General features: G+C 44.0%; 6 protein-coding genes and 1 long non-coding RNA gene across 23 annotated transcripts; 4 read left to right on the top strand and 3 right to left on the bottom strand.

Annotated features, from left to right (window-relative positions):
- Positions 1-3,938: 3,938 nt before the first annotated feature.
- Positions 3,939-28,744, top strand: ppip5k1a (diphosphoinositol pentakisphosphate kinase 1a). 14 transcript variants are annotated; one of them, XM_069715919.1, is made up of 31 exons: positions 3,939-4,440; positions 5,322-5,517; positions 6,567-6,657; positions 6,785-6,870; positions 7,197-7,351; positions 7,702-7,803; positions 8,030-8,191; positions 8,277-8,398; positions 8,751-8,852; positions 9,288-9,374; positions 9,475-9,550; positions 9,637-9,746; positions 10,860-10,945; positions 11,057-11,182; positions 11,941-12,062; positions 12,820-13,002; positions 13,202-13,343; positions 14,368-14,591; positions 14,930-15,057; positions 15,189-15,303; positions 15,387-15,494; positions 16,058-16,186; positions 16,292-16,432; positions 16,553-16,646; positions 17,868-17,993; positions 20,656-20,718; positions 23,541-23,591; positions 24,094-24,408; positions 25,741-25,878; positions 26,531-26,644; positions 26,789-28,744. In XM_069715919.1, exons 1-31 carry the CDS (start codon positions 4,297-4,299, stop codon positions 27,355-27,357), a joined length of 4,407 nt encoding a protein of 1,468 aa, XP_069572020.1. In that variant the 5' UTR covers positions 3,939-4,296; the 3' UTR covers positions 27,358-28,744. The 14 variants fall into 14 exon arrangements, with proteins under 14 accessions (XP_069572020.1, XP_069572026.1, XP_069572021.1 ...); XM_069715925.1 differs by having other exon boundaries at positions 25,741-25,907; positions 26,789-27,107; XM_069715921.1 differs by having other exon boundaries at positions 3,940-4,440; positions 24,229-24,408.
- A 1,531-nt stretch (positions 28,745-30,275) lies between these two features.
- Positions 30,276-31,675, top strand: LOC138631170 (uncharacterized). Its single transcript, XR_011311702.1, has 2 exons — positions 30,276-30,733; positions 30,766-31,675. It is a non-coding gene; the product is annotated as an uncharacterized lncRNA (long non-coding RNA).
- Positions 31,676-32,670: 995 nt separating this feature from the next.
- Positions 32,671-71,186, bottom strand: map1aa (microtubule-associated protein 1Aa). 2 transcript variants are annotated; one of them, XM_069715916.1, is made up of 7 exons: positions 70,892-71,186; positions 69,369-69,470; positions 42,706-42,788; positions 41,280-41,420; positions 34,332-41,181; positions 33,992-34,218; positions 32,671-33,388 (listed from the first exon to the last, which is right to left on the bottom strand). In XM_069715916.1, the coding sequence occupies exons 1-7, from the start codon at positions 71,163-71,165 to the stop codon at positions 33,233-33,235; spliced, it is 7,833 nt and encodes a 2,610-aa protein (XP_069572017.1). In that variant the 5' UTR covers positions 71,166-71,186; the 3' UTR covers positions 32,671-33,232. The 2 variants fall into 2 exon arrangements, with proteins under 2 accessions (XP_069572017.1, XP_069572018.1); XM_069715917.1 differs by lacking the exons at positions 69,369-69,470; positions 70,892-71,186 and adding an exon at positions 57,950-58,057.
- On the bottom strand, positions 70,858-112,553 carry cart3 (cocaine- and amphetamine-regulated transcript 3). 2 transcript variants are annotated; one of them, XM_069715956.1, is made up of 4 exons: positions 112,280-112,553; positions 111,687-111,770; positions 111,436-111,573; positions 70,858-70,877 (listed from the first exon to the last, which is right to left on the bottom strand). In XM_069715956.1, the coding sequence occupies exons 1-3, from the start codon at positions 112,481-112,483 to the stop codon at positions 111,466-111,468; spliced, it is 396 nt and encodes a 131-aa protein (XP_069572057.1). In that variant the 5' UTR covers positions 112,484-112,553; the 3' UTR covers positions 70,858-70,877; positions 111,436-111,465. The 2 variants fall into 2 exon arrangements, with proteins under 2 accessions (XP_069572057.1, XP_069572056.1); XM_069715955.1 differs by lacking the exon at positions 70,858-70,877 and having other exon boundaries at positions 111,415-111,573; positions 112,280-112,552.
- Positions 74,373-93,528, top strand: tp53bp1 (tumor protein p53 binding protein, 1). The gene is given in 31 exon segments (XM_069715918.1): positions 74,373-74,435; positions 74,533-74,660; positions 77,532-77,784; positions 78,574-78,652; positions 78,784-78,874; positions 78,954-79,021; positions 79,518-79,643; positions 79,829-79,877; positions 79,976-80,133; positions 80,793-80,916; positions 80,999-81,093; positions 81,184-81,368; positions 81,747-81,947; positions 81,949-82,750; positions 82,837-82,956; positions 83,054-83,236; positions 83,361-83,427; positions 83,804-83,893; positions 85,257-85,509; positions 85,583-85,651; positions 85,750-85,902; positions 86,753-86,973; positions 87,279-87,449; positions 87,930-88,312; positions 89,398-89,589; positions 89,896-90,078; positions 91,475-91,690; positions 92,457-92,551; positions 92,638-92,834; positions 92,965-93,101; positions 93,193-93,528. Coding segments are annotated over 29 exon segments (5,097 nt in total). The 5' UTR covers positions 74,373-74,435; positions 74,533-74,660; positions 77,532-77,604; the 3' UTR covers positions 93,402-93,528.
- Positions 93,517-101,658, bottom strand: tubgcp4 (tubulin gamma complex component 4). The gene is made up of 18 exons (XM_069715935.1): positions 101,478-101,658; positions 100,636-100,764; positions 100,315-100,437; positions 99,880-99,933; positions 99,676-99,732; positions 99,485-99,564; positions 97,905-98,106; positions 97,436-97,601; positions 97,133-97,257; positions 96,980-97,030; positions 96,465-96,570; positions 95,900-96,007; positions 95,220-95,364; positions 94,932-95,109; positions 94,514-94,648; positions 94,292-94,408; positions 94,044-94,183; positions 93,517-93,935 (listed from the first exon to the last, which is right to left on the bottom strand). Exons 1-18 carry the CDS (start codon positions 101,553-101,555, stop codon positions 93,929-93,931), a joined length of 2,001 nt encoding a protein of 666 aa, XP_069572036.1. The 5' UTR covers positions 101,556-101,658; the 3' UTR covers positions 93,517-93,928.
- Positions 101,939-104,160, top strand: cdkn2aip (CDKN2A interacting protein). 2 transcript variants are annotated; one of them, XM_069715948.1, is made up of 4 exons: positions 101,939-102,008; positions 102,692-102,940; positions 103,037-103,161; positions 103,550-104,160. In XM_069715948.1, exons 2-4 carry the CDS (start codon positions 102,693-102,695, stop codon positions 104,107-104,109), a joined length of 933 nt encoding a protein of 310 aa, XP_069572049.1. In that variant the 5' UTR covers positions 101,939-102,008; position 102,692; the 3' UTR covers positions 104,110-104,160. The 2 variants fall into 2 exon arrangements, with proteins under 2 accessions (XP_069572049.1, XP_069572050.1); XM_069715949.1 differs by lacking the exon at positions 101,939-102,008 and adding an exon at positions 102,017-102,179.
- Positions 112,554-117,373: the final 4,820 nt, after the last annotated feature.

Below are 117,373 nucleotides of genomic sequence, written 5' to 3'. Positions count from 1 at the left end.
TCCACGGTTTTATTAAAGTGTCTTTACAGCAGGGAGAGTTTGTTTATATTTATTTGTTTGCAGTTGTGGAATGTAAGTAGATAGATGGAGAGATAGATGATAGATGATAGATAGACTTCTTTTTTTTTTTATCCCGCAAGGGGAAATATTTTTGTTACAGCAGCATGGAAGATACGGCAAAAGCAATACGAAATTACAGAATACAAATAAAATAATAAAATATATATATATATTTTTTTTTTCATTTTTTCATCAGTAGTTTTTTATTTTTTTATGTTGAGCTAAAATACTTTCTTGTAAAACGTTAGAGGGAAAATTACAGGATTCATCTTTAACAATGTGTTGTATTTGAAAAGCGTGTTATATTATTCATTATGTATAAATCTTTAGATTCAAAAGTAGCTGAAGCTGTCAGATAAATGGAGTGCATTAGAAAGTACAGTATTTCCTGATAAAATGTAATGGATTGGAAGTATGAAGTAGCCTTAAATAGAAATACTGAAGTACCTTGAGGTTACCACATCACGAGATGATCATGAAAAATGGTTTCTGGGGATCGTTTAATCAACTTTGCTGCTGTAGTTAAATTAAATAATTTTTTAGCATTTCTTTTCCCTAAATTAAGAATTAAATAAATCAATAATTGCCCAATGACTTTCCTGTTAAAGCCTAATCATCGTTCCTCTTATTAAAAACATAACATGCAAAACTATGAAGGATTAAATGAGAGTTGTTGTTGTTTTTTAGGTCAGAGTGGTTTAAAATAAACCACCCGATTCTTTCAGGTTGAATTTAGGCCTTTTTTTTTTTTTTTTTGCATCTGTGCTGTTTGTGTCCTTTAAAACTCTGAGGTCCCGCTGGCGGTTCAGACAGTTTGTTTATTGTCTCATTCAGACCCCTTCGGGCCGCTTTATTCTAACAAGTGTTTTCAGCTGCAGTCGTCGTTGTGTGCATCGTTGAGTGAGTTGTTGTCGTTCCGGTTTGTCCGCCGACTCTTCGACCGGCTTAATGTTCAACGGCGGTGCACAATTTGAAGATACGAGTTTCAGTACCTTTTTTCTAATAAACATCTGCATACTGCAGGAGTAAAGTTTCAGTGGGGAAATTCTTCTTTTCGTTCAGTTTAGAAACACGTCAGCCTTTAATACAGAAGAGAAGAGGGAGACACTGAAGCTATTAAACATCATGATTTGGCAATAAATCTCTGCACCTGGCTTCGCTCTGCAAGTCGGTTTTATGTCGCTGTCAGGTCAAAGAAATTTGAAACTTGGTCTCCTCGATAAACGTCACGGGAAACGAGGCCTCGCCCACCCCACCCTCCTATAAATGAGATGAAATATAGTTTTATTTTAAAGACGTCCTGGTGCTTATTCACGAAATGGAGGTCAGAGGGCAAAAGAAAAGAAACGAACATGTGTCTCAGTCCCATTTGTTGAAGCTTCCTCCTGTTTATCCGAGTTGGTAGTGAAATGTTTTATCATATCGTCGTATGAGATTTTAGAAATGTGGTGCTTCTTTTAACATTTTTGGGGCTTTAAAGTTGTAACGATCAGTTGATTGATTGATTAGTCCCTTAAAAGTTCCTTAAAAAAGTTTTTGTTCCTTCAAAATATAAAGGAAACATCAGCTATTTTGATAATTTATTAATTGTTGGGCATTTTTAAGCAAAAACTTCAAATACAGTCCGTTTCCGGCTTCTCATGTTTAAAGATTTATTGCTTTTTCTCTGTTTTCATATCATAAATTTGAGAAAGACAAAGGCATTTGTAGTTCAAGTGCTGGTCACATTTTCTTTGCTACTTTCTGACCAAATCAAATGATTAATTCATCTTGAATAATGGTCATGAAAAACCTCAATTACAATCTCATGTTTGATTTTGACACAATTATCCTTTCTCTTAGGTTTATTAAATCTACTTTTAAAAAAAAGGGTGAAAACAAGACAAGTTTTTTTTAATTTAAGCTCCTTAAAACTTGGCTCGGGAAGTCAAGGTTTTTACCCCACGACAGCTCCGTGTTGCATTAAAACTAGAACGTAAACAGGTCATTTTAAATCCCCCAAAAAGTTACATAAAAACTAAAAACAAAAGAGGGATGTAACCTCGGCGTCCTCGCGGCCGCGCCGGCAGCCTCAGTAAACAGGTGTAATGGAAGAGATTAACTGTTCTGCTCAGGCTCTGAAACTCTAATCCACTTAGCATGGAGAGTTTATTTAAAATCAACCGTGTGCCAGAGTTTGAGTTTGAGGAAGAATGAATTTGTGTGTGTGTGTGTGTGTGTGTGTGTGTGTGTGTGTGTGTGTGTGTGTGTGTGTGTGTGTGTGTGTGTGTGTGTGTGTGTGTGTGTGTGTGTGTGTGTGATGCACCGGGCAGCGGCTAAATATTTATACAGTCGTCATAACGAAGAACGGCGACAAAACCTCATTGTTTCATTTCCTGAAGTTCGTGTACACGAACGTAACCTTAACGTGAAATGTTTTTGCAATAACAACATTCAGTTTATTCTTAAAACCGTTTCTTGCAGTCATAGAAAAGCTGTTTATGACCTAATATTTATTTAATGTGTGATTAATGTGCAGATGATTTTCTCTTTTTTTGTGTGTGTTTGTGTGTGTGTGTGTGTGTGTGTGTGTGTATAAAATATGTCCAAAGATGGTGGTAAAGCCAATTTCTTTATGGGTTTATTTTCCCGTTAATATGAATTAAATGAATAAACTATTACCCAAATAGTATCCAATTAACTTCCTGTTAAAGCCGAATTATCGTTCCTCTTCTTAAAAATGTTACTTGCAAAACCATGAAGGATTAAATCGGAGATGTTTTTTTTAGGTCAGAGTGGTTTAAAATAAACAACTCGATTCCTGCAGGTTGAATTTAGGCCTTTTTGTTTGTGTCTGCGCTGTTTGTGTCCTTTAAAACTCTGAGGTCCCGCCGGCGGTTCAGACAGTTTGTTTATTGTCTCTTTCGGACCCCTTCGAGGCCGCTTTATTCTAACAAGTGTTTTCAGCTGCAGTCGTTGTTGTTGTTCAGGTTTCTGTCGGAGAGTAACGAGGAGTTTGCGATTTGTCCGCCGACTCTCCTCGACCGGCTTAATGTTCAGCCTTAACTGTGTAACAGTAGAGTGAGTTCCTGCAGGTAATTATTGATCCAACATGCAACCATTTCTACGTTAATGTTAAGGTGGGATTTTCAGAGTCAGACATAATGGTCTTTTTTTTTCTTCTTCTTTTTTTGGATGGTACAGTTGAAAAGACGTTTCCCACATCGCTTTCATAATGAGACTATTTAGAAAAATAAACAGTGGGATGCCCTTGAATAAAAGATACCGATGATGTTCATTATAATTCAGTTATTGGTTCCTTCTCATTGATTTCAGTCGTGTCTGGGATTCAAGTCTCAACCCTTTTTTTGGAATAACCGCCGAGTGAGCAAACAACACAGGAACAGGTTTTGAAAGGAATCAGAAAAAAAATAATTATAGTATGCAGTGTTTCCCTGAGGCAGACGGAGGGGGGGGTTAGTCACATATCCTCATCTCATGACACCATGGTATGTGTTTTAATATTTTATTTACAAGCGGCCACAAGCTTACTTTTTGCACTTTTATTGCGTTTAAAGAAAAATAAAAAATGTACAGTCAGGTAATGAGTGTCGTTGTCATCACCGCCTCCGGTAACGTTCGACCCGGTTTAGGCCACGCCCCCTTCACCAAACACAGACCACCAGCAGAGCAGAGAAACACAACAAATTGCACGAGCGACTCTGCTGAGCCGAACTGAAAACGGATGCACAGAGACTCCGTAAATACGTAGTAGTTATCGGACGTAACTGCAGTTCTACGAGTACTTTTAGTGTTTGGTCTCTTTTTGGGGGTTTGGTGGGATGTGCTTGTAAAGAAACATGGATGAGGAGTGTAACACAATGAAGCATTGGTTTTGTTTTGTGTCTTTTTGTTAGGGTTGTCAGTGTTGCGTACGAATGGAGGAGAAGACCGTCGTCGTGTGAACCGGAGCATCATAATTTGAAGATGTGAATCTGCAGGATGAAGAATGAGAAACCGGAGTAACGACATCATCGCGGCGGGTCGGCCCGCGCTTTAAATTCCTCACATAAACGTTTATGTTTGAGCGCCTTCCTCTTCCTCCTCCTCCCGCTGCTCTGCGTCACACGGCAGAGCGGACTCCCCCCCACTCCCTCCGAGGCCTTCGCGCCCTCCCGTCGACGGCCCGCTCTCCGGCGGGGGTGTGTGTTGGTGTACGATGGCGCGGCGGGACGCTGAGGGCCGCCGGGGTCTGTGATGTCAGAGCCCAACAGCCCGGGCGAGAGCCGGCGTGGCGCTCCCAGATTCTTCGTGGGCTGCGAGGACGATGAGAGCGAGGTCCTGGACGACAGCATGAGGACAGACATGGAGCTGTACGAGGACGACGAAGACACGGACTCGGTAAATGAGTAATATCGCAGTGATGTCAAGTTATATATTTGCACCGTCAGCAGCTTTTTCCACTTTTGTGTTTATGACAAAAAACTTAACGCCAGAATTTCTTAAAAACAGCTCAGCAGAAATGTTTAATGTCTGAAGGGTTTGTATGAGCTGAGTTAAACCTGCTGAACGTGCAGGTCAGATATCAGATGACGTGTGTGAAGAAGCAGGACTTTCTTCTGTACTTTAGGTAACTTAAAATCACAGACTGGATATAAAAGTGTTCGTCGCGTCCAAGTATGAAAAATAGTTCCGATCCAGAAGTTTCTTAAACTGCAATACCAGCGAGTTCCACTAGAGGTCGGCTCCAAAAAGCCTCCGGCTCCATAGACTCTCATTCAACTTCTCTCATCAAATCCAAAGTGAATAAAATGTGTCCATCAGTTATCTCGGTGTTGTTAGCTAAAGTCACTCCTTCTTCTTAGTTTTCTGGAGGTCCATCTGAAAATAATCCCTCATTCATTAGAAAAGAAGATTCATAAAGATGGATTTTTTTTTTTGTGTGGGCATGTCTGATTGATTGACAGGCCTACCAGTGGATGGGGCGTAGTATCGTCAGGCTTCCAATCAGATTGAGTCAGATCCACCGCTAGCTCCTCCCCCCAGCTTGTCCAAATATGGTCGTGTCCTTTCACACATCGTTCTGAGAAAAGCAGAAACAACAACTTCTATTTTCAGCTGCTAGTATGTTTGGGGAAATTTTTTTTATTTTTATTTTTTTTATTTTATTTTTTTACATATTCATCTCTTCAGTGGGACAAAGCTGTTATTGTATGTCTCGGGTCTTGAAGGCATATCATTAAAATGTTGCTGTCTTCCTCCTCCTTGTCCTCCTCCTTCAGCCCCCGGAGCGACAGATCGTGGTGGGGATCTGTTGCATGATGAAGAAGTCCAAGTCCAAGCCGATGACCCAGATCCTGGAGAGGCTCTGCAGGTTCGAGTACATCACCGTGGTCATCTTCCCCGAGGACGTCATCCTCAACGAGGACGTGGACAAGTGGCCTCTGTGCGACTGCCTCATCTCCTTCCACTCCAAGGGTACCACACACACACACACACACACACACACACACACACACACACACACACACACACACACACACACACACACACACACACACACACACACACAATACACACATTGTGCATCTTGTGGCTCTTAATAAACAAGTTATATCTGTTAATGTGCAGATTATTTTCTCTTTTTTTGTGTGTGTATAAAATATGTCCAAAGATGGTGAGACGTTTCCTTCAAGTAGTTTTAGCCGAAGTGAAAGTCGAAAGCCAATTTTTTGCGGCATTTCTTTTCCCTAATATATGAATTGAATGAATAAACTATTCCCCAAATAGCATTCAATTACCTTCCTGATAAAGCCTAATCGTTGTTCCTCTTCTTAAAAATGTGACATGCAAAACCAAAAGGGTTTAATGAGAGGTTTTCTTTTCTGATTCTGCAGGTTGAATTTAGGCCTTTTTTGTGTGTCTGCACTGTTTGTCTCCTTTAAACTCTGAGGTCCCGCTGGTGGGTCAGACAGTTTGTTTGTCTTTTTTTTATTTATTTTTTTATGGTACGGTTGAAAAGAAATTAACAACATTGCTTGTATAATGAGACTATTTAGAAAAATATGCAGTGGACGCCCTTGAAAAAAGATGAACACAACACACAAACACACACATTCCCTTGTGAGGTAAGAAATAAACAGGTTATATCTGAAGGGACTGTAGGGGGCGATATAGCTCTAAAATAATATCACGATATATCTTTATTTTGGCAATATGACAAAATACTGACATGTATTCAATTTTTTAAAACATACAATTATACAAACATTCAAAATAAGAATTATAGATGTATTTGTAAACAGTTCGCCTTCAAATATTCAGAAGAAACTTCATGAATTAGTTTGGGGACGTCTGTTGCACATTTTCTTTCATAACAAATCGTTTTGCTGTGTCGGCTTATTGCCTTTATCACAATTGTACGAAAAATAATAGCGGTTCGTCCGACAGGTGTTTTTTTGTTGTTGTTTTTTTTTCCCTCATCTATTGAGTTTTATCCACTGATTGATTTCCTCTGTTGAAACCAGGCTTCCCGCTGGATAAAGCGGTGAGCTACGCCAAGCTGAGGAACCCTCTGCTCATCAACGACCTGAACATGCAGTACTACATACAGGACAGGTCCGCCTCGTCCTTCTGACTTTCTTTTACAAATTTCCAATCGTTTGTTCAAATTAAAATGCAAGTTTTAAAAAAAAAGAGAGAATTAGAAGTGTATTTATTTCCTGTGTTGGTTTTGTTGAACCAGGAGGGAGGTGTACCGCATCCTGCAGGAGGAAGGCATCGACCTGCCGCGCTATGCCGTGCTGAACCGCGACCCAGATAAACCGGATGGTCAGTGTGCTGCTCGCATGTCACTTTGTTTTTTATTAAGGCCCGAGCACCGAGTGGTGCGAAAGCCTCTGTTGTAATTCAAGCGATTATTCTTTCCTGTTATTATTTATGTTTTCTGGTTATTTATTAAAGACGGCGGCGGGTTTTTATTTCAGCTCCTGGATATTTATAGAGTCAAAATGCGAAGCGGTCACAAGCGTCTCATACTTCTGGTGCCGCGATGCGACGGCTCTGACGTTCACGCTCGCAGACAGATGAGCGGTCAGATGTTTGTCTTGTGTCCTCCTGACGGTGTGTGTGTGTGTGTGTGTGTGTGTGCCTCTCAGAGTGCAACCTGGTGGAAGGAGAGGACCACGTGGAGGTGAACGGCGAGATCTTCCAGAAGCCGTTCGTGGAGAAGCCCGTCTGCGCCGAGGACCACAACGTCTACATCTACTACCCGACCTCGGCGGGGGGGGGCAGCCAGCGGCTCTTCAGAAAGGTGCTTCTGTCGGCACCTTTAAAAAAAAAATATATATATATATATATATGCTCACTTCAGTTTAAAGATGAGATGAAACGTCCGGCAGGTAATAAAGAACTTAGATCTTCAGCTTTATCAGCGCTTGTTGCCATAACGACCACTTTTCACCCATCGTAATGTGCCATTTATTTCAAGAGCAGGTCAGAAACAGACTTTGTGTTGCAGTGACACATTTCTTCAGGACTTATTTGTGTCCCCAGAAGAAAGTTCAGGGTCATAAATCATCAGCCCGGTGAAACACGGAGCTGCAGCCTCGGGATGATGATGAAGATTCCAACTAACGTCCGTTGTTTTTGTTTTTTCTGTAGATCGGGAGCCGGAGCAGCGTCTACTCTCCGGAGAGCAGCGTGAGGAAGACGGGCTCGTACATCTACGAAGAGTTCATGCCAACGGACGGCACCGACGTGAAGGTAGAAAAAAACTACAACACTTTTTTTTAAGATACTTCAAAGCATCGTTTTATGCAGATATAAAATATTCTGTCATGTGACTCATTTAGAGCTCTGAAAACGCTTTAAAAAAAAAATTAGCAACTGCATACATAAAGTGTGTGTGTGTGTGTGTGTGTGTGTGTGTGTGTGTGTGTGTGTGTGTGTGTGTGTGTGTGTGTGTGTGTGTGTGTGTGTGTGACATCAGGTGTACACGGTGGGGCCCGACTACGCTCACGCCGAGGCCCGGAAGTCTCCGGCCTTGGACGGGAAGGTGGAGCGGGACAGCGAGGGGAAGGAGGTCCGGTACCCGGTGATGCTGTCGGCGATGGAGAAGCTGGTGGCGAGGAAGGTGTGTCTCGCCTTCAAGGTGAGTCCGAGTCCGAGGAGGAGAACGAATGAACACCTGCGTACGTCACAACCGGTTTTCTACATCCAACTCTTGACCCCCGCAGCAAACCGTGTGCGGCTTCGACCTCCTGCGAGCCAACGGACACTCGTACGTGTGCGACGTCAACGGCTTCAGCTTCGTCAAGAACTCCATGAAGTATTACGACGACTGCGCCAAGATCCTCGGGTAACCGACTCAGCAGTTTTTATTTTTTCCCACTTCCTTCCAGCTTTTTCTGTGGTTTTACTTCTCGATCTGATCTGCTGCTTTAATTTTCAGGTCATTTCCTTTTATTCCTGAAGCTCTCAGTTCTTATTGGAGTGTAATTTCACTAAATATACAAAAAAAAGCTTTGTACATGTTTGTATTCGTTCTTCATCACTGACTGTAGCTTCTTTTCTCTCTGATCAGATGTTTTTGTTTTGTTTGTGTCATTCTGTTCGATTTATTGTAAAGAAAAAGTTAAAAAAAAAAGTCGCAGAATAAAATTGTTTTCAGTCCCCGTTCGTGTTTTTTTAATTTATTTTTTATTTTGCAGGAACATTGTGATGCGCGAGCTGGCGCCTCAGTTCCAGATCCCCTGGTCCATCCCTACCGAGGCGGAGGACATCCCCATCGTTCCCACCACCTCTGGCACCATGTGAGTCACCGTTCATGTGACGTATAATAACCAGTTCCACAGTTTATGTCCAGAGTATTTTAATTATCATGTTGCGTATGATCATAATTAACCTCGGTGAGATCAACGGCCTTAAACTGCAACTGAGGCATAAAATGAACCGAAAAAGACGATTAAATGTTTCATCTTAATTATTTGTTTGACAATTAATCGTCGACTAAAATTTTTATGGACAATTTGGATTGTAAAGGAAAAACATTCAGAATAAATTGAATAGACCTCTTATCAATTGTCCGTTTGGTCGGGCAGCTTTGAGTTATTTGTCTCGAACAGTTTTACTCAGTTTAGAGGCGAACTGTTTTAAATCTTTTCTACATTATTATGAAATAACAGATTTCTGATTAAATGAATAAAAGTCCGGTTTTACGAGATGAATGTGAACTTTTCCGTCTCCAGGATGGAGCTGCGCTGCGTCATCGCCGTCATCCGACACGGAGACCGGACGCCCAAACAGAAGATGAAGATGGAAGTCCGAAACCCCATGTAGGTCGTCGCCACGGTAACGCCTTCCCCGTTTGCCCGCAAAGACTAGATTTTTTTGAGACTTCATTCTGCACGTTCTCTTTTTCGCTTTCCATTCCAGGTTCTTTGAACTGTTCGAGAAATACGGAGGCTACAAAACTGGGAAGTTAAAGCTGAAGAAGCCCAAACAGCTGCAGGTAAAGCCGAGTCAGCAGGTTGTCTTTTATTGGTTTTTTTCCACCACTTCCGTGTGATTAACGCCTGTCTTTTTGAACGTGTGCAGGAGGTGCTGGACATCACGCGGCAGCTGTTGGCCGAGCTGGGACAACACAACGACTGTGAGATCGAAGAGAAGAAGTCCAAACTGGAGCAGCTGAAGACGGTTCTGGAAATGTGAGTGAAGCGGCGAGTGAAAACAACCGGAGTCACTTTAATAACCACTCGGTGCCGTGTCTCGTACTTCTGTGTCACCGTGGGGCGATGTTACGCATGAGAGGGCGTCATTATTGGTCACGGCAAAAATGTCTTAAAATTGTGGGACAATTCGCTCTCAAAATATACACTTTGTTTTTGGTTAGTGCGATCTCCGTTTCCATGGCAGCGCACGGGGTACGACTACCAACTGGAAAACAATCTGTCAGTAGACTCTTATGAAATGTAATGCGATGTTTTCTGCTCCAGGAAGTAGGCCGACCCTTAGCAACGCCCATAGCAACAGAGAGGATGGTTTTATTTGCTTTCTCGAGATGGTTACTCAAACAATATAAATACAGAACACAGAAACACTAAACTGCTCAGCTCGCTCAGTCTGGTTGGAACTAACTAACTATTTTTAACATTTTTAAGAGCACCGTGTCGCGTGTTAAAAACCAAACCGGTCCAGCTAGCCGCTGCTAGGATCTTAAGCACGTGACTATCCGTGGTGTTTCGGTACGGGTGCTCGGAGCGACCAAAAGAGACCCGACTTCACCAAATGGGTCATTTAATTGACCTATAACAAGTAGAAACTACATTATATTACATATTATATGACATTCAACTCTAATTATATTTCACCATTGAGGAGGCGGAGTGATATTGGACAAATGGACACTCGACCAATCAGATCTCGGGGTTCGGAGCTACTTGTTGTACGAGATCGTTTCAAACCCTGACGGACAGCGTTGCGCTCTGTAAACTTTTAAAAGAAGTGAAACGCTGTCGGCTGAAATAAACGACATGTTAAACTTCTGGAGCTTCTTGTTGAGTGTTTCTCTAAATTTGTCTTTGGCTTCCTGCTGTGATTTTGACAAATGAGATTTTAAAAGGTCACCATCTGCCACGTTACGACTTGTTTGTCCTGTAAACAAGCTTCCAACTTTTAAAACTTCATATCCCGGTCGCCATAGAGACACAACAGCCATTATGTTATCAGAAACAAGAGAAAGCCATTACAACCATGTTTATCCATAAATATATTTTAGCCCTTGTAATGATTTGTTTGTTTTATTCCTCCTGCTGATGAAGGTACGGACACTTCTCGGGCATCAACAGGAAAGTGCAGCTGACCTACCTGCCCCACGGGCAGCCCAAGACCTCCAGCGAGGAGGAAGGTAGGAGGATATGATTTTTTATTTTTATTTTATCATGTTCTACTTGGAAAGAAAATACTCGGTGTAAGAAGCTGCGAGCTGATTGGCTCCGTTCTCCGTTTGTTTTTTTAGACTCGCGTAAAGAAGGTCCGTCTCTGCTGCTGGTGCTGAAGTGGGGGGGCGAGCTGACTCCCGCCGGCCGAGTGCAGGCGGAGGAGCTGGGGAGGGCCTTCCGCTGCATGTACCCCGGAGGACAAGGTGACACACACAAAATATTTTGATCACAGAGGACATAAAAAGCAGAAACTTACTTGTTTTTAACTGAAATAAACATTCATATTCTATGAATAGTTCATTATTACATGCAAGTCTCCGCAGTGAGAAATGTTTGTTACATGCTGATTATCAAGTGGGTCCTTTGTGCAACATAGCATTTATTGTATATATTTATTGTACACACTCATTTTTTTTCATTTTTTTTTCAAGTTGCTGTTTTATTTTCACCGTTGCTTCAAGAGAGAAAAAAAAGAAAAGAAATAATGCGTAATTTTAAAAAAATTATTCATTCAACTTCAATATATATATATTTTTATTTATTTTTATTTATTTATTTAATTTAATTTATTTATTTATTTTTTATTAAATGTTTTTTTTATTTCACTCTCATTTTATCCTGTCGGTTAACTCGTAGAAAGAAACTCATCTGGTTGTTCACATTATTAAAATGACCAAAGTAAACAAAAGTCCAGCCGGTGATTAAATCACAGAAGAGAGGACAAAACCTGAGAGGATTTAAAAAGTTTTCTCCTCAAACATAAAGCCTGTTTTAGACTCCTGAGATGTTTGAACACGAGATGTAAACAACGGGAAAACCCGGACGAGGAAAGTAGATGCGCTGTTTCATTGGACAGGACGGCGATAAAGGTTCAAACAAATGTGGTTTTTGGGGGATTAATTTGATTTGTGACTTTGTGGAAATTGAACGTTGTGGTCTTGTTTTTTTAACGTTGTCTCAGGAGACTACGCCGGGTTTCCCGGCTGCGGTTTGCTGCGGCTTCACAGCACCTACAGACACGACCTGAAGATCTACGCCTCCGACGAAGGCAGAGTTCAGATGACGGCCGCGGCGTTCGCAAAGGTACAAAGAGTTGTACAACAAATATAACTAAACTAAACAGGATTCAGTCTCTGACCAGTTAAATCGTTTAAGATTTCTAATTCGCATCAAAAAAGAAGAAAAATGTGTCATTTAAATATTAAATATTTGTGTGTCCAGAAAAAAATAAGTTGTGTGAGTTTAGAAAAGATTAAAAAAATATATATATATTGTAGTTGAGTAGAAAGAAAAAAAACCCTCCGATAGTAAAATTGATATTCAAAGGATAGTTTTTCTGTAAAATACAGACAAGCTTTCAGAGTTGGAACAACTTCTTCAGACGAGAACGAGTGAAGTCATATTTTCACCGGTTATAAATCCAACTATTTTATAAAAGGTGTTTGAAACAGTATATCGTTTATACTTTTCTGTCGATGTCAGCGAGATCATTCCTGTCTCCGAGTGTTTGTCTCCTTCAGCTCTTAGTGAGTCACGTGTTATGATGCCTTTAAAATGCATATTTTATATTTGAACTCTATTTGTGTTTAATTTTATGCATTTTATCTGTTTCTTATTGATCTAATTTCTTTTCTATATTTTTTAAATGTTGCTTTACGTCTGTTTTTATGTAATTTTCTCGCTGTGAAGCACTTTGAGCTCCATTTATTGCATGAAAGTTGCTCTACAAATAAAGTTTATTGTTATTATATGAACACATTGGCCCACACCTTTAAAATCTTTTCCGATCATCACTTGGAAGATGTTGAGTGACAGATGTCGGCTCCTCCCGTTGATCCAGGGTCTGCTGGCTCTGGAGGGCGAGCTGACGCCCATCCTGGTGCAGATGGTGAAGAGCGCCAACATGAACGGGCTGCTGGACAACGACAGCGACTCGCTGAGCAGCTGTCAGCACCGCGTCAAGGCCCGGCTGCACGAGATCCTGCAGAAGGACCGCGAGTTCACCGACGAGGACTACGACAGGGTGGGGGGGGTTGAGATCTTTTTTAACATGAAAGTTGTCAGTAATCGTTTGGCTTTTTGTTTTAATGTGTGTGTGTGTGTGTGTGTGTGTGTGTGTGTGTGTGTGTGTGTGTGTGTGTGTGTGTGTGTGTGTGTGTGTGTGTGTGCGTGTGTGCGTGCGTGCGTGCGTGCGTGCGTGCGTGCGTGTGTGTGTGAGACAGCTGGCTCCAACCTGTAGCGCCTCTCTGGTGAATTCGATGAAGATCGTGGAGAACCCGGTGGCCACGTGTGACCAGGTCTACGCCCTCATCCAGAGCCTCACCTCTCAAATCCGCAAGAGGATGGAGGACCCCAAGTCGGCCGGTGAGGGAATATTTACATTTGAATTGGCTCGCTGCGTTTTCTCTTCGATTTTATACAATAATACGATACGATGTGTAAAACGTAAAATAAAAACAATGCGAGGATTTGACAAATCACGTAAGACCCGCGTTTAATTGCAAATACACCAAAGACAACAAATCTAATGTTGAAACTGAGGAATTTGTATTGTTTATACAGAAGAAAATTGTGCTCATTTTTGAATTTAGTAGCAGCAACACGTCTGAAAAGAGTTCGCTAAAGAAAAAAAATAAACACCTGGTGGAACAGCTCACGACTAATTAGGTTACCTTGGCAACAGATCGGTGGCATTAATGGGTATAAAAAAAGAGCCTTTCAGAGAGGCAGAGTCTCTCAGCAGTGAAGATGGGGAAAGTGTTCATCACTCTGTGAAAGACTTTTGTGTGAATTGTAAAGAATTAATGGATTTAATCATCTGCAGTTCATAATATCATTAAAAGATTCAGAGAATCTGGAGAAATCTCTGAACACAAAGGACAAGGAAGAAAACCAATACTGGTTTGATCTTCGGGCCCTCAGGCAGCACTGCATCAACAACAGACACGGTTCTGCAGTGGAAATCACTGCATGGGCTCAGGAACACTTGTAAAAACCATCGTCTGTGAACACAGTTCATCACAAACGCAGGTTAAAACTCTCCAAAGAAGAAACCAGATAGAAACGTGATCCAGAAACTCCGCCCACCTTGTTGCTTATTTTAAAATAAGCACAAACATTAGAAATGTTGTCTTTGTTCTTTTTTTCTATTAAAATATGACTTTACATGATTTGCAAATGATCACATTCTGTTTTTTTTTATTTGCATTTTACTTTCTTTCTTTTTTTTTAATTGACGTGAAGCTGGAAATCAAACGTTCCACAAATCGTCACGGTGACGCTCTGCGACCGCGTCCGTCACACAGACCTCTCCCCTAAATCGCATTTTTGCCGACTCGTCGGTATTCGACGCAGCTGAAGAACGTGTCTGTGTCTCTCCCGCAACCAGACCTGCAGCTGTACCACAGCGAGACGCTGGAGCTGATGCTGCAGCGCTGGTCCAAACTGGAGCGCGACTTCCGCATGAAGAACGGCCGCTACGACATCAGCAAGGTCCCCGACATCTACGACTGCGTGAAGTACGACGTCATCCACAACGCCACGCTGGGCCTGGAGGACACGCTGGAGCTGTTCAGGCTGTCCCGAGCTCTGGCCGACATCGTCATCCCGCAGGTGGGAAAGATGGAGGAGGAAGACGACGGACACGTGATGATTGTGTATACGTTTAAAAAAATAAAATTTAAATAAGAAACAGAAGGAGTGCACAATCGGGAACTCGTGAAAGAAATGTCTTTATCACTTCTTTATGCAAAAATGTTTTTAAACTGCAGCTCCATTAAAAATTTTAAATAGAGTTTTGTTAAGAATTTAAACAAATAAAAACAGTCTTTTCTTGTTGTTTTTGTGAAAAACAGAACAAATCACGGCATCTCTTTGGGGATCACCAACGATAAACTGCGACGTCAGCATTTATGAGATAATTTTTCAGTGTTTTTTTTAATTTTTTGCAGGAATACGGCATAAACAACGTGGAGAAACTGGACATCGCGTACGCCTACTGCCTCCCGCTGGTCAGGAAGATCCAGCTGGACCTGCAGAGGACCCACGAGGACGAGTCGGTCAACAAGCTGCATCCTCTGTGAGTCCCGACGTTCGCATTCAAACCCCCCCCCCCCCAAAAAAAAAAAAGACGTCATCGTACAACGAACGGTATCGGCTGACGGCGGAGAGGATTTTTTTTTTTTTCTTCTTTTTTTTTTTTTTCTGCAGGTACTCTCGGGGAGTGATGTCGCCCGGACGCCACGTCAGGACGCGTTTGTACTTCACCAGCGAGAGTCACGTCCACTCGCTGCTCAGCATCTTCCGCTACGGAGGGCTGCTGGACGTAAGACACCGCGAAGCTCACAGCGTCGGCCAGACCACAGATCGGACTCATGTTTTACTGTGTGTGTGTGTGCGTTGCATCAGGAGGAGAAGGACCAGCAGTGGAAGCGAGCGATGGATTATCTCAGCGCCGTCTCCGAACTCAACTACATGACTCAGATCGTCATCATGCTGTACGAAGACAACAATAAGGTCGGTTTGTTTTTATTTTTCCCCGTCACGTCGGCAGCACCTGTCTGTCGACGCTTTTTATCAGGTTAAAGTTTTTGGCATTGATAAAAGTGTGAAAGTAGCAAAATTCTGACACTGAATATTTGCTCAGATTTTCATCTTTTCCAAAACATTTTCTTCTGAATGATTTCATCATCTACGATTCATAATAAATATTGATAAAAGATTCAGATAATCCCGAGAGATCTCGGGACGCAAGGGACCGAATAAAAACTATATTGGTTTGATATTCATGAACACGAGACACAAACCTGTCGTGGAAATCACCGCATGGGCTCAGGAACACTTCTGAAAACTCTCAGCCTGTTTTTTGTTTTTTTTACAGAAATGTTGCCGTTATCGATGTACAAACGCAGAAAGACAAACGTGTCATCAAAAACTAAAATAAACATACAGGAAGTGGAGAGAATCAGGCGCTCTGCTTTACGTTGTGTTCATTATAAGGCGACGGAGTTTCAACTTTTATTTAGCAAGAAGTCCGGTTAGTTTGGTGTAAATATCTCTTTACCACCGTCTCCCTGCAGGACCTCGCCTCAGAGGAGCGCTTCCACGTGGAGCTCCACTTCAGCCCCGGCGTGAAAGGCGTCGAGGAGGAGGAGAACGCGCCGACCGGCTTCGGCTTCCGGCCGGCGTCGGCCGAGGTGGCTCGGCAGGTACCGATTGCATCCCGAGCGTTTTCTCCTCGTTATTTTTTTTTTTTCTGCAGCTAAAAATAGCTCGTTTTTTTTTTTTTTTTTCTCCTGGTTTGCTCTGTTCAGAACGGCCAAAAGCAGCCCGACCCCGGCAGCCTGGAGGACCTCTCGCGGGACGAAACAGACCGAGCCGTGCCGCTGTCGGAGCCCATCACCATTCAGAGGAGGTCGCCGCTCATTCGCAACCACAAGACCGGATCCATGGAGGTGAGAATCAAAAAGGAGTCGTAGAAAGAAGACTCGTGTTGCTGGAGCCTTTTTTTAGTTTTGTCTATCAAACATGAAATGTGTGTGCGTGTGCGGTGTGTGTGTGGTGTGTGTTCCCAGGTCCTGTCGGAGACGTCCTCGTCCAAAGTTGGCAGCTACCGCCTCTTCTCGTTCTGCTCGCGTCAGTCCCCCGAGATGAAGCAAAGCGGATTAGGTAGGTGTCGCAATGCTCTGTTGCCGTGACAACCACGCGCGTGTCTGGCTGAACAGTGTGAAATGGGCGAAGGTTTCATTAGTAGTTTTTTTTGTTTTATCTTGGGGAGGCCATGAATGGAAATAATCCACTCAGATGGAGATAAACACCTGTTTGTTAATGCATTTGCTTTTTTGGGGGAAAGAAGAGTTTATAAGTCTTAAACTAAAACCCCAAAATACATTTTACGTCAGAGTTTTCTCTTTTGTAACTTCATCAGAATTCGAAGGCGGATCTCGGCTCGGTTAACTCGGAGATTATCCTCGACCTGGAGTTAAAACGTAATCTCCATTTTGAAATGTGTAATGCTGTGATTTTTTTTTTAATTTTTATTTTTTTTACTCTTCATGACGTGATTTTCAACACACACACACACACACACACACGGTAGTTTTTGCTTACAGAAGTAATTGCGATGCTCTGATTGTATAAATCGACCCCCAGCGGTGTGTTCAGGGACCCTCCTCAGAGGTCCGTAGAGATTAAACGTTTCCTCTCACACCTTCAACATAAACGATTATTGACTCTGTGGCTGCTCAAAAGAAAACGTTGCACTACGGCGTCGGCTTCTGTTTCGGCGTCTTGCCGCGATGCGTTCAAGTACCTCCAGTGGTGTTGAAAAAACATCGTAGATAAATATCAGTTTTTTGGGGGGGATGTCTGCATCTGAATTATCTCAAGAATATTGTCTCTTAACTATTTCCCTCTTTCTCTCTTCAAATCTTTTTTTTTGTGTTCACTTGTTGGAATTTTAATGTTGAAAGGCATTCTGGGAAATGTAGTGGAAAAAAATAATCAGTGGGGGGGGGAAGGGAAAGAGAGAATACTGTACTTCATTACAAAGTTGTACTTGTATGCATTATTAAGTGAATAGAAAATAATGAGAGAGACTCTGTTATTGGATGTCATGGTGGATTGTTGTTGTTGTTGTTTTATTTCAACCAAATAGTTTGAAAAAAGAAACTTAAGAGACGGAGATGAGAGGTTGGTCCGAGCTGCATGGTTTCTTCTCTGAGTCCTTGTGTCTCTCTCTCTCTCTCTCTCTCTCTCTCTCTCTCTCTCTCTCTCTCTCTCTCTCTCTCTCTCTCTCTCGCTCTCTTTTTTTTTTCTGGTCAATTGTTTTTTTTGGGAGTAACAGCATGTAAATGTAGTGGTGACTAACCCCCACCGCCCCCCTCGCAGGCTCTCAGTGCGCCGGGCTCTTCAGCACCACAGTCCTAGGTGGGTCCTCTAGCGCCCCTAACCTGCAGGACTACGCACGCGCACACCGCAAAAAATTCTCCACCGGCAGTCTGTCCTACAAAGACGGTACGTGTTTTAAGAAACCGGCGCTCCTCTTCACAAACCTGACAGCAGATCAGAGCCTCACACATCCCCCCCCCCCCAGTTTGTATGTTTGACACCCTGGGCGACCGATGCACATCCCTACCCACCTTCCCCCCACCACCGACCACCCACCACCATCACCACCACCACCCCTTTGGAAAACATCAAGTAAAGATGTCGAGTTAAGGTTTTTAGATGTCTGCAAAAGATGATCGGTAGAATTTATTGGGACACAAGTGATCATGTTTGTCCGGACATGTATATTATCTTTGTTTTTTTAGTACAACCCCCACCCCAAAAAAAAAAAAAAGTTGGGACGCTGTTTAAAATAGAAATAAAAACAGGAATGCAATGATTTCCAAATCACATAAAACCTGTATTTAATTGAAAATAGAAGACGACATATTGAATGTTTGTTGTTTTTATAAAAAACAAACATGCTTATTTTCTTTATTTGATTATTTATTGATTTATTTGCAGCAACAGATAATGTTGTGTCGATCATGTTTCTATCTGCTTTCTTCTTTGGAGAATTTTAACTTGCATTTGTGGACGCAGCAATGACCTGTGTTCACAGATGATGGTTTTCACAAGTGTTCCTGAGCCCATGCAGTGATTTCCACGACAGATTTGTGTCTCATGTTTAATGCAGTGAGGGCCTGAAAAGCACACGGGGAAAAAATAATAATATTGGTTTGATATTCGGGCCCTCAGGCAGCACTGCATTAAAACGCACTATTCTGTAGTGGAAATCACTGCTTGGGCTCAGGAACACTTCTGAAAACCATCGTCTGTGAACACAGTTCATCGCTGCCATAAAATTATAAAACAAGCACATATTTTTCATAAAACAAAAATCTCTCCGTTTTGTTATTTGACGCTATCTTTGGTCTAATTTGCAATTAAATACGTGTTTATGCGATTTTTGCCAAATCATTGCATTCCTGTTTGTATTTTAAAAAATGAACGCCGTGTGCCAACTTTTTTGGAAACAGGGTTGTAAGATTTAATTTTTTTTCGGACTCATTCATTCTAGTCACCAAATCCACAGAATTTTTGTTCCATCCTTCTTTTTTTTTTCCTCCACGCCACAAAATTGGTGTTCTTTCATAGCAGTTTTCTGCCCAAATACAAAACCCTCTTAATACAATATAGATGCTTTTAATGTGTATAAAACGTAAGAATGTTTTTATACCATTAATTGGTAACAAGCCTCAACAAATTCAGAAAAGCAGATACATAACATTTTAGACATTTTTAGTTTAGACGAGTCAGCATTTAATGTTAGTCTGAGATGAGAAGCTTTTTTTTTTTTTTATCCTAAAAAAACATGTTTTCTTTTAGAACCACTGCATGTGTGAAGCAGCATAAAAACATCAGTCCATTAACCCCCCCCCCTCCTCCTAAAGGTCATGACCCCTTCCCATGTTTTCTTTGCATGAGTCATGCACCGACTTCCTGTCTTGTGTCTCGACACTTTGAGGCTCAAGAAATATGTCGTTTTAAAGTTAATAACATATTCGGCATGTGCAAGCTTTTTTTTTTTTTTTTTTTTTCTTTGCACATGGATCACCAGCAAATATATATTATTCAAAACCCTCTTTTGAATAATATTCAGAAAATATGAAAAGGTTCCTGATTTAACATTCAGGCCTTCGTCACGCCACCATGCTCGGTCACGATGTCTGTCGTCATGTCGTCCAGCAGGTGTCAGTGTGGTACCACACACACACACACACACACACACACACACACACACACACACACACACACACACACTCCCGTGTCCTCTCCGCCATCCATCCTCCTCCCCGCTCGTCTCTCACACACGCCAGGCTCGCTTTGTCGGTCTTTTTTTTTTAAATTTTTTAATTTTTTTTTATTTATGTCATCCATCTTGTTGCACCTCATTTGCAAGAATCCAAAAGGATCCATTTGTAGTTTTCCCGGCGTAGAAACGCTGCGTGCAGATCAGCGATGCATCAGTGCATCGCTTCTCCTCTGTGAGCGCAGCATCTTAAATCCTGGTCCACGTCCGCCAGGTGAATTTTTATTTTTCCCCCATTGTCGCCTCTTTCCTCCCCTACCTCCCATCCCCCCCCTCCCCCCTCCCGCTCACTCCTCCCACCTCCCCTGACTTTACTGGGATTTGTTGTCCAGAAACTAGACCTTGAATATTAGGCTTGTTTTTTCAATTTTTCGGTGTGTGTCTGTGTGTGTGTGTCTGTGTGTGTGTGTGTGTCTGTGTGTGTGTGTGTCTGTGTCTGTGTGTGTGTGTGTGTGTGGTACTCTTTCCACCTCCTATGTTTTACAATCATGTCATCATCACTTTTATCCGAAGATGTTCCATCGGTGTGTGTGTGTGTGTGTGTGTGTGTGTGTGTGTGTGTGTGTGTGTGCGTGTGCGTGTGCGGCCCCATCTTCCAAAAAACATCTTCTAAAACATCCGATAGTTTCAGTTCGGGTTTCACAAACTGGAACAAAAAAAAAACGCTCATTTTATTGCAGGTGTCGGTTTGTCGTCCACATTAGAGAAGAAACTGATTTAAAAAAAACAAACATGATATATATATATTTTTATATATATAAGCTACTGTGGCTCATAGTAACACTAGTGAATTTTTATTTTTTTTTATTTCCTCAGAGTTGTTGTCTATGCCGGCAGTAAAACGATTTTCTGTGTCGTTTGCAAAGCATCCGACTAATGGTACGTCTGCTTCTTTCAAGTACTTTTCCACTTCACCTCCCTTTGTCTTGCATGTCTTCAAACTTTTGTTTTTTTTTACCTTGGTTTTTTTTTTATTTATTTTTATTTCACATGGCCCTCCAAGCATTCCAGGTTTCCGTTAATGGATAAAAAAAAAAAAAATTGTCCTAATTGTTTTTGTTTTGTTTTGTTTACCCATACGCTTTGGACTCTTACTTTTCTAACACTACCTGACATTCTCTTTCTAACCAGGGTTCCCGCTGGTCCTCCAGTTTGTGAAATATCTAAGAAGTTGTAGGGACACGGGGAATGTCAGCGAGGAGTGAAAGTTGTAGCACAAAATACGTCTGTCGTTGAAACTGCGTTAAGTTGAAATAACATTTCCTGAGTAGCGTGTTAATGGAGCGGTTTCATTATAAAGTGAAATTAACATTGTTGAGGAAAAAAAACGCCCCAAAATATGAGGAACATCTCGACAGAACAGCGGTCCGATATCAGGCGCCGGTATCTTGGTTCTCCTCTCTAAGTTAAGAGTTGCTTAAATATTTTTATTTAAAAAACAAAAAAACAATTTAAATCGTCAGAGAATTGTGATCTGAGTTCAAAGCAAAATAAAAATCGCGATTTTCGTTTTATCCAGAATCGTGCAGCCCGTCATGTAAATGATAAACTGTGTTTCTGCAACAAAACAAAAAAAAAGTCTCAAAGTTTTACGTGGTATTTCGAGGATTAAAACATTACAAGGCTGCGGCCAATGAAGTCGAGCAGAAATAATACAGATAAAATAAATACAGTAAAAATAAAACGTGAGAAATGTTAGAGGCAAAAAAAACAATCGATTAAGAGCTTTCTCGACTTTGTGTCTCCTCGTTGTCTTGGTGACACAAACTTCTGGGCGGCACGGTGGTGCAGTGGTTAACACTGTCGCCTCACAGCAAAAAAGGTTCCGGGTTCGAATCCGGTCCTGGGCCTTTCTGTGCGGAGTTTGCATGTTCTCCCTGTGCTTGCGTGGGTTCTCTCCGGGTTCTCCGGCTTCCTCCCATCATCCAAAAACATGCACCTCAGGTCAGGTTACCTGGCGCCGCGCTAGTGGCAGCCTGCTGCAGCAGCTCCCCCCTGAGAGCCCCCCTGCTGTAGGGAAGACATTTCCCCTCGGGGATTAATAAAGTGTATAAAATCAAATCAAAATCAAAAATTCTACCGGAAACCAACATCTTCCAACGTCAGCGACACCCGTAAGAGAAAAACAACAAAAAACGGAACATAATTATTTAGTCGTGTATCGCTTGTAGTTGATGTTTAACTTCCTTCGAAGAGTCAGACAGACGCAGTTTTAAACCTGCAGGGCCAGTTGGAAAAATTTATTTATTTATTTATTTATTTATATACTCCTGAGGGTCAAAAGATTTTTATTCATTTTAATTTAGCATTTAAGAAAGTTTGAGGACTTGCAAGAGACAAAGAGGGTTTGACGCAGGCCGACGTTACTGCGCTTCCCACCGATGGGTTAAGAGGGGGCGGAGCTTAACTTGTTTTGGGGGGTGGGGGGTGGGAACCCTGTTTAACATCCTGCATTACAGTTTGTAAAACCAGGTCACCCATTACCCAACAATTCAGTGTTCTTTTATTTTTTATTTTTTTTGTTCCAGTGGGTAGATGTGTGCGTGCTTGCGTGCATGTGTACACGGTACATTACACCAAAACACACACACACACACACACACACACACTCACACACACACCTGTCGCCATCATCATCATAAGACGAGCTCCACCGATAAAAGAAAAGAAAAAAAAAATCGTTTTTTTAAATTATTTTTTAAACCCTTCTCCCGTTCTTCCTCTGACCTCTGACCTCTCAGCGGGGGTTAGACCCGCGGCTTTGATCACTTTGACGCGGATCAGACCGACGCGGTTCGTTCCCAGAACGGCTGAACCGGGATCAGATGTTAGGGGCGAGCGGGGCGAGGGTTGAAGCATCGTTCTGTCGTCGTTCATCAGTGCTTGTCGGTGTGGTTTTTTGTTTCAGTGCACATGTGGCTGTTCAGACTTCATAAACAAAGTAATAATCAGTCATCGAGTCCCTCCAGGATTTCCTTTTTTTTAAATTTTATTTGCGATGTTTTTTGTGGAAAATTGCGTGAATTGGGGGAGAAAATATATATATATATATATATATATTTTTTTTTTTTTTGAAGCCTTACGTGATAAATGAATAAATATGGAACTACTTCCCTTTGATATTAAGCATTTAATCACAAGATTTTATTGTTATTATTTATTTTTCGCAAACTTCCTCCGGAGTTTGTTTTGGTCAATGACTATAAATGAGGATTATTTGTGTTAATAAAGCAAGTTTTTGTTTGAAAACACTTTTTCTTTTATCCTGTTAATACTTTTCACCAAAACTTCTCTCGACGGCATTTTTGTTTTTTGTTTTGCGGAAATAAAAAAAATGTGCAAACTCGCGTTAATTATCGCGATCGCAAGATTTCCTGGAGGGGGCTCGAGTTATTAACGAGTGAATGTAAAACGACGGTCGCCGTGGTTACAACTGAATGTCTCTGCTTTGATTTGTTTGTTTGTGATCGGCTGTTGTTGTTTTTTCTGCATCTGGAAGAAGAAACGGTTCATTGTTGGGAGTTTGAAAAGTTTTCTCATGTTTCTGCGTTTGGATTTTAAAAAGCGTTGGATGAAGAGTTTTTTGTTGTTGTTGTTGTTGGCGGGTGTTTTTTTCTTTCCCTGAGATCTCCTGCGTAAGTTTCCACGGCAACGCTGCTTTACGATGTTTTAATGTGTTTCCATGTGACGACTCGCCGCAGGAACGCGGGACGACTCGGCGGCGCCTCCGTCTCCGTGGTGCAGCGCGACAGGTACGACGGCGCCCCCCGCTGGTTCGTTCACGTTGTTTGTCGGCTTCCGGCTGCAGCGTCGTGACGGGAAGTCGTCCGGGAGATTTTCTTTCTTTTTATCCGCTCGTGAAACGGCTTCTGCAGTTTTGTTTTCTGTGTCGGGTGTTTTTTTATTTCATTCTGTACGTTTGGTGTCGACGCTTTGCTCCTTCGTGGCTTCTCCTTAATTCTTTATCTTTTCCTTTTTTAAAGTCGAGTTTCTGCAGAGGAGCAACGCTGTGTTTTTATTATTATTTTTCTGTCTCGCTCCAGATTACTTTTTCTTTTCTTTTCTTTTCTTTTCTTTTTTTATTTTGATGATTTGCTGCTTTTTCTTCCTGATCGTCGGATCAGATGGTTTTGGCTGCTGCTTTCATTTTCTGAGCAACCACCTTCATCCACCCACTGCTCTCCTCTTCCTCCTCCTCTTCCTCTTCTTCCTCCTCCTCTTCCTCTTCTTTGTCTTCCTCCTCATCTGTCTCAGTCCTTCTCCCTCCTTCCAAGCTTTTACAACCTATCGTTTCATGTCTTCTGTGCTGCTTGCTCCCTCTTCCTCCTCCTCCTGCTCCTCCTCCTCCACTCGCTCTGTCCTTCCTCGCTGTCCCCTCTTCTTCCTCAGAGCCCCTGGAGGAGCACCACGTGGCCCAGTTGTTGAGGCGTTTCTCCGTCGACCTCAGCCTGGGCCGCCACCTCCCTCCTGACGGGGCGCTGGCCCACCACCTCCACCACTGCTCCTACCACCTCCGCCTCTTCCGAAACTGGCTCATCTCCGGCCAGGACCCCCTAGAGTACCTCCACGGTCAGCCCCCCCCTCCCTCCCTCCCCTGGCCATATTCTCCATCACTCTCTCCTCCCTCCCTCCCCTGGCCATATCCCCCCCCACACACACACCCCCCCCCCCCCCCGTCTTAGCCCCACCCCCTCCGCCAGGCCTCTGCTCACGGTTGTTGAGTCGGGGGGGCCGTCATGCTTTCTGCCTCTTGATGTGTCTCTGCATGCTTCTGCCTGAGATCTGTTCTGGGGGGTTTCATCTGCGACTACTTCTGCTGTGTCTGCAGTTTTGTTTCCTTCTTTTAATTTCCTTCTTTTCCAGTTCGTAAACACTCGATTTACGTCTATTTTACTTTTTATTTTTTGAGGGATAATTTAGCTGCAAGAGGTCAAATGCATCGAATAATTATCTTATTAGTTATTATTGCTATAATTATTATTACTGCTATTATTATTTCATTACTCCATTAATAAAATCAGAAACTGAAGTTTTCAAATGTTTTTGTCGGAAACACCTTAAAAAAAATATTCCAAGTTTACCATCTGAAATTCAACATTTTTATCTTAATTTGTTTAAAAAAAAAAAATTAAAATTAAAAAAGTGTTTTTCTGCTAAAAGTGTCGATTTTAATTTTCTGGCCACATTTAATATCATTAATTTAAATTATGTAAAACTTTCCTTATAAAACAAACCGTATACGATTTATTTACCGTCTGAATAGTTTTTAAACAACAATATTTACATCACATTTACTCATTAAAGCGACAGAACAAACGTCTTCATCCGTTGGAGGTTGAAGATTTGTTTTTATTTAGATTTCAGCCAATGAAACCGTCCCGTTCACTGAGCGTCGGCGCCGCTGCGTCCCGAGTCCGGTTGTTCTGAACGGCGACGGGCCTCCGACCCGAAACCTTTAACCAGCATGCGACTGCTGCTCGTGTTGCTGTTCGACTCACCGAGGAAACGCCGAGGTCGTCGAAAAGGCTCGGCGGGTTGTGAACTAACAGCTGGACGGCGTGCTGGAGGCCCGTTGGACCGGCCGCTCGGGACCCGCCAGAACCGGGCTTTTGCTTTTTTTTGTTTGTTTTGAATTTAGAACTTGGTGAGAGCTGAGTGGACGTTTGGTGTCTTGTTGTCTTCCAGCATGGTGTTTCTAGTGTTTCTAGTGGGGTTTTTTTTTTTTTTTTTTGCAACTTGCCTGCGTTGGAGGTTCAGAGCGGGTTCTGTCCAGGTTCTAGTCGGGTCGGCCCGAAGCGGCTCCGCCCGCTTCCTCCTTCTTTTGTACTCGCGGGTCTAAAGAAGCGAAGGTGTGTCTGACGTTGCCGCGGGCGCCGTGTCCGTCTCCGCTTTGTGCCGCAGGCTTCGACGGCTGCTCCATGGTGCCGTCCATCTACCCGCTGGAGACGCTGCACAACTCGCTGTCACTCAAGCAGGTCGACGAGTTCCTCACCGCCGTGTGCGACAGCGCCGGCGACCCGCACACCCGGACCACCCGAGGTCAGAACCCAAACACGCATCTCACCTCGGTACAAACTCCCCCCCCCCCCCCCCCCCGTTGGGACGCTGTTAAAATGGAAATTAAAACAACCCAGATTTAGTTTATGTCTGTTTTTATGTAATTTTCTTGCTGTGAAACACTTTGAGCTTCATTTATTGTACGAAAGATGCCACACAAATAAAGTTTTATTATTATTATTTAAGTTATTAATCTATTTGTTTGGGCAAGAAAAGACAAAAAAAAAACTATAAAACCTGAAACACCGATATGACGTCTTTGATATATTCTTAATTGAATGTTTTTTATCAGCGTCCCAACTTTTTTATTTATTTTGGACACATTTAAATTTATAGACATCAGAGGTGTCTTCTCATCATGTGACCCCTCTCTCTCTCTCTCTCTCTCTCTCTCTCTCTCTCTCTCTCTCTCTCGCTCTTTCTCTCTCTCTCTCTCTCTCTCTCTCCCACTCTCTCTCGCTCTCTCTCTCTCTCTCTCTCTCTCTCTCTCCACTCTCTCTCTCTGTCTCTCCCTCTCTCTCTCTCTCTCTCTCTCTCTCTCTCGCTCTTTCTCTCTCTCTCTCTCCCACTCTCTCTCTCTCCCACTCTCTCTGTCTCTCCCTCTCTCTCTCTCTCTCTCTCCCTCTCTCCCCAGCTCTCTCGGCCATGTTCGACACTCACAACCAGCCGTCGGTGGACTCGTTCATCCCCCAGCGCGTCCTCTCCTCCTCCATCTCCATCAGGTCTCGCTCCGACCGTCCTCCCTGGTGTGAGTAGAGCTTCCGGACGTCCGGAGGATCGTTTAGAGAATCTTTAGTTTCCGTCATCGTTTCAGACTCTTGTCCCTCAAACTGAAACCGTCTCGACGTCTGACTGTCTTTGTTGTTGTGTTTTTGTTTTGTGTCCCCGGCAGACAGCAGCGGTCCGTCCAGCACGGTGTCCAGCGCCGGGCCGTCCTCGCCGACCACCGCCGACACGTCGCCGCGCTTCAGCTTCAGCGACAAGATCTCCCTCACGCCTCAGAGCAGCGAGGAGACGCACTCCTCCCAGAACGCCGCCGCTCAGCCGGCGCCGGCCGTCGGGTCTCAGGTCCTCGACGCCGCCGCTTCCAACCCCGCCGAAGTCCCTCTGACTCCCAATAACTCGCCGGAGGACGACGTCGCCGAGGAGGCCGACCGTCCCGGAGCGGGGTCGGCGGTGACGCCGGAGGACGACCCGTCGGCGGACGGCGGGACGCGGCCGCCGTGCGCCGCCTTAACCGAGCTCGCTCTGGGCCGCATGGAGAGCTACTGTCTCCCCGGCTCGCTGCCCGTCCTGCTGGAGCTGCGCGAGAGCAGCAGCGAGGCCGGTTCCAGCTCTCAGACGCCGCAGTCTCCGGAGGGACCCGACGAGTTCTTCGACACGCAGGAGTCTTTGGATCTGTGGACGGACAGTCCGGAGAGCCTCCCGCCGCCCGAGGCGCCGCTGGAGGTCGAACCGTAGCGGACCGCCGAGGGGCGTTCGAAACAGTCAGGAAACTTCTGTTACATCTTTTTCACTGTACGAGCAAGCGAGGCGTCGCACCGACGACCCCCTCCGACCCCCCCCCCCCCAAGCCTCATCCCCCCTCCCCTCGTGCTCGAACCCGCAGCGGCGACACGCCGGACCCTCCTCGCACGGCGTCGGCCCGTCTGTCCCTGAACGCATCGCGAACCTCCTTCCGTCGGCGTCTCTGGCAGACGAGCCTCGTTTCAAAGCTGCAAGAAACAAAAACAAAAACCACCGACTCGCTGGAGTCTGAACAGAACGCAGGAAAATAAGCTGTGAATCTGAAAGAAGCTAAAAATTCAGATTTCACGTGTTGAATTTAAGATGTGCGCTTTTTTTTTAATTTTTAATTTTATTATTTTTGCGCGGCATCGCTGGAGGTTTTCCCGCCGTCGCCGCGACGACCACGCCAGCTTTTTTCCTGTTTTCTTCGTTCGTTCCAGAAACTTATTAAACTCGCTGCTTTTGGTGAGAGAAACAGGAAGTGACTCGCAGACGGAGAAAAATTACAATCGAGCGAGTCGTCGTCTTCTCGTCCGTCCGGTGTTTTAGATCCTCGTTACTGCCAGTGAAGTTTGTGAGTATTCAGCCTCCAGGTCAACCGTGTGTGTGTGTGTGTGTGTGTGTGTGTGTGTGTGTGTGTGTGTTTGTGTGTGTGTGTGCGTGTGTGTGTGTGTGTGTGTGTGTGTGTGTGCGTGCACTGCTTAACTGCCAAAGTCCTTAAAGCCTCATCCAAGATTTAATATAATCAAATTATAGAGAAAAAAAATAATATTTATTTTGAAATTGCATCTTGGAATAAAGTCTGTATTTTTACTTACCCACACAGATGTTTAAATTGTACCGTAGCTGTTGTGTGTGCGTGTATATAAATATATATATATGTATTTTTTGGGAGTGGGGGGGGGGGTAAAATCACGTCTCTTTCATTTGATCACTGAACAAAACATCAGGCGCGTTACGACATTCATTGTGCTTTTATTGTGGCGAGCAGGAATGTAGCAGGTGTGTATGTGGAGGGGGGGAGGGAGGGGGGGGACGCTGATGTGCAATCCGTGACGAGTCGGCGGGTTTCGATGTTACACTGCAGAGGTGAAACTGTCTGATTGTCTGTCCAGATAAAAAGGAGAAAATGACACTAAAGCGATTGTTGTTCGTCTTCTGATTTTTTTGGTTTGTTTTGTCTGTTGGATTTATTTCAGAAATATTTATTATTATGATCATTATTAGTATCAAATTGTGAGGAAATAAATTGTTCAAAGTTCCTGTTTTCCCTTTTAAAGTTACAGCTTTACACTGTTAATAAATATACAATAATATAATAATAAACTGTTTATAAAAGAGTTCATATCTTCAGGTCTGTAAAATGGTTCTGATCCAGAAGAGTCTTCAGCTGCAATACCAGCGAGTGCCACTAGAGGTCGGCTCCAAAAAGCCTCCGGCTCCATAGACTCCCATTCAACTTCTCCCATCAAATCCAAAGTGAATAAAATGTGTCCATCAGTTATCTCGGTGTTGTTAGCTAAAGTCACTCCTTCTTCTTAGTTTTCTGGAGGTCCATCTGAAAATAATCCCTCATTCATTAGAAAAGAAGATTCAAGAAGACCTGTTTTTGGGGGCGTGTCTGTTTGATTGACAGGCCTCAGAAGCCAACGGGTGACGTCGCTGCTGGTCGTCGCTCGGTTTAACACGAACTCTACACTATGTTTCAAATTAAAAGCCCTGTAGCAATCTGTCATTTCTTAACGAGGCTTTTATTCTGAAATATTTTCTAGGTATGTAGTCACCTGTCCGTTTCAACATCTGTCGGTGGCTGTCTTATTATTTTTGGAGCAGGAAGTGACCATATTTGGACGAGCTGGGGGAGGAGCCAGCTGGTGGATCTGACTTGATCTGATTGGAAACCTGACGATACTACGTCCCGCCCACCGATAGCTGTAACCTGACTGCACCACAGGCCTGTCAATCAAACAGACACGACCCCCCCCAAAAAAAACTTTTTGTAGCTTATTTTATAATTAATTAACTTAAAAATCCAAACCTTCCCATTTTATTGTCATTTCTACCTTAGGACTTTTAACAAAGGTCCGACAGTAATTAATGTTGGCAGGTAGAAATTTAGATTTTAAGGAGCTTTATTGATGAAACCTTCACATCCGTTTGTTCCCTTTCTGTTCTCCACCCGGATCACGTGACCCAGGAGGATGATGTCATCTCTCTCAGCGGGGAGTCTCGTCCTCCAGCCGTCCTCCTTTTTTCCTCCGCGGCTCGGTATCGGACTCACAAACACGTCTCTGTTCTGTTCGGATCTCGTTCTGCATGACAAACGGCTCCGGACCCGCAGAACAAAGCCCGCTCTGTTCCTGTGTGTGTGTGTGTGTGTGTGTGTGTGTGTGTGTGTGTGTGTGTGTGTGTGTGTGTGTGTGTGTGTGTGTGTGTGTCCACTGGATGACATCATCCTTGAAGCACTGGAGGACAAACTCAGCGTCTCTACAGCCGGATTCGGTTGTTTTCCCAAACTGTGGCTCTGGACCCCTCGAAGGGGCCGGAGAACAAATCTAAAGGGGTCACGAGATGATGAACATTCGTGTCTCCCAAATATATATATATATATATATATATATATATTTTTTTTTTTTAGTGCAAAACTGAAAATCTAAAGAACCTTTATGAACTGGTTGATTTTGAAGAACATCTGTAAACCGTCCGATATGAAGCTGACGGCGAACAACTGCAGCGACACAAAGAAACCACACGAGGGCGACTTTTTTTTTTTTTTTTTTTTAACTTCAGTAAATGATGTTTTTATTGGTCTTCACACTTTTTCCCCATTTTCACAATAAATGTTTTCTATTTCACCTTTTTTTTTGTATTTTAAGCATTTTAAAGAGAGATAAAGAGAATATTGCACTTTTAAAACAAAGAGATGAAACCATGAAGCAGAAAAAGGAGGGAAAAAAAACAAAGAAAAGAAAAGAAAAAGACCCAAGAGGCTTTTCTGTTACAGCACAGCCAGGTTACATGTGCCTCCTCGGTACCAGACAGCTTAGCGTCTTAAATATACATCTTTTTTTTTCTTTTTCTTTTTTTGAAATAGCATTTCTATGGTTAACGTCGGCTTTTTCGTCAGCTATTACAATACAGGAGAACTCAAGAAGGTACACATGCACGTACAAGCAGGAAACCAACAGTCTGGATGAGGATTCGTTTTTCAGTCCGAACGCCACGGATAGTTTCTATTCTTTCTATTTATTTATTTATTTATTTTTTTGTCTTTTAAATTGCACAATACGAAAATGCAGCAGTTACGTGTGTGTGTGTGTGTGTGTGTGTGTGTGTGTGTGTGTGTGTGTGTGAGAGAAGCTTCGCCTGTAAAATACTGTGAATAATAGGAAATCCACCGCAGATAAAAATGTATTGACGCGAGTGAGCGGAGTCGCTCTCGTCTGGCAGTCGGGGGTTTGAGTGGTCTGCTCGTGTGTGAGTGGTGTGGATATTATTATTATTATTATTATTATTGTTATTAATGTTATTATTGTCCTTTACAGTGATGCAGTATTTAATAGGAATGCAGATTACACCGTCAGCGAACTGTGTTTAGCAGACTCGACCTTTACTCATTCGGCTTTTTCTTTCCTTTTAAGCTCGGCAGGAAGTACGAACTTAATTGTCGCCTCGACGTGTGAAATTCGTTTCTGCGAACAACGTTTGACTTCGCGGACAGAAATCGTCGTCTTGACTCGTCCTTCGAGTTGCGTTTTTTTTTCATTTCAGGCTTAACTGTGAGGGTCGTCGCTTTCCAGCGCGACTGATGAGTCCGGCGTGCCGTAATGATGCACGGTAACCAAGGCAACCAGGAGATCAAAAAGTCCTCCACGGAGAACGTAAAGGTAATCTGCATCTTCCACATTCAAAATTGAGGCGGAGCCGCAGAGGTTCTGGTTCCGCCTCTTTTATTATTATTATTATTATTATTATTATTGTAGAATTTTAAGAGAGCCATCGCCGTTATGTGCATGCATCTGTCGCACATGCTTCGCTTAGATGAGTCGAGGAAACGAAATAAACTACGAACTAGCATCGGGATTTACGCAAATCGTAAAATGTCAAAAACTCGTGAGGCTTTCGTTGGTCCTTTACGCGTCACGTCGTTGTTTTTGTTCCCGATTAAAAATCCATTAAATTACTTATCAAAATATTTTAAAAACCATCAACCAATCAAATTAAAAACACATGTACACAATATTTAGGTGTTACTTAAAAAAACAACAACAACACAGATTTACGACTGAAAAGTAAACAAATCTGTTAAATAATACGATTTAAAAACGCGGCAGTTGTTGATGTGATTGAGGCAAAAAAAACAAAAACAAAACAAATCGCAGGTTTTCAGGGCAAAAACTGGAATCATGTATTTCATGTTGCTCGGGGAAATAAAAATAAAGAACTGGTTTTGCACACTGGTTGCACTTTGTGCTTCTTTGAGTGGCAGCTGAAATACTGAGTTGGTGCTTTAAAAGTGCCGTTTTAACGCTCCGCTATGTACAACTCGGACCGGTTTGTTTTTTTTTTGTTCTTCGTGCGCCGACGTTCTCGATAAAACTCGCCACACCAGGAGGAAACTAGACCGGCACGCTTTACCCTCACAAACACCCCACCACAACAACAACAACAAGAACAACAACAACAATAATCGCACGCACCGGTTCTCCCTTTCAGCACCGCAGGACAGAAAGGCACATGTGGAAGACGGTCCAACCTCGAAACCCGTCCAAAACCCACCAAACCCAACCGGAACCAATCGAAACTCTCCACATGTTCCTACAGTCGAAGTGGAATACATTCTTCGTTCTCTGACACGGCTCATTTCGTACAGGTTCGTACGATCTTCTTTTGTTTCGTATGTAAAGATATAAACAGGTAGAATCCAAAGATGTTTTTTTGTTGTTGTTTTTTTTTACCGGCATCACCGCCTTTCAGCTCTCTAACGTGACCTCCATGACGATATGTTGACTTGGAAGTACGTACAAATAAAAAAAAATACATCCAGGACTACGGAAACAATTATAGAGAACCGTAAGAAATAAACAGGAAAGTTCTCTCCGTAATTATTGATTTTTTTTTTTTTTTTTACTTGGTAGAGAACCGTAGAAATATTTACGACAAATACCAATTTTTTTGTTTTGATTACGATCTTCCCTACGCTACAGCAAGTATACTCAAAAGACATATTGCGAGGATCTACCGTTTGCTAGTTTCACGATGATGTCAGAGGGGGGTGGGGGGGAGGCACGAAAATTCAACACTGTTTTTAAAAAGAGGGACAGAAAGAGAAACCGGCGAACTGTTTCAAAAGTTTGGGATTCAGCGGAAGAAGACAATTTTCTGGTTTTTGGCTTTTAAAGGTTTCGCAAACTTGTGCTTCGATTTAGGCCAATTAGAAGACGAGCAGCCAAACAACATACAAACGGGCACGTCGTCTTATCCAGTAAACAAGGAAGCCATTTGTGACACATACTTTTGGGGAAAAAAAGAAAAACAGAATAAAGGACAGAAAAATTAAAAATGTTCCCGTCAAAGGACTGAATATTCATAATGTAGTGGAGAGTTAAAAACTACCTTTGTTAATACAAATGGTGAAAAGCCACGACAAGCTTTATAAATGAATACAAATCTAGAAAAAAAAATAGACAAGCTATCCAGATCTGTTTCTGCCGTCGAGAAGCAGAGACAGATTTGCATATCAGGCTATAAGAGAAGAGTAATCCAAAACAGATCTACACCGGGGGAGGCCAGTAGGAGGCAGAGAGGAGGAGGAGGGGGGGGGTCTTTAAAACTCGATCTTGCAGGCTGGGAAAGACTCGTCCTGCATGACGACGGTGCTGCTGGAGGCCAAGACCATGATGTTGAGCTCCTGCTGCCTCTCGTGCGTCTGCTGGTACCAGTCGCGGGTAACCTCGGAGTCGTGGGTCGGGATCAGCGTCACCTGGAGGGGGAGAAAAACGTCATTTGAACGAGTGGTCACACCGACAATCGAGAGCATCGAGAGCATTTTAAACTTTGAGCCTCGGTGGAAATTGCTCTGGTGTTCTGGTGTGGAGTGTTCCTGAGCCCATGCAGTGATTTCCACTACGGACTCATGTCTGTTTTTATAGCCGTTTCGCCTGAAGTCCCAGAAAAACATCAGATTTTGGGGTTAAACTCTGGAAATGTTCAACAGAGACCCTTGAAATGTTTCAGAAACTCTACGGCGATGAAGCGATGGGTCGGGCGAGGTTGTTCTGAGTGACATTTCAAGAGGGGCGGAGCTTCACTGTCCAAAACCGAAAAAAGGCGCGTCAGGTCAGGATACACCAGATGGGTTTTTCTTTGACGTTGGGGGGAGTTGTGTCACCGTGAATTTGTCCCCCAGAGTCAGACTGTCAACACCTAGTTCCACTGGGACCTTCTGAGGCATCTGAGGGAACCTACGATCGATGTTGATCCGGTTTTCCAATTCTAAAAATGTTCACTGTATCATAGCAGCCATTTGAAACAACACTATAAACGAGCGTACAATCTTAAAAATGAGTCGTGGTGTAAATGTTACCTGCAGGTTCGATCCCCACTGAGCTTTGCCATCCAGCAGCGCATCGAGAACTCCTCGGCTCGGTTCGCCGCTCGCGCCGTCGTTCCCGCTCACCACGTAGTACGCGGAGCGAATGCGTTTGAAAAACTCTTGGTCCACGTTCTTGGCGCTGCAGTGGTTGGGAATGTAAGCCAAATCCACGTAAATGGGAAGGCCAGGAGCAGCTGCAGAGCTGGACTTCTGAGAACCTGCGTGGGAAAAAACAAAACCAAACCGTCACCATTATCCAAAAACATATAATATGTAATCTCGTTTGATGTCAAAGCTTTCAGGATGATCATTTTTAATGAATTCTGCTCACCTGAACTGCTCTTCACTCCGTTAGTCAGCCCTTTGCCGGGGTTGTAGCTCGATCTGGAGACGTCGTCTTCCTTGGAGCCTTGTCCGTCCGACAGACGAGACATACGCGAGCTCTTGTCTGCGTCCTTCTTCTTCTGCGAGGCACTGCGAGGAGACGGTGTCTGCTTGACGGGCATCGGGGACCTCTTGCGCCTCGCCGGTGATGCCGACTTGGTTTTCCCCGAGGACTTTTTCAAACCCTTGGCTTTCGTCTCTTTTTTAAGAGCGCCGTTATCCAAAGAGTCGGGATCCACCATGCAAACGTCCGGTCGTGGGGGGTGAGGGCGAGGGTCCACGAGGGGAGCAGGAGGAGGGTCGTGGCTCATCCTGGAGGCGGAGTGATGGCTGCCTCCACCCACGGCAGATTTATCAATGGGCATGTAGTCCGCATCCTCATCGGAGTCCATGTTCCCTTCACCGGTGACCGAAGGGTAGTCCTCAGTGCCCGGAGGCGCATCAGAGTCGGACCGAGAGGCTAGAGACTCGCTGACGGAGGTCGGTGGGGTGTCCTCCGTGGCCAGGCCCAGCCCAGCCGACATCCCGCCGGCCTGCTGCGCGGAGCTGCCGTGGTGCTGATGGTGCGGCTGTTTGTGAGCCCTCCTCTTGACGGACAGGTCATGATCGTCGCCCTCCTGCGACTGATCGCTCCGGCGGCCCTGCTCGTCGTCATCCTCGTCGCTGGACAGCTGCCGCATGCACGGGTTGATGAAGGACGGAGAAAGGTCCTCTTTGCGCGGCCGGTACTCGGAGGATGAGTATCCGGGAGAAGTGCGGCTGGTGTAAGAGGAGGCGGCTCCCATCGGTGCGTCCTGATCGCTGTCGTCGTCATCGTCGTCGTCCTGCCCGCCTCGGCTGCACTCCTCCGCGTAGAACGGTGAGCGGAGCGGCTGGTCGGTTGAAGAGAGCGAAAGCGGACGGGCGGGATGCTCCGGCTCCATCTCGCACTCCTCTTCAAACTCGTCGTCGTCATGGTAGCGGGGAGGGGAGTCTCCGGGCACCATGCCCATCTGGGGCTTTGGCATTTCCCACTCGTAGGAGCTCCTGACGTAGCCCGCCGCTCCCTCTCTGGACTCCACCTTGGAGGAGGCGGGGCCTGAGGGGGCGCCACCGGCTGCTGCTCCAGGAGGGGCGGTGGTGGTTGCGCTCACCTCAGTGGGGCCGTTCGCCGTGTCGGGCTTGCCGGCCTGGAGAGCTGAGGGCAGGTAGGTGCCGAGAACATCTGGAAGAGCTCCGCCGGCCTTTTCGCCGACAGCCGGAGCAACAGGTTTGTCAGAAAATGAGAGGATACCAGTGGGACCGCTGGAAGGAGACCTGCGAGTCATTTCGCGCATGTACACCTCTTCGTCCTCCTCTTCGCTGCTGTCGGTCTCCTCAAAGTAATGCTTGCCCTCTATGTCCGGACGAGGTGACGAAGTGACACCGAACAGAGCGGCGCTGGCGGCCTCTTTGTCCTGGGAGAAGTCTGAAAGTTGAGAGAACGGTCCGGCCGAGGCGCCGAACCCGACAGCCGTGTCCTGCTTTTTCCCTTCAGACCACTCGGGTTTATAGAAGCAGTCGGATTGAGGACCTTTATCCGTAGCGCCGCCGAATGAAGCCGCGTGCTCCTTCTTGTCATCGGCGGTGGACGAGAGGGAGGTGAAGGACTTGACCTCCTCGAACGGGCTGTGCGGTGAGAAGCGGGCTAAACCGGAGGTCGACTCGGCTGCGGTCGAAGCGGTGATTTGTTTCTCGGACACTTCCAGATAGTCGTCTTTGGTGCCGGCGGTGCTGGAGAATGGAGAATCCATGACGAGTGAGTGCTCCTCTTTGAAGGAGGAGTACTCGAAGATCGGCTCGGCGGAGGCAGGCGTCTCCAGCTCCTCTCCGAACTGACGGCTGGTGGAGAGGGAGCCTGAGGTGGAGGAGGAGTAGCTGTAGGCCGACGAGGAGGAGTAGCCGGGGGCAGCAGTGGTCGTGTACTGAAAGCTCGTGTCCAGTGAGCTCTTACTCAGGAGGTCTGGAGTCTTCTGTTTCTCAAAATCGGGATCAGCTCGGTCGTTCTGATAATAACAGTCCTCTTTGGATTTCAAGGGGAAATTCTCTCCTTTTTTGTCTGTGGTCTGACTCGATAAGAACGACTCTTTCTTGTCACTTTCGTACGAGTACTCGAACCCTGACGAGTAGCCAGAGAAACCCGTAGCCCCCAAATTCGTCGGCTTTCCGCTGAAGGAGTCGGTCTTCGCTTCATCTTCTGCCAGCGAGACGGAGCCGCTTTCTTTCCCGCTCGGCTTCCCCTGACTGTTGTAGCCGTATCCCGCCATGGAAACCATAAACTCAGGCCTATTTGAGCTGAACATTTCGCTGATTGGACTTTTTACTTCTTTCTCTGACTTCTCTTTGGCACCTTTCTCCATATCAGAATCGATAGCACCTTCGTCGTCCTCCTCCTCCTCTTCTTCTTCATCGTCCTCGTCGTCGTCGTCAATGACCTCATCGTCATCATAGTCCTCCTCGTCTCTCGCGGTCAGATTTCGCATATCAATCTCCAAACACGCTCCTTTCTCGCCGTAGCCTGCTGCGGCGGGTTTGTCCGCACCGAACGCCGTCATTGAGGCGTATGCTGGCAGCTCGGCGACGTCAGTCTGGCTTTTAAAACCGAAGTCCTTCTCTGATGATAAAGTAGTAGTAGAAGCCTCGGGTCTGTCCGCCACAGAAGGGAAGCGACTAACTTCACTGTATCCAAATGTCTCCTTTTCCTTGACCTCTTTTTCAAATGGAGATGTGGCCGAAGGGCTCTTCGAGGGCTCTTTTCCGTAAGAGACATCAAATCCCTCCTTCTCTGACATCTTGTCCGTGACTGCCTTCGGCGAGGCGGGTTCATGCGTCTGTAAATCCCCTTCGTCCTTTGCGTCTTTCTCCGTCTTATCTACGGACTCCTGATGATATGAATCGGAGTCCATCGAGTCATAGGGGTCGCCGTAAGAGAACGTCTTTCCATGCACGTACGGTGTGTCTTGCCTTTTGTAGACGGCCTTTTCTTTGGCCTCCTTCTCTGGAAAAGCATAGAGACTGAAATGAACGCTCTTTTCGGCCTCTTTGATCGTGTCATCTGTTTTCTCTGTGTCGTCATCTTTGAAGTCTACTTTGACTTGAGTGGGCGAAAAAGACTCAGAGCCCACCTCACTTGGGAAATCATCATCCCTCTCATCGTCATCTTCGTCTTTGTCTGAGAACATCACTTGAGGTTTTGGTTTCTCCTCCGTGCTAAAAGACACCTGTGTCTTCTCCGAGCTCTTGACTTCTGTTTCGTCGTCCAAGAAGCAGCCCTCCTTAGCCTCCATGAGCTTCGCCTTCAGAGTCGGCTGCAGATCCTTTTTGGCGTAGTAGTCCTCGGCCTCCTCATTGTCGTCCTCGGATTCCTCAGACGCCTCGAACGGTGTCTTGTCACCCGGCTGACCGACAGAGGAGTTATTGTCCGAGATGGTGCCGGATCGCTCTGACTTCTGGAGATCGGCTTTCCCGTCGGCCTCGTCTTTATCGTCCGTCTTGAAGGGTTTTTCTTCTGTCGGAGAGTAGCCACTGCTGGTGGGCACCGACTGTGTGGGTGAGGCCAGTTTCATGGTGCTGTCATCGGGACTGAGGCATCTTTCCTCGCTCTCCTGCCTGAAGTGTGACTCCGACCCGGAGGAGAAAGCCGGAGGGGGTGAAACGGGCTTTATTTCAGCGGCGCTCTTGAACTCCTCTGCACTGAAGACAGACGTTTGGTCTTTGACAGCCTGTGTAGGTGAGGACTGTGTGGTGGAAAAGAGAGAAGGAGGAGGAGGAGAGAAAATGGGAGATTTCTCCTTCTCCTGGAGCATCTTGGAAGTTGCGTGTTCGTAGCCCTCTTGCAGTTTACCCAGAGGCATGTCCACATTTGGGGTCTGGTCCTCGTCCTCGTCGTCCTCGTCATCTTCTTCTTCGTGAACTGATTTGCTCTTCGCGTCGGCCTCCATCTCAGCGATATTGGGCTGGTACTCATCGGAGGAAGGAGACTTGAAGCACTTATCGTCCTCCAGTGAGGAGGTGGGTGAGATGGTTCCTGCCGAGTGGAGAGAGTCCTTGCCCTGGGCGGCTTCAGCGCGTGACGGGATGCTGTTGATGGTGTCCAGCAGGAGAGAGTTCCTCCCAACTTCCTCGGTCTGAGGCGCCGTCACCGAGGCGATCGACTGGTCCTCGGCAACAGACGTGGCGAATGACGACAGCTTGTCGTATTCTGTGATGGACGTCGCCGAGGAGATGTGCTCTTCTTCGGCAAGAGGAGCGGCGATGATGGCGGGGTAAGGCGCCAGCTCGGGCTCGTGGCCTCCCATGAAAGCTTTGGGTTTGATGTCGGACGCCGCTGTGCTCTTCATCTCTTTTATGCCGTGCATGGAGTCAAAGCTGCCGGGAACGTCGGGAACGGAGATGTCATAAGAGGCCACATCGTAGCGCAGCTGTGGGATCCTCTCCTCCGTCTCCTCGTTGATATCCTCGTCGGAGATCGTCTGTTCGGTCTCGGAGTAGCCAGGAATGGTCTCATCTTGGATGTAGGAGAACCGGTCCGAGGCCGTGGCTCCCAACGGTTTATGATCGGTCGGCCTGGTCTCCCACTCCTTTCCAGTTCTGTCCTTCTTTACCTCCTCCGTTCTGTATTTCAGGACCTCGTCGTCTTCTGTTCCTTCTAGATCTGCCTTTTCGATGACATCGCCCTCCTCCTCAGAGCTGTCGCTCTTCTTTGATCTGTCTTTTAGTTTGTCCGTTACAAGGTACTTGTCATATTTCTCCATTTGCTCCTCTTCGTACTTCTTATCAAATCCATCGCTGGCATCCTTCGGAGGAGGAGGAGGAGCTGCAGCCTGTTCCGATGCGCCCTTGTCCTTGTTGTCCTCTTTGTCCTGTTCGATAGGGGATTTGGGCGAAGTAGATTGTATCTCGGTGGCTGCAGATGTGGCTTTCTCATCGGGGGAAACTGAGGAGGAGACTTTAATGTCTGTGAACACTGAATGCGCCGACATCACATCGTTCTGGATGGGCTTGTGTTTGGACAGCTCCTCTTTTTTTAAAGCCTCAAAGTCCTCGGTGAGGTCTTCAGGCGAGGACACGATGGACCTGTCGGCCAGAGCTGCCGCTGCGACCTCTTCCGGGATGTTCTTCGGAACCGGCTTTTTCTCATTCGCTTCCTCTTTGACCACCTTGTTCTTGTCCGTCTTGGGTTTAGCTTGAGTCTTGGCCTTATGCAGAGTTTTTCTCACCTCCGGGGTGAGTGGCTTCAGGTCCGGCTTGGTGATTTTCCTCAGCTCAGGTTTGCTCGGGTCCTTCTTCTTGTCCTCTTTAGCTTTGCTTTCTTTTTTGTCCTCCTTCCTTATGTTTTCATCTTTCTTTACCTTTTCTTTCTTCACTTCTTTCTTCTCTTTGTCTTTCTTTTCATCCATCTTGGAAACTTTCTCTTGCTTGGCAGTTTTTTCCTTGGATATTTTCTTTTTCTCCTTCTTCTCTGTTCCGGGAGCCGCCTCGCTGTTCTTCTGCTGTTTGGTGGCTTTTAGACTTTCACTTTTGATTTTCTTCTCTTCTTTCTTTTCTACTTTATTCTCTTTAGTCGTGTCGCTCTTCGACTCTTCCTCTGGCCCGCTGGCTTCTTTCTTGGTGGTTTTCGAGTGCGGTTTGGGTGAAGACTTGAGACTCTCTTTGCTGTCAGTTCTTGATCTCATTTTAGTTTGCTTGATGATGGGAGGTGGCGCGCCAGATGAGATGTCTTTTTGGGTAGCCACGGGGTATCGCAGGAAGTCCAGGTGTTTCAGTTTCTCGAGGCCCTCAAAGATTTTATTCTGCGGTGCGTTTCCAGGGAACAGCACCCTGACGATCTTCTCCGTTGGACGGTGTGGTATCCAAACAATGAGAGCAGTGACTGATGTCAAGTAGGGGACAGATATTTCCCCTTCTTTCCCATTCGGCATCGTAATCCCCGTCTTGGCTTTGCTGTTTCCGGCCCACTTCTGCATTAGAAACTGCATCTCTTTGCTTTCTTTCACCGGGTTTAAGACGTACATGTCCAACTTTCCCACACCAAGTTTGTGGAACAGTGTGATGGGTTCGATGGTGTTGCTGACGACCCTGTGAAGAGGCTCCGGTGTGATGCCAAGCTTGTTGAGGTACTGCAGCGTCAGAGATGCTTCCTCAATGCTTCGCTTCACCTTCAGCGTGGACTCAGGCATCCTCAGCTTCTCTGGGACGTTGAAAAACACGATCCCGAGCTCGGGTGAGATCAGGTTCTTCATCCAGTCCCCGTTGCTGCTGGAGCCAGATCCTTGGTTCTTCTCCTCCTCTTGCTCAGCGATCTTCCTCTGGAACAACCCATTGATGCCGGGGAGATTGTCCGCCCCAATGTGGGTGAGCAGAACGGAGTCGATCCTGTCCAGGTGGCGAACCAGCTTCCAGAAGCAGGACTTCCGCTCAGACCCTCCGTCCACCAGGATGTTGAATCCATTGACGGCGAACAGAGCGGAGTCGCCCCTGCCTCCGGGGAAGATGTAGCAGCAGGGTTTGGACAGCTTCAGGAACCCTCCGGAGTTCGGGGGCTCCAGGAGGTCGAAGGGCGACGGCACGTCCACCGTCTCCGAGACGTACTCCGTGAACTCTGTGACTCCGTCCATGTCGGGCAGGTGCGGTTCAGGGTTCAGGCGGTATTCCAATAGGTTTTGGAGTGGCTGCTGCTCCTGGCTCTGGCCCAGGGAGCTCCAGCCTCCGTCTCCCTGACAGGAAACAGTGAGCCTGGACGGCTGCTCGGAGGACGCTCTGGACAGGACTTCAATCACCTGAAACACAGGAACGAGGAAAGAAACAACTTCAAATAACTCTTATTATCTCATCTTTACAATCAGATGTGGATCCAGACATGTATTGATTGGTTTACTTGAGGGTTGGAGACGATGTCTGAGAAGTGTTGCCAGGTGAAGGCTCCACCTTGCAGTAGGATGTCGTCTCCCTGCTCAGAGCTCTGGCCGCTCAGTATCAGCAGCTTATTGGCAGCGGAGTCGGTGATCAGAGAGCGAGTCTGGGTAGAAAACAGAGCGACCACGTTAACAACCGCTAATAATAAAATGTGAAAAGTCCTCAACATCAAAATGAAAAAGTAAAATGGCACCAAACGAGGAGGAACAATCTTTGCTTGGAGTGGCCAAATACAAGTAATAGTATTTATTTATCTTTATTTATTCATTACAATGTGATTCAGTTTAATTTGTTCTCAATTTGATATCAGTGAGTCAACGCTGAGCCCGAGTGATGAATGCAAGCTAAAGAAAAGAAGACATTTTAAAGTCAAAGTAGATACTTCAGTATGATGAGTATGATGAGACGAAAAGGTGAGAGTTTGAAGAGACTAAATGTAGCCGTCTAAAATTACTCCTCAGACTCCAGAAGTTTCTGTCAGTTTCTGTCCTGATGTCACTCCACTCCCAAAATAACACTCTCTTCTATTTTTACTCAGCAGAGGAGACAACAAATAAAGGAACTGATTATTTCAGACACTGAGTCACCGAGAAGATGAAGCAGCTGCAGCGTTAAGGACAAAGATGAACTGAAGAGTAAATATATAGTTCGGCGTACTTTCAGGCAGGTTCAGGTGTTTTACAGACAAAGGGCTCGATCTTAGAAACACAGTTGGTGTTTTTTTTCCTGACCATCACCCAAGTTGTTTAAATAGCAAATCCACTTGTGTCCATCTGAACGCCAACAGTCACGTTGGTCTTAAAATACAGTGTGATCCTGCATATTGTTGCTGCATTTCTCTTCTGCAGCAGCTGATGGTGATCGACCAAGAAAAACCTGGTCTGAAAGGACAAAGCTCGTTATACTCTGCTTGTTATATACAATGCAAAAAGATTAAAAATAAAGTAGATTACAAAGTGAAAGATTATTATTGTTAACATGAATCTGCACATGATCTGTTCTACTACTTGGTAAATCTGCCATTTTAAGAGCAATCCACCAACGTGCAAGCTCACCTGGCTCTTAAAGGGAGATGACACTGATTTATTTACATCCAAACAGACCTGCGATTAATTACGAGACTAAATACGACAACTTTAAACCATGCGCCTTTCTTTACGCTCAGATTATCTGCTGGTAAACTGGTAAAAGTGGATTTAGAGACGCCCCTACAAGATCTCGCATGTTGCACTTAGTCTCGCACTGAGTGATGTGTTTTTATGTTAATCAATTAAGTTCAACCCCAACTGAACACTTTGTCCCAAAAAAAACACTCAATGTGATGTGAATAAAACATGCAGGACATTTCCAAGTGTCCAGCATGCGGCCGTCATCCGGATGTGACTCACCTCTGAAGCAGCGGTTTCCTCTGACGGGTTCACCAACACAACGGTCTCGAGCACATCACTCTGATACTGGAGAATTCGCTGGCCTGCAGAAAATACACACCAAAAATATGAGATCCTTATTAAATCAAATAATCACAATTGTTGACTTGTTGCTGATGTAAAAAAAACCTCGTCACTGATAGTATTCAATCACAAAGACCCTAACGGTGGAAAAACCAAATATATACACTTTCAAAACACAAAAAAAGCTTTTGGTTATCTACGTCGCACCTTTAGGCCCACGTTGCATCTTCATTATTCATGTTGAAAGATTTAAAACATCTGCATAAGTTGCTTTATTCAGAATGAAAAATCATAAAAAAACAAACAAAGCTAAAGTATAAGTTAAATCGAGGCAGAAAGGAAGTGAATAGAGCCATTAATCCTCATCGACCTGCTGACTGTTCAGTCAATACAAACTAATGCAGAAGCCATCTGCTACATTTCCACTTTGAGGAAGGGTGCGGCCTTATAAATTTCAACTTTGATGCTGCTGTATTATCAGATTCACGCCTTTTTACTCTTTATTTACAAAAAAAACAAAAACCCACTGTTGACACTATTTGTTTCCAGTGAGTTTATTTTATTTCACTTTTTCCTTTAAAAATTTCAAATTGTTGCCTCCCTGTTTATCATACTTATGCTTTTTTTTCTTCTACCGGAGCAGAAAGCAGGATTTTATTCATACATTTTATTGTTGCGCTTTATGCTAAATGCTAAATCCCAAATGAGAATCCTTATTAGTTCAAATCTGGTGGGAGTGTGATTATTTCTGCAGTTTCTGCGGTCACGAATCAAAGATTAGTGAATGCAATTCGTTTGACCTGATGATGGCGCTAGATGAGGAGTTAGGATGACTTAAATCGTCACAATCCATCCTCTGAGGACCATGAATGGCCGTACCAAATTTCATCCCAATCCGACCAATGTGAGGTGAAATATTTCATTTTGGACCGAAGTGGTGCGTCAACCACCCCCCGGGATTATTTACTGATAATATAGCGACCTGTCCTCCAGCGCTCGTCAACACAATCCCCCCGAACACGAACATATGGCCGTGCGTGAGCATCCTCGGCCCCGCCTTCTCACACATGCCATCGTATCCCCCCCTCCCCCCAACTAAACCCCCCCAATGACAGGTTTAATCCAGCAAAATACGCCTTTTCCATTTACACAATCACAATAACTCAGGGTGGAAAAAAAAAGAAGAAAAATCCTCAGCCACGAGTCTCATTGGCTGTTGCTATGGGGACGCCTCAGTGGCCGGTGCTGCTGCTGCTGCTGCTGCTGCTGCTGCTGCTAGCCGAGTTACACTGACCCAGTCTTGGCTGAGGGAGACGCATTGCAGCATTTCTGCGGGAGGGAGGGGAGGCTCGTACTGCATCAGAGTTATGCACGCAGCATCGCATACTACAGGAGGTGAGGGCGAGGGCGAGTGCCACGGCAGCAGCAGCATCGCAGGCATGCAGGCGCTTCATCAGGGGAATCTATATTTAGCATGAAAAGATGTTGTTTCCTCCACCTCAGAAGTGTGGAGGCGCTGACACGGGCGACTTATCGGTGCTCGGACGGAGAGAGAAAGAGAGAGATCAGCCAGGGAGGGCGGAAAAATAAATGAAGCCACTCGAAGGGGGACGATGGCACGCCTGAATATTCAGAGGGTGTGTGTTCGGTTAATCTACGCGCCACTTTGCAGCGTAACAGTTTAACACTCGACTGGCTGACAGGTTTGTGCAAACTAAGCAGGCAGTTCAGCAGCCAGACACACGGCGGCGCGGCTTTTAGATGCCGTTTCACCATCACGGTCTGCCGAGGAGCAGATTTACAGTCTGAATCTGCTCAGCTGTCAATCAAACAAGGAAAGTTAAAAACATTTTATACAAAGACTTTATATTAAAAGTGTTCGTAGCTTCTGGGTCTGAAAAATTAGGCCAATGCAGAAGTGTCTTCAGCTGCAATACCAGCGAGTGCCACTAGAGGTCGGCTCCAAAAAGCCTCCGGCTCCATAGACTCCCATTCAACTTCTCTCATCAAATCCAAAGTGAATAAAATGTGTCCATCAGTTATCTCGGTGTTGTTAGCTAAAGTCACTCCTTCTTCTTAGTTTTCTGGAGGTCCATCTGAAAATAATCCCTCATTCATTAGAAAAGAAGATTCAAGAAGACCTGTTTTTGGGGGCGTGTCTGTTTGATTGACAGGCCTGTGGTGCAGTCAGGTTACAGCTATCGGTGGGCGGGACGTAGTATCGTCAGGTTTCTAATCAGATTGAGTCAGCTCCAACAGATCGTCCATATATGGACACTTCCTGCTCCAAACCGCTCCGAACTGACGTCGCTGCTGGTCGCCGCTGGGTTTTTAATGAATTAACTGGCAGAATAAACAAAGCCAAACACTGACTTTCTCTTTTTTATAAAAGACTGGAGCCTCATTAATTAATTTGATTAATTATGAATTATTATGAATGAAAATGACCAGCCGTTGGTGCTTTTTCTCCTGCCAGCTACAAAACAAAATGTCAAACATTTGGCTCCACATTTGAGCTCTTTGGTGAATTTCCCGTCTCTTTAATCCAGATCTCCAGAGGCGTTCTCGGCGCCGGCTGATTGGCTCGAGCTAATCACAAACAACAAACAGCTGTGTTTGTTCACGGTGAACACACAGCGAGGCAGAAAGTGTCCAAACTGTGGCTGTTTGTTTTTTTTAAACAACATTACCGGGTTAATTAACCAGCTGCAGAGTCTGTAAACACCCAGACTGGTTTTGGAGGTAAAAATTATAAACATTAATGGACTATTATTTATTTTTGGACGCCTTGTTTTTTATGATTTTAAGTGTAAAGTCTACTGACGCACGCACAGCGTTGACCATGTTTGTCTAAAGTTTTGGGGAACGATTTAAAGCGGCGGTAGCATCCTGAAGGTCGCGACCCCTGCAGGGAGGTCAAAAGATAAATCTGAAAACATTAACTGTATTTAAAATGAGTTTTTTTTCTGTGTTTTCTTGTGAAATACTGAATTCTTTTAGAGTTTCGAGTCTCTAATAGTCTCAAATTAACCAATCAGAGGCTAGAAGGTGAATCACGTTGATAGTTTGAAGTTCACCAGCAATAAAAGTTTGGAGCTCCTGATTTTAAAATGTTTTTGTTTGTTGTTTTGAGACTAATACATCATCCTAAACGTCTGTTATCTCTTCTTTCAGTTTGGGAACGTAATGGAAAAAAACAGATTAAATTTCAGGTAATTTCATTTTCTCATAACCATCATGCGCGACCTCGCACACACTCTGACGACAGTAACGGCATCTGTAATCATCACTCACAGAGACGTCGCGTTAATCTGAGACCCTCCGTGACACCGGAGGAGGAACCTTGAGAGGCGGAAGTCGGCCTCGGCGTTTTCTACGACCTCGGCGAGAACCGGTGAGTCTGTGACGAGTATAAATCCTCTTAATGTCCAACACAATAATTACATTCACCCCTCAAGCTCTCTTGGGCTTTTTTTTTTTTCTTTCTTCATCTCCAAATTCAGTCCGTAAGAGCTCCAACAGCTGAGAGGCCAAAATAACAACCCATAAGTGAGATTTGACACGTTTTCCTCCGCCTCATCGAATTTAAAGTCATTTACAGCCCTAAAAAATTTTTGCCAATTGCAACTTTATCAAATCTGATGCAACAGAAATAAAGTCGCTGCTTCTTCATGATAAAATACACATTAATCTCGAGAGAAGAAAAGCGTAACAGAGTGATGCTTCTTTCTGCTCGTAAACAATCTTTGGCTGAGTTTTGGATACCAGCATGAAGAGAACGTTTTCAACTGTGCCTCAAACAAATTATCATTTTTCATCATTGATTTATAGATTCATTATTTGGTGTATAAACGGAGCCAGTTTTTCCCGAAACTTCAAGGCATCTCGAGATGTCAGTAAATCTTCCATGAACTCTGCAGAACATCTGAAAAAAAACAGCCTCATACTGACTGAAAAATAACAGTAATTCATTGATTATAATAATAGTTCCATAACACTTATTTTCTGATAATCAACTAAAAACTGTTTTGTTGTGGCTGTTGCGGAATTAATATCAATTACAGACAGCTGATTTAATCTGCTGAAATATAAATATTTAAAGCGATACTAAAAAAATAAGAGGCTGAAAAGGTTCAATGAGAAATTTGTTATCGTCATGGTAACAAACGAGAGTGCAGATGATCAAAGACTCAAAGGAAGTCGAGAGTTTTTACACCGATTCTGATCTTTTGATGTTTTAAGTACTCGATGCTTCGGACACGTTTCCAGTCAAATCTTTGAAAACGATAAAAGCGCCGACTCGTCGCCGCTCCGTCCAGTTTGTAGAAAAAAAAACCCGGCTCCGCATGTCTGAGGAGCTCATCAACCGCCTCGCTTCCCCGCTTCCGAGTTATCAACGTTGTCCAAGGACGACCTCCTGTAAAAAGCCACTCGTGTGCCCACTCAGCGCTCAGGCTGTTATCATGGAAACAAAACGCTCCGCTGAACGCAGTCTGAGCCTTTCATCCGGATCGGCACCGGGCGTTAATAACTGAGGATTAACGGAAGATGTGTCTGCAGCGTCGGTTTACCTTAACAGAGCTGCGGGATGTAAAATAGAACCTGCTTACTCGCTTTTTCTGGAGCTTTTAACGGCGTCGCGCAGCCTTCATCATCATGTCCGTTGCATTTGTTTGTCGTATATCTCCCTTTTTTTTAAACTAGAGATTATTCGTCTGGTTAATTCTGGCAAATCTGTCGTCTTATTTAGCTTTTTTCCCCCTCTTTATTCATGCGCAATTTTCTTTTTTTATATATATATATATATATATATATATATTTGCAAAACATCGAACACACACTTTGTCTAGTTTGGGAATTCGTGTTTCGTGTTGTTTGTTGCCGTGTCAGATTAATGATATATCTTCGCGCTGCTTTTCCGAGAACCGTCCGTCCACATTTCACGATCTCCTATAAAAGCGTCTTATATTTAGTATAGTTACACGTTTTCCTACAAGCAAGTTTTGCAAGAGAAAGATGGTGCAGAAGAGAAGCTTGAAAAGCTGAGAGATGTCTGGTGGTGTGAGTAGGTGTTTTACAGCATTATGGGCTAAATAAATAAAAAAAAAGCAAGAGCCAACCCCCCCCCCCCCCCACACACACACACACACACACACACACACTCCCTGCCGCTGGTGCATGATGGGAACGTTTTTCCCGCCACCTCGCTGCCGAGCAGAGGTCACAGCTTCACGCGGAGATGTCAGCCGGGTGTGTTGGTGTTTGTTTTGTGAAAGTGGACCGTGTCCCACATATGTCGCTCAGAGCGACCCGACCTGGCAGTTAAAAATACAGCCGGGAAACGTTGCCCGAGGCGGTTCGGTATTTCCACTGCTGAGGAAAAAAAAAAAAACATGCAGCAATGATCGGGAAGAAAAAAACAGCGCTGACACACTTGCAGCACTTTTCCTACGGTGATAAATATAGAATATATAGAATATGACTCCATTTGGTAAATGACGGATGTCTTTAAAGGTTCAGTGGGAAGGATTTAGAGGGATCGACTGGCAGAAAGGGAGTCTAATATTCATAACGGTCTTCGTTGGAGGACCAGGTTCGATCAAAGCGTTCTCGGAGCAGGAGGAAGCAACAACCTTCATGAGGACGTATTTAAAGTAACTTCTCTTGATCAACATCAGCACCCGAGTTCCACACGTTTTTGTAAACATTTGTGATTTCACCGCGCACCTAAAACTGGAGCAGAGAAACGTCCGATTTTTGGGGCAAATTTTGGGGGGAATAGCCAAGTGTTCCTGAGCCTATGCATTGATTTCCACTACAGAATCGGGTCTTGTTTTTTTTTATAGCAGTGTCTCCTGAGGGCCCAGAAAAACACCAGATTTTGGGGTCAAACTCTAAATGGTCAACAGCGATCCTTGAAACGCTTCAGAAAGTCTAACGGCGATGAAGCGACGAGCCGGGCGAAGTCGTTCTGAGTGACGTTTACGTTTCAAGAGAGGGCGGAGCTTCACCGTCCAAGACAGAAGAAGGCACGTCGAGTCAGGAGACACCAGGTGGGGTTTTCTTTGTGTCACCGTGAATTTGTTTCCCAGAGTCAGACTGTCAACATCGAGTTCCACCGGGACCGTCTGAGGCCTGAACTGTGGCGCCGTGGCAACAGGGTTCTCCAACACAGAAACATGAAAGCGTATTGAACTCAGGTGCTGATGTTGATCAAATCACTTTTTAAATACTTCCTCGTGAAGGTTATCACTTCCTCATGGTGATGCATTGCGTTTGGGCGCAACAGGAAGAATTCTCTGAACTTTTTTTTGATGACACTTCATATATTATCACCTGAAAACTTCAAAATCGCTGTTTACAATACCTTAAAATTCATATCTTCATTTCTACATTGGGAGCAGGTCATCTTCCGCAGAGCACGACACGTTGCACCATCATGCTTCCACAAAAGCCCAGAAGGGACAAACTGAAAATTGTCTTTAGAAGAATGCATTTAGATTCTTTTCCACACTTGTAAGGGGAGCGTGAAGGGAACGATGCTCACCACTAGTTGCCACTGATTTCTGCAAACTCTGCGGCATTAACATAATAAATACATGTGAAAGTTTTCATTTGACATCTTGTCAGCTGCAACATATTTTTCACTTCATCCAGCAGGAGTACGGGAACGATTTCAAAAGCCCAAATCTTTCCAGCGAGTGTTGAGCCATCGGAGACGTTTTCATCCACCGAAGCGCCAAAAGAACAAACCAATTAAATCCTTCTTTATTTCGTCTGGCAGGTCGCTGCTCGTTCGGGCTTCGGCTGGCAGCGCTCTTTTGTTTATAACCTTTAAGCTGCTTCGTTTTGACTGGCAGCGTGATGATGAATGACGCCGTCCCTTCATAACAAAAGCAATAAGGTGCCCTCGTTACGACCGGTCAGAGCATCTGACAAGGTTGTTACTCACGGCTGGATGTGAATACAGTGAGTCGAGTTACTGGCACGGTTTTATCACGCTGTAATTATCAGCACATAAAAAGTGGTGATTAGTCCTGTTGGTGGGAGAACGCTCTGTCACAGTCAAACACAATCAGCAATATGATGTTCATTTAGGAGAGCTTCTCCATCAATGTAACCGTTACTGAATCTTGACAAACTGAAATATCTCAACAGCAGTTCGATGAATTTCAAACTTTTCTTGAAGCGCCATCAAAAATTCCCACTTCACGACTTTATATTTCTAAAGGTAATGATTGAATTTTTGTAAGCCTAGCTAGCATACTAGCACAAATCCTAGCCCGCTAAGCTACACTCTGTATCACGCGTGTAATACACCCGTCAGTCCACTAGAGGGCGTTGTGTCGGTGTCATTGCTTTGCTAAGCTGTCAAACGCCATGTAGAAAGCCATGTGGTTAGGTTTTTGGAAAACAAACACACGTGGTTAGGTTTAAGGGGAATAAAAACACGTAGTTAGGTTAAGGAAGAAAATAAAACGTTGGTCACATGGTCACATTAACACGCTATCCTCTAGTGGACTGTGGGGTGTATTACAGGCTTTGGTGTGATACCGGGCTTTAACCGTAGACTATATAAAATTGGACGTAGCTTCTGGGTCTAAAAAATGACGCCGATGTGGATTGCGAATTACATTTGCAATGCGAATTTTCTGAACGGTTTTGGACGATATTCTTTTTTTTAGCCGCTAAATGTTCCACTGTGTTATCCCGCTACTTGCTAACTGTATCTGTTTGCTGTTTAATGCCGAACAGGTCATCTACATTGACTTTTTTATTTTTATTTTTTATAGCTTTGTGGTTAAAAACAGCTACTGTTGGAAACAAGACGGGATGAGAGCCGTGAGACTCAATCAAAACAGTAAAGTTTCAGCGCCGTAAACCTAAAAACGCTCCGTAGAAAGATCACATGATCTCAATCACAATTTGCTTAAAATAGTGGACAGTTATGAAACTACTTATAAAGGTAATCTTTTTTTTTTTGCATTTAAATTTTAGTTCTGTGCGGTTGCGGGGTAAATTCTGTGTCGACACTATTCACAGTTTTGTTTCAACTAACTGAAGCAGTAACGACGTTTCTTCTTTAATGGGGGAGCACGATTCATTTGGATAAATCACTATTGTGTCCTGATTCATGTGTTGACTCCTCCCACATCACACCGTCCAGAACACAAACTGAGACGAGAGCGCTGCGCTGCTGTACTGTAACTACAGGGAAATTAAATATTAAAGTGAGTCATGAGCTTCAGGCACAGAGGGTTCTAAAAAAATAAAGACATAAAAAAAAGCACTCCGGTGTACATTTCCTCGGAGGGACGTAACCGTGAAACGCAGCTTGATTTGTACGTGCTGCTTTTCGCCGTCAGACGTATCAACACTGATGCAGGTTTCAGGTGAGTCTCGAGGGAAATAATCAAAAGAGCTAAATTAGCTGCCTGTGGCACAGCGGCAGTCTTCATGGTAATAAAAGCTTACCTGACTGTGTGGCAGGGCGCACATAGAGGTTTATATAGGACTTCAATAGGTATTATTTATGTCGATGAAACCAAAGATGTGTAATGTAATGTATTTTTTCCCAGGCTTTTTTATTTATTTTTCTAAGTAATTACAGCAAAGGAATCAGAACTACTTTTGGAAGTTCATGTTATTTAGATTCATATGTTCAAGTTCACTTAACATTTGAACTGGATGCAAAAATACTGTATCTCATTTCAGTCATGAGGGCTGCTTGTTATCGGCCAATCAGAGTGCAGTATTTCTGAAAGCATTCTTTGGTCCAGACGTGGCGGCTCGGTGATATGAAAGCTCCTGGAAGTGTGAAGGTCCCATATTCAATCGCACCGTCTGCTGCCAGCACTTTAAATAGACGTAAAAATCACTCCTGGTTAAATTATGAGCACAAATTGGCAGTTTGTTGAATAAAAAACAAGTTATTGTCGTGACTGCAACTTCCAGAACAACCCGAGTCCGTGTTTATTTTAGTTTAATAAGGTCTGGTTATGAAGCCGAAACCATTTGGTGACAGTTCGAAAATGACGGCCTTCAGTGTGTAAATTTGACGAGTCTCCCTTTTAGTTTGATTTGTTTCATTTGTGACTGATAGATCCTTTTCTGTTAGCGTGGGTGTCTCTGTGTTGCGGCGTACCTCAAAGGGCCTATTTTGGGTCCAGTTTTGTTTTCATGATACATGCAGCCTCTTGGCTCTGCTTTTAAATCAAGCCGTACATCACTGTATGCCGATGATACTCCGATGTACCGCTGACACCTGACTCTGCTTCTTCTTTAAATTCTAAAGCAAATTGCTTTACCGATGTTAAAAATGAAGGTAAAACAGATGTTTTGGTGCTCAATCCCTGTCGCCTCCCTGCAGTGATAGTATTTAACCTCGCCAACTTCTCCACCGGTATTCAAAATCTCCAGTAAAAACCTATTAATTATGGCTCATGCTTTATGTGTTGTTTTGCTTGATATATTTGTCTTAATTTCTTTCATTGTTTTTAGTTGTTTTTTTAAGAGTATTTGTTCTTGTTTTAATTGTCTCAATCTTTGTTCAGCTTTTGTTGTGCATAAATAGACTCCACTTTTCACACAGAAAAAAAAAGTCCAAGTGAGCTTAAATTTGGAAGTAAAAAAGCCACAGGAGAACATTTAGTCCAGTTCTTCGGAGTCTGCGGTGCCACCGAGACACCGATGTCCCCAGCGGGTTAGACAGGTTTGAGTGGGTGAACGAGGAGCTGATTGAAAAACACTTTGGATAAAAGCTGTTACAGTCCATTTACTGTTTACTTCACTGATAGTCCTTAATTTATTTTCCACGTAGCTGCTAGCAAAGTGCACCATGCTTAGATCAAACTTTAAGAAAAAGCCTTTTTATTTTTGTCAGATCAAAGTCAGATCACATTCACTTCACTTAAATGAAATGACTTTCTTTTTTTCTTTTTCTTTTTTTTTATCAAATTTGATATCAAGAGCTGTGTAATTTCAGTGGCCTCAACTTTCAATATTGCGTTCCTGCTCTGAGCTGACAGAAAAAATAACTTGCAGTGTGTCAAATACTGACGTTGTCATATGAAAACACAAGTTGTTGTGTGCCTTACATTTAGCCAACAAAACAATGTTTTTTAGGTTTAGGAAAAAGATCCTAGTTTGGGTTCACCTGGTGCGAACCAGAACCCTGTTCCACTGTGTGAACATATGGGTCACCCTCCTTAGAGAATCGATTGCAGACGTTCCCTCTTACTGGGCGTCGACCTCGGGTTCATTTTAACCAATTAGCGTGTGTTTTCTTCCTGAGTACAGCATTTTAGTTTTTTTTTCCTGTCAACGAGAGTTTAAAAATATTATGGCGGCACTCGTAACTGGTACCGGCCGTCCAATCACAGTGAAAGAGGGGCGGGGACAAAACGTGGTTAACCACCGACACCGCTCGCCGATTGGTCCGCTCTTCAGAGTGGTTGTTCAAACAGGCTAAGTTTGGGTTTGTTAAAAGAAATCCACGTTGACTTTTGCTTTATCGTGGACTCGAACACGGGTCTCCGAGGTTATCGTTAGGAAAGGTCAAGGGGTGGCTCACGTGACATGATTACTGTTTGGTTAAAACTACTTGGTAAATATTCGGAAAATATCATTTTTGAGTTACTTAAACGAAATTCGCATTTATTTTTGCTCCATCTGGACTTGAACACCGGTCTCCGAGGAAAAAGGTCCTGGTTTGTTCCATCCAACCTCCACTAAACCTCCACTTTACGTTGACTTCCCCCCCCCTGCACTTCGTCACATGACCTTTCGTAACCCGCCTCGTCATGTTGAAGAAGTCATAAGGTATTAATATGACCTCCACGGTGAAACTACCCAGACAGCCCCTTGTGGCTCTGCGTTGATTAAATAATTGTGCTGATATTTAAATTCATGTAAATCTCATTGTGACTCAGTTAAGTAATTGAATTCAGCTTTTAATTAATTCATACTCTGTTGCTTAATTTGATAATCAAGCTTTTTTCTTTCTGTAACGATTTTAAAACACAAAACTCTTAAAAAAAATACAAATTAAAAAAAAGCACACAAACAGCCCGAGCGGATTAAATGACGTGCTTTGTTGGGAGGAAACAGTCGTGCCGATTGTGACCGTGTGAACAGATACGGATCTGTGAGCGTAACGGCAGCGAGACACAAACCGGGCTCGTCTCTGTGAAAGCTGCTTTCAAAACCGCAAACGTCCTGAAAACGAGAAAAAACTGAATAAAAATCCTGGAAGACGGAGAAGATTTCAAAATAAATGGCGCCACCTTAACGTACAGCGGCACGGTGTCACTTCTGAAAATGTCGGCTGTACGATAAGTATATCTTCTACTTCCTCCGCTCGTCACGTGCTGAAAAAAACCAACACATTTCACCTCCGGTAACCGAGACGCAGCTCGTTAGCAGAAAAACCAATTTGCTGCTCTCAGGATTATCTCCTGTGTTTTTAAAACAAACACGTAAAACCGACGTGTTCGTGCGGCTCTCGAGCAGTTGGCTGCAAAATAATTGGCTTTTTCACAGTCAATAAATACGTCAATAAGACGAAGGATAAAGATTGTTTTGCCTAAAAATAAACAAAATGGTACTACTGTGAAAATGCCAATGTGAGTTCTGTAACTTGTTTTTATGTTTGAACAAAATAGGGAAAACCAAACAATCTGAGAAAATGTTTGGCATCTTCCCATCATAACAGATTTCACATCCAAATTTTAGAGCAAAATTTAACAAACAAACAAACAAAATTAATGAATGTTTGTTTTCTGTGCAAATGTTTTGGAGTTGGTCGCACAAACAAGTTTCCAAAACTAGCTTTTTAATTGGATGCGTTATCAGGTGCATTTCTACAACCAGAAGGGGGCGACGTCTAAAAACGGTTTTACCAGCTGCCATTAAACAATAAAAACAAAGAAGACGGATCTGCTTCGATCTGATTGGAAACCCGAGGATACTATGCTCCGCCCACCTATAGCGAAAACTGCACCACAGGCCTGTCAATCAAACAGACACGCCCCCAAAAACAGGTCTTTTTGAATCTTCTTTTCTAATGAATGAGGGATTATTTTCAGATGGACCTCCAGAAAACTAATAAGAAGGAGTGACTTTAGCTAACAACACCGAGATAACTGATGGACACATTTTATTCACTTTGGATTTGATGAGAGAAGTTGAATGGGAGTCTATGGAGCCGGAGGCTTTTTGGAGCCGACCTCTAGTGGCACTCGCTGGTATTGCAGTTTAAAGACACGTTCACATTGGCTTCACTTTTCAGACCTGGAAATGACTTCAGCCGTCAAAACGTTGCGTGTGAAACTTCTTAAAAATAAATGAAGTGCAGTTCGAACTCCAGCAGCTAAAGCTAGCATCAGTTCACCCCGAGCCCGAGTTTACGCCGTGGACAAGTCTCTCTTTCTGTGGGTGTGTCTTCGAACTGAAGTCGAATACTCCATTAATTTTCTCTCGATGGACTAATCAATCAATCAGCTAACTGTTTACGTTAAAGCCTCCAGCTTGCCTACTTCTTTTTATCTTAGTTCATAATTTGCTCCATTTCCCAGCATGCCTTTCCTCGAACTCCCGACGAACTTCATTTTGCGCTGCTGGTTTTTCGTAGAGAAAAACTCGTAAAAACTCGAATTTCGGAGCTGAAAGAAAACCTTCGACTCTTAATACAACGACAACAAAACCTCGAGGACCAGAAACCGTCGACGCCGCGTCATGTATTTTGTTTTTCACGTCTTTGAACGCAGCACCAGTCGGTTTGAGCCACACCTCGATCACAAGGGCACCAGAGACGATCCCTCCGCACCCTGCTGAGCTCAGCACTCCTCCTCCACCCCGAGGCATGATGGGAGTTAACCGAGCACGCCACAGGGCAGCGTGTGTGTGTGTGTGTGTGTGTGTGTGTGTGTGTGTGTGTGTGTGTGTGTGTGTGTGTGTGTGTGTGTGTGTGTGTGTGTGTGTGTGTGTGTGTGTGTGTGTGTGTGTGTGGGGCAGACGGAAGAGTCTAATCACACAAAGAATATAAATCGGATCCAGTCGGCTTTGAAATGAATGAGTGATGAAACGACGTCCCTGAAAAGCCGAGAGTCTCCGTCGACCGTCCGGTCAGCCGACATGTGGAAACACTTTCAGGCTGCGTGAAAGACGACGCCGGCTCAAGGACGTTTCAAAGACAGTTTACAGTCAGGGACGGAGAGCGGCGAGGCCACGAGGCCTGACGGGGTGATCCATTAACTGAACTGGACGAGGACGTGTTGGGAAATTTAGTTTCAGTTTCTTACAACATCAAGGCGCCATCTCTAAATAAGTTTAAGCGATCATTAAACGACAGAAAATGAGATATTTAAGTCTTTTTTTTTTTGACGAAACCTTCAACTGGTTTCCGGCTTCTCAAACGACAACAACTTCCTCTTTTCTTTGAGAAAGTCAACTTTAGGATCTTTTTACTATTCGCTGACATTTTATCAATCAGATCGATCGATGGTGGAAATAATTGTTCGGTGTGCAGCTACGTTACGTGTTATCATCAGAGAAAACTACGAAACAAAATCAGACAAATACTCATGTTTGAAAACTACTAGCAACACTTGTTTTGATATTTTTTGCCTTAAAAACAGCAAATCAATTATTCAAAATGACTGTTGTTGTTATTGTTGTTGTTGTTGTTATTATTTATGTTAATTGACTCGAATCGAAGACTTATTTCAGCTCTACTGATGACATCACGTTAAGTTTGTGCTATTTGGGAGTTTGTGGACCAAGTAGAAAAGTAGATAATCAAAAAAAACTCAAACTTTTGAAATTGAAATGACGTAATCGACAGAAGAACACATCCAATTATTTACTATTTAGCTTCATTTTTTTTTTTTTTTTGCTCGATAAATGTCTTAAATCATTAATTAAGTGTACAAATTGCTGTTGAATATTTAAATCGGTCGACTAACCGATGGAAAGACAAACGTGAGTGCGAGAATCACGTCCGTTAAAGTAAATACCTCACGGACGTGACGGACGTGTCTCCCTCTCATCACGTGTTTCTGGATTTAAAACAGCTGTCAGTTTGTCTGTGCGTCTATTTTTGGACTTTTTTTTTTTTTTGTCTAGTCTGTTGCATAAGTTCGAGGGTTATTCAGAGAGTCAAAGTCTAAAATCCACATCCCTCCTGAATCTGACCGGAGAGACACCAAGCACAGCCTTCAGCTGCTGCCTTCAGGCCAGAAGACGCAGCGCTGCTTCATTTTTCCCAATTTAAGAAGAATCAGGTCACCCAAATCTGCTGGAGTGAATTGAGAGCAGCCGACGAACGAGCGTGAAGCGAAACGATGAAGTCAAAGAGGCCGTTTGTACGCTCAGAGACGCTGGAGGCCTGAAGACATTACAGGGAGGCCAGCGTTGTTCATTTAGGCTCTAACAACCTGCAGGAGTTGAATTTGCACAATTACACACAATATTAGTCTTTTTTATTCTCAGATTTGACCATTTAAGGCCAAAATTAAGATTAAATGTTGATTTCCTGCTTTTTACCACTAGAATAGTAGAAAATGAGTTTAAAATAGCATCCAAAAGGTAAAAAATATTTACCTTAAAGAGATTTTTTAAAGATTTACATGAAAAAAAAAACGAATTGTGTTTCAATTCAGCACTTATGACCTCTGCGTTTCTAAAATCCTGCTCCCAGATTGTGACTCTTAATGCACCACAATGCATGAATATGTGCAGCTGATTGAGTCATTTAAAGGATGACATGTAAACATCCGTATCTGCAGTCGATGCACGGATGACAATAATCGCCGCTTTTTTCTTTTTTACTCACATTATATGACATCAGTAGCCTCTGAAAAAGAAACCCCCAAAAAACACCGAGCACCTTCACCGACAAGTCCCTCCGTTAAAATCACCGGATTGCTCCCTTGCAGCTTTAGATTCCTCCGGTGACTTCGACTGTCTGCGTGCGGATCAACGCTGCGGCGTTATGAAACCGAGCAGCCGAGCCGGATCAGACCACCGGCTCCGCTCAGCCTCCAGAAAAAAATCATCCCCCCCGTCCTGGTGGGTTTTTTTTTTTTTTTTTTTTTTTTACGCGTCTGAAAAAGCTTCCGAGGAGCGCAGAGATCCGCACGGCCGTTGAAACCGAGAAATAAAACGGTGATGTGAGTCTTACCGTCCTTCAGCGGGGCGGATGGTAGCAGAGGGAGGGAGGGGCTGCTGCTGCTGGTGATGCTGCTGCTGCTGCTGCTGCTGAGGAGGATGAGGATGGAGGCAGGGTCGGCCTGGTACCGTTCAAACACCTACACCGTGCTATCTGGCGGCTCGTGCTGCGTTCAGGAGCCCGTCGTACATCCCAGTGGTGGCAAAGCGACCCAGCGGGCGGTCACGTTGACCCAGACCCGGTTTATTTTCTCCCAGTTTCGTGTCCTAAAGCTCAAGTCGCCAATATTTCTTCCTCTGAGAGCTACTTTGACAAAATGCTTATTTTTCGTCACATTTATTCACACAGCTGAGCTCCACCCAGACCAGCTGATAAGCTTCTTCTGTCAACAATGACACATTTTGTTTCACAACAGTTTATATTCTTTAATTTCTTTATGTTTTTGAAATTAAATGGGACGTATTTTCTAAATCTACAATGACACAGATGTTCCCTAAATGCCTCCCGTGTGGCTAAACATATTAAAAGTGTCAAATAATATAAGATGTAACATAAGATTTAACTAATAAAACCCAGTGTTTCCTTTTTCGATTGGGGACCTCCTGAACGAAACACGTCTAAGTATATTTCTGGACCTTTTGTGAAACTTGGAGGGCTTTTAATTTGAAAAGTCGAGGTGTAAACTTTGATCTCTCACCCACTCAGTGAAAGACTCTCTTTATAGCTCCGCCCCCCTCTGCCGAAGGTCCAGCTGAAAATATTATATTTATATTATTTACCTCATTTCAGAGCAGATGTTTTGTTTCCAGATGAGTGAGTCTCTGCTGTGTTTCTGTCTTCTGCTCTGTTTGTGTCTCACTGTGGGCGGAGCTTAAACCTCTGCTGTGTTTCTGTCCTCTGGTCTCTGTGTGTCTCACTGTGGGCGGAGCTTAAAGATAGATGGAGAGAGCGAGGGGAGATCGTCCACTCGTTAATCCATGGTGTTGATGACGTCGTTCTCTCTGAGAGGTTAAAACATAACTACATTTTTTAAAAAGGCGGAAATTGATCGGCAAGTATAGCTGTGTTAGCGGTTAGCGGGCTACCGCTAGCTCACGAGTCGTAAAGAAAACGACGATTTATCAGTGAAAATGAAATCTTTCAGATGCTGGAGCTGGAAGTTCAGAAACACAACGCACCTCTCAAACAACTGTTGAGATAACAAACAAACAAACAAACAAAAAGTCTCTAATTTAATTTGCGTGTTTAGATGTTAGCTGTCCGGTTTGGTGGCGATGAAATTGTAGCTTCATTTTAGTTGGATTTTTTTTTTTTTTTTTTTTAAACGTTAACCGCATGTGACCAAAATGTCACGTGACTTTCAGTAAGTATAAAGTCTGCTAACAGATTTCAAAGTGACAAAAATGCAAATAATCAGCGGTGAATGACGAATACAAGCTTTTAAAACTAAACTATCAGAAGGTTTGTTTTTCTAAATGTTTTAGTTTTGTTTGTGTTGCGATTCACGTACGTCCCCAAATAACGAAGTCAACGGAAGTACGCGGATGATTTTATCGCCGTAGTTTATCTGCACAAAATAAACAGGCTCATTTAAATATTGTTCAGCGGGAGGGAGGAGGATTGTCGAGCTCTGCAACTTTTTCCAAACAGCTGTGAGTCAAACAGCAGCTGCAAAACTATAAAAATAACCTGGACCCAACTGTGGGAACCATGAATCATAACGTTACTAACAGGCGGAGGAAGACTTGATGCTAATTCGGAGAGGTGGATGTCAGAGTCAGTCTAGACGTTTCGCTGCGCTCCTTTTGGACAACACGGAAAATGATTGTGTTTGATATACAGAAGTAACTCGCCAAAGATGGTTAGAAAAATTTGCAAAGTTGAATTTGATGAACTTGTCTTGTTTTGTTTTATTAAGATTTCTGCGAGTGAAGAAAAAACTTCAGGTCCTACTTCGGATTATAAAACATATTTAAAGTAAAAAAAAAAAGATACTTAAAGAAATAGACACAAAACAACTAGAAAGGCTCTCGTAAAAAAAATCTGCAACAACAACCGCCACTATATACATGTGGATATATTTATAAATGTGGTGCTTAGCAAACAGCTTCTAGGTGCGTTACCGCCTCCTGCTGGCAGGAATATTGCATTACAATAAAAACAAGATAAATTATATAACATCTGCAAACAGTATTAATCTTTTTATATTTTAATGGATATTCATGAATTCAAAAAAATCTGACTCGATCTGATTGGAAACCTGCCGATACTACGTCCCGCCCACTGATAGCTGTAACCTGACTGCACCACAGGCCTGTCAATCAAACAGATGCGCCCCCAAAAATAGGTCTTTTTTTAAGATTATTTTCTAATTTATGAGGGATTATTTTAAATCCAATCTCCAGAAAAACTAGTAAACCACCAAAACTGAAATAAATCGTGGACAAATGTTTGTTGACTGAGAATTTTATGAGAGTTTTATGAGAGTCTATGGAGGCTTTTTGGAGCCGACCTCTAGTGGCCCTCGGTGGTATTGCAGCTTGTGACGGTTACCAACTGCTGTGTCTTTGTATTATTGAGCTCCTGGGACAAGATGAAGGTGTCTAAAAGAAGAAGGTCTTCACATGTTCCTGAAGGTTTTTACCTCTCGGGTTTCTTTAATTACGACCTGCTGTCAGCGAATCCTCCGAGTGGGCGTCGCCCAAACGGTTAGTGTTTTAAATGTGTCTGCAAAAAGCCTGTTAGTGAAACTCAAGAGCATCACAGCAGCCGCTCTGTCGAAGCAGCGCTGATGCATCATCCTCATCATCTTCATCATCTTCGTCATCCTCATCATCCTCATCTCAGATGACCGTCGGTCTCCTCTGAATGTCAGACAGCTGTTAGCTGCATGGATCAGACGCCCGGCCGGCCGCTCCCTGAATGTCTCAGATAGTCCAGCCTCCTCTTCCTCTTCTCCTCCTCCTCCTCCTCCTCTTCCTATTCCTCTTCTCCTCCTCCTCTTTTTCTCCTCCTCCTCCTCCTCCTCACATCAATCTCCTCTCTTCCTGTCCTCCTCTTCTCCTCCTCCTCCTCCTCCTGCTCCTCCTCCTCCTCCTCCTGCCCACCCGTCAGCTGTGTGAGGTCACATGTTTGTAGTATCTGCTTGTAGAGTCGTGTGTCTGTGAGCAGGTTGTTAAGTGGGACTTCAGTGACTCGGTTTTCTCTCTGTGAGTGAATCGCTTCATTTAACAGAGAAAAGCATCTCTGAGCAAGTTTTAAAAACCAGAACTGGAAATACTGAAACTGTAAAAGCCTCTTTGAGCTGAACTCTGACAGGAGACATCGTCCTTCTGTAAGTTTCATCAACTCTAACTGATGTTCACGTCACTCCGACCTCTCAAATTTGGCCAAAATCTGCACCAACATCTTTTTTCCTTCAGCGCCACCGTGTGGTTTTCTACTATTGGATCAACTGGCATTAAATTGAATGCAAAACATTTTTATTTCTCTTAATTCAGTGATCACCGTCATCACTCATCAAAGTTCTGATGTGTTTAATACTTTAGTTTCTCAGTAAATGACTAAAAATCACAACGCGAGTTGTTTCGGAGCACTTAACACGGTAAAAACCTCGTTTTTTACATTCAGTGTGTAAATCATCGACTTCTTGAGTATTTTTAAATCGTACATTGTTTCGATTGTTTGCAACGTCACCAACTGTCGGCCGGTCGACTCGTAAACTTCAGTCATACAAAAATATAAACTAATTTAAAAAAAAACGTTGCTCCGTTGCACCTCTAGTGGTCAAAAAAACAACTTCCAATTATATCGAAGTGTCGCGTCCAATTTGAGCGTCCGAGTCGTCGTTAACAACTCTCAACCCCTTTTTTCTTTTATTTTCCATTTACTTGGCAACATGCTTCAAAACGGCGTTGCTAGGCAACAAATCCTCCTCTCTCTGGCTGCAGTTAAAGCATTTAAAATAAACATTAAATCTGCCCATTTTTTCTGTATAAGTTGCTGTTTAAAAATCTAAATGAACTCAACCTGCCCGGAGACCTTTCATGCTGTCATCAGCTGGTTCAATATGATAAAAGTATGCTGGGACATTAAGTCCGTTAATCGACAAGTTTAATTAAAAAATAATTATTGTTTATTACCCATATAAGTGATTTGTTGAGCAACAAATTTTAAATGTTTATTGCTGCTTTTTCTCTGTTTCATTGAATAATTTGATATTTCTGTGAGCTAATGTTACAATATTAACAATTTGTCTTCAGAAGTTGTGCATTCATTTTTGTTAGGCCATACTTTAAAATATTTATTTTCTAATTAATCAGTGAAGAAAAATCATTAGTTGCACCCAAGCGGTTTGGAGCAGGAAGTGACCATATTTGGATGCGCTGGGGGAGGAGCCAACGGTGGATCTGACTTGATCTGATTGGAAACCTGACGATACTACGTCCCGCCCACCGATAGCTGTAACCTGACTGCACCACAGGCCTGTCAATCAAACAGACACGCCCCCAAAAACAGGTATTTTTGAATCTTCTTTTTCTAATTAATGACTAGATTAATTTCAGACGGACCTCCAGAAAACTAATAAACTATCAAAACTGAAATAAGTCCTGGAGAAATTTTGTTACGAATATAATGAGAAGTTGAATGGGAGTCTATGAAATTGCAGGTTTTTTGGAGCCGACCTCTAGTGGCACTCGGTGGTATTGCAGCTGAAGACACTTCTGCATGGGAACCATTTTACAGACCTGAAGCTACGAACACTTTTGTACACAGTTTTTCCATTGCAGCCCAAATAAGATGACAAACTCATATATATATATATTAATGAACACGTATCCTGCTCCTATTGCAAAAAGGGGGTGGACAAAATATTAGAAACACTTCAAGGAAATAAAACCACAGCACCTCCAGCCTTCAACACTTATAAACCTCCAACAGACGGACTTTTTGCTGCAGGGCGTCGATGTTCCTAATTAACTGGTAACTCAGTGAGTTCGTCCTCAAACAGCCGAAGAACGTCAAACACAGAGTCTCCGCTTTCACAGAGACGTTCACGTTTCACTCATTGGATTGTCTTTCATGCAGTTGACCTCCATCTTTACTCAGGTTCTGACATTTTCCTCATGAAGAACCTAGTTTACAGAAACCTGTGTGTGTGTGTGTGTGTGTGTGTGTGTGTGTGTGTGTGTGTGTGTGTGTCCATCAGGTCCACATGAAAGGCTCTGAGACCCGAAGACCCTCCGTCTTGATGTCCACCCCCTGACTGCAGACAGAGGCGGATCAATAACAATCTGCTGAATTATTAATCGGGTCACGTTCTCCGTGAGCCGCGCCCACGATCCACACCGTTCCCTTTTTTTTAAGGTGCCTCGTTTAAAAAAAAATAATAATAATAATAATTATCCACTTGTTTTAATTACTGACGCACAGTTGTGCGTCACGGTTGCCGCCGGTTACCATCGCAGGTTTTTCTCTTGTTATTCCAGGGTACGTCGCTGTGATTTTTTTTTGTTGTTGTTGTTTTTTAAATCGCGTGTTTGTGTGGATATTTGGGACCCAAATCGATAGAGAAAACAGATGACTGTTGCATTGTGGGAGAGAAACTCATAATCAAAAAAGAAATTAAAAAAAAAAAAATCCACCAGGGAGCGAGAAAACTTTCATAGCTCAGAAAAAAAAAAGAAGAAAAAAAGACATCACGAGTTGTAAGTGCACTTCCTAATGTGGTAATTCAGTTGTCACGCATGGGGGACGTAAACCTGCTGACTCGGCAGGATTATACGACTGCCAATCACGATGCATCCGCCTCCTTTACTCTGTGAATACTGTTTGCTCCCCCCCGCCCCACCCCACCCCACCCCGGCCCAGCCCTCCCCCACCACCCGCTGCTGTGTGGACGTGAGGGGAATACAGCAGACTGTGTGTGTGAGAGGAGTCTTTAATTCTGCCCAGCATCATTCATCTCCGCTTGGTTGTTTTTCGACCGTCACGCTCCGTGAACGCCCACTCGGCCCTCCGGCTGCCGGTTTGTAGGGACATCAGGTCGTGTCAGGCTTTTATTTTGAAAGGAAAATGATTATTTACCGACGAGACCGACCTGTGCCATTTTTTAAATTTTTTTTTATCAACATCAGCTTTATAAAGATAAAACAATTTTGATAAAAACAGCTAATTTTGCACACAAAAAAAAGAAAAGCTAAACAAACAACTAACAAAGCTAAAAAACAATTCATTTCGCTAAAAACAACTTAACAAACACCAAATTCACGGGGACACAACTCCTGCCGACAACAACGTGAAAATAAATGACATGTAAAACTGAGTTATCATATCAATAACACTGATCAGAGTGAATGCGCTGCCTTCGGGGTGAATTCCTGCTCGTAACAACAGCATATGTTGATATATTTGTGTCATAAAATCCACTGAATTACCCACTATTGACCCCTCCCCCTCTCCCCCCCCCCCCACACACACACATACACACACACACACACCCCTCACCACCCCAGAGGCCTTTCTGCTGCCACCAGGTTGTGTCTATCAGCTCTCGGTCCATTGAGTCTTTATTAACAGCACCACGTGGAGGGGGGGGGGGGGCATTTATGAGGACCATTACCGCCCACCGTCCTCCTCATCTTCCTCCATCTCCGGGGACGAAACGCGATCGCTCGTGTTGCCGCGCTTGCATCATCGGTCGGTCGGGAGACGGTCTGGTATGTGTTGGACGGAGACACTAATGGACACACGCGGTGATGGACGCGCCGATGACCTCATATCGTACATCGTATCCGTATGATTTCTCTTCCTTGACAACACTTCGACCGCCATCCCGCGCCGTCGTCCTGCAGGCTTTCGTTCGCTCGCCTGCAACCCTTCTACGTTTTTTGTTTTTTTTGCATTCGTCCGTAAAACCCCGCCCAACTATAGCGGAAAACCTGACTGCACCACAGGCCTGTCAATCAAACAGACACGCCCCCCTCCCCAAAAAAAACACGTCTTTTTGAAGCTTATTTTCTAATGAATGAGGGAATATTTTCAGATGCACCTCCAGAAAACTAATAAGAAGGAGCCGACCTCTGGTGGCACTCGGTGGTATTGCAGTTAACTGCACACTTCCACACTGACTTCACTTTTCAGACCCAGAAGCTAAGTCCACTTTTTATATAGTGATCGGTTTGTTTCATTCCTACGGGACTTTTTTTTCAGATGACTTTATGTTTCTCTTTGACGCTAACCAGCTTTAACAAAACGGCCGTATTTGGCGCCCCGTGGAATATTATCAGCGCACCGCCGCCACCACCATCATCAGGGTTCATCCTCTGGGAAACATGAGCGTTGGTATAAAATTTCCCGCTGAGCCGGATCAGAGCGGAGGAACCCGATTGATCTGATTCAAACCGATAAATTGATCGGACGTTCTTTACTGCGAGCGGAGGCTGACTGATCCGTCCCTTCGCGTCGATTTTTCTCTGCGTGTTCTTGAGCTCGTCGGCCATGATGACGGTGCACTCCCTTTTTTTTACCGGCTGCGTTCTTTAATCATTCGAGGCGCAGACGAGGAGGTGTGCGCAGAATTAAAAAAACAAAACACCATCAGTTCATCGGGAAGATGTTTTAATGTAAACCACACGCTGTCTCCCGATGGCTCCTTCACATCCACAGTTAATCGAGCTCCTTCCCGTCTCCACATCCAACTCAGGAATTAATCAATGCCTCGGTTTCACTCGTTTTTTATTCAGACCACTCACGTCATTGAGAGGCTCGTCGATGTAGCGAGAAATCATGAAATCAGCTTACTTTCAAGTTCCTAGTTATTCTAGAGGATGAAGATTTAAAAAAAAACAAAAAACACCCACTGTAGTTTATTTGGACTTGATTACCTCATTCATCATCCTGCTGCCATTAAAAACTCATTAAAAGTGTATTAATCCACCGCTGAAAATAATCCCCAACAAAATGCCTGATTTACACTATTTCCATTTTTGACTGCAACTACAGTGTCCACCTGTTTTAAGAATCTTTTATTCCATGAATAAAATTCAATATAAAAGACTTTTAAAAATTTTTTTTTTAATTTTTCAGTCTTATTTGATTTCTCGCTTTATTGAATTAATGTAAACTCGCCTTTCAACTCATTTCTGTTTCTGTTTGACCTTAAATTGAATTCCTCGGATACAAAGCCGCCCCCTTGAGTAAAGATCACACCACTCGTTCTGCCACTCCGCTGTCACAGCAACAGGTTTTTTTCCCCCATGTGCACCGTCTTTGTCATGCAAATGCCTACCAGTAAAAAAACAAAAAACCCAGGAGAAGCCTCGTTAAGTATCTACCTGCTGAGGAGGCCGTCCCTCCTCTTACGGTAATCGCTCTCCGACTACAAAGACGTCTCGTTTTAAATTAAATTGGAGGAATCGGGTTACGGCAGAAAGAATCCAGCATAAAAGATAATATTAGAATAGGAATCAGAGAAAGAGATTTTTCCACATAAGAACCTCTTTAACAGACGGAAAGAATTCGACTCGCTCGAATTAGCCACTTCGCCCATTGGCACTAAACGCAAAGTAAAAACGTGAATGTCGTGAGTTTTGCACGTTTAAATGTGAAACGCGAGTAGAATAACTAAGAGATTCAAATCTTTTCCTCTGAAAACCATCAACCTTTGTGAACCATTTTGTGTCCGTGTGTCCAGTAGATGTTGAGATTTATTACGGTGGATTATTAAGTAAATATATTGTAATTTGGGTCACGGAGCTTTTCTTTGTAATTTAACCACATGTCTGTTATTGGGTCTTTGCATGTCCTGCATTGCTGAATTTTTAGCCGCTGTGGCTCCTAGACGCCGTCCAGTTGGCCTTTATTTACGTTGCGTTCAAATGCGGTCGTATTTACCGTGTACAACGAGAAGAGTCCGTATGGACGGCGCCCTCTTGTGGTGTTCACGAAGTCGGAGCTCAACGTTTTCTACAAGCCCTCGACTTCACGAGTTGTGACGTTGTTTGCTGACGTTTACGGAAAGGTCAGAGGTCGCGGAAGTTCATTTATCGTTGGATGTTAAGCTAATATGTTGTACTTTTAGTCACGTTGAGTTTGTCTTCGTAACTTAGATAATAGTCTGAGGAAAATGTTGATCTTCCCAACGGCCTCATCTTTTCAACACAGTGCATGTTGATGTTGCCTAGCAACAGTGTTTTTACGACTTAACCACCTGAACGCCGATCACACGGTGCACACGACTTCCCAAGTTGTAACTACGAGTTCCATTTAAACGCAGCAATTACACCTCCGCAGCTGGACACGTTATGTTTTCACGTTGTCCGTTCTGTCCTGGACTCGTGAACAAAATATCTCAAGAACGCCTCGAAGGAACTTCTTCAACTTTGGCACGACCATTCGCTCGGACTTAAGGATAAAACGATATGATTTTGGTGGTTATAGGTCAAAGGTCACTGCGACTGTATGTCAATCCCCCACGCTTGGGAGCGAGCTATGTCAGGAACACCTTGAATCTGGACAAACATGGAATATAAATTACAACTTGACTGGTGGGTGGAGGCTCACAACCGATAATTCTAGTCCACTATATCACAGAAATTTCAAGGCGTCAGCAGAAATCACCGTGATTTATCGTTTTGGGCACCATAAATGAAAATGTCACGGCAGTAGACGTTGAGATATTTCAGTTGATATTGTCATAAATGCCATAAATTCTTGCAGACTTGCGTGGATGGAGCCCATAAAGGTTGAGGGAGAATTTGATTTTGTTTTAATGTGTGAAAAGGCCTAAATATGTCGCCAGAAATTTGACAGGTCCCAGTAGATTTAATGTGAATGTCAAACATATGCCGCCTCTCTCTGCATTTCTTCTCAGGTCTGAACACCGATGATGCTTTCTGCCGGCGTCTCTCGGGTCTCCGGCAGCACTGAGCTGCAAATCAGCCAGGCTCGAATTTTAAAATCATCACATCAGAGGTGAGAGAGAAAACACAGCAGTCTGCCGACTGTAAAAAAAGACGATAAAAAAGGGTTCAGATGACCGAAAATAGCAGAAAGCTGCAACGGAGGCGAGGAAGAGAAAGAATGGCGACAATTTGTCAGAAAAGAAATGATTAATGAATAATGCTGAATTATTCATGAAGGTTGGACGACGTGAGGCTGATTTTTATTGGAGAGACGGGAAAAAAAAGAGGTGGTGAAACCTGTTCAATATTCCAGTCAGGCTGCACCTCTCCGGAGAGGAAAACATGTTAGCGTGGTTTTAACAAGGGATGTGAGATGTGAACGCGACGGCGTCATGTGAAATTATGCAGAGCTGCTTCTATTATGAGAAGACAGCGAGTAATTTGCCCGAGCCACAGATGGCAAAACGTTTGACCTCTGACCTCACGTTAACGGTAGCACATCAGTTTGTATTTCAGATTCATTCTCCGAAAGTCGGCTATGCTTAAAAATCCAAATTCTCAATTTGCATTGAGCATGATGACATATGGGATCCAGGGAAATTTGCTTTTAGATGAGACATAAAATAAAGAATGAAATAATAATAAAAAAAGACATTAAATGAGCTTTAAAAATGGTAGAAGCCCGTTTTCAGGCCATCCGATTAGCCGTTTCCTGCCTTTTTTCCCGTCTTTATGCTAAGCTAAACTAAGCTAATCGATTCCTGATTGTAACGCCACTGTTACATCGATAATTTTGCCATATTTGGGAAATGATGTCACTCGTCTTTTATCTCCTTCATGCTTAGTTTAGCTTAGCATAAAATGACAGTGAAAACGAGACAACGCTGTTCTATCAAGCGAATCCTGAATCTAGAATCAAGTGTTTTTTAAGCTTTAAATCATGCAAAGGACTGAACGTCTGGAAATTTGCTGCTTTCTGAGTCCCCCAGATTTACAAAAAAATCTATATCGTATTTCTACTCTTTGACATAATTACCATCCAAATAGCCGTGTGGGAGGATACGTGAAGATCCAGCAGCTTTTTAAGCATCCTTTCTCAATGAACACTCTTTTCCTCATCTCCTCCTGAACTCTGACCCCCACCAGCTGAATACAGTTATTATAAATGTGCGTGAAAGTCGATTTATGTTCACAGCAGAGGCAGATCAATTCAACATCCCATCTCATGTTCCCCCCTGCAGGTAGTAATCACATTCACCCCCCCCCCCGCCCCCTTCATCGATTCCCTCTCTGACATGCAGTCGGAGGGCCTGAACAATACGTCCTCCAGTTCATGTGTGGAGGTAAAAAAAAAGAAAAAGGACTAAAAGAGATGCAGTGACGTCGTCAGACCGGCGGGTAGCGACACACCCAGAAACCTCCACACACACATCGATACCAAGCAAATCAAAACAGGACCACAAAATACCAGCAGCTACACACACACTTCTATAAAAATTAAAAAAAATCAATGAACCCTGACTGACCTTTGACCTGTGAGGAAAACTGAGCCGTGTGTCGGGTCTCGAAGAGCTGAAGCTCTTTGTTGAGGTCACAAACGGCGAGATCGATGTTCCAGGAACGCAGACCTGTTTTTAAAAACAAAGAAAAACGACATGGATCATGTTCAGAATTAATTAAACAAATTATTTTCCTTTATCTATTTCTGGAAGCTTTTTTTTTTAAGAAGAAAAGATCATGCGTTTGTTTGTTCTTTAGTTTTTTTTTAAAATCTTCATGACAACATTATCCTTAATAAAACTGCAAGGAAATTAAAGCTGCAGAGATACAAACGAGGAACAGATGTCCCACTCTGTTAGAAATTTAGTTGTTTATAAATTAGGGCTATTTAGAGATGCTTCACTCTGTTTATTAAGATATAATATTAAATATAATTCTCTAATTTAAAGCTTTGGCTGCCTTGTGATTGTTAACTTTACTGTCTTTTTGTTAAAATTGAACAATGTTGTATTTTTTTGGTGACAAACAAAAACTGTGCAGTTTATTGGATTCCCCTGATTGTTTATCAGAGATATGAATGTGTAAGAAGATGCCTCACTGTGTGATATATCGGGATGCATAAAAGTGCTTAACAGGCCTTTGAAAGATGAATCTCTGGCCTATAATGTGAATTTTTTTAAATCTCTTTAAAAAGGGAAATATTGAAAGTATAAAACTGGATGAGGCTCAGAAAGTTGAGCAACACTTGACATTTGATGTTTTTTTTGGGTTTTTTTTAGCAAATACTGTGACAGAATTTCTTAACATACTTAACATATAATGAATAATTTACAGCTGGTTTTATGTTAAAAAAATATTTTAGAAGAGGATTTGAGGGACTCAGTTTTTGCAGTTTTTATGGCTACAGAATGAACATTTCCTGATTCACGAGGTACTTTGATTTGAATTGGTTTGACTTTCATTTTGAACTATATATTTTTACCCTACTAGCCACTGGATGAAGATTTGTAGATTAAAAACCTACAATGAGTTTATAAAACATGAAGTAGCACCACTCAGAGGTGTTTAAAATATGTGGAATTAACTCCACAACAAACCACAACTTTAAAATACTGCTTACATCTATTAATCAATAGTAATAATAAAAAAATGTTTTATTATTAAACTGAGAGGAAACTTTCTGCTTTATTAGGAGTTTTTCTGATATTTCTTTATGTTGCTTTTAATCAGGTACAAGTTTTGACACATTTAGCTGCACTGCGGTTCTTATTCTTACTGTCAGTGAAGTTATAAGAAGTAAAACTACTGGATGGATGATTTAAAACTGAAGACTTGTTCTGACCAAATCAAATTTTCATTGATTTCATCTCCTCATTTTTATAAATACCAAGTCACTGACTACTTTGGTAAAAGAATATAAAATGTCCAGATAATGAAAGACAAGTTTGGAGAATTGAATGGTATGAAACAGATTTGATTGACATTCGGGTGTAAAAGTTAACCGCAGGTCCTGTTGTTTTTTTGTTTTTTTTATCCTCCGCTGCCTCACCTTGTCTGATCTGTTCCCCGGCAGCTTCGAGCTGATGGCTGCTGACGACTTCTCCGATCACGATCAGGATGCGAAAGTTCCTGCTCCGGAGTGCGGCGGCTGCAGCGCGGCGCTCTCCATGGTGCTGAACGGACTTTTCCGGTTCTACTCGCTCCACCGAGGCGGCCACCGCTGCTGCTGCTGCTGCTGCTGCTGCTGATGTTGCTGCTGCTGAGACGGGGATTTCCATGGTAACAGTGCCACCGGTGGACGCTGAGCCCTTCTCCATCTCCATGACAACTGCATCCCAGACAGAGCAGGCACCATGACGGTGCAGGATGGGGGGAGGGGGAGAGTGTTGGGTGGGAGCGATTGGGCGTGGCTCCGTGGGAAGGTGAGTATGTGATTGGACCGCAGGTTATGTGGCTATTTGATGTCACGGCGCCTCATTGGACGAAAAGGAAAAGAGGGATATGAGAATTTATCTTCAACATATTTCCTCTCTGAGGCAGCTGGAGGACACAGTTACTACTGATGGTGATGGTGGAGATGAAGAATTATGAAATTTAACATGTCTTTTCTATAAATACTTAAAAACAAAATCAACTTGAAAACATTTAATAAAACCCTAATTTGGTGTCTTTTAAATATAATATTTTGGTGTTATCAATACAGTATCTGCTGTGTTGTTGTTTTTTTATATGAAACTTCAGGACAAAAAAAAAGAGGGTCTGGAAATGATCCGTTTGAGGCTCTACAGAGGTTCTATTTATATCGGTGTCACTGCGAGTACCAGGCAACGTGCCGCTTTGATTTACTAAACTGACACGTCTTTGTTCCCGGCGTGAAACAAAACAAGCGCTTCATCTGCGCGCAGCGTAGCGAAGACAACAAAAGTCTGCGAGTCAGCAGAGAAAAAAAAAACAAGTTATTTTAGGCTCCAGGAAGAGATTCAAATTCAATTCAACACAAAAGTTTCAAGTTGGCATCTTTTAGTGACAACAAAACGGAGTGATGAGGACGAGCAGCGTCACCGAGGGATAAATCCAGCTTCCAGTCGACAAAAGACAGAAATCTGCAATTAAAATGATGCTTTTATTTTGTAGTATCATTGTGTGTATTATCTGCAAAGCATCTATAATTGTATTATTCTGTTCTTCTTCTTTATCTATTGTTGTCCAGAAACAATTAAAAAAACACACGGGCGATCTGTTACCATGGCAAACACACACACACACACACACACACACACACACACACACACACACACACACACACACACACACACACACACACACACACACACACAGGCAAGCTTAGTTTGAGCGCTGCTACAACAGACAATTAATTCGATTTTATTTTGACAAATGGCAAAAAAAAGAAGCACTGAATGTTAGTTTCTTTGAAATATATTTAAATCTGTAGCAGGAACCATTCGAGGTTTTAGCTGTTATGTATTGTTTTTGTTTTTTTTGCCTTTTATTTTGTCGACAGTAACAAAATACTGAGTGACTCTATCGTAATGATTCAGTTGCATTTGTTCAGTTTCTCATTTGCTTTGTTAAAGACATCAACTCAAAATCATCCAGTATGCATCAAATTGCAATTAAAACAAACATGACAGCAGGAAGTTGCATCAGTTAACTCCAAAATAAAAGCATCTGAAACAGGAAAAAAAAAAAAATCTCCCAAATCACATTGCAAAGCGTCTGATGTGAAGTATTTAAATATAAACGACGTCATCCACGACTTTTATCTGGATGTTAGACTGTGAAAGACCAAGAGAGGTGCTGAGTCAGCAGATTTGTCTTTAAGGAAGACCATCAAACGATCTGTCCTCTTTCTTTGCGTCACTGACTTCATGATTTAATGTTGTTAAAAAGAAAATAACAAAAAGAAGTGTCTGGACTTATGGCTCATGTTACTAATATTTACACCTCCATTGCATTTTTTTTCCTGAGCGGCTGCAGGCTGCACGTCCTGCACTGCAGATACAGTATCAGTGCACTCTGGGCTCGCATCCAAAAAAAACAGAGCGAGCAGCAGACAGGGGCGGAGAGATTCGGAGAAAAACAGCTTTTATGTCCTGATATCTGGCAGCGGAGACCCGCCCGTGGGCCGGCAGACGTGATGTGAACTCTGAAGCCTGATTTATTTATTTTTTACTTTTCTGGGTTTCAGGGTCTGAAATTTACACACATTTTTTTCAGTGATGATAAAAACCTGAAACAAGTAACACTTAAAACAAGAGTGGTGTAAGTTTTTTAAAAAATAATTTAAAGACAACTTCTCTTTTCTGTCTTTTCTTTGCTGTGTGATGTCATCGCGGCTGGATTTAAACTGATGTAGAGCCAGACAAAGTCTAATTAGAATTCATTTCTATTGAACCGTATTTATTTATTTTTTTTAAAAACTGTAATTATGGAGAATCTCTGTATGAAGTTTCATCTCGAATGTCGTCCTGAAAGATGACACAACAGGAAGTAAAAGCAATTTATTAGGCGTTTGTTTCTTTCAACAGAAATGCACTTATTTTCAGAAATGAAAAAACAACAACATTGTTTTATTGGCCTAAAAAGAAAAGGCTACGTGTTATGCTCTTGAATATCAAGTAGGTTTCACGTGTGGTCTTTTCAGAATTATTATCCTGGTTGTTAATGGACCTTTTAATCCTTTTTCAAATCTGGTTTTCTTTGACTGTTGAACGGTTGAACGGTGACGTCTCCTGCCTCCGGAGGAGGAGGAGGAGGAGGATCACAGTTGGGGGGCTTTAATTCAGCTCTCCTCTTGTGTTAATCTCTCCTCTGAAGATAGATGTGTGTGTGTGTGTGTGTGTGTGTGTGTGTGTGTGTGTGTGTGTGTGTGTGTGTGTGTGTGTGTGTGTGTGTGTGTGTGTGTGTGTGTGTGTGTACCAGCAGTGAGTCAGCAAGTCCGGCGGAAGAACACACTCCAGAGGGTCTGCTGCCCCCTGCTGGCAGGAATGGGGAACTTGCAGGAGCAAGATTAGTAGCCAAATATCTGCTGTTTGTAAAACCAAGACAATATAATTTCCAAACTATTTTACAACAAATTTCTCGCTGGAATATTGAATAAATAATATAACAGATTAAAGATAAGAGTTTTGTTGTTGTTTATCTTTGGTAGAAAATAGCAGATATAAAGAGAAAGATGTGTAACACTGAAGAAAAGTCACAAAAATGTGAATTTATGATGTTGTAATTGCTGTATTTTTTTATTTGTTTATTCATAATTTCTCTCCTGATTTACCTTTTTTTTTTTTTTTTTTGTCTTTCACAATAATTTTTTTTAATATATTCTAAAAAGATAAAATAATTAAAAGTGGGCAAAGAATAAATCTGACTTCATAAATGCCTTAAACATGCTGGATTAAACAAAACTCAACTGAATATACATTTTCTATTTTCATGCTTCTTTATTATGGCAAATAAACTCAAAATGTATTTTTTGTTTTTAAATTTTTTGGGGGGAGGAGGGTGGAAATCCAGTTTTTCCAGTGTGCAGCAGGCGTGCAAAGGGAGGGCTCCACCGGGGAGCTGAGCACGCGGTATGTATCTTACATTTCACACACAAAAAAAAAACCCAAAAAAATGCCTTTGCATCTTGACGTGCCATGCGTGTGTATCCCACACCCTGACTCTCAGAGAGAAAACAGAAGGCACGCGAGCACCGAGCGATGTCGGACGCGTTGTTTTCGCCAGCAGCGGGACGGTGAGACAAAAACCGGAGAAAAGCCGGAGAGGAAGAAGCCGAAGACGCAGAGATTTCAAAGGTAAAAGGCTTTACGATTTAGGCAGGATTAAAAAAAAAAAAAAAAAAAAAAAAAAAAAGATGAGGAGGTGATGGAGGAGGAGAAGGAGGTGCAGCAGCTTCCAGCTTCCAGCGCGTGTGTTTGTGTGTCCGCTCAGATTTTAGACATTTTCTTGGTGGGTTGTGGCTGCGCATTTTTCTTCATGTGGGTGTCACAGCCCCCCAAAAAACCTGCAGAAATGACGACGTGACGCTGAAGTTTGCGGCTCCAGCCGGTTGAGGTTTGCAGGAGTCCTTTCCAGCCATCTCTTTTTTTTATTTATTTATTTTATATGCTGCATATCTGCTGCTTCATTGCCGCTTTTGTTGCCGGTTTGAGGGATGTCTCTTCTCTCTCTCCACTTCCAGTGTGTTGAAATGCCAGTCAGTGTGTGTGTGTGTGTGTGTGTGTGTGTGTGTGTGTGTCAGGCCCACCGCCACCTTTCAAGAGGGGATGCTGCACAGAAAGGATGTATTATATATTGTGCAGACAGGATGATGCACCCCCTCCTGTTTGCTGAATGAGTGTGTAGTCACTTGAGGTGACCTTCTGGGTTTTTTTCTGTCTTTTTTTAAATCTGCTGTGGTGTCGTCACAGGGTGTCATATGATACACACACACACACACACACACACACACACACACACACACACACACACACACACACACACACACACACAGCATCCTTTTTCTAAATGCCTGTGTGATGACTATTTAATCTTCTTCACCCCTGAGGAAGATGAGGAGGCAGACCTCCATCAGGATGTGACCGCCTCCTCCTCCTCCTCCTCCTCCATCATCTCACTGTGACTGACTTCCACCTGGCTGTGTTACTCAGTCTCATGATTGCTGCCTTTGTAGTTTCTCTGCCCAAACAAACAAACAACAACAAAAAAAAACACCTCTGTGATCCACATAAAGCTTCGACTGGCGGTTGATGCTGGAAATGTGGCGTCTCCATGGAAACTGAGGATGTCAAAACCACGGCTGACGAAGTCATGTTAATGTTTGAAAAAGGGCCGTCTATTAATCTTGAAAAAAAAAGAAAAGAAAAAAAAAGAGCTCATTACGAAACGCGGCAGCTTTTTTTTTGGCAGCTTTAATAACTCAGATAGACTTTTTTTTAATATCTGCTCTGATATTCGAAGCCATTAATGTTGCAGCAGGTGTATGAAGAGCAGACTAAACTCTCAGTTGGAGGGGAGATGCCAGTGAAAAAAAGTGAACCTATATCTGGTTTCCCTGAAAAAAAGCCCGATGAAGGTCTCTGAGATCCCGCTGAGGGACGCAGCGGCCCAGATTTCTCCCTTTAATGTCATTTATCATCACGGGAGGTGCAGAACTACACAGCTGTCACGTGGAGAACCTTGAAACGTCCTTTTAATGGAAAATACAATAAAATATTAAGAGTATTTCAAATCTAAACAGGACTTAAAAAGAAGAATAACAGACCACGACGTGATGAAATTTGAACAAAATAATGATTTATTAAGGGCTCAAAGCGTCAGACAGACGTTGATGAAATGACTTTTATATACAAGGGAGAAAAAAAGGACTGAAATTCGTTTTGGTGTCGACGCTTGTGGACTTGATGTTGTTAGATGCTCGGCTTGTGTTGCACTTTCATTCCTTGCGATGTTACATGTAGTAATTCAGTTTGTCTTGTTTATATCGGTTTCACTTTACTTGTTTGCAGTGGTAGGTGGAGGAAAGAAAGAAGAAGAAAAAAAGCTTGTTGAGTAATCCTGGAATACAAAAGTATTTTTTTATTTTTTATTTCACTCTATTAATCCCCGAGGGGAAATGTCTTCGCGACAGCAGGGGGTCTCTCAGGGGGGAGCTGCTGCAGCAGGCTGCCACTCGCACGGCGCCAGGTAACCTGACCTGAGGTGCATGTTTTTGGATGTTTTTTATTGAGGTTTTGTAATTAGATGCTGAGGTATACAGTCTGAGCGAAATTTACTAGTAAAGGATGAGAACATTTTGTATGCAAGGAAGAAAATTGCCACCCATCAAATAGTTTTCATCCAACAATAATAGAAAGTAAACTGTACTTTGAGGATTTTCTTAGTAAAACATTACCAAGAATTTCTGTGTGGAAATTATTACGACGTTTTATTTATTTTTTAAGTAAATGCCAATCCAAATTTTGCGTAATTTGTGCTGCCAGTCTTGACCCGGTGATCTCAGTGATTCCTAGTTAAATAAAGATTAAATCAATTAAAATATTAAAATATATACTGCATATACTGATATTAAGAAAAACATATCTAAAATATATAAATTATTTGGCAATGTATTCCCGAATTAGATCAAATATGTAGCTAAAGTACTAAAAAAAACAACAACACAGAAATAAGATTTAACAGTGATTGTAATATATATATTTACCACAGACCAGATAAACAATAAGTTAAATTTAAAGCTCTACAACCATAAAACTAACCAGCATTCTCACGTGACGTCACTTCCTCAGCTCGACCAATGAAATCGCCCGTGGCGAGTTTTACCGCGCGGAAGGGATCCGCGTGAAAAGAGTTTGTTTGTAAAGAAAGTAGAAAGTCGGAGGAAAGATAAGTAAACCGAGCGGGTCTTCAGGAGCTTTCTGGCCCGTTAAAGTGCACGCTCCGCCCCGCCCAGCCTCCCTCCTTCCTCCCGGGGGGTATTATGAGATTTCCTCGGAGCAGACTGGTTCTTTTGAGTGCGCGAGCGACGCGCTTTGTTGTTGTTCATTTAGCTTCTAGCTTTGGCTTTAGCTTAGCATAGCATGCTAAGCACCGGCTAGCTCCAGCTGACACCGAGCCGGCTGTTGGACTGACCGTCCCGTCCCGCTGTTTCACCGCCGCCGGACTAGGTAACGACATCAGCCCCCTCCCCTCCCGCTTCCCCCCGCTCCCCCTCCTCCTCCTCCTCCTCGGCCCGGCCTCATGGATCCCGGCGGAAGCGAACTGGACTCCAGCCTGCCTCAGCCAGAGAACCCGTGTCTGATCGTGGAGGACTCGCAGCCGGACAGCGTCGCCCTGGAGGACGACCCGGAGAGCAGCTACCGAGCCCTGCTGGCCCGCCGCCTGTCCAGCCTGCAGCCCACCGCCCGCAGCCCGGTTCTGGTGAGCCAGTTTGTAATGATGGTGATTCATCCGGGGGGGAGGAGGAGGAGGAGGAGGAGGGGGAGGAGGAGGAGGAGGGGGGGGGTCAATAACAAACCATCTGATCTGTAGGTCAGTGGAGGAAGTTCAGCTTGAAGTCCGACTCAGGTGGATCCATCAGTACCATCAGCATCGTTTCCTTCATGCAGACAGATGTAACTTCTGTGTTCAATTCTTTTATGATTCGGTTATAAGTGCTGAAGAATTATTAACAAGTTCATCTGAGCTGCAACACATTGTGTATTGTTCAATTATTATTGAAAGATAATTAATCAACCGACCGTTTTGATAATCGATCAATCGTTTTGAGTCAAAGCTTTTTAAACGTGGAAAGTTCTGGTTCCTTTTAGTCCTCATTAATATGCAGCTTCTTTTTTTATTTACCTGCCTGAGGTCGGATATCGGCGTGTCGATCCATCCAGACACGTAGAGAACCATTGAAATGTTTTCACGTGGTCGTGAGACGACTCAGAGAAGATAAACTGTAATCTTTACAAAAGTAGTTTCATTTTCTTTTTTTTTTAAATTCATTTTAATTAAAAGTTTGATCTTATTTTTCTGTCGGCGGTCAACAAAGCAGACTCGGGTACGGCGACTGAAACGAAGCACACAGACACCAACTTAAATTTATTCAGTATTAGTTGGGTTTGATAAGTTTAATCAGACTTCAATATTTATTTTGTGCAAGAGTTTTATTCGGTTTAATATCGTTTACTGTGTGAAATAAATTAGAGTTTTTCTTTTCTGCAGGAACTGATCTCATCACCGTTAGGCAGCAGATGCTCTCAGACCGACAGCCAATCAGAGAGCAACAACCAGTCCGAACCCGGTCAGTCCTTTTTTTATTATTTATTTATTTTAATAATTTTTTGATATAATATATATAACAACACAAGCAGTCACATGTTCCTTCGTCGTGTTTTCAAAGCAATAAAAAGTGATGATGTTTTGTTCCTGCAGACGTCGCGGCAGCAGCCGACGCCGGCTCGGCGTCCCGGGAGGACAGTCAGGTCCTGAACGTCTGTCCGCCTCCAAACAACAACAACAAGAAGTGAGTGTGCGGCTCACACATTTATTTTTCTGCAGACTGATGGCGTTCAGGTTCAGACGGTGTTGTTGTTTATTTTCAGGTGTGTATCAGAAGAGGCTGAGATGGATTCTGGAGCCGATTCGACGACACATTGCATTCAGTCCGAAGGTAGGACGTCCTCTCAGCTTATTAAAGACCAACAGTCATGCCCCCCCCCCCTCCATGTTTATGCTTTTTACAGCTGTAGTACGGACTTAAAAGTAAAAATAAATTTGCTGCTGGCCAGACGTCCTGGAAATTGGCCAATCGGAAGACAGTAGGTTTTTTTTTTCTAGGGGGAGGGGCTTAAAGAGAGGCTCCTTCCAGACAGGATGAACTGACTGGATGCCTGAAGGGCCAGAATAAAATCAATAAGGAGTTTTTTAGGTTTTTTTTTAAAACTGTGAGTCATTGCAAAGCTGCTTGAGTGGAGTCCCAGAAAATAAAAACAACCTGAACACATCATCATAGGTCCTTCAAGGATCTCGAATATCTATCTTGTTTTTGTACTTTAGCATTACAATTTTGTGTTTTTAAGTGTAACAAAATCCACGTGTGTGTGTGTGTGTGTGTGTGTGTGTGTGTGTGTGTGTGTGTGTGTGTGTGTGTGTGTGTGTGTGTTCAGGAGGATCCTCTCAGTTCGGTTTTCTGGAGCTCTCTCAGAGTCAGGATCTGCGCGACGAAGCGCTAACTAGTCGGGAGAAAGACGTCGTGGTCCCGCAGTCGGACAGCGAGAGACGCAGCAAATCAGGTGATTCATATTTACAGATGCCGTGGTTTAGTTTAGTTTAGTTTAGTTCAGTTTAGTTTAGTTTAGTTTAGTTCAGTTTAGTTTAGTTTTTCCGCCCGTCTTGTGTTTTCCGCTGCTGGTGAACCCCTCCTGCAGAGTTTTAGTCCTAATCGTTGAACCCGGTCGTCCTGCTCTTTGATCCCCAGCGGCGCAGAGCGTGAGGACCTCAGAGAGTCGGGAGAACAAAGCCGTCAGGTACAGCTTTTAAACTCTACGTTCACTTGAGATGCATTTTTATGGTGTCGTGCAAAAAAACAAACAAAAAAACCCCATTTCCGTGGTCTCCCGTTCAGGTCCGAGGTGAGCTCCAGCAGCTCCTCGGGGTCTCTGACTCAGTCCGGCCGCCAGCTGAGCATCCAGGTCCTGCTGCACTCCCAGAACCTGCAGGACCGGCAGCAGGACCGCGAGATCCTGTCCTCCCAGGACGACCTGTTCGACGCCGACAAGACAGGTGCACTCACCGGGTTACGATTTTTAAATGTGTTTGCTGCAATTATTATCCTGATGGTGTCAAATACAATTGTGTTAAGATACAACCCCCCGCCCCGCCCTCCCCGCCCCCACACCCTGCTGCCGCCACAGAGCACCAGTCACTTGTTTATTCAAATGTATTCATATTAAACGTTTCGTGCGTCCAAATGTCACCAAATTGGACAATGCGCATCTGCAAGTCCTCGGCAACACCCCCGCTAAGTTTAAAGCCGGTGGGACGAACGGTTGTCGAGATATTCGGGGGACAGACAGGCGGCGATACCCTGCGTTACGAGTGTGATGAACAAACGATCCAAAACAACACGAGGAAACACGAGAGCAGAAAGTAAACAAGTTGATTTTCATACCACACAAAAAGTGGCTCAAAATTTATTTATTTATTTTTGAGAAATGACGAAGAAAACATAAAGTGTTACTTTTTTTCTAAAATCAGCAATAACAGACTGAAATAATGCCTTAAAACAGGAGGAATTTTCTTGACTATTAAAAGGCGGATGTTTTGGAAGTACGTGGCCGAAACGTACGAGCAGTCTTCAAAGATCGTCAGATTACAGTCGGGCCACTTAAATAGAAAACGATTTTTGAGGATATTTCTCTTGTCTCGTGTCGCCGCCTCAGCTGCAGTCGACAGCACCGTATCGGAGCCGGAGCAGCCGGGTGCCCCGACCCCGACGCCGGCCCGAACGCTGCACCTGCTGCACCTGTCCGGACAGGCGACGCTGGCGCAGGAGAGTCTTTCCCAGTGAGTCTCGCCGTCGCACTTCGTCTCCACGCAAACATGAGACCGTAAAGCTGACCTCCATTGTTGTTTTCCCCCCCCCCAGGAGCTCTGCGGATTACGTCGCCCCCACCCAGGACGGCTTCGCCAACACCCCGTTAATCGTCCCCAGCTCGCCGACCGGACCGGAGAGCGCACACGGTAAAACGACCGAAACCCGAATCAGAGTTTAAACCCGAGTCGGTCGGTCGGAAACGGAGCTGAAAAAAAAAGGTTCCTGTTCGTCTCCAGGTGCCGACGAGCCGATGGACACTTCGCTGCCTCCGGAGGACCGAGCCGAGGAGAAGGAGGAGCCGATGGACACCGAGGCCGCCTCCAAGCCACGCCCCTCCGCCTCCACTCCCGTCTCCCAGAATCCACCTGGTTTTGCGTCGGAGCGGACTCTCTCTTTACCCTCGCAGCCGGAGTTCTCTCACGTACGTTCTCCAAATCGGCCTCTTCGTTTATTTATTAGTTTCAAATCTTCATTGATTTGCCGGTTGATGAATTATTTTTTTTAAATTAATGGATCAACTGTTGAATCTATGAAATGGCAGAAAGCAGAATCTTTTTGGGTTGTTTTGTTCCACCAACGGTCCAAAACGCTCCAAAACGATCAGATTACAGTGAAAAATAAAATACAACCAGATATCAATTATTGGTATTATTGTTTCAGTGATAATCCGTAAACAACTCGTTTTCTTTTTTTGTTTTTGGCAACAATTTGTTAAACTCGAATAAAACAAGGAGCCTTTTTATTGAAAACACGGTCATAAGTTAATAAAACCCACGTTGTTGTTTTCCCTGTTTCTCAGGACGTGTTCGTCCCGACTCAGAGTCAGGAGGGCAGGAAGTCGACGCCGCCTCGGGAGACGCAGTCGCAGCCCGCCGGGTCGGCTGCGTTCACGTCGCCTCTGCTGCTCTCCGAGAACACGGAGAGCCAACGTCGGCCGACCTCCAAGCGAGAGGAGGAGGAGGAGAAGGAGGAGGAGGAGGAGAAGGAGGAGGAGGAGAAAGGAGGAGGAGGAGGAGGAGGACAGCCAGGCCACGCAGATAGAGGAGCCGGACGAGCCGGCCGGCGTCGACGCCTGCGACTCGGTGACGTCACGGCGCGCCGATCAGAGAACGGACGTTGTCCTCGCTGCTTCTTCTTCCTCCGCCGCGTCGCCGAAGCAGCAGAACCGTTCCGGTCCGACTCAGAAACCCGACGAACACAAAGAGACGGCGGCTCCTCCGAATGTACCCAACGTGAATGTAAAGACGGCGTCCGGCTCGCGGCCCGAGCTGGACTCGTCCGGTCTGACCGGCAACAGCCGCGTGCCGGAGACACGGTTGGACACGCCGCCCGCCTCCGCCGCCGCCGCCTCCTCCCTGTCGGCGAAGAGCTCCGCGGGCCTGAGAGGAGGAAGCGACGCGAACAGTCGGCGCGTAGAAACGCCGACTCAGCAGCGCAGCGCGGCCGCTAACAGCCAGACGCACCGAGGCGCGAGGGATGAAGAGGAGGTGGCGATGGAGGAGGACGCAGGAGTGGCTCTGGTTCTGTCCCAGAGCCAGCTGCTGTCTCCAGAACCCATGGAGGAGGAGGAGGAGGAGGAGGAGGAGGAGGAGGAGGACGTCGTCATCGTCGTCACCGACAGCGAGAGAGACGCGACGCCGCCGTCCAAGACCGGCGGCTCCCAGCCAATCAGAGCCAGAGCGTCCGTCTCCACCAATGGCCACGGGTCTCAGGAGAAAGAGGCGAAGGCGGCTCCCGACAGGCCGTCCCAGGCCGAGAGGGCGGGGCTTCAACCGGAGAAGAGCCTGAACGACAGCTCGGGAGGTGAGACGAAACTGTTTGATCTCCGAAGCACTCGTAGAAATGAAAAGCTCGATCTTCTGATCACAATCCTACTTTTTCTGCTCCAGAAATCTCCTTCCACTTCACGCTTCCTAAAGAAGGGGAGCTGATCGGCCCCGTCGTCGTCGGAGCCACGCCCCCTCTGATCAGCCAGCTGAAGCAGACGCTGAGACACAGCACTCCCATCGGTGGGTTCTTCTCAACACTGAAACTCTCCGGTGTAAAAAAAAAAATAACCTCCTGCTGAGCTTCAAGTTTTTATTTTTTTTCTTCTCGTTCCTCCAGAGATCACCTCCTTCTCCGAGAAGGCGGGCGACGTCTCCGCCGACGCGGCGATGGCCGCCAGCGACATCGTGTCGGGGGACAGCGGCGAGGACACGACCGACAAGGGCGACGGGAAGCTGAGTCTGCGGATGAAGCTGGTGACCCCCGTGGAGGAGGGCAGCTCGGAGCGCTTCAGCCTGCAGAGTAAGAACCGTTATTGGGGAGCGACGGGATGGTATCCACGGTAACGCCGCTCGGCCCCCATCATCATCATCATTATCATCATCATCACCCTTCTCTGTGCTGCATTTTTTTTTCCCCCCCGCAGAGCCAGCACTATCAGACGAGGATGGATCCGTCGTCAAGGTTACGACTGTTTCCAAGGCTGTTACCAGGTAACCGACTCCATCCTCATTAACTGACTCTCCATTTACACACACACACACACACACACACACACACACACACACACACACACACACACACACACACACACACACACACACAGACAGACGGGCCGATTAGAGTTCGGTGCCTCTTGCCGCATAAATTTGCACATCAACGTCCAAATACTGCGACGGGTTTATAACGAGCGGACGCATTCAAAAGAACTCTTGACGTGGAAAACCGATTTCTTTATTCGGCTTTTAAATATTTTAAATTCTTTCGTTTCAACTTCTCTTCAGTTCAGTTTGCTGCGTTTCCTCTTTTGACGTTTTTCGGCCTTCAGGAATAAAGAGTCCTAATAAACGGTGTTTGATGTCCCGGCAGCCCGTCGGTGTTCAGTCGGGTCCGGCAGGCGCACCGACAGCAGGAGGCCGAGGACGACGGTCAGCCCGGAGGCAACAACACGCTCGTCAGGTAAACACACACACACACACACACACACACACACACACACACACACACACACACACACACACACACACACACACACACACACACACACACACACACACACACACACACACACACACACACACACACACACACACACAAACAAACAACCCAGACTTCCTCTTAAACTTTTCCAGCTCAACAAAGAAAATTTCCGACCTGGTTTTTCGTAGTCAAATGTTGTCCCCTGGTGTGTGTGTGTGTGTGTGTGTGTGTGTGTGTGTGTGTGTGTGTGTGTGTGTGTGTGTGTGTGTGTGTGTGTGTGTGTGTGTGTGTGTGTGTGTGTGTGTCCTGTGAGACCACATTCAGAGGGAGAAAGCCGGCCATCTGTATTGTTGTCCCACTTTTTAGTTCACTTTTAAACCCCAAACATTTGAAAATAAATTCTGCCCCCCACCAACCTCGTAAAAAAAACTGCAATCATCCACCGCACGTCTTGATTTCTTATTTGTCGTTTACGGTCTTCGCTGTCCTCGTGTTCGCTCGTCTCTTTGAGCTCGAGTAGCTCCTCCTCTTATGGAGTATTTCAGGAGACGGAAGGAGGCCCGCGAGGAGGAGACCTACTTTCTGACTCAGGAGGCGGGACGGAGGGTTATTTTTTGTCCTCGGCTATTCTCCGAGGACGCCGAGGAAGGTCTTTCGTCCCGCCCCTTTTCACAAAGTGAGGTCATTTCACCGAGTCGGCGTCAGGACGTCTCTTTTTCAGTCTTCTGCTTCGTTTAAAGGACTCGAAGTCACGAAACGTCAGGTTTTGCCTTCAGTTAAGGTTAAGTGACCTTCATTTTTTGTTCTTCGTCTTTTTAACAGTGCACAAAGGCATCGTGTGTTACTGCACAACTTTTTAGTTCAAAATTTGAGTAGCTCAAAAAAAATGTCCAAATTGGATCGTCAATCTTCATTTTCTTTTTTTTTTTTAAGAGGATGTAGCTTCCAGGTCTGAAAAATGATGCGAATGCCTTTGAAGTGAAATACAACCGTGGGCCACTAAGGAGTTTGATTGACAGGCCTCCGGGTTTCCGCTATCGGTGGGCGGGGCTTAGTGTCAATTTTCAAAAATAAAACACGCTGTGCAGACTTTCAATCTCCTCCTGTTACGAAATAAAGTTGTTTTTTTTAACGACTGAAACGCAACGTAGGAAATAACAATAAACACAAACAAATCAATAAAATCGTGAAAAAGGACAGAACGAAACAGCGACGTGAGGAAACCCGTGTTCCGGTGGAGAATACACGGCTGGCTGATGAATTCAAGCCGTGAATCGATTCTTCTATCGACACCGTATTTTTTTAATACTTTTCATCCGTACCTTTCCTCGTGTTTTTCCAGGGCCGAGCTGTTCGCCTCGCCCCAGAGGAGCTCCCAGGCGTCCTCGCTGGGATGCAACAGCCTCCCCAACAGCCAATCGGAGCCTCCGCAGCAGGAAGTCCCGGCGCCGTCGCAGCAGAGCCTCAAAGACGCCGCCGAGGCGTCCAAGAGGCGAGCGGGACCGCGAGAAGGTCCGGAGGCGCCGAACGGGACGGACGTCCGGCGGAAGGCGGCGACGTCCGACAGCACCGTCACCTCCACGCCGTCCAACAAGGTGCGTCGGCCGACCCGTCTCCGCTTTTTGTGTCTCTACGGTTCTTGTGTAGTTGCTGAATCGTGTGTTTCAGCTCCGTCAGCGGACCGTCGCCCAGCAGACGAGCTTCGACGCCCCGGGGCTGCGTTCCCCAGCCGGACGGGTAAGAACGGAAAAAAACAAACCCCAGAACTACAGCCGGCGTCTCCGTCCGCCGTCCCGCCGACTCGGCTCTTTTTAAATTTTTTTAATGTTTTAAAGGGTGAACCGGAGTCGCCGTCCTTCAAGAGAACCGCCGTCCCGTCCCACCGCAAACACGTGCGCACCATCCAGGAGGTCCGGACCACCGTCACCCGCATCATCACCGACGTGTACTACGAAGACGGGAAAGAGGTGGACCGGAAGGTCGTCGAGGTAACCGTCTCTCCGTCTCCACTTTACGGACGCGCTTCAGTTTGGAAAGCGTCGACCTAAAACAACGTAAACGAAGTATAAATACATTGGAAGGGCTGTAAAGTGCCGCTGATCCGGTAAACAAGAGACAAAGAGGCTGACGACGCTCCGTAGTTCGACCTTTCCTCTGAAGGTTAACCTTGATGACATCATCGAGGTTCAATTCTCGGCAGCAGGAGCGAACCGATCTTTTAAGTGCGAAACTGACGGACTGAACCTTTAACATATTTGAGCTCAAAAGCTTCTCCGATACCGATATTTCATGTCGGCTTCCCCCCCCAATTTTTTTTTATTTCACTTTATTAATCCCCGAGGGGAAATGTCTTCCCTACAGCAGGGGGGCTCTCAGGGGGGAGATGCTGCAGCAGGCTGCCACTAGGCGGCGCCAGGTAACCTGACCTGAGGTGCATGTTTTTGGATGATGGGAGGAAGCCGGAGAACCCGGAGAGAACCCACGCAAGCACAGGGAGAACATGCAAACTCCGCACAGAAAGGCCCAGGACCGGATTCGAACCCAGAACCTTTTTGCTGTGAGGCGACAATGCTAACCACTGCACCACTGTGATGCCCAAATTTGCGATGTAAAGTGTGCCGTTATACGTGATTTTATTTCGTTAAAAGTGGGAGAATTTGCCAAAAATCGCAAGTCGAGGAAAGAAGTTGAGATTTTTTTTTTCTCTGTTCAACAGGCACTCAAGTGTATTCTTTCCCACTTTCCGGTTGATCTTTGAAGGCACCGTTAATCCTGGCGTTAGATAATCGTGTGTCTTTGGTTACCGACATATTTCACGTGTTCTCGTGGCGTCACCAGGAGAGCGAGGAGCCCGTGGTGGACTGTCAGGTCCTGGACAGCGACATCTCGCCGTGCCGCACCGGCAGCTCCGTGACCTCCGGCGACCTCGCCGACATCAGCTCGCTGTCGTCGAAGGCCTCCAGCCTGCAGCACAGCTCCGGAGGAACCACCGGCAGCGCCGGCTTCTTCAGCAGGCCGGAGTTCATCATGCCGCCCGGCAGAGGGTCCAAACCCTTCAGGTACCGCCTTCGTCTTCCCCACACACACACACACACGCACGCACGCACGCACGCACACACACACACACACACCGCCGCCGCTGCTCAACCTCTCCCTCTTTGATCTCTCTGCATGCCGACTCTGCTGTCCTTCGCCTTCCTTTGACTCTCTTAACACCCTCGTGTCTCCGTGATGCACTGATCCCTGCCGGGCCTCAGGTGCACGTTGCTCACGGGCATCAGTCTGGGTGGTCCCTCTCCCCCCCCCAGACGAGTGCCCGTGCAACCTGACCGGCTCCGTTCGTCCCCCCTCTGTGTGTCCGCAGTCCCAGGAGGGGAGGTGGGCATCAACAGAGGGGTCACAGGGGTCACAGGGCGGGGTCAGTGGTCACAGTGGGCCGAGGCTACGGCGCCCCGGGGTCCCGGGCCTTCGTCCCGCTGACCCCCAGAGGAAGGGCTAGAAGGGGCCGGCCCCCGTCCCGCTCCTCCCTGTCCAGGTGAGTCCTCCCTGAGGCTCGCCCCCGCTGGCAACAGAGATATCAAAAACAAAATTTTAAAAAATGGCTTCTTTATAATAACACTTCACGTTTTCCTCTTTTCACTAATCCTCTAAAACTCATCTCACTCACAGCTGCAGATCAATTTCAGCTCATTTGTTGATTGTTTATTTAATAATGTAAACTCACTCTTCTTTTTTTCCAAATAAAAAAAAGTTTCATCACAAAATTCATAGTTTTGTCTTCATATTGTTTTTTTTTCTCATGTAAGAAACTCAAAAGAGGAAATGTTTCACCTTTTTGTTTAGATAGCAAGAGTAACGAGTTAAAGGTTAAATTAAAGAGATTTAGTTTTCTGATATCTAACATCTAGTTTTGTTCCACATCTACAAATAATTAAAAAAAAGCGTTGTGATGTGAGTCGAGTGTTTCCTGTTTCCTGTTTCCTGTCATCTGAACCGACTCCGTTTCCTCTCTAAGGGGCGGCGGCGTCTCGCTGCAGCGTCTCGGCGCTCACGTCCACTCGCACTCGTCCTCGGAGGACGAGCACTTCGGCCGCATGCCGCCGCCGCCGCGCCTCCCCGTCAGCCCGGCGGACCGCGCCGACTCCCTCCGCTCCTCCCCGGAGGAGGCGAGCTCGGCCGGCAGCAGCTTCGTCGGCCTGCGCGTCGTCGCCAAGTGGTCGTCCAACGGCTACTTCTACTCGGGACGCATCGTCAAGGACGCCGGCGAGGGACGCTTCCGTCTGCGCTTCGACGACGGCTACGAGTGCGAGGTGTTGGGGAAGGACGTCCTGCTGTGTGACCCCATCCCCATGGAGACGGAGGTCACAGCGCTGCTGGAGGACGAGTACTTCAGCATAGGTGAGGAGGAGGAAGAGGAGGAGGAGCAGGAGGAGGAAGAAGAGGAGGAGGAGCAGGAGGAGGAAGAGGAAGAGGAGGAGGAGGAGGAGCAGGAGGAGGAAGAAGAGGAGGAGGAGTCAACTCGATGTAGTATTTTTATAATTTGACATATTGATATTCAGGATGTTGAGATCGTCTCGTCATTTGGTACCAAATTTTGAATCCAAGTCTAAAATACTTCACAAACATTTTCATATGAAAAATGCACAACTCCTGTATAAACTAGGAGTCAGAGCATTTATCATAAGTAGCTTCTACTTTGGCATAAAATCAACCGGTTTCAGCTTAATTTACCAAATCGGAATCAAGTTTGCAACATTATAAGTTTTTAATGGTATTATAACATGTCAGAAACTTATCACAGTGTTTTACATTTAGTTATTATTATTATTACATAAAATGACCCTTATAGGAATGAAAACACCTTTTTTTTTTTTTTTTAAATCAAAACAATCAAACACTTTATTTTGAAATCAGATTTTTTTTTTTTTTTTCAAATTAAACTAAAATATATAATTGTAAAAGCCGGGTTTTGTATCAATCTGCAACTAATGTTTATTTTCATTGCGGATTAATTTACTGAATATTTTCTCCATTAATTGATTAATTTATAATTTTGTAAAAAGCTAAATTTAAATAGTGAGAAATGTCGTCAACAAGTGCTCTAAACGAACATCAAAATAGTTTCAATCCGTTATTTGGAGCCACAGAAAGAAAAAAACGTTTTTCGCTCTCCCTCCTCTAAACTGCATGAAAACCAAAGATTTCTCCCATAATGACTCATTTTTCTCTTTTCTTAAAATGGATTTTGGTTTTATTTTTCATTAAAAAAAAAAGAAGCAGTATTGTTCAGGAACCGTTATTAAAGTCAAGATATCGCTGCTGTTATACAAAACTTTTGTTTGTTTCACTACCAGAATAAAGAAATAAAACAGTGAATGGAGGTTTAAAAAGATCAAAAGCTGTCTGGGTGCTCAGTGCCGGGACTTTTAAAAAAAACATTTTTTTATAGCAGGCTAATTATTGTGTGTCTCCTGTGTGTGCAGGTGTGGTGAAGGGCCACAAATCGGACGGCCCGGATCTGTTCTACAGCGTGGAGAAGGAGGGCCAGCGGCAGTGGTACAACAGGACGGCCATCATCCTGTCGCTGGAGCAGGGCAACAAGCTGAGGGAGCAGCACAGCCTCGGGCCCTACGAGCCCTCCACCCCGCTGGCCAAGGCCTCCGACATCAGCCTGGGTACGTTTGAAAGAAAGAAAGAAAACAAAAACAGAAACCTGCAGGTCCTGAGGCACTAAATACAAATATGCTTTTTTTCCCATAAGCCCCGCCCACCTGAAAGAGCAAAGTTACCCCCCCCCCCCCCCCGAGCTGATTGAAATCCTTAGAAGAGACACGAAGCTCAAAAATGGACTTCATTAACAATTTTTTTGGGGGTCTGTTTAATGTCGAAGTGGATTTTCAGTTGTTGTCAACAGTAGTTCCAGGCGGTATCGCCATAGTAACCTGATCCTGAATCACATCCCCTTTTTGTTCCCTCCTCAGATAACCTGGTGGAGGGGAAGAGGCGGCGCCGGGGGGGGGGCCCCGGGGGCCCCGACACCCCCAACCGTGGCTCCTCCACCAGCCCCCGGACCCCCGGCCCCTCCGGCAAGAGGAAGCTGATGTCCTACGAGGACGGCCGGTCGCCGACCAAGAGGGGCCGCAGGGGGGCGGGCGCCCGAGCGGGTACGGAGACCGGCGGACCGGGACAGTGAACGGGGGTGGGGTGGGGTGGGGGGGTTAATGAGTTTTATATTTTAAAACAACTCTGGTGAGTTGACTGTCAACTTTTACATTTTTAGAAACATGATTTTTTTTTTTAAATCTTAAAATGTTTTTGTTGTATTTAATGAGAGCTTTTTTTTTTTTTCTTTAATTCTCTAAATAGAGTTTTATGAAGTGATGATTTCCTGTTTTTAATTTGTGTAAAAATTGGAGATGTTTTAATCTTTATTACTGAGTTGACCTCCGTCCTCCGGCTGCAGTCCGCTGGCCGCCTCCGAGGCTGACGCGGTAATGAACGTCGTCCCCCAGCAAGGGTTGCTATGGTGATGGTCCACAGGTGGAGGGAGGTGTGGAGGGGGGTAGATGGACAGTGTTATTATTTCACGGGTGGATTTGCTTCAGATGATGAATCGGTCCCTCCAGGAAATTTAAGAGACAATTGATTTTCAATAAAAACTCGGTGAACTTTTCAAAATAAAACTTCAACATCCTTAACTCCCATTTTTCTGTCAGCTCTTCAACTCATCACAACAAACTACATGCTGGTTTGTTTTTTTTGTTTTTTAGCCTTCCAGCTGCAGTTTGTTTTTTTCTTGCATTCAGTCTGTGTTAAATCCTTTAAAAAGCATTTGAGCTTTTATTTTGATGATGTCGCCTATTTATTCGCTTTTAAAGAACACCGACTTAAGAAAAAGGTTTTTTGTCGTTTATTTTCAGATGTTTTTTGTAATTTTGAGCCCATTCTGCTTCTGAAAGTTCATAAAATAAAAAATAAGATTAGGGCTAAAATATTTCTGTGATATGCAACATGCTTATCATCACAGGAAGTGATCATTTGACATTAGTTACAAATATTTTCTTGTATTATTTTTTTTTGTGGTGCAATTTTTTCTAATAAAATATTTTTGATTGCAACAATCAACAAAAAAAATCTCAAAAATCCTGGAGGGACTCATCTGTCATGTTTTTAACATTTCTCTTTAGTTATTGTATTATTATTATTAATAATGTCGCTGTACAGGACTTGGCATTATTATTATTTGGCCAGATTATCAGATATTTCTGCTTTGCCTGATTAATTCAACAGCAAAACCTCGTCAGGAAAAACGTGGCCTCTGTTACTCAGCCGGTTGATTTTTGTCTTCTTAGTTGCTTTCATAGAAAAACTTCTTCAGATGAAGAACAAACCGTCTAAAACTGAAAATCAGGGAGAACTCTGGTGATTTGGATGAATTAGTCCTTTAAATAACTCTGTTTTAATGTGTGTGTGTGTGTGTGTGTGTGTGTGTGTGTGTGTGTGTGTGTGTGTGTGTGTGTGTGTGTGTGTGTGTGTGTGTGTGTGTGTGTGTGTGTGCAGCTCAGCGGGTCGGGGTGTGTAACACCTCCGGCAGCGGCACCGACCTCCCCTCCCGGTCCTGCGATGACGTGGCCGACGCCCTCGGCCCGCTGACCCAGAACACGACTCTCTTCATGGGCTTCGCCTTCATGCTGACGGCCTCGTCGGAGGTCGACCGGCTCACCAACAAGCTCGCGAGCGACGAGGAGGAGGAGGAAGAGGAGGAGGAGGGTGAAGGTGAGGTTGAATTTTTTATTTTTTTATTCAGAAAGTCCAGAAATGACTCTTAAAAGTTTCCATCAGATAAAACGTGGAATTCATCCTGAAAACTTGAATTCAGACGTGAACGATTTACTGCGAGCTCAATGACGAGACGGCGAGATAGCCGGCTTTTGTCGCCCCCTTCTGGCGGTGAGAGTAAATCACAAGAACACTGCGAATGTTCGATCCATTCGAGTCCGATAAAACTAGTCGAGACGAGCCGCGCGATTGGCCAGCGGACGTCTCTGCTCCACGGAGCACGCTCAGTAACGCAGTCGTGTTACAGCGCAGTGCATGTCTCACCAGACACCAGATTTAAAGGTACGGTACACTCTGACATACGGAGATTTATCTGCTGGTGGGTTTAATCAGCGTTGTGTGAACTCATTTGACTTGAATGTAACGGACGCTCATTTAAAAATTTGAAAAAAAAGTTAAACTATATCACATCAGGACTTTAAAGGTCCAAATTTGACACTTTAATTTTCAGTCTTGATCTCCGTAAGATATTTTTCTATGCTTTTAAGAACCAAAAAACTGAAGTAAGTTTCTTCATGAGTGTTTCTGGAGATTAATAATCACAAAAGAAGCGGAAATCTGAATTTATAAAATATGGGACCTTTAAGAAGCAACACTGGATCATTCAAATAAAAATCCTGAGCTGCATCTTAAAACAGCAGAGGTTTCCTTTGGTAGAGTTTCCTGTCCAATCGATGGTTATTATTTTATTTTTTTTCTCCAGGTTACGTGCAAACGGGCCCGTACAACAAAAAATACACACAGTCCCAGCTGCTGGCAGGTGGAGGCTTCATCCTGCCCGACTTCAATGAAGAAAAGGTGAAAAGGACAGAACTATAAAACTTCATATGAATACAACATGTAGGATTTATTATTATTAATCCAGATGTGTCTTCCCTCCTCAGTGTAAGGCGGCCTATCAGAGCCTGCTCATCGCGGACCAGCACTGCCGCACCAGGAAGTACCTGCTGTGTCTGGCCAGCGGCGTGCCGTGCGTGTCACATTTTTGGGTGCGAGACTGCTGCAAAGACAACAAGCTGCTGAACTACAGGAACTACCTGCTGCCCGCCGGGGTGGGACCGGACGACGCCATCGTGGAGTGGTGAGACGAGGCTTCACGCTGGGGGGCCCAAAAGGAAATGTCATGAAAATAGCATGTCGTCTAAAATATGATAAAAAGTCCAACTGTAGCACGTCGTCTAAAATATGCTCCATTGATGGTTTCTCTTCAGGCATCCCCGCCGCAGCCTCTTCAAGGCTCTGCGGGTCCTGCTGGTGTTGGAGAAGCCGGTGGATCTCTGGTCTCAGCTGATCTCGTTGGGCGGCGGTTCGTCGGTTCAGCAGCTCCACGCCGACAAAGACGGCTCCGGTACATCAATCCGCGACATCGACGTGTAAATAAACATTTACTCACGCCGGTTTATTTGTTTTTGTTTATTTGTTTTTCTCTCCGTCCGCAGACTTTCCCGCCGGAAAGTACGACGTGGTGGTGACGGGCCGCTCCTGTCCGCCGGCGCTGGAGAAGACCGCCGCCGCGCAGGACGTCCCGCTGGTGTCTCCCGAGTGGCTGATCCAGAGTCTGATCAGCGGGGAGCATCTGGGTTTCCACAGCAAGCCTCAGTATCGCCACGACTACTCTTCCTCCTCCTCCTCCTCCTCTTCCTCGTAATCCACCACGTCGCCAAAACGCCTCCAGTGTTCAGCGTTTCCTCTGTTGCATGCCTCCGCTTGTACATAACTCCTCCCTGTCTGTTTTTATGGGATAATAAATTGTGACGCCCTCGTTTCATTTTAAACCGACTTGCGTTTATTTCTTCTGCACGTGCAGCGATATAATATTTACAGTTTGTACGAGGAGACTCCACACGGGACAAGTTTTACACTCATAACGTCTCGCAGCTTTTCTTCACAAACTGCTCCTTTAAATTAAACATTAGTTCACTTCTCTCACTGAAGTTTTCAGAGGAAGATATTTTGATCATTTCTGACCACAAAATAGTCTTTCAGTTCAACGCGAGTGCTTTAAATCAACAACATACAGACGTGCTGTACGGGATGCAGATTCAGGTAAAAGAGAAACAAACTGTTTGATGTCAGAAAAATGTCACTTTAAATCCTTTTTGACCGATCGGTCAATCAAACGGAGTCCTCGGCGACAGGTTAAGAGCGATTGGATAAATCCTTTTGTGCTTCTTCTCAAATACTAAAAAAAAAAAAGAGAAGAAAGACAAGTGATATATTTTTGAGATGAATTGAAGCATATTGTAATAATGAATTATGGTATGAGATGGAGGCGGGGCTTGCGTCCTACCTGCCCAGCGTGCCTCCGGCCTGCGTGTAGTATTTGTTGTAGTCCAGCTGCAGCAGCAGCTGAACGAGATCCGGGTTGATCTGATGGTTCCTCACGCTCGACAGGATTTTAAACAGGACGGACGACTGACGCCTGAAACCCTGAGAATTTATTTTTTTAACAGAGACAGCGTTAAAAAAAAAAAAATAATAAAAAGATCTCCGGACAAATAAAGGAGAAAAAAAATCAATAAAAAATGAATCCCCGACCTTGACGAGGATGTCGAGCTGGGCGGCGCCGCGGTCGTCCAGCGAGGCCACGCTCTGACTCACCAGAGAGCAGAAGTTGTGGCACAGCTCGAGGATCTCGTTCAGACAGTGGAACACCTGAGGAGACAGACAGACAAACAAACAAACAAACAAACAAACGTGGTTATCAGCGGTCGGGGGGGAATCGGAGCGGCGCCGACGTGTCGCCTCGGCGCCTCGTACCGACTTCAGCAGGATGAAGGACTGGGCCAGCAGGTTGCTGAGGAAGTGGTCGTGGGCCAATCGGATGCTCTCAAAGTCTCTGGTGGAGTTGATCTGCTGCAGCAGCTGAGAGAACTGAGACTCCAGAACGTCGACCTGCAGACGGGAAACACGGACAGGAAACACACGGCGGGTCAGACAGGAAGCAGATTATTAACACTCAGGTCATAAATATACACGTCCTCATGGTCACTAAAGAAAAACAGGAATTTCCACGGTAAGACAGACAGACAAAGAAAGAAAGAAAGAAAAATTAAGAAAGAATAAAAGTCATACTATAACATGTCGTCCAAAATTGCTGTGTTTTTATGAGTCCTGCTCTGTGTCCGTGGTTACCTGTTGTATTATGGGCGTGGCTACCTGTTGTGGGCGTGGTTACCTGTAGGTAGTACTGCAGGTTGTCGATCAGGAAGGCCATGTGGTTGCGCAGCCTCCACTTGACGGCGTCCGTCTGGCTGGACTTCAGGTGCTTCCTCCTCATCTGTAGCGCCCAGCAGTGCTGCAGCTGCGACTGAACTCTCCGCACACTTAGAAGGTACCTGAACACAACGTTGTACCTGAGAGAGAGAGAGAAAGAAAGGGAGGGAGGGAGGGAGAGAAAGGAAGGTGAGGAGGCGGAGTCGGAGTAGAAAACGAACCGAAGCCACGGAGACGAAGACCAACGCACTTCTCCAGGATGGCGGGGGTGAAGAGGATATGCAGCGGCCACTGGACCTTGTAGGCGAGGCCCAGCGCCGCCCAGCCGGTGGGAGGAGCCTCACGGGGGGACGTGTCCTGCGGGGGCGTGGCTCCGTCCCTGGAGCCCGACGCCTCTGGAACAAAAACAGGAGGGAGCGACTGTTAACGGACCCATAACAGAATCAGAGGATTATTATGAAGAAAGAAGAAGGTTCACTGAGCAGCAGATAATCATTCATCTAACGTCGGTCTGTTAGCCAATAAATAAATAAATAAATAAATAAATAAATAAATAAATAAAGAAAGAAAGAAAGAAAGAAAGAAAGAAAGAAAGAAAGAAAGAAAGAAAGAAAGAAAGAAAGAAAGAAAGAAAGAAAGAAAGAAAGAAAGAAAGAAAGAAAGAAAGAAAGAAAGAAAGAAAGAAAGAAAGAAAGAAAGAAAGAAAGAAAGAAAGAAAGAAAGAAAGAAAGAAAGAAAGAAAGAAAGAAAGAAAGAAAGAAAGACTTTTATATCCAGTCTGCAGTTTTGACAGTTTCGGGGTTGTTGTGTGTCTTTAAATCATCCAACCATCGGAGGGCGCTAAACACCACGTAAAGAAGAGAATCGTTCGGAGTGTAAAACAGGCTTCTGTCCGTCCTTCATCAGCTTCAGGTGAACAGGTGAGCTCACCTTTGCCGTCCTTCCCCTGGTAGTCGACGGTGAGGTGCAGCAGCGGCAGCAGGTTGTCGTCGTCCAGCAGCACTTTGTGCGCCGCCTGCTGGAACGCCACGTTCACATCTGAAGGGTTCGAAAAGTCACCGGATCAATAAACGATCACGTTTGCAGCTGTAAATATCAGCGGACACGTGGAACACGTGGAACACATGACATGCATGAAGGTATTTTTTCTGTCTTTATTGAAAATGATGTTTTTTTGTTTTATTCGCAACCAAAAAAAGCAAAATTTGTGAATTCTGTGACCAAAACTAAAGGAAACTGTAAAAGATGATTTGTTTGAAAATTAAATAATTTTATTCTCGTTTCATATATTTTTACATCCAAACTTGATTTTTTTTTTTTTTTTTTTTAAGCAGAGCGAGAAATGTGCTCGAAAAGCAGAAAGAAAGAACAAAGAAAGAAAGAAGTTTTTTTTTCTCCGCTGGCATAATAAAGACACAGAAACACCTCTATATTATCTATATAAATCAAGGTGTGCCAGATGTTCACCCAGATGTTGCGGGCGGTGGGTGTTTACCGTGCTCGGTGACGGCGGTGGGCGGAGCCTTCAACATGTGCTGCGCGAGGTCGATGAACACCTGGTAGAGTTCTCCACGACCCAACAGGTAGAAGTCTTTGATGGTCTTCAAAGGGAACACAAACATCTCAATAAGTTCAACTTCAAATTAACACTTCGTTCTTCCATCTAATAAAAGTCCATTTTCTTTCCTTCTTTTTTTAATCTAAATTATTGTTTTTATTTGTTTATTCAATTTTTCTGAATTTCATTTATAGTTTTTTTTTTTTAAATTGTTATGTTGCAATTTTACGGTCCTCCATTGAATTCAATCTACATTTTTACATCTTTTTTTAAAACGTATTGTTTTGTTTATTTGTTTGTTTCTTTACTTTCTTCTTTCCCTTTAATGCTAATTGCCGTGTTGCCGTCACACATTAAAGCCCATTGAAGCCGGCGTGAAAAGCTGCTGTGCAAAAATAAAGCCGAGTCGGCACAGTTCACACTTCCTGCACCGGATTTACACGACGACGAACCTTGAGCTGCTCGAGCAGATCCGACTCCTCCACCATCAGCGTCCAGAGGTGCTGCGAGTCGGGACGACATTTCGTTAGCGCACCTTTTGTTTTTTGTTTTTAAATGAGCTGAAGTAGTAAAAAAAAATAAAAATAAAGGCGACGCTCGCTCACCTCTGCCACCGTGCTCCTGATGCGATCGATCAGATTCTCGAAGTCCACCAGGCTGAAGAGCGGCTGCTGCTTGAGGCGGTGCAGCTCGGCGGCGAACAGGTCCTCCTGGTGCTTCAGGATGGAGCCTGAAAAACAACCGGCGTGAGGCGGATTGGTTTACCGCCGCAGGAAAGGAAAGGAACATTTATTTAGGTTTTTTTTTTGCACATTTCAACAACAAAGCAAATCAAAGTTCTTCACATAAAACTGGGACTTTGTTCCAGATGTGTGGAGCGTAAAAAAAACGGAGAACGGTGGAAGTACCGGCTCTGGACGGGCTGTGGTTGTGGTTCTCGAACATCTGGACGGACTCGCCCACGAAGAGGATCTTCTCGGCCACTCGGACGGGAATGTAAGACGGAAGCATCTCGGCTCGCAGAGAGAACTGTTGGAGGGACGGAGCCAACATGTTCTCCTCCTCGATCAGCCGCTGGACAGAAAAGAAAAGAAAAGAAAAGAAAAGAAAAGAAAAGAGAAGAAAAGAAAGAAGAAAAGAAAAGAAAAGAAAAAAGGAAAATAAAAGATAAAATAAGACTTTATTAATCCCGGAGAGGAAATGTAGTCGTCACAGCAGCATAGAAACACAGTTTTGAAAAAAAAAAAAAAAAAAAAAAAAGGTGCCCACAATAAGAAAAAAATTAAAATACATAAACAATAAAATAAAGAGATACAAATATATTATTTTAGAGAAAGTCAGACCAATGAATGAACACATTAACTGGTTTGAACCCACCAGGTCCTGCAGCTCTCTCAGCTGCTTCCCGCTGAGGCCTCCGAGGCCGAGGTCCTCCTCCTCCTCCTCCTGGTTGGCGGCGCCTCCTCCGGCGCTCGGACCCTGCTTCACGAAGAACTCCTCGCTCTGGTCCAGCAGCAGGCCGTGCAGCATCCACGCCGCCAGCTGCTTGTACATCACGCCGTGGCACACAGCCAAGATCCTGCACAGGAGATTCAACGGGAGGAAGTCATGGCGGTTTTTTAGAGTGTAAGAAAACTGAGAAATACAGCTCGTACAAAACCCTTTAAATAGTGGCCTCACAAAAAGCAGGAATCAATCATATTTAGGCTTTTCGACATTTTTTTCTTTTCTTTTGGTGTGAATTTAAAGTGGCAGCATTAATAAAGTCTGATTTATGGAAAGAGATCTGAATAAAAATCAATATCTGTATATCACAGACAAAAAAACACCTCGTTTCAACCAGTGTTTCATTTATGTTGTTAAGAATCAAGTTTTTTTGTTTTTTTTTTGTATTTTGAGAGTGCAGTGAAAAACAATCATCGAATTTGGATAATAATAGAAATAATAGAGCAATGAGCCAAAGTGGGAGGAGTCTGGTGGTTTAACGGACATCGACTGCAGACTTTATGAAAAGAACAGTTTGAAGCTTATATTTGAAAATGGAAAGTCAAGAGTCCCAACTTTTTGTTTTTATCAAATTCAAAATGAGCCCATATTTTTCAGAATAAGAATTTCTCCGTTTTGACGTTTCAATGAGCCTCCGTTGACGTGACCATCTGCTCTTCTTCTTCAGGAGATCTATATTTTATGACGACGATAAGACTTATATTCTAACAGTGGCAATAAAATAAACAGAAAAAGATCATTAAATCACAATAACCATAAAAATCCTCATATTTATCAAATAATTGTGATTTAATGATGTTTTTCTGTTTATTTTATTGCCACTGTTAGAAAATAAGTATATAAATACATCTCATGAGGAATTCGAGCTGATGTTCATGTCGGTCTGAAGTTTCTCCAGATGAACAGCTGGTGGCGCCAAATCTCCACTTATGTGAAAGTGATGCAACGAGCCCAGTCGAACCTCCATACGTGGAAATAAGAGCTGGAAACGTGACATCTGTGCTAGTTTCATCCAGACGTTCTTAAACGGATTATATAGCAACGATCACGCAAAAATGATTCCTGTCAGTTCAAATTCTATCAGGTGATGATGTAATAAAATCAATCGTAAACCATCAATCAATCATAAAAAGACGAATCAAGCTCAAGGAAATACATTTCATACACCGTTCAGATAAATCACTTTTAACCGGTGGTTATTTATTATTGTGGTTTTTTTATTGACTTCTTTGAGTTGTTGTGTCTTGTTGTGTTTGAATAAAATATTGTTTTTTTCATGTTTGTAAAGATGGATGCCCTCCTCTTATTTATTTTTTTCACTGCAAAACAAAATCTACCTACGTGTACAAAATAAAGTAACCTGAAGGCGCCTCATGGAAACACAAATCAAATGAAAAAAAACTATATATATATATATGTACATATTTAAAACAAGAAAACGACTGCCTCACTTCTCCAAGGCCATGCGGACGGGGGGAAGCCCCCCACAGCTGTGCTTGTACACCGTCTCCAGGATCTGGCAGCCGTGGATCTAAGAAGCAGCACGAGACAGCCGATCGCATCCTCACGTTAAAGTTCAGACAACTTTACCGAGAACAGAAATCTGACGTTTCCTTGGTAAACTTCTAGAAACGCTTCTTACCTTCTGGGACTTTATGGTCTCCACCACCACCATCACAGAGGGAAACAGCAACTGGAACTTCACAACAACAACAAAAAGTACAGCGTTAAAAAAAATATTTTTTGTTTTTAAAAAGCAAACAAACTTGGTGTGTTTTAACTGTAGAAATATTTTCCACTCACAGCGCCTTCAGTAAGAAGTTGAATTCTTTAATTCATTCTTTACCTGATCGAGCTTATAATTCACGTGGGATATTGTCAGATGTGGATCCCCGAGGAACTGAAACACACACACACACACACACACACACACACACACACACACACACACACACACACACACACACACACACACACACACACACACACACACACACACACACACACAGGTTTAATGAGCATCCTCACACATGCTTCTCCGTTCATTGTATTCAATTCAGTTCAATTCAACTTTATTTATAAAGCGCCAAATCACAGCAGGTTATTTATTTCATGGCCCTTAACACATAAAAGTCCAACATTATACAGAGAAACACAACAATTCAACAATTCCTACATAAGCTAGGAGGGAAAATCTCTCTTTTAACAGGAAGAAACCTCCGATAGGCCGATAAGAGCAGAACTGTCTGGAGCCGGCGGTATATTCCTAACTGAGGAATACCTCCTGTTCCAGGTCCAGCAGCGCCTGCCTGTAGGGCTGCAGCATGGAGTCCAGCCCGGTGCAGAAAGCCCGCAAGTAAATGCCATGAAGTCCCGTCTGGTTGGGCTGGTTGGTGTGATGCTCCTAGACGGTAAACAAAACAAATATTGTTTATTCATTTAAACAAACATTCATTACAAAAAAAAAGAAAAAAAAAAGAGTTCACAGAGAAATCAGATGCAGCCGAATACCAAGAATACAAAAATACAAGTGAACTTTGGTCTGAAGATGTTAACACTGAATGAAGCTTCGATTTGAACAGACTGAACAGATTTAACACACCTGCTGGTGTACGTGGCCGGTGTGCTGCTCGGTGAACTCGGTGAAGCGTATATAGTCTGAGCCCAGTTTACAGAGCCGGTTCAGGACACTCGTCTCGCTGGGGTGGAGGAAGGGCAGGTCCTGGGACACCTGTGGGAGAAAGTTCAAATAAAAAGAGTCAAGTTCAGGTGTGAAACAGGATCGCTCTCAGCCTGCTTGTGGTTCCCAGAGTTTCCAAAAACACCACCAACAGTTCACGTTTTGGATCTCTATGCTTGCCTTTTCTTTCTCTGCTCTCCCCTCATCCTGACAGGTGGAGGCAGATGCTCCGCCCACCTCTGAGCCTGGTTTCTTCTTGTTAAAACAGAGTTTTTCTTCCCTCAGTTGGAGATTTTTCTCCTTTAAAGAGGAGGTTTTTTTCCTCCCAGCTTATGTGGGAATGGTTGGTTTCTCTGTATAATGTTATAAAGTTCTCATTAAGGACTTTAATGTGTTAAGTACCGTGAAATAACCTGTGTTGTGATTTGGCGCTTTATAAATAAAGATGAATTGAACACAGTGAGTCCAATGCACAAAGGTAACTGTGACGAACAAGCACACAAAACAACCTCCCTTTTGTCTGAAGACACTGAGAGTAAGATAAATTAATAATAGTTTGTATTAACTGCGATATTAAGCCACTAAATATGACGTGAATTTGAACAGTCATTCTCTCCTAAGGACCAATTAGAGCCACGGTAAAGCTTGTAACTGTACGATATGACCAAATGGGAATAATAAAAAACAATAATATGCCTTAGGCTTGTTTGAGATATAAAATAATTACCGCGTTTTAAAAAGTAAAGAGCATTTGATTGATTTACCTGTAAACCTGTCCGTTTGTTCCACGTGAAAATGGTGCCCGGATATCCGCTCAGCGCCAGCAAGAGCTCGTGAATCATGTTTTAATTCACCTTGATCTGATTAAAATCTATGAAATAAAACCCAAAACAAAGCTGCAGCATTGAGCTCCTCGATCATCCACCAAAACAAACCGCCGCCCGAGAGATGTCGCGGGGTTGATGACGTCATACCGCAGCGCGTCACCGGACGACATTTCCGCTTATCCTTCTTTTTTTTAGTTTTTTTTTTAAATACTACGACAGTGAATCTGACTTTTGTCAGAACTATTGCTGTGCTAAAGGCTTTTTTTTCTGTTGTTTTTAGTGAAGTAATAAATTATTATTTGGAGTTTAAATGAGGTTTGAGCTTTGTATTGTGCGCTCGTAGTGAACGTAGTTTCTCCAACACAAAAAAAAAAAAAAAAAAAACTCAGAGTCGCCAGTTTTGTACGTCACCCGTCGGTCATGTAGCCAGCTGAACACAACACGTCGCAGACGGAGAGAGAGAGCTCGGTATGTCGTCGTTACGGGATTAAAACAAACACAAATACAAACAACGACTTCGTACAAACTGCAGACAAATCAGCGCGCGGCTCGTCGGTCTCGTTGAACATTACGTCATCTTGTTGGTTCGTTAGCGGCGCTAATGTAGCTCGTGATCGTTTTGTGTCGGCTAGCCGTTCGGTGAGTTGTACTCAAACTTTACTACTTAGTTAGAGTTACTACTTAGTTACTACTTAGTTACTACTTAGTTACTACTTAGTTACTACTTAGTTACTACTTACGTTAGATTACAAGCCGGTAAGTTAACAGCAGGCGGTTTAAAAACGTGAACTAGTAGCCGAATCTAAGTCATCTTGTAGTCTGGTTACGATTAACCAGCCTGGTTTGAAACTAGTATTTCTGAGGGGGGGGGGGGGTCCTGTTCCCCGGTGGGGGGGGGGGGGCACCGGACAGCCTTGGTGAAATCTCCCGGTAGACCTACGACCCGTTTACCGATGAGGTCACGAGCTGTGACGGTCCAGAAGAAGGAAGATCTCGCGCGCGGCTGACTGAGTTTACTTCCGGAGGGGGGGGAGGGGGGGGGGGGGACATCAGGAGCGGAGCCGCTTCCGTCTTCTTGATCAGGCCGCCTCTCCGGGGACACCCCCCCCCCCCTCCACCACCTGGACTCATGTCTGTTCCTTCCACCACAGGATGGCGGGGGAGAGGAGCGGAGAGGACGTGGTGTCGGAGTACCTGGGTCAGAACCCTCAGCTGGCCCGCTGGGTGGACTCCCTCCGGGGCTACTGCGAGAGCGGCAAGCAGTGGAGCGCTCGGAGGGAGTTCCTCCTCAGGAACATGGAGGCGTTCCCCACGGTGGAGCCGGGCGTCCCCAGCGGCAGCCTGGACCGCCTCCTGTCTCTGTCCACGGTCTGGGCCAACCGGGTGTTCCTCGGCTGCAGGTGAGACACTCTGGGACGCCCGAGCCCCGCCCACTTTCAGATGAGTGGCAGCTCTGTAATGTTTCTCCCCCCCCATCCCCTCCTCCCCCTCCTCAGCTATCCGCAGGCGGTCATGGACAAGATCGCCGAGATGGGAGAGGGCATCGTCGTCCAGGATCCTCCCGTCCACAAAACGACCAAAGACGGGATGATGGCCAGAGGAAAGAGGAGCAACACGGGGGGTAAAGGAGTTCATATAAACACTCAGCTAAGAGTTCAGGAAGGAGCGGAAATATTCTTAAAACGGAGCCAAACACAAGAAGCACATCAGTATATCAACCCTCTGATTACAGATTATAGATTATAGATTACAGATTATAGATTATAGATTATAGATTATAGATTACTCTAAATCTGATGACCTTAAATAGCCCATCTATTCCTTTAAGGGGAGGGGGAGGGGGGTGTTAATGCACCAAAACCATTTCCCAGCTGTTTCAGTGTAATTACCCGCCCCCCCCCCTCCCCCGTCTCCTCATTAAAATCGTCTCTGTCATGTAAGTCAACACTGTCCCGCCCGCTGTGTCATCTTTTTGGTTTTTTTTGTGTTTGTTTTATACATTTTTTTAGAGGTCGACGCCGACGGCTGCGTGAAAAGAGCCAAATGCGGGTCCAACGAGGTCGGCGGCCAGAAGTGGGGCCCCCCTCCTCAGGCGCCCGCCGAGCACCAGCCCTTCTTCAACCGCCTCTACAAGGCCGTGGCCTGGAAGCTGGTGTCGGCGGGCGGCTTCGGGCCGAACCTGGACCACTTCGAGATCCTGCGCAGCTGCGTGGAGTCGTGCAAGCAGACGGTGACGTGCGTCTTCGTGCCGCTGAAGGACATCGAGGGCCTGCCGGCGGGACGCACGCAGAAGGACGGCCACGTGTGCGAGATCCGCTGCCAGTCGGTGTACATGGGGACGGGCTACGGGCGGGACGAGGCCGCCGCCAAAGCCATGGCGTCCAAGGAGGCCCTGAAGGTCTTCCAGGGCCGCAAGGTGACGGTGAAGATCTGCCGGCGGAGGTTCAAGGGGAAGGACGTGGAGGACCTGATGCTGCTGGACGAGCAGCCGCGGAGTCAGGGCTTCCCGCCGGCGCTCGGGTACCCGTTCCAGGACGAGCAGCAGCCGGCGGAGGACGGGACGTCGTAGTGGACCTTTGACCTCCTTCGCGATCTCCCTTTTTCGTCGGATCGTCCACGAGTGGCTTTTTTTTTGTTGTTGTTGTTTTGGGTGGGGGTTCTTCACCGAAGACGTTCGACGTCGTCCGGCGGGGGACCAGACTGACCATCGTAGACAAACCCCCGGCGGGGAAATCGTTTTCCCACAATGCCGTCTGGTGTCTCACGATAAACATCCGGGTCCTAAAAATCCTGCAGAAGTTTATCTGCCCGCTCTTCGAAAAACCTCGTTGGGAGTTTTGTCGACGGGTTTTGCGCCGCATCGTGCCAACAGTTTCAGTTTGAGAAGTTCGAGAGTTCAAATCCGGGTCGTCGTCGGGACAACGTACTCTTACCGTGGGTTTTCTCCCGACGTGAGTATTTTATCCCGACGTGTTCGGGGCGTCGTCGATATTTGTTTTTTTCTTTTTGTTTCCGCCTCTCGTTCATTCCCGTCGTTGAGACAAAAAACTGGACGCCTGAAGTTTCTTCTTTGTTTTTCCGTTTTGTTTTAAAGTCTAGCTGATGACGTACAAGGGAAACGCTAACTTTCTAATTGTTTTTTTTGATAACCGGCTGAGCTGCGATGCCGTCTAGACCATTGAGAACATTAAAAAAATAACAAAATATAATGAAGTAACAATCCAGATTTGATTTGATTGTATTTCAGACCATAAATGTTATATGATTTTTTTTTTTTAATTGTACCCATTAGACCCTTTGAGTTGGAGGGTTACTTTACTGTAAACAGGTTGTAACTGCATTCCCTAATGAACCGCACTTGTGTTTAAATTGTTTGGTTGGTTTTTTTTGTCCGGTTTCTTATTTAAATAACAGCAAATTCAAAGTTTCTTTCAAGTTCAAAAATATTTCCTCCAAAAACAACATTGAGTTTGATGACTCCAGTCAGCTGTAATCTGCTGACACAGCGCTTTAAAAAAAAAAAAAAACAATAACAACAACGTATTCAAAGTTTGTTTGTGTTCCAGCATCTTACGGCTCCCGTTTAACTGTACGCAGAAGAACTAAATGCTACTACTGCTTTCCTTTTATTTCATTTTATAAGTTGACTGATTTAAAAAAAAAAAAAAAAAAGGCACACACACGATGTTTAAACACTGAAGTGTTAAAAATTGTTAAAAATATTGATTTGAAGACACGTTCTGTGTGTTTCTACACTTCTGATATGTTTGAGGGTTTAAAGTGCTGCTGTGAAGTGTGACTCGTGGTTTTTTTCTCGGGTAGAAGTTGAACAGGGTTTGCATTAAAGTGTGATTATCTCCGCTGTTTCACGTGACGGTATGTTTACACCGGTGTGGTCCTGTTTCTATATATTTCTAATTAAAGTCGATTTAACCAACGGGCAGTTTGTTTGTTTGTTTGTTTTTGTTTTGTTTTCTCTCTGCAGCAAACAGAATTTAACTCGAGAGGTTTCCGAGCTTCTTTTTGCTTTTGCTTTTTTTCATTGGGCCACTCGTCGGTGCTGATTGGACCGAGTTGTGGATGAGTCAGAGACGGTTAAGCATGTCGGCAGCGCCGGATCAAATCATTTAAAACTCTGTGATTTGAGTGACATTCGTGCTTGATTGGTTGTTTCCTTCGGGCCTCATCGGCACAGTCGACCGGACCGCGTTTCACATGGCTGCACCGCGTTTTAGCCGCTTCATTTGAAACATCTGAACTGGAGCGCTGATACAATTGAGACCAAAGAAATTTCCCCTCGGGGATTAATAAAGTGTATACAATCCCCCCCAAAAAAATCAAACCATGTTGTTTCCTCCGGTGACGAGCTCGAAAGACACAAAAGAGACGCTTCCGCTGTTTTCACTCGTTAAATATTAGAAGTCTTGTATAGAACCTGGTTTATAGTTTTATTTCTGAACAATAAACTGGATGGGAAATTATTCCAGTGTATATTAAAAGTCGTTTTCAGGACGCGCCACTAGAGGGCAGCAGCGATCATATCAAATACTCAACTTTTCCATTCCTGCATGAAGACAGTTTTGTTGTCTCTGCCTTGAATAATGTGCAAAAGTTGCATCTTCAAGAACATTTTTTTATTAATTCTAAATAACTCATCTAAATATATTTAAAGCACTTTTTTCTTCCCCATTAAAATCCTTTGAGATCCTACTTTGTCAGTCCGGTATGTTTCGTGGCATCTTGCAGTAGCATGTAATAGATTTTAACTTCTGGAACATTTTGTGGTAGTTTCTTTGTGTTTTGGTACTTTTTTGTGATCTTTGTGAGACTTTTTAGTACCTCATCCTGGATTTAATATTAACTTGTGACGGCTTCATGAGATTTGAAGCACTTTGTAGTGATCTACTTTTATTTGTGAGAACTTTTGTTGTGTTGTGGTATTTAAAGTCTAATCGATCCATATTGATGTTGACTCAACATATGTCTCCGCTGCCCGTATATATTGTATCCGAGGGGAAAAAAATAGGTTCAAGCCTTTGTAGCTTCCAGTTATGCGGAAGTGTCTTCAGCTGCAATACCAGCGAGTGCCACTAGAGGTCGGCTCCAAAAAACCTCCGGCTCCATAGACTCCCATTCAACTTCTCTCATCAAATCCAAAGTGAATAAAATGTGTCCATCAGTTATCTCGGTGTTGTTAGCTAAAGTCACTCCTTCTTCTTAGTTTTCTGGAGGTCCATCTGAAAATAATCCCTCATTCATTAGAAAAGAAGATTCAAGAAGACCTGTTTTTGGGGGCGTGTCTGTTTGATTGACAGGCCTGTGGTGCAGTCAGGTTACAGCTATCAGGTGGGCGCTATTACACGCTTTGGTTGGATGATGACAATCATAACCATGACGTTTTGTACAACATGCACTGAAACACGACAAGGAAAATAAAACAAAAACAACAATCAGGTGTTTCAACATTTACGTGCTCGCACGTTATAAATCAACTTCGCCGCCTCGAGCCTCGTCTGGTGTTGACGTATCGAGCGCTTTACGCCCAACAATGTCATCCTCGGAGAGCAATCTCTATTTCAGACTGTATCGTTTGTCTCCCTCTGCGTCTCCATCAATCACCCTCTCAATCATCCCCCCCGCCCACCACCCCCCACCTCCACCTCCTGCTCTCAGTTTCTGACCGTTTCCGTCAACATCTCAATCCGTCTTCGTGTCGAATTATCACACACAAACAAGCCTTCCTTGCCGACGGCCAATTGCTGCCAGTTGAAACTGTCTCATTTTGTGGGGAGCAAAAAGCTGGTATCACCCCCCCCCCACCCCACCCCACCCCACCCGAGAGATCAATATCAAATCCTCGCTGTCTGGAGAAAAGTGTCGCTTGTTCAGTAAATAAGATAAACAGTCTAACTGCCTCGAACGGTTCTGATTGTCCACAAACTGTTTCAGAAAAATGCAATGCCATTTTATTTTCTATATTTGAGATGCATTCAACCCGTTTAAGTTACATTTAAAAACATGAAAACAAAACAAAAAAAAAAGACCAAGATTGGCGTTTTTTCTTTGCAGATCCACGACTCTAAAACAGGAAAGCAAAGTTAGCGTTCTCCAGAGGCAGCGATTGTTCACCGTGCCATTAAAATGACGGATGGACGTTTTTTTTTTCCTCCCAACGGAGCTCGATACAGAAAGAAAGCTCAAAAAACTGTCTTTGGGGAGCCCGGTTGTACAAATTATAAATCTGGTGTGAAGTGAGTGTTTCGATCTGTTGTTTGTGTTTGGAAGAGCGACTTAGCGCTTATGATGCTTCACTAAACTTATTTCTAGGCATCCAGCAAAGACAATTTACCACGAGAAGCCGTCGATACGAACACCGAAAGATTTTAATGAGTTAGCGTCCCACGTGTTATTTTGGTGTTACGATATTGAAAACATTCTGCTGGCTGTGTTTTTTTGGTCTGTTTATTTTTTTTTAATCGTTTTTTATGGTGATCGTGTGGACATTCAAAAAAAAAAAAAAAACTTAAAATTTTTTTTTTTTTTAAGCCAGCCCATCATAGAGGCAGAAAAGACTAGAAAGGTTGTGTAAAAACATCTCAACTAATTAGGTTAATTGGCAACAGGTCAGTGACATTATTGGGTATAAAAACGGTGTTTCAGAGAGGAATAGTAACTCAGCAGTGAAGATGGCGAGAGGTTCCCCACTCTGTTAAAGACTGTTTGGGCAAATAGTGCAAAAATGGTAAAAATATTATTCCTAAATGCTAAGCAAACGTTGCAAACGCAAAGGATTTGGAAATTTCATTTTCTGAGGCCCATTAAATAATAAAAGAGTCAGAGAATCCGGAGAGATTTGGTACTGGATGGTCGTGATCTTCGGGCTCTCAGGTGGCACTGAGAGCCATCTGGAAATCTGGAAATCACTGCATGGGCTCAGGAACACTTCTGAAAACCATCGTCTGTGAACACAGTTCACCGCTGCGTCCACAAATTTCAGGTTTAAAACTCCACCATGTAAAGAAGAAGCTGTATACAAAACATGATCCAGAAACATTTTATTCCGTTTTTAATTTACATTTTAAACGTCATCCCAACATTTTTGGAAACGGCGGTTGAATTATGTAAACATCGTTAAAATTCTCCTCCCACATGTTTAAATACATGAGGAAGACGTAGCTCGGCAGCGCAGAGATAAAAAAGGTGAAAGGGTCAAAATAATCCGACTGATTCATCTAATTATTAACCGAGAATATCTATGACGAATCTCGTGGTAACTGAGCCGTGAGAGCTGCAGTGATCAGCCGACCGTTTGCCTGACGGCGACACTACGAGAAAAGGCCTTCGTCTTCTGTTGAGCATGAATGTTTTTCAAGGCTTTTTATAACAATCTGTGGATTAGATTTTAATATTTGTTGTGTAGAAGGACACCAAAATAGTTTATAAGGGCTCAGAAGGTCCAATATTCAGTGAGATGTCCAATACTGGATAATACAAAAAAAAAGTGTTGAAAAGTGTTGAGTATTAAAACTGTATCAGCTGATTGGGCAAAAATCCCTTTAAATTTAAACTAAAGTCTAATCTACAATTAAATGGATAGATAGATAGATACAAACGTCATCATTTAAATATTCAGCAGCTCAAAACTAGAAATCTGGATTAAAAGGCAGAAAAAAACCAACAACAAAAAAAACAATTAAAAAGTCAATTGTTGGCCAAAAATGGGGCAAAAAAACCTCAAATTAACTCATCAATAAATAAATAGATGCATAAAATAAGTGCAATAAGTAGTCCCTTAATGTCCTCGAAGAATTATTAACAATGTTGTGATTTGAAGAAGTTTACACATCACACGAGGTAATGTCGTGCCCTGTTGAAACATCATTTCCGATGAGCGACGTTAACACGGTAGACACGTTTCTCTCCAGCTGTCAATCAAACACTCCCGATGATAACAACCTTTCCAGGAAATGAGAGATGACAAACAGGAAAAAGTGTGCGATTGGTTTCGATCGAGAACACGAACTCCCAGCAGACCGAGCAAACAATGGACATGAAAAGAAAAGTCAACATTTTGTCTGAGTCTCTTCTTCATTATTGATGACAGCGACAGGATGTGGAAGACAAGCAGAGACGTCTCGACACCTCAGGTCAAGAAAAACATTATTAGAAGAAAAATGGAAACTATCATTTGAATGAATTCAATAACTAGTAAAAGTCCATTTAAATGTTATTTTGTTTTTGTTTTCAACTTCAGTGTCATTTTTCCACAAGTTATTATAATCTGAAAATCTATCAATGGAAGACAAGTAAACTCAGAAATATAAAAGTACTCATGCAGGACTTTTATTCTCATAATTTTCTATTTGTATGTGATGTTGTTAGATTATTATTATTGATGCAGTATTATGTATAACAGCATTTTGATGTTTTACCAAGCAGCAACCACCATGAAGCCGCTATGAACCCTCCAGTTCGGATTTTGTCCGGCGCCGCCGCTTGTGCTAGTTTGGAGCAGGAAGTAACCATATTTGGACAGGCTGAGGGGGAGGAGCCAGCGGTGGATCTGATTGGAAACCTGACTACGTCCTGCCTTTGGCCACTTTGATTTACAGTCTACGGCTACATCCCTACATACAGACGTCAGAACTATCTTACTGCACTTTGTATGAGTTTAGCTGATTAATAAAAGTCACGGCATCAATTTTTTTTTTAAACTTTTAGAGCCTAAAACCTTTGAACCTTGAAAACCGTTCTCCATCAGCAGGTAGATATAAAAACATCCTGCTGGTTTCAAACTCTGCAAATGCCTTCGAGTTCATCTGGATGCGTTTCGACACCAGGGTCGCCCGTCGATATGATTTAAATACAGTTGTTTGTTTTTTTTACATCTTTATTTGTGGGTCACTTTAGTGTTAAGCTGTTTTCATACACATGATGTCATCAGCAGCTTGAAACTGCTCCATTAAAAAAAAAACAAGAAAAACAATGGGGAGGTTTTTTGGATGTGTGATTGAGATGTGGCAGTCTCACACTCTCTCTGCCGACTTCCTCTGCAGCCCCAATGCATTTTTTAAGCAGCCCTGTTATTTATTGAGCAGCCCAGACACCCCCCTCCCCCTCCCAGAAGAGGAGTGACGTCACCCTCCGCACACTGAACGTCACAGTCCGAATAAACGAGCTGCTCCTTCAGATGCTAAAAAAACAAAAACATAAAACTTTTACATAACTGATTCAGAGGACATCGACCTTTTTAAAAGAACACGCTGCCACTCCGCTGCTTTACAAAACAAAATGATCCACAGTTTATTATCCTTATCATCATCATCATCATCATCATCATCATCATCATCATCATAATACACAAAACATTCATCTGAAACACAGATCGGATTTTTTTTCCTCCCCAGACGAAGAATCACTATAATATTTCCATAATGTTACTGTCAGGACTTTACAGTGTGTGTGTGTGTGTGTGTGTGTGTGTGTGTGTGTGTGTGTGTGTGTGTGTGTGTGTGTGTGTGTGTGTGTGTGTGTGCCCTCAGGTGAGTTTATGGTGCATTGTGGGATATCTCTTATAGCTGTTATGACGTCAAGACAATGATCCTGTTTTTTTTTCCTTTCCTTACAGACACTGAAGTGGTTCTGAGTATTTACAGGAACTTTATGGTTCTTTGTGTTTTAGTTTTTTTCTATATTCATCATACATCATAGTGGTTTCTGTGATATAATATCACATATTTCTTTTTAAATATATAAACATATCATAGAACTACTATAGTTCTTATTCGTAAGGGTTTTGTGCAGGAACCCCCACCTGCTTGCTTCAGCTGTATCATAAAAATTATCACAGTAATTATAAAGGAATAGTTGTGTGTTGTTGTTGGGTTTTTTTTACTCCAACATCTTCGTTACTACATTCAGAGACTCATAAGCACTTCAGCAGGAAGAAGTTGCAGAAAGCTCCCCGGGGACAGTCGCACATCTTCCCGATCCGCGCGCCTTTCCTCACTGCGCACTGCTCCCCGACATCACACTGAGAGGCAGAGAGAGAAGCAAAAAGCTGGAGTTCAATTCATTTCCTTCCCGCTGCAACGTGCCTCAATAAAAATGATCAGTTAATGCAAAAATAAATAAATGTTTTCGTACCGTCGGAACTTGGCCAAATTTCTTTTCCCACAAAGGCAGCCGTTTAGCCTGCAGCTTCTCCAGAACTTCTTGGAGAGCTCCGAGCTGCCAGGCAGCAAGATACAAAACAGCAAACGAGCTTGATGAATGTTGTTTTTCAGCACATGAATACATATATATAATAAAAAAAATTAAAAAAAAATCCATTACTGCGCCATAAAGTCACCAAAAATGCAAACAGAATATAACCTAAGTGAAAAAAAACACGTTTTACGCAAAAATTAACATGAGATTTGCAAAATATAATTGCGCACAAAAGTTACTATATGTCGCCTGAAATGACACAAATCGATGAGAAAAAGTAGGCAAGCCTGTCAAATAATTACACCAGCTTGGAGTTAAATCTTAAATTCATGCATTTTTGAATGGAGTTTGGTTCATGCTGGACTTTAACGGCACATTTGAGACTTTTGTCTGTTTAACACAACATAACTGAAATTCAAAGAAAGAAGTACTTTAAAAAAAAAAAAAAAAATGCAACTTGATAAAATGACAATCATGAAAGTTGCTTGGTGTTCCTGTATGCAGGCTGAGCGCGCAGATCGGAGTCTTACCAGCTGCTTCTCGCTGGTCAGGTTCGGACCTTTGGGGTAGAAGTCCCGCAAGGCTCTGGGGCTCAGCTCCTCCTCGGACTCGGCGTCCAGCACTTGGGCTCCGGCGGCGCCGGAGAGCAGCAGCAGCAGCGCGCACAGGAGCGCCCTGCTGGGCAGCCTGGAGCTCTGCGTGGTCCCGGTACTCGGCATCTCGTGGACCCCCATTAGAAACCGGTCTGAAATAGTCGCTTCCCTCCTCGCGCCAAACACCTTTTTATCTGACGACAACCATCTGCTCGCTCCACCTTGTCCTTTGTTTTTCTTCCTCTCTCTCTCTCTCTCTCTCTCTCTCTTGTTGTTGTCATGCGTAACAGCTGCCTCGGGTGACTCATACGTAAAAGTTGCTGGGCAAAGTGAGCCTGAAAAAAAGTCAACAACAACAACAAGAAGAGTAATGGATTACTCCTTACTTTATTCACTTCAATGAAGACATGGGTCATTTTTATATTTCTTATAACTGCAGTCATCCAGCACCATTAAAGGAGTTTGAGTGACAGCAGGGATGTGCTGCAGTCACTCAGGTCAGAAAACAACTGCTGCGTTTTAATATTCCAGGTGGATCAGCAGCTAATTTACAATCAATTACTTTTCTATTATTACCTCAGTGGCATTTCTGCAGCCTCTCCTGCATTCGAGATCGGTGACTCAGTCGGTTCTCCGATGCTGTAAACTCTCATTATTTTCTCTTCTGTAAAAATCAAATTGATGACGAACCAAGTGTTAGACTTAAAAAAAATCAAATAAAAAAGGGAATAATTCACCTTCCGGCAGTAAAACTGAAACAGAAATAGTGACAGAAGGCATTTGTGCAGCAGGTCATCTCATTAGCAGCAAACGCAGGAAGCCAAGTGACATTTTAACACCTTTTTTTTTTTTTTTGATTAATTTGTTTAATAAATGTGGTTTCAATTACAATTTGCTATGAAAACATTCATACTGTATCATAACAAAAAGTATTTTACTGTTGCAGTCGAACACATAAAGTGTCATAATTAGCCTGTAAATGAAAAGGAATGCTTTGATTTTAATATCATTTCGAAAATCCTCTTCCTCTCCGTGTTTCATCCAAAAACCCAACATCTTCTGTATCCTGCGGCCACATGTATATCATTTCTTTTTCATCTTATGCAACCCCTCCCCCCCCCTCTCCCCCCTCCCTCCCAGAACACAGAACACAGAACACGGAACACAGAACATGGAACATGGAAACCCTGCAAATGGCTGCTTGTTTGTTGCTTTAAATCCTGCGTTTTGAGTTATTCGGTGTTCAGAGCATCGATCTCCGCGTCCGTCGGTCTGAGACGGAGAGCAGGAAGCTTTGATTGTGCTTCAGGCTGCATGACTCATGGCTCCGGTGTGTTTTTAATGAGTGAGGCTCCGATTCAACGTCTCATTCACAAGAACCGGCCCGATTTCATTCACAACCACGACTTCATTAGTTGTCTTTTTTTTTTTTTTTTTTGCACCGCATCCCAGAAAACAGTCGTGTGCATTCATATTTTTTCTCTGGTGGTTTTCATTTGAGTCTCACACATGAATAATAACTTCTATGTAGCGCTGTCGGACTCAACGTTATATTTCAAGACCAATAATTTTGAATATTTACAGACTGCTATGAAAACATCGGTGGACCTTTGGAATTACAAACCGCTAGAAGGACGTTTAAATCGAGGTTAAAGTAGGTTTTAAATCTGTTTTTCTGGTATTTAAACCAGCGATATGCTTTGACTTTCATTGTCGTGGTAACTGATAAGCAACGTGGTTAACTTTGCAAATATGGTCGTTGTTTAATTAGGTTTTAAGAAAAAGATGTAGTAGCCCTACGTTGGTGAAGTATCACTAAATCCATGACCTCAGTTCAAGTTTTTTATGCTGCTGTAACATAAAAATTTCCCTCTGAGGGATTAATAATCTATCTATCTATCTATCTATCTATCTATCTATCTATCTATCTATCTATCTATCTATCTATCTATCTATCTATCTATCTATCTATCTATCTATCTATCTATCTATCTATCTATCTATCTATCTATCTATCTACGTTAAACACGTTACGTACGTCAGAATAAGTCGTTGACCTTTTGTTTTCATGCGGGACGCCACCCAACCCGCTTACGTTTCCGTTATGCTTTCTACGACCACTAGAGGGCGTGATGAACGTAAAATAAAGGTCTTCAAACACGAAACAAACGCTAGCAGAGCGCTATGGAGGAGTGGCTATTTAAAGTAAGTTGTCTTGCTCGCACTTAGCTTCCACAATTGTGTTTATTTTTCCCGTAGTTTTCCCAGACGGCATGGGAAAAAAAAAACCTTTCATTTTTAGGTAAAAGCAATTCGAGGTGATGCATTCAAATGTTTATTTCCGGGTATTAGTGCAGAACAGCAGTGTGCGGTTTGAGCCAACGCTACCCTGTCGAACTTTAAAGTAAGTGACGAGTAAGTGTACTAACACGTGAAAGTACGATATCGTAGCGTACTAAGGGAAGCACGTCATTTACGACACAAGAATTAACCACGCTGCTTAATGAAGTGTAATTTTCGACCGATAAAAATTGATTAATGAAAGCAGCTACAAGTTGCTACAAATGTGCTAAAGACAAAATTATAACATCGACATATTCAGTATTTCCCTTAATCTTTTTTTACACACAAAAATAAAAAAATATATTACTAATTTCTTTTTTTGGTTTGTTTGTAAGTTTATACACACTGTGTCTCTGACCCGTAAATGTACTTATTGTACCAATTAATCCAACGAGTTATGTCCACTTTCTGAGTTTGTATGGCAGTCCTGTTTGGCCATTAGTTACGTTCATGCCTCTCCAGTGTTGAATATAAAGCTCTCACTCCATCTACTCAAACGTGGTTTTTTTTTTTAAATTATTATTTCCTACCCTGTGACGCCACACCTGCTTTCAAGATAACAAACCTCTTCTCTCGGCCTCATATCTCCAGAATGTCAACTTTTTCAGGAGCTAAAAATTGCCTCAACGGCTTTTGCTGTTGTGCTTTCTCTTAAAAAAAAAAAGAAAAAAAAAGAAAAAGAAAAGAGAAATAAAGTAAGTGATTGCATGTTTTTCGAATCCTACAACTGAGTGTAGGTGTCACACAACGAGATCTTTGTGTCTTCAGGTGAACGGACTATCGTATGATTCAGCTGCAGTAATTATTTTCTTGCCGATATGAGTAAATTCAGATTATATAATATGTTTTTTCCTGTGATGCGTCGCAGCGGTTCATCTCAGGAGATAACACACACACACACACACACACACACACACACACACACACACACACACACACACACACACACACACACACACACACACACACACACACACACACACACACACACACACACACACACACACACACACACACACACACACACACACACACACCCTTTGGGATCCCTTTTTTTTTTTTTTTTTTTTTAGTTCCCTTAAAGTAAAAAGTAAATTGGTAGTTTTATATCAAAAGGACGGGCAGAGAATCAAAGAGAACAGACTGATGGTGTCTCCATTCAGCGAGCGTCTACATTTCTGCAGCCTCTAATTACACACACACACACACACACACACACACACACACACACACACACACACACACACACACACACACACACACACACACACACACACACACACACACACACACACACGCGACTGGCCTTGTTAGCGAAGATCGTCTCCTTTTCCAGAAAACACCTCAAATTGGAGATCCGAGGGGAGAAAAGGAAGAAAGGAAGAAGTGGTGACATAAGAGGATCGCGTCAGAGCTATTCGGTCGATCTCACATCAGTTTGTCTTCCCGTTGCTGTTTATTTTTTATTTAATTTTTTGATCGGTCACCAAGACGGCATACCAGAGCGAGGAACCATCGAGGTCGAGTGCTAACCCCCCCCCCGCGGTGACTCATCCGCTAATTGCCTGCAATCTCGAGTCTCACAACTCAATGTGAAATAAGGCCGTGATTAATGAGCGTCATTACCGCTCTGGTGTCGAGCAAATGCGATACAGTCATAATATCCAAATATCCGATAAAGTCATGGTGGTTTTGTTTTTTGTTTATTTTTGAAACCCAAACCGGCACTCTGGAGTTTTAAACTCCACCAGCGGCTGTCACATCTGATTTCATGACTGAGTGAGTCATCGATGTAAGCGTCGTCTTGCAAGGACTGTTTTCATCACACTATGTGACGTGAATAAAAACGGTTATCCTCATGTTGCATATTCAGGTGCATGAATTAAGTCGTTCGTCACCATTTCTTTTTTTTTTTAAACATGTGGACATGAACCTGAGGACACTCTGCCCCGCCCACCTGCACCAGAAACCTGACTGGACCCCAGTTATGTCAGTCAAAATGGCTGTTTAAATCCTAATATCTAATGAATGCTAGAATTATCTTCTGAAGAACCACCAGAACACAGATCAGAAGGGGGGAATTTATCTAATGACACTATAACGACTTGTGGAAAACATTTACTGGACTTTGTGTTTCAGAAGAGAAGTTGATGCTTTTTTAATGGAACCAGCCCCTAGTGGTCCCTCAGTGGTACTGCACTTTGGAGGTACTTTTTGCATTGGCTCCACTTTTCAGACCGGAGTCTATACGTCCATTTTTTTTTTTATATATATAGTGTGTGTGGCTTTGATCCGTAGTAGTAAAAGTTTGGTGCAAAGCTAAATATTATCGTACACTGAAGCTAATTCAACTCCATAAAATCTTAAAGGAAACAGCTTTACAAAGAGGAGGAGGACTGATTGAGTATAATCCCTCAGTCCTGAATCACCACGGCCCCCAAAAGCTGTCAACTTAGGGGAAAAACACTGCATCATATCTTACATTTAAAAAAAATATTATACAATATATATTAACAGCACATCACTGCATTATCAACTCGTGATGTTTGTAACAACCAAAAGGAAGACAAGACATAGCCAATGAAATTGTAAATAATTTAGATTTGTTAAATTTTATTTTCTTAAAAATAATTTTCATTTTATTGCCGACCATGACGATCGCAGTCAGCTCTGGCTTCCGATTGGTTG

Source organism: Brachyistius frenatus, unplaced genomic scaffold (genome assembly GCF_029030835.1).
Source record: "Brachyistius frenatus isolate BFR_SWC_R1_liver_20210118 unplaced genomic scaffold, ASM2903083v1 Contig_150, whole genome shotgun sequence".
NCBI lineage: Eukaryota > Metazoa > Chordata > Actinopteri > Embiotocidae > Brachyistius > Brachyistius frenatus.
This window is presented reverse-complemented; position numbering and strand designations above follow the sequence as displayed.

Excerpts from the sequence above, each read along its gene's own strand:
- ppip5k1a (XM_069715919.1), top strand. The coding sequence starts at position 4,297 with ATGTCAGAGCCCAACAGCCCGGGCGAGAGCCGGCGTGGCGCTCCCAGA. Across the intron at positions 8,399-8,750 it reads GACTGCGCCAAGATCCTCGG|GAACATTGTGATGCGCGAGC; the intron begins GTAACCGACTCA and ends TTTATTTTGCAG. Across the intron at positions 24,409-25,740 it reads CCCCCTAGAGTACCTCCACG|GCTTCGACGGCTGCTCCATG; the intron begins GTCAGCCCCCCC and ends TTTGTGCCGCAG.
- map1aa (XM_069715916.1), bottom strand. The coding sequence starts at position 71,165 with ATGGAGATGGAGAAGGGCTCAGCGTCCACCGGTGGCACTGTTACCATG. Across the intron at positions 42,789-69,368 it reads GTTTTCCTCACAGGTCAAAG|GCCAGCGAATTCTCCAGTAT; the intron begins GTCAGTCAGGGT and ends TATTTTCTGCAG. Across the intron at positions 33,389-33,991 it reads AGTGGGGATCGAACCTGCAG|GTGACGCTGATCCCGACCCA; the intron begins GTAACATTTACA and ends CTCCCCCTCCAG.
- tubgcp4 (XM_069715935.1), bottom strand. The coding sequence starts at position 101,555 with ATGATTCACGAGCTCTTGCTGGCGCTGAGCGGATATCCGGGCACCATT. Across the intron at positions 100,765-101,477 it reads ACAAACGGACAGGTTTACAG|GTGTCCCAGGACCTGCCCTT; the intron begins GTAAATCAATCA and ends TTTCTCCCACAG. Across the intron at positions 94,409-94,513 it reads CCTTCATCCTGCTGAAGTCG|GTGTTCCACTGTCTGAACGA; the intron begins GTACGAGGCGCC and ends CTGTCTCCTCAG.
- cdkn2aip (XM_069715948.1), top strand. The coding sequence starts at position 102,693 with ATGGCGGGGGAGAGGAGCGGAGAGGACGTGGTGTCGGAGTACCTGGGT. Across the intron at positions 102,941-103,036 it reads CGGGTGTTCCTCGGCTGCAG|CTATCCGCAGGCGGTCATGG; the intron begins GTGAGACACTCT and ends CCCCCTCCTCAG. Across the intron at positions 103,162-103,549 it reads AAAGAGGAGCAACACGGGGG|AGGTCGACGCCGACGGCTGC; the intron begins GTAAAGGAGTTC and ends ACATTTTTTTAG.
- cart3 (XM_069715956.1), bottom strand. The coding sequence starts at position 112,483 with ATGGGGGTCCACGAGATGCCGAGTACCGGGACCACGCAGAGCTCCAGG. Across the intron at positions 111,771-112,279 it reads TGACCAGCGAGAAGCAGCTG|CTCGGAGCTCTCCAAGAAGT; the intron begins GTAAGACTCCGA and ends GCTGCCTGGCAG. Across the intron at positions 111,574-111,686 it reads AATTTGGCCAAGTTCCGACG|TGTGATGTCGGGGAGCAGTG; the intron begins GTACGAAAACAT and ends TCTGCCTCTCAG.